This window comes from Ascaphus truei, unplaced genomic scaffold, assembly GCF_040206685.1.
Source record: "Ascaphus truei isolate aAscTru1 unplaced genomic scaffold, aAscTru1.hap1 HAP1_SCAFFOLD_819, whole genome shotgun sequence".
NCBI classification, from domain to species: domain Eukaryota; kingdom Metazoa; phylum Chordata; class Amphibia; order Anura; family Ascaphidae; genus Ascaphus; species Ascaphus truei.
The window spans coordinates 1-137,922 of record NW_027457155.1 but is presented as its reverse complement, the minus strand read 5'-3'; the positions used below and the strand labels follow the sequence as shown (position 1 = coordinate 137,922).

The window sequence follows — 137,922 nt, the reverse complement described above, 5'->3', positions numbered from 1 at the left end:
GACCCTGCGGCCGTGTGATAAAGCTCGTTAATAAAATGCTAATTATAATGATTACGAGACAGGCGAGGGCTGTTCACAAGCTCCCTTGGTAAGAAACTGCAGAGCGTCACTCTACCCTACATACCTGCAGAGCATTGCTCCATTCATTCTGCCCAACATACCTGCAGAGCATTGCTCCATTCATTCTGCCCTGCAGAGCATTGCTCCATTCATTCTGCCCTACATACCTGCAGAGCATTGCTCCATTCATTCTGCCCTACATACCGGCAGAGCATTGCTCCATTCATTCTGCCCTACATACCTGCAGAGCATTGCTTCATTCATTCTGCCCAACACCTGCAGAGCATTGCTCCATTCATTCTGCCCTACATACTGGCAGAGCATTGCTCCTTTCATTCTGCCCTACATACCTGCAGAGCATTGCTCCATTCATTCTGCCCTACATACCTGCAGAGCATTGCTCCATTCATTCTGCCCTACATACCTGCAGAGCATTGCTCCATTCATTCTGCCCTACATACCTGCAGAGCATTGCTCCATTCATTCTGCCCTACATACCTGCAGAGCATTGCTCCATTCATTCTGCCCTACATACCTGCAGAGCATTGCTCCATTCATTCTGCCCTACATACCGGCAGAGCATTGCTCCATTCATTCTGCCCTACATACCGGCAGAGCATTGCTCCATTCATTCTGCCCTACATACCGGCAGAGCATTGCTCCATTCATTCTGCCCGACATACCTGCAGAGCATTGCTCCATTCATTCTGCCCTACATACCTGCAGAGCATTGCTCCATTCATTCTGCCCTACATACCTGCAGAGCATTGCTCTATTCATTCTGCCCTACATACCTGCAGAGCATTGCTCCATTCATTCTGCCCTACATACCTGCAGAGTATTGCTCCATTCATTCTGCCCGACATACCGGCAGAGCATTGCTCCATTATCGCCACCCTACAGACCTGCAGTGTCTCTCCATTAACTCTGCCCTCCAGATCTGCAGAACATCGCATGTTTAACAACTTCCCGTGCAGAGCGTCGCATAAAAGAGCAGACTGTTATCGTCACTGTTTATTTCATTAAATGTCACAATACTCTTTTAAAAAAAAATGGCACCCCCCCCTAGATGGGAGGACCCAATATCAACCACCCCCATTAAAATGCCTCACTCCTCGCCTGGACCCCCACATAAAGCTGCACCATTAACCCCTTTCCTGCTGGACACAGCTGCAGAGCGTTGCACCATTCTCACCTGCTGCATACTCAAGCGTGTGACAGTATACATACAGCTGTGTGTGAGCGTGAGTGAGCGTGTGAGCATGCACACGGCAGTGTATGACTGATTGAAACCGTGAGCGTGTAAGAGTGAGCTAGAGCGTGTGAGTGAGTGAGAATGTGCGTGAGTATGAGTATGAACACAACCGTGAGAGCGTGAGTATGCACACGGTAGTGTGTTCTCGTCTATAGAACACACATGTAGATGGTTCGAGGCGTGTACAATGATGCGTGGGGACGCATTTTTTCCCCCACAATGCCCTGCTTTCATCTCCCGGAGGAAACGGGTGAACGCCGCGGGAGATAAGACAGTATATACAATGTACGATTTCCCGTCTCCGGCGAATGATGGGGAAGCGATTCAGTACAAACCATTCCCACCGCGCAGGCGTGCCTTCCGACACGGTGAGAAACTGGCGAAAGGAAAGCCACGTCGGACCAGCCACGAAGCGGCTGCATTTAAGTGTAACGGTCTGCGTGGCGGCTTCGTGCAGTGTCGCGACGGTGGCTTATTGCAGCTGCTGTGGGCCGTGGTGGGACTCCAAGCACAGGCCTGTGTATTGTAGCTAAATGTTCTCTCTCCGCCCAGGCCCAGAGTAAGGGGGGAGGTTCTCACCGTGGTACGGACAATGAGGATATGCAATTGCTAAACCAGTCCTGTCTTCCCCCATCTCGCTTAAAGAAATGGGCTTGAGGTTTTAATGATGGCACCCGAGGGGGGGCGGCCACAGAACGGAGGGGAGAGAGAGTCAGGAGCTGGAGAGGGGTGAGAGAGTCAGGAGCTGGAGAGGGGAGAGAGAGTCAGGAGCTGGAGAGGGGAGAGAGAGTCAGGAGCTGGAGAGGGGAGAGAGAGTCAGGAGCTGGAGAGGGGAGAGAGAGTCAGGAGCTGGAGAGGGGAGAGAGAGTCAGGAGCTGGAGAGGGGAGAGAGAGTCAGGAGCTGGAGAGGGGAGAGAGAGTCAGGAGCTGGAGAGGGGAGAGAGAGTCAGGAGCTGGAGAGGGGAGAGAGAGTCAGGAGCTGGAGAGGGGAGAGAGAGTCAGGAGCTGGAGAGGGGAGAGAGAGTCAGGAGCTGGAGAGGGGAGAGAGAGTCAGGAGCTGGAGAGGGGAGAGAGAGTCAGGAGCTGGAGAGGGGAGAGAGAGTCAGGAGCTGGAGAGGGGAGAGAGAGTCAGGAGCTGGAGAGGGGAGAGAGAGTCAGGAGCTGGAGAGGGGAGAGAGAGTCAGGAGCTGGAGAGGGGAGAGAGAGTCAGGAGCTGGAGAGGGGAGAGAGAGTCAGGAGCTGGAGAGGGGAGAGAGAGTCAGGAGCTGGAGAGGGGAGAGAGAGTCAGGAGCTGGAGAGGGGAGAGAGAGTCAGGAGCTGGAGAGGGGAGAGAGTCAGGAGCTGGAGAGGGGAGAGAGTCAGGAGCTGGAGAGGGGAGAGAGTCAGGAGCTGGAGAGGGGAGAGAGTCAGGAGCTGGAGGGGAGAGAGTCAGGAGCTGGAGGAGAGTCTCCTCCGTTTCTTATCCCCTCCTCTCCCACTCCGTGAAGGCATCTCCTCCCCCGTATCCCAGGGACTGATGATAAGGGAGCACCAGCTCAGTCCAGTGGGTGTGGGGAGGAAGATCTGGCAGGCTCTGCAGGGGGTTGGGGGGAGATCTGGGAAGAGAAGAGACTAGGTCACTCTGTGCAGATCTGCTGGATCCCGGCGGGAAGCATAGGCTGCTTTGGATACACTGTGCAAGGAATCATGGAGCAAGAGAGCCACCCAGTGGTCATTGTGCTTATTGCAGGAAGCATCTCTATGAAACGGACATGCTGTGGTTAGTGTGTGTAGTAGTGACACCAGGTGGTCACGGTGTATATTGCAGGGTAAACCCAATGGGTATTGCAGAGCAATGATACTCAGTACTCACTGTGTATAGTGCAGGGTAAATTTCCTATTGTTGTGACTGTGATAGGGAATATACCCTGCATTACACAAGTATTACACAGTGACTGAGTGTGTGTAATGCAGGGTATATTCCGTTTGGGTATCACACAATGATGGGGTAAGTGCACTACGGGTATCACTCGATGGGGACACCCAGTGGTCAGTGTGTGTAGTGCAGGGTAGATTCCCTGGGTATCACACGATGGGGACACCCAGTGGTCAGTGTGTGTAGTGCAGGGTAGATTCCCTGGGTATCACACGATGGGGACACCCAGTGGTCAGTGTGTGTAGTGCAGGGTAGATTCTCTGGGTATCACACGATGGGGACACCCAGTGGTCAGTGTGTGTAGTGCAGGGTAGATTCCCTGGGTATCACACGATGGGGACACCCAGTGGTCAGTGTGTGTAGTGCAGGGTAGATTCTCTGGGTATCACACGATGGGGACACCCAGTGGTCAGTGTGTGTAGTGCAGGGTAGATTCTCTGGGTATCACACGATGGGGACACCCAGTGGTCAGTGTGTGTAGTGCAGGGTAGATTCTCTGGGTATCACACGATGGGGACACCCAGTGGTCAGTGTGTGTTCCGCTCACTTGTTAAATCTGGGGTCCGGCGGCTTCATTCGTCCTTTGCAGTCATTCCTCGGACCGTTCCTTTCTGCCTCATCTGCAGGACGCACAGGGGACATGTCAGGGGCAGAATTACCGGAGCTCAGGAATGAGCAGACCCATCAGGAACTCCCCCCTTCCCTCCCTCCGACACCACCGGCCTCCGTCACCTCATCCAGCTCCTGCTGCGTCTCGTCCTCCATCCGGCGGATGTCCTCCATGGTCAGATCCACCCATCGGTCCAACCAGCAGAAGAGCTGCCGGTGGAAGTTGGTGAAAAGCCTCTTCTCTTGCTGCAGAGGAAGAGAAGGAGTGAGAGGGGGCTCTGAGTGGGGAAGTGGGGGGCGTCCCGAGTGGGGAAGTGGGGGGCGTCCCGAGTGGGGAAGTGGGGGGCGTCCCGAGTGGGGAAGTGGGGGGCGTCCCGAGTGGGGAAGTGGGGGGCGTCCCGAGTGGGGAAGTGGGGGGCGTCCCGAGTGGGGAAGTGGGGGGCGTCCCGAGTGGGGAAGTGGGGGGCGTCCCGAGTGGGGAAGTGGGGGGCGTCCCGAGTGGGGAAGTGGGGGGCGTCCCGAGTGGGGAAGTGGGGGGCGTCCCGAGTGGGGAAGTGGGGGGCGTCCCGAGTGGGGAAGTGGGGGGCGTCCCGAGTGGGGAAGTGGGGGTGCTTACCTTGTGAATGAATTTCTCGACTCGACCCTGAAGCCCCCACCAGCGGAACTTCACGGTCACCAGCTTGTAGGCACACATGTGAGGGCAAGAGGGGTTGTTGGACAGCTCATTCTACAGCCAATCAGAGAGAGGGGGCGAGGTAAGGCAATTGGAGGAGTGGCAGACTTCCGTTGGCAGAGAGACCCCCGCAGGCAGCGAGACCCCCGCAGGCAGACAGATCTCACCTTCCAGTCCTGGTTTAACGGCCCCCGTCCCGTTTTCTGGGATCTGTAAGTTGCAGGGTCCTCATCTGGTTTGTAATCCTGTCGGGACACAGGGAGGTCGGGGTTAGGATTATACGAGGGCCGCAGGGACCAATCTCTCTCACACCTCCGTGCGGTACTTACATCCTCAGAGACCACGGAGCGGTCAGCGATGTCAATAGGGACAATATCTACATCCTTCCAGGTGTCAGAATCCAACCCGTGCACCTGAGAGAGAGAGAGAAAGAGAGAGAGATGTCCGACAGAGAGGGAGACGGGGGGGGGGGGGGGAGGAGGAGGGAACAGGGGTGGGGAGAGGAGAGGAGGGAACAGGGGTGGGGAGAGGAGAGGAGGGAACGGGTGGGGAGAGGAGAGGAGGGAACAGGGGTGGGGAGAGGAGAGGAGGGAACGGGGGTGGGGAGAGGAGAGGAGGGAACGGGGGTGGGGAGAGGAGAGGAGGGAACGGAGGTGGGGAGAGGAGAGGAGGGAACGGGGGTGGGGAGAGGAGAGGAGGGAACGGGGGTGGGGAGAGGAGAGGAGGGAACGGGGGTGGGGAGAGGAGAGGAGGGAACGGGGGTGGGGAGAGGAGAGGAGGGAACGGGGGTGGGGAGAGGAGAGGAGGGAACGGGGGTGGGGAGAGGAGAGGAGGGAACGGGGGTGGGGAGAGGAGAGGAGGGAACGGGGGTGGGGAGAGGAGAGGAGGGAACGGGGGTGGGGAGAGGAGAGGAGGGAACGGGGGTGGGGAGAGGAGAGGAGGGAACGGGGGTGGGGAGAGGAGAGGAGGGAACGGGGGTGGGGAGAGGAGAGGAGGGAACGGGGGTGGGGAGAGGAGAGGAGGGAACGGGGGTGGGGAGAGGAGAGGAGGGAACGGGTGGGGAGAGGAGAGGAGGGAACGGGTGGGGAGAGGAGAGGAGGGAACAGGGGTGGGGAGAGGAGAGGAGGGAACAGGGTTGGGGAGAGGAGAGGAGGGAACAGGGTTGGGGAGAGGAGAGAAGGGAACGGGTGGGGAGAGGAGAGGAGGGAACGGGTGGGGAGAGGAGGGAACGGGTGGGGAGAGGAGGGAACAGGGGTGGGGAGAGGAGGGAACAGGGGTGGGGAGAGGAGAGAAAAGGGGTGGGGAGAGGAGAGGAGGGAACGGGTGGGGAGAGGAGAGGAGGGAACGGGTGGGGAGAGGAGAGGAGGGAACAGGGGTGGGGAGAGGAGAGGAGGGAACAGGGGTGGGGAGAGGAGAGGAGGGAACAGGGGTGGGGAGAGGAGGGAACGGGTGGGGAGAGGAGGGAACGGGTGGGGAGAGGAGGGAACAGGGGTGGGGAGAGGAGGGAACAGGGGTGGGGAGAGGAGAGGAGGGAACGGTGGGGAGAGGAGAGGAGGGAACGGTTGGGGAGAGGAGGGAACAGGGGTGGGGAAAGGAGGGAACAGGGGTGGGGAAAGGAGGGAACAGGGGTGGGGAAAGGAGGGAACAGGGGTGGGGAAAGGAGGGAACAGGGGTGGGGAAAGGAGGGAACAGGGGTGGGGAAAGGAGGGAACGGGTGGGGAAAGGAGGGAACGGTGGGGAGAGGAGGGAACGGGTGGGGAGAGGAGGGAACAGGGGTGGGGAGAGGAGGGAACAGGGGTGGGGAGAGGAGGGAACAGGGGTGGGGAGAGGAGGGAACAGGGGTGGGGAGAGGAGGGAACAGGGGTGGGGAGAGGAGGGAACAGGGATGGGGAGAGGAGGGAACAGGGGTGGGGAGAGGAGGGAACAGGGGTGGGGAGAGGAGGGAACAGGGGTGGGGAGAGGAGGGAACAGGGGTGGGGAGAGGAGGGAACAGGGGTGGGGAGAGGAGGGAACAGGGGTGGGGAGAGGAGGGAACAGGGGTGGGGAGAGGATGGAACGGGTGGGGAGAGGATGGAACAGGGGTGGGGAGAGGATGGAACAGGGGTGGGGAGAGGAGGGAACAGGGGTGGGGAGAGGAGGGAACGGGTGGGGAGAGGAGGGAACAGGAGTGGGGAGAGGAGGGAACAGGAGTGGGGAGAGGAGGGAACAGGAGTGGGGAGAGGAGGGAACAGGAGTGGGGAGAGGAGGGAACAGGAGTGGGGAGAGGAGGGAACAGGGGTGGGAGAGGAGGGAACAGGGGTGGGGAGAGGAGGGAACAGGGGTGGGGAGAGGAGGGAACAGGGGTGGGGAGAGGAGGGAACAGGGGTGGGGAGAGGAGGGAACAGGGGTGGGGAGAGGAGGGAACAGGGGTGGGGAGAGGAGGGAACAGGGGTGGGGAGAGGAGGGAACAGGGGTGGGGAGAGGAGGGAACAGGGGTGGGGAGAGGAGGGAACAGGGGTGGGGAGAGGAGGGAACAGGGGTGGGGAGAGGAGGGAACGGGTGTGGAGAGGAGGGAACGGGTGGGAGAGGAGGGAACGGGTGCGGGGTTGGGAGGGGTGCGGGGTTGGGAGAGGAGGGAACAGAAGGTAAGATAAGTGAACGGGGAAAGATGAGGGAAAAGGAGAGATGAGGGAAGAGAGGGAATGGGAGGGATGAAGGGACGGGAGGGGGGAGAGAGATGGAGCAGAGGTAGGTGGGTTGGGGCGTGAGAGAGGGAGCAGAGGGGTGGAGAGAGTCTCACGTTTTCTTGATCTCCAAAGTCCGGTTTATGGCACGTTTCAATTTTGATGAAGAAATCTTCTTTCATGTACTCGTTCTGAGAGAGAGAGAAAGAGAGAGAGAGAGAGAGAGAGAGAGAGAGAGAGAGAGAGAGAGAGAGAGAGAGAGAGAAAAGGAAAGAGAGAGAGAGAGAAAGAGAGAGAGAGAAAAGGAAAGAAAAAGAGAAAGAAAGAGAGAGAAAAAGAGAAAGAAAGAGAGAGAGAGAGAAAATGAAAGAAAAAGAGAAAGAGAGAGAGAGAGCGCGCTACGAGTCAGACGGGCAGAGGGGGTACAAAGGACAGACACACACACAGAGACAGACACATGTACACGCCATTTAAACGCAGGGACAGACACACATGAAACTTACCGTTACAACTGAGTCACCGAACAGAGGACGAGCGGGGAGAGAAAGGGAAACTCGTGTTATAAAGAGTTTGTGTAATGGGGGAGATGTGTGTTTGTGGGGCGCAGTGCGTGCGCGCGTTTGGGGAGCAGTGTTAGCGTGTGTGCTGGGTAGGTGGCGCAGTGCGTGCGCGCGTTTGGGGAGCAGTGTTAGCGTGTGTGCTGGGTAGGTGGCGCAGTGCGTGCGCGCGTTTGGGGAGCAGTGTTAGCGTGTGTGCTGGGTAGGTGGCGCAGTGCGTGCGCGCGTTTGGGGAGCACAGTTGGCGAGTGTGGGGGGGAGGCTATGTGCACAAGTCTGTGGAGAGCAGTGTTAGCGTGTATGGGGTACACCGCGCGTGTGTAGCAGTATTAGCGTGTGGGAGGGCGCAGTGTGCACACACGTGGGGAGCAGTGTTAGCGTGTGGGGGGGGAGAGAAGGGGGCGGGTGTCCCCCACGTACTTGTGCGGCAGTAAGGATATGCGTTCCAGGCCTTCTCGTGAAAGACAAGGGAACCTTCCGGGGCCAACATCTTGACAAAGCTGGGAACCTTACTGCGGAGAGAGAGACGGGCGGGGGGAAGAGAGTAATAGAATGGGAATAAAATCATTCACTCACACTCACCTCTGCAAGTGCTAGACATTGCACGTATACACTGCACTCACACCTGCAAGTGATAGATCGTGAACGTATACACTGCACTCACCTCTGCAAGTGATAGATCGTGAACGTATACACTGCACTCACACTCACCTCTGCAAGTGATAGATCGTGTACGTATACACTGCACTCACCTCTGCAAGTGATAAATCGTGAACGTATACACTGCACTCACCTCTGCAAGTGATAGATCGTGAACGTATACACTGCACTCACCTCTGCAAGTGATAGATCGTGAACGTATACACTGCACTCACCTCTGCAAGTGATAGATCGTGTACGTATACACTGCACTCTCACTCACCTCTGCAAGTGATAGATCGTGTACGTATACACTGCACTCTCACTCACCTCTGCAAGTGATAGATCGTGTACGTATACACTGCACTCTCACTCACCTCTGCAAGTGATAGATCGTGTACGTATACACTGCACTCTCACTCACCTCTGCAAGTGATAGATCGTGTACGTATACACTGCACTCACCTCTGCAAGTGATAGATCGTGTACGTATACACTGCACTCACACTCACCTCTGCAAGTGATAGATCGTGTACGTATACACTGCACTCACACTCACCTCTGCAAGTGCTAGACATTGCACGTATACACTGCACTCACACTCACCTCTGCAAGTGATAGATCTTGTGAGTGTACTGGCCCCTCTCTCCGTCTCGCTCATACGGTTCATTTTTCAGCACCTCAATCCCCTCCCCTCCTCCTGTGTTATTCTTACTGGCTTCAGCAACAGAAAAGAGCTGTCCAACCTGGTACTGGGGAGGCCAAGCAGAACAACCATGGCACACAGAGACCACTGGGAACCGTCGGGCACGTAACCTGCGTTACTGCGCATCGTGGCTCAGAGATAGCGGGCGCTACATACAAACACAAACACGGAGACAGATATATAAAAAAGTTTGTGAACCCCAATGATAATTATGCAAATGCCATAGTTTTTCCATGATAACCTTCTTGAATCAAAACCAGTCTTTGCTTAAATATCCAACAGGGTTTATTTTAACCAATTCCATGTCTTTTGAAACAAAATGACGTATGAATTATACAAACAATGAGTAATTAAGAGTCAGCTAAATTAAAGGGGATAATTAAAATCAGGTGTTTAAATAATTAGATAGATGTTCAGGTGTGAGTTTGGGAGGCCCCACCCTATATAAAAAGATCAGACATCGAGTTTGGTCTTCACCATACAGGTGCGTGGAAACATATGTCACGATCAAAAGAAATCTGAGGACCTCAGAAAAGCCGTTATAGATACTCATCAACCTAGAAAGGGTTACAAACCCATTTGTAAGGATTTGGGGCTCCAGCAATCCACAGCCAGACAGTCTACAAATGGAGAAAGTTGCAGGTACCACGGTCACTCTACCCAGGGGCAGTCAGTCATCCTACCAACATCTCTCCAAGAACAAACCGGCAAATCATCCAGGAAGTCACACAGAACCCCAGAGTAACATCCACGGATCTGCAGGCCCCTCTCACCTTGACTAATGTGAGTGTTCATGACTCAACTAGCAGAAAAAGACTCAACAAGAATGGTGTTCATGGAAGGATAGTCAGGAGGAAACCACTGCTCTCTAAAAATAACATTGCTGCCCGTCTGAAGTTCACCAAAGAACACATAGATAATCCCCAAGACTTCTGGAACAATGTTCTCTGGACAGACGAGTCAGAGGTAGAACTTTTGGCCTCAATGAGAAATGCTATGTTTGGCGAAAACCAAAACTGTGTTCGAACAGAAGAACCTCAACCTAACCGTCAAGCATGGTGATGGGAGTGTGATGGTTTGGGCTGCTTTGCTGCCTCAGGACCTGGACGGTGCGCCATCATTGACACCACCATGAATTCGGCATTGTATCAGAAGACTCTAGAGGAGAATGTCAGGCTACCCGTCCGTGAGCTGAAGTGAAAGTGGGTCACACAGCAAGACAATGCTCCTAAACATACAAGCAGATCTACAAAAGAATGGCTGCAGAGGAAGAAATTCTGTGTGTTAGAAGGGCCGTCACAGTCCGAGCTGTCCATGCATGGAAGCCCTCAAAGGTCACTGAGCTGAAGCAGTTCTGTAAGGACCCGATGTGAGACTGAGCCGCAGTTACAGGACACGCGCAGTTTGTCATCGCTGCTCAAGGGGGCGCCACCAGGTACTGAGCTATAGGGTCACAGACTGTCACACGGGGATAGTGAATGTTTAATCATTTGTGGATAAATACAACTTGAAAAAGTATCATATTTTTGTGTCATTTGTTTGATCAGGTTATCTGTATCTATTACTAGGACTTAGATTAAGATCTAACATTTTAGGTTTGAAATATAAGAAAAACAATAGTGGTTCACAAACTTTATCGCCACTGTACATATATATATATACACACACACACACACACACACACACACACGTGCAGCACGCACGCAAACACTAGACAGCGACAAAGTAGCACAATTACGTGAGGTCATAGTGACACACACAGTGTCGCACACTTACCTCTTCCACTGATATGGGCAGCACAACACGACTGCAAGTCAGAAAACACATTGTCACAAGCAGATTACACCCCAACTGGCTACAAACAGATGATCCCACCTCCAGGTAATACGGCTCCCCATACCCCCACTATATCAGCCTAACACTCTCCTCACAGACCCCCATGGGAGTCAACTGGCCCCAACACCCACCTCCCTCAACACACATCCCTATGGGGCAGAACTGCCCACGACCCCCACATTCCTATGGGGCAGAGCTGCCCCTGACACCCACATTCCTATGGGGCAGAACTGCCCGACACCCACCTCCCTCAACATATGGGACATGACAGCCCCTGACACCTAATTCAACAGACATACTTTCCCAATAAGACATAACTCCCTTCGTAATAACAGTCTGTCATAACCCCCTCCCCACCTCACCCCCTGTCTGTCATAACCCCCTCCCCTCCTCACCCCCTGTCTGTCATAGCCCCCTCCCCACCTCACCCCCTGTCTGTCATAACCCCCTCCCCACCTCACCCCCTGTCTGTCATAACCCCCTCCCCACCTCACCCCCTGTCTGTCATAACCCCCTCCCCACCTCACCCCTGTCTGTCATAACCCCCTCCCCACCTCACCCCGTCTGTCATAACCCCCTCCCCACCTCACCCCCTGTCTGTCATAACCCCCTCCCCACCTCACCCCCTGTCTGTCATAACCCCCTCCCCACCTCACCCCCTGTCTGTCATAACCCCCTCCCCTCCTCACCCCCTGTCCGTCATAACCCCCTCCCCACCTCACCCTCTGTCATAACTCCCTCCCCACCTCACCCTCTGTCTGTCATAACCCCCATGCCGCCCATTCTGTTGTGACAGCCTCACCCCCGCCCCCATGTCTTGTGCTCCCTCTCTTGTGGGACTCCCGGGGGCAAAGGTCACTCACAATTCCTTAATCAGGACCATCCTTGCCACCCTCTGCTTCTCTCCCCCCCACCCTGGAACACAGGCCGGAAACCGGAAGTCGAGCCGCCCGAGAGGAAGGAGGGGCACATGCTTTTGCGACTTCCGGGTTGTGGGGCCGGCGGCAGGCGGCGGCTCGGGTGACGTCACGAATGTGAAAGGGATGTATCTGGGCAATGGGAGTTGTTGCAATGGGTGGGTTCTGTTGCTAAGAGACGGATACATTTGCTAAGGGTTAGAAGTAGTTACTAGAGACTTGATGTTATTGCCGGGCCTGGGGAAGGGTGCAAATGAATGGTTGGGGTTATTGAGAGAGGGTTAGATATGGTTGCTAAGGGCTGGTACATTTACTAGGGGCATTCACGGTTGCTAAGGGTAGTATAGGGTTGCTATGGACTGGGTATATTTCATATGGGCATTTCATTGTTGCTAAGGGCAGTACACCGTTCCTAAGGGATGGTTACATTTACTATGGGCATTTCATGGTTGCAAATGGCTGGGTACGTTTACTAGGGGCATTTCCTCGTTTCTATGGGTAGTATATGGACCATATAACATGGTTGCTATGGGCTGGATACATTTGCTAGGGGCGTTTCATGGTTGCTACGGCCTAGGTACAGTTCATAGGGCATGAATATACTTTACTATAATGTAAGGACTGGTTCTGGTTGCAAGGGATGAGTACCACTGCTTGAGGCATTGTCCGGTTACTAGAGACAGTTATGGCGTTATGGTTGCTAGATGGGACAGTTATGGTTGCTAGACGATGAGTACTGGTATAAGCGCTTCTTACATCTGTTGGGGACTGAATTACTTTAGAAGGATTGGGTATGATAGGGTTGGGTACCGTTGCTAGGGTCATTGCATGGTTACTAGGGCAGGTCAGCAGTTTATAGGTACATATGGGTGCTGAGTGTACAGTTACTAGGGGCTGGGTGTGGGACGCAAATTGGAGATAGCAGTGACCACAGTATCCAGTTAAACACCTCTTGTATAATAAACACGGCTTACGGATTATATGATGATTTTATTGAGTGTGGGGTACAGTACATTGTTTATAGAATTAACCCCCCCACCCCCAGGGAGACCTAACAATCCGTTAACGGGATTGTTAGGTCTCTTAGTAGGAGATCCCTTTCTCTCGGATAGGGGGTTGTAATGAAGTTATATCTCCATTAAAGGGTTTGCCTTTATCTCTGCGGTAGGTGGTATTTCTCTTTCTTTGAAATGGGGGTATATTGAATATTTGTCAGAAGGTGCCCCTTTATCTCTAATATGGGTTTTCCCTTTATCACTGTGATGGGGGCACATAGGGTCCCCCTGTATTACTGCCATGGGGTATCCCTTTTATTTATCTGATATGGGGTATGTTGGGGTTTCTTTGTATTTCTGTAATGTGATGGGGGGTTGTATTGGGGTTCCTGTTTCCCTGTAATAGGATATTTCTGAATCTCTCTGATTGGGTTGTCTCTCTCTAAATAGGATGTCGCTTTATCTCTGATTTTCTCGGTTCCTGGAAAATTTCGGCTCAAATGTCGCAGCGGAATTTGAGATCTGTCTCCTTCATCCTCCTGAGATACTCTGTGTCAAACATCTCCGTCTGTGCCCCTGTAAAATGGTTCTTCCAATCAGCTACTTCCCCTGAGAGAGAGAGAGAGAGAGTTAATAGAGGTTAACGTGAGAGCGATACATTGCAAGTCTGGGAGGTGGGAGATGTTCTGCAGCCCTCACCTTTTCTCATGAAGGGGGAGATGGACTGATCCATTAGAAAGGTTGGGACGGTGGTGTAATTGGCCATGGGGTTCTCCTTCATGGCCTGGAAGGTGGTGTGCTGGTGGATCTTATCCAGAACTTCATCCGGCAGATCCTTCCCCAGGAACTTCATCACTTTCCGGATCTCACGCTTTGGGTCCTGTCCAGAGATGAGGTGGGGGAGATTCAGGATGAATACTCAGAATTAAATCCCATCCCCACCCACTCCCTGCTGGAATGAATCCCTCACCTCCTTCATGTCCTCATAGAATATGTACAGGACTTGGTGTCTATCTTTGGCTTTCCACCAGCTTATCACATGGTCAAACCAGCTGCCCCAGGGCACTGCAAGAGGGGAGACTCCATGTTACATCCAGGCTTTGCCACTGGCTCTATGTGAGACCTCACACAGAGTTACTTTACCTGTGTTTCTGCACCTGACACTTGGTGTAACCTTGGACACTACCTTTGGTTAACTCTGGCAGTCATTTAATCACCCACCCCAGTGTGCCCTCTGGTTCATACTTCCGTGCCTTTATCTATCCGCAGTTCTGCTACTGACTTTTTATATGACCTTGCACAGGGCCACCTTTCTTTCCCCTGTGGTTCAGTCTGATCCAGGCTCTGCCTTATCTCTGTGTCCTTGCAGTCACTTCTCCTCCCCCTGTAGCTCAGTCTGACCCCAGCTGTGCCCGTCCGTGGATCCTGCAAACTTACCGTTCCCTTGCAGGAAACGCTCCACATACTGCTCCCAGGTCCCAGGGTCAGGCTGAGATTTGGAAAGCAAATCGAAGTGGTAATAAGACACCGCAATATCCTTGGCATTGCGAGCAACGTATATCACCTGCAGAAGACCGGAGAGGGAGACAGGACCAGGGTATGACCACTTCAGCCTTCCTCTTTCCTCCGTACTGCCATTCTCCTTGCCTCTCAGATTCCCCCACTCAGTGTGATGTCAAGCCGCCAGCGCAGAGTTAATGATAGACCCCCTTTTCCCCGGTCACTTGAAAGGACGTTAACACGTCATAAACTGTGTGGCATTGGCTTTTCACTGTGTTGACTAGGAAAGGGGGGCTCAACTCCAGTCTCCAAGACCACCCTAACAGATCAGGTTGTCAGGATATCCCAGCTTCAGCGCAGGTGGCTCAGTCATATTGACTTAGCCAGCTGTGCTGAAGCTGGGATATTCTTAAAAGCTGACCTGTTGGGGGCGTGCGCGTGACATCAATGCGGGTGTACGCAAGCTAAGGAAGCACCGTGCGCCCGCCGAGTATTTACCTCAAAAATGCCCGATCGCCGCCTCTGTTAGCCCTCGCGGGACGTCAGGTCGGGGGAGCAGACAGGGATGATCACCAAGAAGGGGGAGAGGACGGGGACCCGGATCTCTCCCTTTTGGGCCGCGGGCAGCAAGCAGCATCAGAGAGGACGAAGGGGAAAGATGGCGCCGCTGAGCTCTGCGCACAGGAGCGCGCACACACTGAAGACAACAGGGGCGAGAGACAAAGTATAGACCCGGAGGGGGATATCCCCAACAGAAAGGCTACCCTAAGAAAACAGTCAGAGAGGGCCTCAGCAAGTGAGGGGGCAGAGGGGGGAGCTGCTGCTGATAGTGAACCGTCCCCGTCTGAGTGAGATAGAGTAATCAGTAAACGGGACCTCCAGAACATGCGAGAAGAGATGCACGCGGGCTTTCCGCTAACGATGGATAGAGCAGTAAAGGAATTTAAAGCGGAAGATTCTTTATTGGCTAAAAGAACTACGGAGCTTGAAAATAAAATGGACATTTCTTTACAAAATCAGCTAAATACTGACGATGAATTCCTGCATCTCAATGAAGAGATAAGAGCCATGAGGGACGTTATGGACGGCCTGGAGAACAGAGAGCAAAGGCTGAATTTACGAATCCGCCACATCCCTGAGTCGGTCTCCGCAGAAGACCTCCAGCCATATCTTAAGACAGCTGTGCGCAAAGGGGGGGGGCGCGGCGTTGCAGGGACCCCGCGCTCTTCCCCCAAGGCATTTAAATGACATGCCGGTGGGATCGCTTAAGGCCCCTGCAACTCTAAACTTACCGTCACTCTGCCATCGTCAGGGCTCGTGTCCATGGCAACGCTGTGTCAAATGACTCCGCGTGGTCATGTGATGTGACGTCACACGCGTCAAATGACGTCGCGGGTCACGTGATGTCATTTGACGCCGCGTGAGGTAAGGGGGTGGGCGCGCACCACCGGAACAGAACAGGCAGAGGGGGCGCAGCAAAAAAAGTTTGCATGCCCCTGTCTTAAGAGACTGTTTACGTCAATTGACCCCCAGTTGCAAGATGGCGATCTTCTGATGGACAGAGCTCACAGAGCCCTTGGACCGAAATGCGGAGACCCCAAAAGAAGCAGAGATGTAGTCCTAAGACTCCACCAATAGGCAACCAAAGAAAGGATTATAAAAGGTTGCAGAAACAGCGGCTCAATTGAATTTGAAAACAGCTCCATCCAGATCTTCCAGGACCTATCCAGGATGACAATTGAGAGGAGTAGAGGACTGCGTCCAGTGACGGCGGTGCTTTAGGAAAAGGGTGTTCGTTACCGGTGGGGCTTCCCGTTCCGTTTGGTGGTAAACCACAGAGGCAGGCGGGTCTTCCCTTCATTATCCCGAGGAATCTGCGTCTTTCCTGTCGGCTCTGGACCGGACTCCCTGCCAAGGTTTGGATCAGCACCGAAGACATCAAGAAGATAACACAGATGACGACTGATGGGCTGAGGGCGCGGTTGCCCGGAGAAAAAAGTTCCAAGACTAACGGTGGTTTTGAGGGTTTCTCGGCGAGTCTGTGGCCATCTTTTTGACCGGCGGCTCAGCAGCTAACTACAATACAGGGAAAGAATCCTGGATGTGCAGCTTTATATTTGATTTCTCTTTCCTGTTCTTTCCGCTCGCCTTCCAGTCTCCCTCCATATTCTTCCCAATTTACTACAGGAACCGCTTGATATACGGTTTGGAGTCGGCTGCTTGCTTTTTGGGTGCTGGTTTGCTAAAGTTGATCTACGGACGAAACCGGTGAATACATGGAGTGAGAAACCTGGCGTTGGGTGAGGGGCCCAAAGACCTAGAAGATCTGTTTCTTTTTGTTTGTTATAGATACAAAGGACATTAAACCTGAACGAGAAACGACGAGCAATCTATTACGTGAAACATTATTTTTTTTAATGCTAAAAGACATTGAACATGTAAAGACAAAATGTGAATCCGGGGTTTTATATATTTTTATATCTTTTATGTCTAGCCGGGAAGTCTATCCCCATAATTATATCAACACGATACGTTTTATATGTTTGTCTCACGGGTGTTAGGAATTGATGTGGTTTTCTTTCTTTAGATTTTTTTTTTAATATATATTATAATCAAGCTGTGGTGATAGCGCGGACGGGGGTGGTAGCGTAGCTAGAGGCAGGGTGTGCAGGACCGGAGGAAGCTCATCATCAGGCGTCATACTGTACCAGGAAAATTATTAATGGTATTGGAATACATAAGTCCAAAACTGAAAGCTATGCTGCTGAGTCTAGATGCGGAGATAGTGTTTGATAGGATTAGGTGGGGCTTTCTAGAAAAGACATTAGAGGCATTTGGTTTCTCCGCAGTCTTTCTACAGAGAGTCTGTGCCCTCTACCAGTCGCCAATAGCCACCCTGAAGATCCAAGGGGAGGACGGGAATCTGTGACGAGGACGAGGAATTTCCTAGATATACACAATTTGAAGACTTATATAAAACAAAAAAAATACCAAAGAGGTTTGATATCATCTCTGTACCAGGGGCTAATCTTTAAAAAAGAAACCCCAAACCATAAATATATGGAACAGTGGGCGCTGGATTTCCAGACTGAAATAACAAGGGAGGACTAGGAAGATATCTGGGATAATGCGGGTAAAACCTCTATATGTATGGTAACAAAATAGAATATATATAAAATGTTGCTACGTTGGTACTAAACCCCCAAAAGACTAAAAATGATGTTCCCGGGGACCTCGGATCGGTGCTGGAGGGGTTGTAGACAATTAGGAGATTTGGCACATATATGGTGGTATGGTCCAATAATGCAGGTGTATTGGAGGACAGTTTTGAAACTAATTAAAGTTGTGACTGATATCAAAATCCCGTTAGACCCAACTCTGATTATTCTAGCTAAACCTATGGAAGAGGTGAATCATTATACACAAGGATTGATCCTACATATTCCAACAGCAGCTAGATACGATGTAGCCGCGGTGTGGAAAGAGACACTCCCGCCCTCCAGAAGAGGGGTTACTAGAAGGGTCAATGATGTCCACTTATTGGAGAAACTTACCTCATTTCTGAACCACACTACTAGGAGGTATGATAGGGTCTGGGAGCCCTGGGATGCTGGATAGGGGCGCGCTCCCGGAGGGAGAGAGAGGATATGGGAGCCCTGGGGTGCGGGATAGGGGCGCGCTCCCGGAGGGAGAGAGAGGATATGGGAGCCCTGGGGTGCGGGATAGGGGCGCGCTCCTGGAGGGAGAGGGTCTGGGAGCCCTGGGATGCTGGATAGGGGTGCGCTCCCGGAGGGAGAGAGAGGATATGGGAGTGCTGAACGTAAAATATGGTGTTTACCAAATGTTGTAAGATAATGTGATTGTTGTTATTTGTAAGAAATTTGACACAAAATGGTTGTCCCCCTCCGCCCCCCTCTTTTTGTTTTTGTATCCTTCCCCTCCCTATTTATATGTGCAAAAAAAATAATAAAAACATAAGTTTCAAAAAGCTGACCTGTTGGGGGGTCTTGAGGACTGGAGTTGAGCACCCCTGGCCTACAGCTGTTTCACTCTTCCATTCATTCTTTATTCACCCTCTCGTTCATTTACTTTCTCTTAGTCTTTACCTTGCAGTTTTGTTCCCAGAAGGATTTCGGGACCAGCTGATAGGGGAGATGAGTTTTTACCAGCCGCGGAGATGGAGTATTTTCCAAAATCTGCACCCCTGTCAGGCACAGAAACCTCATCAAACATCCACCCTAATGTGACAGAGGGAGCGGGGACTCAACGTGATGGGGGGGAGTACAGACTCACCAGAGGGGACAGGAGGGGGTGAGGCGATCTCAAGGAAGGGGCTCCGGACGTGGATTGGGGCACGTTTGGCTCTCTTGAGGTCTCCATCATTTAAGATGGAATCCACAATCTCCTGCATCCACGTGGTACCTGGAGGCCCCCAGGGGAGCCATGTGGGAGGGAGAGAAAAAGGAAAGGGTGAAGAGAGATGGAGGGAAAGAGGAGGAAGGAAGACCAGGAAAAGAAAGGTGAGAAATGATGAGAGAGAGAATGGTGGGGCATTAGATAGAGAGGGAGAAGGAAAGGAGATTTAAAGGGGAGAAAGACTGGAAAATAGAGAGAATGACAAGAGAAGATACGCCATTGGGTAGATCGGGTAAATAAGATTGAGGTAGAAGAATGAATGGAAAGCATTGGAGGATCAGGATGGAAAGAGAGGAGGTAATAGAGAACGGAGAGAATTGAGTGACACAGGGAAATGAGATGTAGCGAGAAAGGGAGATGAAATCAGAGAAGAGGATAGTAGCCCAATAAAGTCTCCTATTTAATAAAGAGTAAAGGATGCTAATGCATAGTTAATGCACCCATTTTTTTTATTTGAATGTGCACCTCAAAAGAATAAAAAATGAGGCACATGCCACAGTGTAGATGGTGTTTCACCGAGTGGAAATGAAAAATCCAGTGACTGCACTTATAGATGGATCCTAAGCTTGTGCTGTAAAACTCTGCTCGTTACGCCAATGCAACAACTACGCCACCTAGTGTCTTGTCTACGCTATGCGTGACGTGGGGATGTAGGACGGTGCAGCAATGAGATGATGCCAGTGTTGTCTACCACCAACATGCTGCAAATAGGCCCAACGCGTTTCACGGCTCTCGGGCCACTTCATCAGAAGTTATCTCCTCTATGATGGATGCAGTGCAGGGGACAAAGGGAGAGCGGGGATGGGCAATATTCATGCCTGGGAGACGTTGGTCCGAAGAGCTGAGTCTTTGCCCTAGACACTGAGGCGCCTATCTCTGCGGGAGATATCTGGACGCCAGGAGAACCGTTGCTGGGTATGAGCCCCAAAGGCACTGTTCCGATTGGCTAGTTTGAAATACCCCGCTCACTTAAGCCCGCCTTGGTGGGCCATCCTGGCTGCACGGTCACACCCCCAGCCCGGCTAGGCCGCCACGGATGGTGATTGGTCCACACGCAGCATCTGATTGGTTGCAACTCAGTCTTCCATGCTTTAGTATGGAGACAGGGAAACTATATAAAGAGGAGCCGATCTGCGCGCCACAAATCTGGGAGTTGGCGTGTAAGCTGACCAAGCGCTGTGTTCCGAGGCTTTGCCGGAGACACCCCAAAACAAGACTCGTTGCCGATCCAGGCGGGAAATCAAAACTGTATTTGTGCACGGGAGTTTTAGTTTGCTCGGTATCTCTGTGGAGCTTTGTCGGTGAAGCTGTAACTGAAGCTGGCGAGCGCGAGATTGGAAAGTACTTTTGTACAGACTGCATCCCAGAGGTCTGGCAGATGGATGTGGAAGTACCCATTGGTCGGATTTGGAAGTACCCCTTGGTCGGATGTGGAACTACCCCTTGGTCAGCATTCCGAAGCTGCGCCCAGCACCTAGTTAGCTGGGATTCCCCCCTCCCCCCCGGACGGGCTCCGGACAGAATGAATATCCGTTCTTTGACTCCTTTGTCCTGTCCGGTGCCTTGATCCCGGTGAATTGTCCTGGTCTCCAATCACAGGTATCATACCACCTATTTTTTTTAGATCTTATGTGGCCCTGGTTTGTTTAATGTATATTGTTTATATCTTGACCATTGGGCAACAAAGCATCTGTAGTACCTCTAGATGGGGTGGGTGTAATCTGTCATTATTTGGATGTTTTATTTGGAGAAGACAAGGATTGAGAGGGGAAGAGGTGGAGAGAGATAGAACTAGGTTTTGAAGTAGAGAGGGATAAAGGAATGACAGAAGTGATGGGAAGAGAAAGAGGGCGCGACAGATTTGACCCTCTTACCCGCCTTGGGATAGGTGGCTATCAGGAGGTCATCTGGCCTGGCCTGGAATGTCTCCACCTTCCCCCAGTTGTCTGCAATGGGCTCCATGAGGGGGACCCCATTAACCTGGCATAGGGGGAACCGAAAGAACACGCCATCTGGCACCTCGAGCAGGATTTGGTCATATGTCTTCTCCTGGCTCATCTGTGAAGGGAGAACATGATGACCCCACCAAAAAAATTAAATACAGTACAAAAATAAATTGACCCCCAGATGAAAGGAACGGCTTTGATCAGCGGTAGTCTATACAGAGTGTTTGTTAAGCTCTTGTGGCCCTTGAGTTTCCTGGGGATATGGCCTATTAACCCCTTATTTGCCCCAGAGGTCAGTCTCCCAATGTTCTTGTTATATTACTGTGTGTGTAGTATGAATGGGGCTAGGAGTGTGGGAAGAGTGACCAAGAGGCAGAGGGGGCCTGAGGCGTAACAGAGAGGCAGAGGTGGCCTAAGAGGCAGAGTAGGGGCCCAAGAGGCAAAGGAGGGGCCCAAGAGGCAGAGGAGGGGGCCTGGGGCAGAGGGTGTCCGAGGTGGAACCGAGAGGCAGATGGGGCCCGAGACGGAACTAAGAGGCAGAGGGGTCCGAGAGGCAGAAGGGGCCAAGAGGCAGAGGGGCCCAAGAGGCAGAGGGGGCCTAAGGCGGAACCGAGAGGCAGACGGGGCCCGAGATGGGACAGATGAGTGACAGCAAAATGGCCAGTGACTGACAAGGTGCAGTGACCGGCAGGAAGTGGGCAGACTAGGTGAGCAAATCGGTTCTTTTGTGCTATCAAATTCTATGTTTATCTGAAAAAAGACAGAGACAGCGGTAGACGGTGACACAGAAAGGGGACCTTTGTCACTGAGGAGCTTTGCAATGTATTGCTGGTCCCTCCAGTACCGAGAGAGTTAATAACACAACTTTATGTCATGCGTCCCAGCACTTCAGCAGTGCCGGGATTAGTAATGTTTGCAGAATGTTACTCGATACTCACAGGAGATTACAATCTCCCCCCCCCCCCCCCTCTACTTCCTACTTCTGTGTCATTAAAACATCTGAAAACTGGACACACACACACACCTCTACTATTCCTGCCCACGCACACATACACTCTGCTATTCCTGCATACACACACAGCACTGTCACTGCACCTCAAACCTGCTGTGCTGCAGCCTCTGCTATTCCTGCAAACACACACAGCGCTGTCACTGCACCTCAAACCTGCTGTGCTGCAGCCTCTGCTATTCCTGCATACACACACAGCGCTGTCACTGCACCTCAAACCTGCTGTGCTGCAGCCTCTGCTATTCCTGCAAACACACACAGCGCTGTCACTGCACCTCAAACCTGCTGTGCTGCAGCCTCTACTATTCCTGCATACACACACAGCGCTGTCACTGCACCTCAAACCTGCTGTGCTGCAGCCTCTGCTATTCCTGCAAACACACACAGCGCTGTCACTGCACCTCAAACCTGCTGTGCTGCAGCCTCTGCTATTCCTGCATACACACACAGCGCTGTCACTGCACCTCAAACCTGCTGTGCTGCAGCGTCTGCTATTTCTGCAAACACACACAGCGCTGTCACTGCACCTCAAACCTGCTGTGCTGCATTCTCTGTTATTCCTGCAAACACACACAGCGCTGTCACTGCACCTCAAACCTGCTGTGCTGCATTCTCTGCTATTCCTGCATACACACACAGCGCTGTCGCTGCCCTTTAATCCTGCCCCCCAGAAGCTATTGACCCCTCACACACATATAGCATATGAATGTTGCTATGTGGCAATCCTCTACTACTCCAGTTATGACACCTCACTACAGCGCTGCAGCAATCTCTGCTATTCCCATACTGACCCCAGATACAGATCACTTACTACACCTCAATCCAGCTCTATAACCCCCCTACTACTCCAGCAGCATCACCTCAATCCTGCCGTGAACCCCCACTCTGCTATTCTAGCACTGTCCCCTCACATCTGTCACTGCACCTGTATCCTGATCTCTGCTATTCCAGCACTAAGCCCCTCACCCCCCCCCCCCCAAACTCACATTTTTGGGACGGTTGTGACTGTTTCCCAGCACAGACCGGAGGCAAAAGCCTGTCTTAATCCCCTATAAATAGGAATAAAGTCTCACGTCAGAGGAGGGGTCCCCGTGGGACAGCCAAGCAGAGGGCACTGCTAAAACACGAGGTCCCAGAGAGGGACGGAGCTGCGCACACACCGCCACACACACACTGTAACACACACAGTGATAACGTGACATGGAAACGCCTAACATATAAACCAGATTCACACCACAATTAAAAGGGTCAGCCAAGGACAATGACTCGTTTATGGGTCAAACGGGGGCATGCGGACACCTTTTCGGAAACAGACACGGCAGAGTACTTTTATCTTCTTTCTTTTTTTTAACTTTTAACATTTCCACTGTAAACAAAAGCTTTTTAGGATTTTTTGACAACCCTCTGTTCGGTGACTTAACACGTTGTTTACCCGCTGGTGTGGTTTACCTGCAGTGCTCCAGTCTCGCGCAGTATCAGGGTCAATATGGAATGTGTAGGTACAGCTAGTATTTATAAGAAGAGAACATGCCCAAATAGTACAACTATTTATTTTTAAAATGCAATAAAAGAGAATCTCACGCACAATCTTGCTGTGTAGATGTCACGGATGCTCACTACAACATGGACTAGATCGCGGGGCCGAGTTGGGGATGTATATATACCGCCGCCCTACAACCACGGGGCCAGGTCCGGATAGCAGAGTTGGTGATGTGTAGCCGGGTCGGGGTAGGAGAGTATAGGTAGGTCAGAGTACTTGCCGTGGTCCTGCGGTTGGAGAGAGCAGAATAGTCGTAGTCCGTAAGCCGTGGAGTGGAGAGAGCAGAAGCCCAATAACGTGCCGAAGTCCAGGGATGTAGAAGAGTCAGGTCAGGTACAGGCAGGGGTCACAACGGAGGTCAAGGCAGGTTCAGATACAAGCAAGCTCAGGCTGCAATGAGCACGGAGCATAAACTAGGGTCTATGCTCAGCAACAAGACAGAGGACTGGGTGGATCTAAGTAGGGAGAAGAACCAATGGAGAGGAGGCAGGAGGGAGTGTACTAGCAATAGGTAGAGAACTGATAGGCTGTAATTACCTTGGATGCAGGTGTAGTACAGCTGAAAAATACAAAAAACACAGCGCACAACGCTCATAGTGCATTAAATGATATCTTTAGTAACCAAAATAAGGAGGTAAATATTGTGCGTACATTTGAATAAAATAAACAAGCATTTCAGGGTTATTGTTACCCAAACACCAATGGACGCCCGTGATAGTCTCGTGGCTCTCTCCTTCTCACTCCAACAGCCTCGGTGTAGGGTCTGGATAATCTCCACTCCAATCGCTGGTATTTCAGCCTCTCGCCTTGGGGTAAGGCTTGTACAGTCTCACGTTAGGTGAACAGCAGTCCAGAATGACCTCCGCTCGTGTGCGCAATGCCCGTCACTGCACAGGTCTCGTTTGCAACGGAGCAGCAGAGCACACGCTGTTTGGCGTCCTGGTCAAGCGCTTCTGGGTCTGTGACGTCATAAAACCGCGAGAGTTCGTCGCCTTCGCTCGACCAGGACGCCAAACAGCGTGTGCTCCGCTGCTCCGTTGCAAACGAGACCTGTGCAGTGACGGGCATTGCGCACAAGAGCGGAGGTCATTCTGGACTGCTGTTCACCTAACGTGAGACTGTACTAGCCTTACCCCAAGGCGAGAGGCTGAAATACCAGCGATTGGAGTGGAGATTATCCAGACCCTACACCGAGGCTGTTGGAGTGAGAAGGAGAGAGCCACGAGACTATCACGGGCGTCCATTGGTGTTTGGGTAACAATAACCCTGAAATGCTTGTTTATTTTATTCAAATGTACGCACAATATTTACCTCCTTATTTTGGTTACTAAAGATATCATTTAATGCACTATGAGCGTTGTGCGCTGTGTTTTTTGTATTTTTGTGTGCTTATAGGGGGGACCAGAGCCATCCCTGGTGCCACAGCTGCAGACGCTCTATATACATCAATATATACATAAGGTCACCTATTCCATTGTATTACACTTATCACGTCACTTATCTACTGTAGTCGCGCACCTTTATTTTGTTCACCTTGTAGTACAGCTGAGTCTGGTCCCGTCCCTGATACTATCCTTCCGTGCACGTGCGGGGAGCGTGTGGTGCGCGGGAGGTGTGTGGCGTGTGGCGGACGCACGGCGGGAACACGGCGGACAGCGGGCGCACTGCCAAGGCTCCGCTCCTGGCTGCAGTGGTCGGCGCGCGTCCGTGAAGCTTGTCCATCCATGGAGGATCGGGTTGGCGCGTTAAGCGCGAGCCTGACAGTATAATGCGCATAGAAAGATCTTCAGCTGATATCCGTCAGGCTCACACAGAAGGGAACGCCTGCACAACGTCTCCTCTGTCAACTCCCGCACATGTCGCCCTTTTGATGACATCAGGAATGAATTCAGACCTGGCCTTGCTGTTTGGCAGTGGTGCCTCGTACCTCTACAGCTACTGCCTGACATTGAGCACTATTGCCAAGCCTGCGGTCTACAAGTACTCCATAATCATTCTCCATCAAGGACTGACCTCATTTTTAGCCAATCGGTTTGTGGGTAATGTGCCATTGAAATCGTCAAGGAATCACGACTGTCTGGGCATAAGGTGGAAAAGTTGAGAAGGCTAATTCGGCGACTAAGGGAGAAAGGAAAGTGACACTTGGGCAAATGCCGGCAGTGCTGGGTGTCCCCCGACCCCCCCGCCCCCTTAGTGCGGCGAGTGCAGTGAACAGCAACATCATCCCCGGTAATAGTGTTTCTGAGCCACTTTGCATGGAGAACAACATTACCTTCAAAGTCAGACAAGTCCCAGGTAGTTTGAACGTAATTGCAGATGATCTGTCGTGTTTCAAGTGGCTATCCTTCAGGCGAGCAGCCCCAACGGCAGAGGCAGCAGGTTTAATATGCCCACGTCACCTATGGCAGATAGGACTGTCAGACTAATGGACCTTGTACAGTGATCATTAGCCTCCCGCACATGGAAAAATTACCTCTGCGCTTGGCACCCGTGGCTGGCTTTCACGAAGGCCTCTATACACAAAGGTAAGATAGGCAGCAGCGAGTGGCTCATCGACTTCTTGCTAGCACAGAAAGAGGCGGGCATGAAACGTTCCAAGGCAAGATCAACGCTGGCGGGTTCAGCCTTCTTTAAACGCCACAAGCGAAAGGACGTAACCATCAACGTTCATCATAAAGGAGAATCCTCATGGGCTGGGATAGAGGTGAATTCAAGAAAGCAGACAGGAGAGAACCAATAACCCTATGGCTACGCTTATAGTGCCGGCGACGCAACGGCAACGGGGACGTCAGGCTGCGGTCGCTGGGAAAATCAAATTGAGATGACTTCCAGCGATCGCGACCAAGCCGTCACTCCGTCACGCTTACTATAAGCGCACGCGGCGGCAATGCATTTGTTTTGCCGCGACGTCACGCCGCTGTCGCCGGCACTATAAGCGCAGCCTAAAGAAGTTGGCGGCGCTAGTTGAGGCAGCAGAATCAGTATGTGCAAGCAGCGCAGAGAAAGTTTTATTCAAAGCAGAGTTAACAATAGAATTTTGTCAGCGCTTTCAGAGTCGGTGAGCTAGTGACATCATCATATAACAAGCGAGAATTCAGGCCTGATTAACTCAAATATCGCCATAAATAGAAAGACTGTAGCGTGTAGGATTCATACGTCAAAAACTGATCAGTTAGACGAGTGTGAGAACATCTCAGAAAGCCTAACGACAGGAGGATAAGCCCGGTGAGGTTCATAAAGCAGTACATGAAAGTTAGGCCCGGGGAAATGTCCTCATCTATCGGGATACATCCCCCTCACGAGGTATCAATTTCCGAGCGTGCTCAAACACTGCCTTGGAGCTGGGAGTATGGACCCCATGGCATTTGGGACGCACTCCTTCAGGACTGGGGTAGCAACATTTGTGGCAGAGGAGGGCTCTATGGCAGAGCAAATAAAAATAATTGGGAAGAGGAAAATCCAACTCATATAAGAGGTACATCAGGTCTGGCTGCGGGACATCATAAACGTAGGAAATGCTGCTAACATGCTTTTCTGTCTCCCTAGCAGGCATGAGAACCCAGGAGGTTTGACTCATAGGCCATTCACTCATGCATTGGGCCGGGGAAAAGGCCAGGATCCGTAGGTCCGGCCTTTGAATGGGTTTGGAAGAGAGGATGAATGTGCGATGGTTGGGGCGCAAAGGTTTGAGCTGGGAGGGATTGCGGCCCCTACTGGATGTTGCCCTAGCGAGCTATTATCAGGATGTATAGAACCCTCGGGGGTAACATGGACATCCACAAAAAACAGGAGATAAAAATACATCAAAACTCACGGGGTTTATCGTTACGCTAAAGGAAAACAAGAACTGGGAAAAACAAAATGGAGTCTGAAAGTGTGCACAGCTACAAGCAAAAGGCTAAGGGAACAAACAAGGAGAGGGGGCAAATAATGCTCAGGGAAATAACAGGACAAATCAAGGCTGCTGCAAGAATTGCAGTGCTACATGCAAAGAGCTATAGTAATAGGGGACAAATAATAAATATTATTATTATAATTATAATAAATAATAAACAGGGCAAATAGTGCAAGGGGAATACAAGACAACAAACAAGAAGATACCTGAAGATCTGGGAATAAAAAGGAACATGGAAAGTCGCAGCACTAGGAAAAAAGAGTAACCCAACTCCTGGGTAGAGTCCCAAGAATAGTTCGACAGCCTGCAGGTCCCAACTGGGCGATGGCGCCGGCTCTGTACTGGGTGCCAACGCTGCAAGGGGGCGCAAGCTTACAGTGATGGGGACAGGGGTTAAGCATCCATGGGACCAAGGGAGGCCAGCCTTTAGGACTGGTCAACAATCCCCACAATAGTAATTTTATGCTAAGGGCTGGCGGGCAGTTTAAGGGTTTTACCAAATGTTGTTGAAATAAAGCTGTGAAGTTTATTCGTACAAATTCGCTTACACACAGTGGAACACAAAATACAGACAAAAAGACACAGTCACTGGGGGGTCTGGGGTCAAAAACTAGACTTTCCTAGATGCAGGGAACTCTAAATAAGAGTTTTACCCTGACCGGGACTTAGCCTGGAATCTCCTGGTTCCCAAATCGGCGTGAAGTTTCATACGCCCCCTCTCCCTTCTCTTCTGAGAACTTGGACTTTCTTGACCGCGGGTTATCCCAAATCACATGGAATTCAAACCGGCTGCAAGTCCCAGCCGCGTCCGCTACGTTCGATAATGAGAACTTGGCCGCTAAAAGTCGGGACTTGGTCTGGCAGGCGGGCGCTTTTCTGGCTCGAAATCGAAGCCGGTTGCTCTGCTATTCGTGCAAGAGCAACTTTGAAAAGCCTGGAGCTCTCACATCTCATTGGCTCACAGATTCTTTATAGTATTCTGAGTTTTATTCACAAAGCTCAGCAGCCAATCATCGCGTGGGAACTTTCCCAGCAGCCAATCAGAGCCAAGCCGGCTAGAAAAGCCGGGTCGGCGGGAAATCTGAAATTGCTAAGGGACATGCGCAAGCCTGGCACCTCTCTCCCTGGCTACCTCAATGCCCCCCACTGGGACAGGCTCCTCCAGGTCTGGCAGAGCAAATGGCAGCCCGGATGACTGCCATTATTCCCCTGACCTGAGTACTTGAGCCCTTCCCGGCTGCCCAATTGTTCTTCACACCTCTGGCATCTCTGGCTACTTTGAACTCCGATGTCCAGCAGAGTTACCGGCACCTATGGGTTAGCCCGGGCAGTCTGGGCATCGGTTCCGAAAGTTCCAGCACATTACATTATAGTACAATACAGAACCTTAATAAAGTGTGGGTTTAATACACTCCTACGTCTCTGGGTGTGGGGAATAGAATAAGAAAGATGTGCTTTTATTCCTATCAGCTTATTCCCCATCATACACTATCTTTTGGGACTTAATCTGGACTCTGAGAGTCCCTCCTCAACCTTATATGCAGTTGGGGCACCCAAAAACCCAATACAGGTTCTGGGTCACCCCCTTAACTTACGGATCCCCTCAGCTACAGGGACACTTGTTCATCCCTGTGTCCCATTCACCTTTCTGGGCTATGCTGAAGCAGGGAACCCTAGTGGTGAGTCGCACTTGCGTTTTCAAGGGGAGATATTGCCGGGACAATGTGTCTACATGTATCCGGGAATCAGGCATGATTCCCGGGTACATTTATAGGGGAACCGACAACTCCGGACCCCGACTACCTAGGCACATTCTGACAATTCCTCCGCAAAATCCCCCTTGAAACTCATGCCCTAGCAATCCCGGAAAGGTAAAAACACAACAAATACTTTTATTACATACAGCATGTGGAAACAGGACACTGATTCTGGGCCCAAGAGCTAACTCTCTTAGACCCTTATACACGGATCAGGGGTAACCAGAACGGGCTTAACCTTTATTTGAGAGCCTGGTTACCCCCTACCAATACAGACCTTTTCTTCTACTTAAGGTGCGGCCTCGTTCATGCCAGGTGGGCTGAAGGTGACATTATACTCAGCCTTTGTGCACCTTTAAGGCTCATTCTATGTGGATGCACCTGTGTGACACCTGATATACAGGCCCAAGAATGCTGTACAGCTGCAGTCCCCCAGAGGGACAAAGTGAAAGTGTGGCCGCCTTATAGTAAGAATTCATTAACCCCTCCACTGCCAGAAAGGCCTGCAGCACATTGCCTCTGGTGGGGAAGGGGTTAAGAGACCAGTGACATTGATTATTTTCATTATAATCACACTCTAAGTGTGTCAAACCCCCTCTTCCGTACAGTGTATATCAAATAAAAACAATGCTTTAACCCAGGCCGTGCAATACGGCAGGCATAATAAACTCATAGGGGGTCCATGTTAAACTGGATCAAAGGCACAAAAAGGTCACACGGTGCTCATGTGCATGTCATTACCCAGAATCCCTGGCTGCAGTGGAAGCACGGTATGCTAAGAGATAATGGGGAAAGGCAGGGCTGCAGACCTGTCTGGGACGCGTGAATGTGCTCACACGTGGGATGTGGGGAGAGATAAAGATATAAAGTCAGACAGAGCTTGGGAAAAAGATTGCAAACAGATAGTGAAGGAGAGCGATTGGGCCCTCCTTTGTACACAAACAAGGAGGGGAGAGATGGGAACAGGAGCTGGGAGAATCATCGCCCCCTCACCCCGACTTATCTGTGCCACTTTCTTAGGCTGCGTCCATAGAAGGGCAGACCGCGCTGACGCGTCCGCACGCTGCGCGATCAGACTGCCTAAAGCAGTGATTGTGTCTATACAGCGTGCGGGCGCGCGGAAGTGGGAGCGGGCACGCAATGCGTCAGTCAAAACTGATTTTTCGCGCGATCGGGCGGTCACGTGAGCGGTTTGCCCAATGAGGGCGAACCAACTCCGTGACGTCACTGGCCCGCCCCTAGACACGCCCACGGACGGCGCGCGCCTCCTCACTCCGCACGGCTGCTGTGTCTATGGACGCAGCCTTAGGGGTCAAGATCAGAGACCGAGAGGAGGGGCGAGACTGGCAGAGATAGAAAGAGAATTAGGGCTATGCTGTGAGCAGGGATATTGGGGGAGGGAGAGAGGAAATATATGGGGGGGGGGGAGATGGATAGAAACGTAAGGAGAGAGGAGGAGGGATCCATACAGAGAGAGAGGAGGGATCCATACAGAGAGAGGAGGAGCGATCCATACAGAGAGAGAGGAGGGATCCATACAGAGAGAGAGGGGGGATCCATACAGAGAGAGAGGGGGATCCATACAGAGAGAGGAGGAGGGGTCCATACAGAGAGAGAGGAGGGGTCCATACAGAGAGAGGAGGGATCCATACAGAGAGAGAGGAGGGATCCATACAGAGAGAGAGGAGGGATCCATACAGAGAGAGAGGAGGGATCCATACAGGGAGAGAGGAGGGGTCAAGAAGACAGGAAAAGTTGAGAAACAAAAGTATTAGAGAAGCGATCAAAGACCGCAAAGAGAAAAATAAAGGGAGACAGAGAGAGAAAAGGTATAAATAAGGATGGGAGAAATGAGAGAGTGTGGAGACTCATAGGAGAAATCCGAGACAGGCAGAGAAAACACAGGAGAGGGAGAGAGAGACAGAGAGTCAGGGAGAGAGACAGAGAGTCAGGGAGAAAGGAGACGGTAATCCTGAGACACTCCTGCCAGGTAAAGTAACAGCTCTTTAAGTGTGTGTGACTAACAACCTTTTACCTACAGCAGGCACCTGCAGAGCATCTCACCGCTCTTTCCTTGCACGCACCGAGACCGTCAAATGTGTGCGGGGGCCAGTGCAGGAATAGCGTGGGGTGATCCCCCATTATAATGGGGTTCTTATATACCGGTACATTGTATATGATGTGTAGATGGTCAGTTTTGTGACATTGTATATAGAGGAAGTGTAGAGGTGTCAGTTTGTGACTTTTGTACCTTTTGTACTGTATATGGATGATGTGTAAGGCTGCGCTTATAGTGCCGGCGACAGCGACGTGGCGTCAAAACAAATGCATTGCCGCCGACGTGTGCGCTTATAGTAAGCGCAACGGCTTGGTCACGATCGCTGGAAGTCATCTCAATTTGATTTCTCCAGCGACCGCAGCCTGACGTCACCGTCGCGTCGCGGCACTATAAGCGTAGCCTTAGGGGTGTACGTTTGTGACTGTTGCAGGGACAACAAAACGATATGTGGGTTTGTCTGAATATAGGTGTCATGATAATATCATGAGATATTATGTATTTTGGTCAATCTGGTGCTTCAGGGGTTAATTGGCTACAGTAAAAATACAATATATATATTGGGTTTATGACAGGCCTAGGCTTGTCACGGTTGGCTGCTGGGTTTCAAACAGAACTTAACTGGTGGGGTATCCTGTATGGCCCACTTAAAAAGGGCCAGATGAGTTGTATATTGCTGAAAGAGTCTCGAGATCAGGGCAGTTGTCTGGCAGAGGTGGGAATAAAATATTGCCCCTGTGACAACTTTCTAAACATGATCCTTTAGAGCCATCTTCAAGGGCATTCTCTGGAGGGTTCTGCAAGGTTCAAGGGGTGTGATTAAGAAAGTATTAAACCAAAGAGTGTGTTTATTAAAAATGAGAATATCATGTGATGTCATCTCCTCTGCATAATAAGAGTTACAAATCTGTAATTGTGTCACAGAATGCCATGTTCTGACATCACACACACTGGATGTTCTGACATCACACACTATGTTTAACAGGAACTGGGGGACTGATATTCCTTTGTCACTCAGGTTTAGTGATCAGACGGTCATATTTAGTCTCGTTGCGTCTGCCATGAATGCCTGAATGTATTGATGTGATTCACGTGTGTCTAAGAATTAGTTAACGAAAGTTATCAGTACATTTAGGTATTGACGAGGAGTAATCCTTTTTTCTGTAATCTAAGCACTGTATTTGTATATATATTAAAACATGTAATAAGTAATGTTTTGGGCTCTGAATGAACTGTTGCACGCTCTGGAGAGAGTATTTACGTTTTCGGACACATTTTGCTACAACGGATTTTTGTATGTTAACGTGCATGTTTTTTTCTATAATAAAAGGGACCTGGGACCCTCGCAAATATTCATTTGACATCTCTTATTTGCGAAGGTGAAGGGTGGGGAAGCTTGCGGGTTGTGGATTAACCTTTATACTTTAGGGGAGATATTGTCTATTTGAGGGACCTCTGCGGAGGTGAAAAGTGGGAACGCTTGCAAGCGTGAGTATTAACCCTTGTCCCGTATGCAGGTCACGTGCTCACAGACGTGCCGTACGTGACAATAGGCTTTTTATTTAGCCTCAAAAAAGGTGGAACAAAACAGCGCTTATCTTAAGCATATAAACGGTTAACAAAAACAGTAGTCCTTGATAGGGACATTGCCCTTTGCCCAGCAAAGTGAAGTCCATGATACGCAACAGCTCCAATAGAAACAGACCTTATTGCAGGCGTTTCTCTCTCCAGCATTTGCCTGTGCTTCAGTCTGGTATAGGTAAAAGGTGGACTCACATGACTCCTTGTTTGGAACGGTCTTGGCTGCACCCCATGCACTGTCCATAAAACAATGTATTCTCCTTCCAAGCAGGATGAAAAGCCGGCAGCCCTGTGGACTAATGTTGGATTTATTTAAGGAGCATACATTGCTGTGTGGTTCAGACAGGACCCCAGAGCACTGAGCGCTACAGACTTTTTTTTAAGACCCTATAACGAGCCAGGTGAGTGGGCTAATCAAGTCCGCCGGTCCTCGGACTGAGATTTAACCTGCTCGGTGCTGTGCTCAACCTTTAAACATAGGTCTCCCATGCATAGCAATCAGATAGGGAACCCACCCTGTCACAGGGACATTGTACATGGAGTGTAGAGGTGTTGGTTTGTGACATTGTATTTGATGATGTGTAAGGGGTGTCAGACTGTTACATTGTACAATATTAATTGCTGAGATGATCTGAATTCTCCCACACCAGGTTTTTCTTCCTCTAGGATGGATCCCGCGGTTCAGGAGCAGATCTCCCGGACGATGGAGACGTTTTCAGCTGACATGGGGCATATTGACGGGGTCCAATTGCCCCAGAGAACCTGTGACAACTGGGACTTAATACACAACTTCCAGGCCCGTGACGATGACATCCTGATTGTGACGTACCCCAAAGCAGGTGAGAGACACAGGGGAGGCTACTCTGGAGCTCCGAAACTGGCCATTTTGGCTCGACATCTGGGCTCTTCAACTGGCCACCCATGAAGGACCTTGATGTGACCCTTGGACTCTCTGCTAAGGTCACACTAGCTGCGTAGGCCGCTAAGTTCAGGTTTTCACCGCTGAAACTCACATGTAAGTTAAAGATAATGGAAATATATATAATGTTCCAGTTCTTAAATCTATGTAAAATGACATTACAATAAGCTTGTGGCCCGTCTACTCCCAGATGTTTTCTGATCGGGTCCCTGTGGAGAACTAGCTGAAGAGCCGCGGGGAGCGGCGGCGTCGTGAGGAGTCTCCCGGCATTCTCGTGCAACTTCCGTGTCTCCCCCTCCAACTCCCGTGAAAATAGCTGTGCGGCGTAAAATGACGCCGCATTGCCTGACAACAGGACGCTACGTGACGTCACGCAGCTTCAAGTTGTCATGGCAACATAATGCCGCGTGACGTCACGTAGCGTCGCATTGTCATGACATCGCGGCGTCAAATTAAGCCATTTCCATGGGATTTTGCAGGGGGAGACACAGGGCTTGCAGGAGAATGCTGGTAGATGGCGCACCACGCCGCCGAACCCCACCTCCGCAAGTACTCGACAGTGGGCAAAATGCACTCGCCCCAGGCGAGGGGGCGAGTGCATGTGTAGAGCCCTGCATATACATACACACATATAGTGACAAACGGCTCCCTTACATAGCGTTGCCGTCTGTCCGGACTCTTTATGACACAGTCTAATAGGATTAACAAACAGAACACTTAGCTCAATATTGTATCATTCAGGCTTCGGCCTGTTTTTATTCCGTCCCAGTATGGGGACTGCAACGTTAACAGATATATAAATATTTGAGGAACTCCGTCCTTACCTTCAGTGGTTTATGCTGCATAATAATGACACGCAGTATAATTCAGGCACACTGTCATTTTAAGGAAAAACCAAAGCATAAAATGAACCCTACTCCACGGTATGGAGGCTAACTATACAACAATGTCTAACTAACACGCTGGCTGTCTCCAGTTTCCAGTTTTAAATAAAGCACATTGTACCATACAATAGGAATAATAAACTGTCCTTATCTGTAGTTGTGGGAACTCGGTCCCAAGCGAGTATATTTATTTATACACCAGCTAAACTTGAAAAAGGCAGTTGTATCTGCCGAAACGTCACATCGAAAATTGGCTGAATAAATAGTTTTGCAGAAATCCGTAGTGCTCCGCTTCCATTTTGCTTTACCCCATAGTTGCACAGAATACCATTGTTTCTCCTGCTGCAAAGGATTCTGGGTAAAGATTTGCAAATGGACGCTCGCTGTGCTTCACTTTTGCCTTGTTATCCACTTTAACGTGGATCCTGTTACATAACACCGCTTCCACAGCACAGCCGGGGTTAAAGAAGTGCATGGCCAGCAGCCCTTCTCACAGACAGCTCTGGTCACCTCTCTCCAATAACGCCCCCCCCCCACCCCCTTCCCCAGGAGATTTGCGCAGTAACAACACGATCCGGATAATCCGGGGTGAAAAAAAAGAAACGTGAAATTGATAGGTGAAAGACTTTAATCACACCCGGGAGGCTTCCACGCCACATACCACGTTAATCACACCCGGGAGGCTCCCACGCCACATACCACGTTAATCACAGCCTGGCTCGTTTCCAAAAGAGTTATATTATAAGGACTGAGTGACCCGGCTAAAAGGTCCGTTTGTTCCCGTGGGATAAAATAGACCCGATCAGAGTTTGGCATCTGTGTACGGGGGCACCGAGCTGGGGGTTATCGTAGAGAAGTGAAATTCGGCCCATTGGCTAATTAATGTTCCAGCTTTAATTAATGAGCCAGTCACCCCCCTCCTGACTTTACCCGCTTTACTATGTCTGCAGGGACCACGTGGATGCAGGAGGTCGTGGACATGGTGATGCATGAGGCGGATGTGGAGAAGTGTATGCAGGCGCCATGCTTTGTCCGGGTGCCGTTTATAGAACTGGTTCCCCCAGCACCCATGCTGTCAGGTAACTGGTAACAGACCCCAACTGTAATATAATACACCCCCATCTGTGTCACTCGTAGCCACAATGTATCATAGTCTATTATCTCAACTGATCTAACCAGTGTATAGACTGAGAGACAGACACACGGCATGGGGTTGCTTACACACGATCAGAATTGCCATTGCTTTACGTTGTGTTCCATATTTGGGGGTTGAGGCCTTACTTCCCATGCCGGCCTCATTTGCATATCGGCACGTACCTGTCCCACTTTAGCCGTGTATATTGTCCAAGTTTTCATAGTATGGGTAAACCTTTCTGCATAAGTGCCACCATACATCTTCCTGAGCACCCACTGCCACATTCTTGCCATTTTAAGGCAGTGAGATAAGGATTTGAGGGAAATATATATATATATATATATATATATATATATATATATATATATCTACTATATATTTCTGAAAGTGTCCTATGTGTCGTTGTCTGTATGTATGTGTCTCCCTGTGTCCCTCAGGCCAATGAGATTGCTCCCTTGGCCCGCCCGCCCGCCCCCGCACACCTCTCATTGGCCTGAGGCGGGGACACACACACACACACACACCGCACCTCCTCCTCTCCCCGGGTCTCCCGCTTTCCCGAGCTTTTTCCTCCTCCCCCAGACACCCCCACACCCCCCCCCCCCCGGCGCTGTTACAGTCAGCGGGGGAGCGGAGCGAGCGCCCGGGACACAGCGGGGGACTCTCACCACCCATAGGCCACTCCCTCATCCGGCGCTCTCCCTCACCCCCCCCCCCCCCCCCACAGAGCACGCGGCTCTCCCTCACCCCCCCCCCCCCCCCACAGAGCACACGGCTCTCCCTCACCCCCCCCCCCCCCCCACAGAGCACGTGGCTCTCCCTCACCCCCCACCCGCTCTCCCTCACCCGCTCTCCCTCACCCCCCCCCCCCCACACACACACAGAGCACGCGGCTCTCCCCTCACACAGGCCGCTCCTCCGGCTGTCTCCACCTCTCCTCTGGCTGTCTCCGCCTCTCCTCCGGCTGTCTCCGCCTCTCCCCGCGAGAGGCACAGCACCTCCTCACCGGAGCGTCTCAGCCTCGCCGCGGAGGAGCCCGAGGTGGAGGAGGAGGGCAGCCGGGACCCGGAGGAACAGGAGCGCGGCCGTGTGCAAGGTGAGGAAACGCAGGGGAATGGGTTATTTACTGCGTCCCTGACTCCCCCTGCCCTTTGCCCCCCCTGCCCTCCCTCCCCCTGCCCTTTGCCCCCCCTGCACTCCCTCCCCCTGCCCTTTGCCCCCCCTGCCCTCCCTCTGCCCTTGCCCCCTGCCCTCCCTCCACCTGCCCTTTGCCCCCTGCCCTCCCTCCCTTTGCCCCCCTGCCCTCCCTCCCCCTGCCCTTTTCCCCCCTGTCCTCCCTCCCCTGCCCTCCCTCCCCCTGCCCTTTTCCCCTTTGCCCCCCTGCCCTTTGCCCCCCTGCCCTCTTGCCCCCCTGCCCTCTTGCCCCCTCCCTCCCTGCCCTCTTGCCCCCTCCCTCCCTGCCCTCTTGCCCCCCCTGCCCTTTTCCCCCCTCCCTCCCTGCCCTCTTGCCCCCCTGCCCTCTTGCCCCTCTGCCCTCTTGCCCCCCTGCCCTTTTCCCCCCTCCCTCCCTGCCCTCTTGCCGCCCCTGCCCTTTGCCCCCTCCCTCCCTGCCCTCTTGCCCCCCTGCCCCTCCCTGCCCTTTGGCCCCCCCGCCTCTCCCTGCCCTTTGTCCCCCCTGCCCCTCCCTGCCTTTTGGCCCCCCCGCCCCTTCCTGCCCTTTGGCCCCCCCGCCCCTCCCTGCCCTTTGGCCCCCCCGCCCCTCCCTGCCCTTTGGCCCCCCCGCCCCTCCCTGCCCTTTGCCACCCCTGCCCCTCCCTGCCCTTTGGCACACCCGCCCCTCCCTGCTCTTTGGCACCCCCGCCCCTCCCTGCCCTTTGGCACCCCTGCCCCTCCCTGCCCTTTTGCCCCTCCCTGCCCTTTTGCCCCTCCCTGCCCTTTTGCCCCTCCCTGCCCTTTTGCCCCTCCCTGTCCTTAGCCCCCCCGCCCCTCTCTGCCCTTTGGCCCCCCACCCCTCCCTGCCCTCTTGCCCCCCCTGCCCTTTGCCTCCCTCCCTGCCCTCTTGCCCTCCCTGCCCTCTTGCCCCCCTGCCCTTTGCCCCCCTCCCTGCCCTCTTGCCCCTCCCTGCCCTTTGGCCCCCCCACCCCTCCCTGCCCTTTGGCCCCCCCGCCCCTCCCTGCCCTCTTACCCCCCTGCCCTTTGCCTCCCTCCCTGCCCTTTTCCCCCCTCCCTCCCTGCCCTCTTGCCCCCCTGCCCTCTTGCCCCTCCCTGCCCTTTGGCCCCCCCGCCCCTCCCTGCCCTTTGTCCCCCCCCCGCCCCTCCCTGCCCTTTGGCCCCCCCGCCCCTCCCTGCCCTTTGCCCCCCGCGCCCCTCCCTGCCCTATGGCCCCCCGCCCCTCCCTGCCCTTTGCCCCCCCGCCCCTCCCTGCCCTTTGGCACACCTGCCCCTCCCTGCTCTTTGGCACCCCCACCCCTCCCTGCCCTTTGGCACCCCCGCCCCTCCCTGCCCTTTTGCCCCTCCCTGCCCTTTTGCCCCTCCCTGCCCTTTTGCCCCTCCCTGTCCTTAGCCCCCCCGCCCCCTGCCCCTCCCTGCCCTCTTGCCCCCCCTGCCGTTTGCCTCCCTCCCTGCCCTCTTGCCCCCCCTGCCCTTTGCCCCCCTCCCTCCCTGCCCTCTTGCCCCCCTGCCCTCCCTGCCCTCTTACCCCCCTGCCCTCTTGCCCCTCCCTGCCCTCTTGCCCCTCCCTGCCCTCTTGCACCTCCCTGTCCTTAGCCCCCCCTGCCCTCTTGCCCCTCCCTGCCCTCTTGCCCCTCTCTGCCCTCTTGCACCTCCCTGTCCTTAGCCCCCCCGCCCCTCCCTTCCCTTTGCCCCTCCCTTCCCTTTGCCCCTCCCTGCCCTTTGCCTCCCAACCCCTCCCTGCCCTTTGCCCCCCCCCCCACCCCTCCCTGCCTTTTGCCCCCCCACCCCTCCCTGCCCTTTGCCCCCCCCGCCCCGCCCTTTGCCCCCCCCACCCCTCCCTGCCCTTTGCCCCCCGCCCCTCCCTGCCTTTTGCCTACCCCTCCCTGCCCTTTGCCCCCCCCGCCCCTCGCCCCCCCACCCTGCCCTTTGCCCCCCCACCCCTCCCTGCCCTTTCCCCCCCACCCCTCCCTGCCCTTTGCCCCCCCTGCCCCTCCCTGCCCTTTGCCCCCCCGCCCCTCCCTGCCCTTTGCCACCCCCGCCCCTTCCTGCCCTTTGCCCCCCCACCCCTCCCTGCCCTTTGCCCCCCCACCCCTCCCTGCCCTTTGCCCCCCCCACCCCTCCCTGCCCTTTGCCCCCCCTGCCCCTTCCTGCCCTTTGCCCCTCCCTGCCCTTTGCCCCTCCCTGCCCTTTGCCCCCCTCCCTGCCCTTTGCCCCCCTCCCGCCCCTCCCTGCCCTTTGCCCCCCCCCGTGCCCTTTGCCCCTGGCCCCTCCCTGCCCTTTGCCCCCCCCCCACCCCTCCCTGCCCTTTGCCCCCCCCGCCCCTCCCTGCCCTTTGCCCCTTCACCCTTCCCTGCCCTTTGTCCCCCCCTGCCCTTGGCCCCCCCTGCCCTGCCCTTTGCCCCCTTGCCCTTTGCCCTCCCCGCCCCTTGGCCCCCCGCCCTTCAACGCCCCTCCCCCCCCCGCCCTTCCACTTCATGCCCCCTGCCTTTCCACGCCCGGGCAACGCCAGGTATATCAGCTAGTATATATATATATAAGACAAAAAGAAGAAAAAGCACCCGATCTGTGTGTATTAACGTAAATAAAATGTAATAAAACATGGACATCACGATTCAAAACTCACAAAATTCCAAATATAAAAAGCATTGTTTGAGTAATACTCATGCTCCGACCCGTCGTGCGTTGCCGCCACGGCGCCTCTGCTCCACTGGGTATGCTCCGGACTGACGTCACGCCTCTCTAGATGGTGTTACACCTTGGAGGTTCCTCCGGCAACTCCCGTCTCTTGGCTGTAAGTTCCCTTTGTGGTGTAGAGTCCCAATACACAGGAACAGGGTTTGGCTTCACTCTCACAACTGGCACTAATTCTGAGCACTTGTAAAATGGAACGTCCCTACGCGTTTCTTCAAACTAAGCTAATTTCTCCAAGGGATAAAGGTTGGTAGGATCAGGGTGGTTTAAATATATCCACTGACCAATCCATGAAGTCTTCTTATAATTAATTTTATACACGATAATCAATTGAATTGTGCAAAACTGTATAATATAAATATATATATATTACTATCTTGTGTTTTAGGTATGGATCAGGCCATCACGATGGACTCCCCTCGAGTACTAAAAACCCACCTCCCATTGAAGCTGTTGCCCCCCTCCATCTGGGAGAAGAACAGCAAAGTAAGGGAGAGAAAGGGGAGGAGATAGAGAACAAGTGATTGTGAGACGAGGGGTGGGGGGGGGGGGGGGGTGAGAGAGGCACAGATCCAGAGGAGGGGAGGATGGAAAGTGAAGGGGAGGAGCAGTCAGGAAGGTGAATGGATACATCAACACATCATTGTTGAATGTGGATCAGTGAGCAGTGTGCACCAAGTCTGAAACCAGGAGAAGGCGTGAGCGTGATACAACCACTCCCCAAGTTTCATATAATCCTATTAATATATGTATGTTACTTAACGCCTCAGATTACTCCATATAACTGCTCCCTATAACTCCTCCTATTACTCCACATAACCTCCCTATAACTCCTCCTATTACCCCATATAACTGCTCCCTATAACCTCCTATTGCCCCATATAACCACTCCCTATAACCTCCTATTGCCCCATATAACCACTCCCTATAACCTCCTATTGCCCCATATAACCGCTCCCTATAACTCCTCCTATTGCCCCATATAACCCCTCCCTATAACTTGCATGACCAGTAAGCAGGTCCTATCAGTTGCCTCTGCTGGAGGGAGAAGGGCCTCAGTGGCTCTCTGTCCACACAGGAACATGGAAAAAACCTGCTACTTAAAAAGAGAATTTGCATAGGTAGTGTAAGGACCTGCTTACTGGTCATGCCTTGGCGTGGCTGCTTACTGGTCATGCCTTGGCGTGGCTGCTTACTGGTCATGCCTTGGCGTGGCTGCTTACTGGTCATGCCTTGGCGTGGCTGCTTACTGGTCATGCCTTGGCGTGGCTGCTTACTGGTCATGCCTTGGCGTGGCTGCTTACTGGTCATGCCTTGGCGTGGCTGCTTACTGGTCATGCCTTGGCGTGGCTGCTTACTGGTCATGCCTGGCGTGGCTGCTTACTGGTCATGCCTTGGCGTGGCTGCTTACTGGTCATGCCTGGCGTGGCTGCTTACTGGTCATGCCTGGCGTGGCTGCTTACTGGTTATGCCTTGGCGTGGCTGCTTACTGGTCATGCCTGGCGTGGCTGCTTACTGGTCATGCCTGGCGTGGCTGCTTACTGGTTATGCCTTGGCGTGGCTGCTTACTGGTCATGCCTGGCGTGGCTGCTTACTGGTCATGCCTTGGCGTGGCTGCTTACTGGTCATGCCTTGGCGTGGCTGCTTACTGGTCATGCCTTGGCGTGGCTGCTTACTGGTCATGCCTGGCGTGGCTGCTTACTGGTTATGCCTTGGCGTGGCTGCTTACTGGTCATGCCTGGCGTGGCTGCTTACTGGTCATGCCTGGCGTGGCTGCTTACTGGTCATGCCTTGGCGTGGCTGCTTACTGGTCATGCCTTGGCGTGGCTGCTTACTGGTCATGCCTTGGCGTGGCTGCTTACTGGTCATGCCTTGGCGTGGCTGCTACTGGTCATGCCTTGGCGTGGCTGCTTACTGGTCATGCCTTGGCGTGGCTGCTTACTGGTCATGCCTGGCGTGGCTGCTTACTGGTTATGCCTTGGCGTGGCTGCTTACTGGTCATGCCTGGCGTGGCTGCTTACTGGTCATGCCTGGCGTGGCTGCTTACTGGTTATGCCTTGGCGTGGCTGCTTACTGGTCATGCCTGGCGTGGCTGCTTACTGGTCATGCCTGGCGTGGCTGCTTACTGGTCATGCCTTGGCGTGGCTGCTACTGGTCATGCCTTGGCGTGGCTGCTTACTGGTCATGCCTTGGCGTGGCTGCTTACTGGTCATGCCTTGGCGTGGCTGCTTACTGGTCATGCCTTGGCGTGGCTGCTTACTGGTCATGCCTTGGCGTGGCTGCTTACTGGTCATGCCTTGGCGTGGCTGCTACTGGTCATGCCTTGGCGTGGCTGCTTACTGGTCATGCCTTGGCGTGGCTGCTTACTGGTCATGCCTGGCGTGGCTGCTTACTGGTCAAGCCTTGGCGTGGCTGCTTACTGGTCAAGCCTTGGCGTGGCTGCTTACTGGTCATGCCTTGGCGTGGCTGCTTACTGGTCATGCCTTGGCGTGGCTGCTTACTGGTCATGCCTTGGCGTGGCTGCTTACTGGTCATGCCTGGCGTGGCTGCTTACTGGTTATGCCTGGCGTGGCTGCTTACTGGTCATGCCTTGGCGTGGCTGCTTACTGGTCATGCCTTGGCGTGGCTGCAGGCTTATAACGGTTTGGCCAAAGGGTTTAACTAAATAACCCGTACTCCTGAGAATACTGACATTGACGTATTTAACTATATATTTTGTCACATTGGATGTAGCATTGGGTATTTTTGTCATTTGTTCTATACATTTGGTCACGCTCAGTAGCGCTCCTTTTGACAAATACTGTGTGTGTGTGTGTATATATATGTATTAGCAAATGGAAATACAACTGTATGCGCATTTGCATGTCTTAGGCTGGTCTGCAACCCCGCCTTTCACCATTATCATCCAGCACTTCCACTGCAGCAAGGGATTCTGGGAAATGACATGCAAATGAGCACACAGTGCCACATATATATATTGTGTATATATATATATATTGTGTGATATATATATATATATATATATATATATATATAATGTGTATATGTGTGAACAAAAAACAAACAGAAGCGCAAGCTCCATAGCATGTCACTGTTTAAACAAAAGAGTACAAGAGTACATTTATTAAATAACTGCAGCCCAAAGGAATTGCACTTACAGGATTAAAAAAAAGCAACCATACGTGGGAGAGAAATCTCTGTGTGAAGACATCAACAGGGGTGGGGGTGTCCAGGATAGGTAGGGTGCATCTAATCAGCTCACAGCAGCAACCAACTCCTGTCACAAGCTGGCGCCAGATCGCTATGGCTCTCAGTGCCTCCGCGTCCTCTGATCCTGCATAGATCAGTTACCAGCACTGAAATTCGGCTGCCTGGAACACAGGGGCGCCCAGGTTTGTTGTAATATTTAGTTAAGTTAAATGTTTGCTATTTTTAATTAAGTAATTATATTAGTTATAATATATTATATTTATATTATCACTTATTTCCACCTGAGCGCTACATATGTCTGTGTTGTTCTTTTTGTCATATATATATATATATATGTGTGTGTATGTGTATATGTGCGGTGGGTTCTGGGGTTAGAGCTTGCTGAGATTGTGTTTATTTATTTCTTTTATTGCTCCCTATACCTCCTCCTGTTACCCCATATAACCTCTCCCTATAACTCCTCCTATTACCCGATATAACCGCTCCCTATAACTCCTCCTATTACCCCATATAACCGCTCCCTATAACTCCTCCTATTACCCGATATAACTGCTCCCTATAACTCCTCCTATTACCCGATATAACTGCTCCCTATAACTCCTCCTATTACCCGATATAACTGCTCCCTATAACTCCTCCTATCACCCGATATAACCTCTCCCTATAACTCCTCCTATTACCCCATATAACCGCTCCCTATAACTCCTCCTATTACTCCAAATAACCGCTCCCTATAACTCCTCCTATTACCCCATATAACATCTCCCTATAACTCCTCCTGTTACCCCATATAACCTCTCCCTATAACTCCTCCTATTACCCGATATAACTTCTCCCTATAACTCCTCCTATTACCCCATATAACTTCTCCCTATAACTCCTCCTATTACCCCATATAACTTCTCCCTATAACTCCTCCTATTACCCCATATAACACCTCCCTATAACTCCTCCTATTACCCCATATAACCGCTCCCTATAACTCCTCCTATTACCACATATAACCGCTCCCTATAACTCCTCCTATTACCCCATATAACCTCTCCCTATAACTCTTCATATTACTCCATATAACCGCTCCCTATAACTCCTATTACCCCATATAACCGCTCCCTATAACTCCTCCTATTACTCCATATAACCGCTCCCTATAACTCCTATAACCCCATATAACCGCTCCCTATAACTCCTCCTATTACTCCATATAACCGCTCCCTATAACTCCTATTACCCCATATAACCGCTCCCTATAACTCCTCCTTTTGCTCCATATAACTTCTCCCTATAACTTCTCTTATTGCTCCATATATCTTCTCTCTCTCCAGGTTATATACGTTGCTAGGAATGCCAAAGACTGCCTGGTCTCGTACTTTCACTTCCATCGGATGAATAAGGGTCTGCCGGACCCCGGCAGCTGGGAGAGTTTCGTCTCAGCGTTCCTGACTGGAGATGGTGAGTCAGCGGCAGGTCTCACGTCAGCCTGAGTCACAGAGAGAAGGTAAAGTGACTATGGTGGAGGTGACACCGTGTGACGTCGGGGGTCAGACTGAATTACAGAGAGAAGGTAAAGTGACTATGGTGGAGGTGACACAGAGTGAGGTCGGGGGTCAGACTGAGTCACAGAGAGAAGGTAAAGTGACTATGGTGGAGGTGAAACAGAGTGAGGTCGGGGGTCAGACTGAGTCACAGAGAGAAGGTAAAGTGACTATAGTGGAGGTGACACCGTGTGAGGTCGGGGGTCAGACTGAGTCACAGAGAGAAGGTAAAGTGACTATGGTGGAGGTCACAAAGAGTGAGGTCTGGGTCAGCCTGAGTCACAGAGAGAAGGTAAAGTGACTATGGTGGAGGTGACACAGAGTGAGGTCGGGGGTCAGACTGAGTTAAAGTGGACTGATTTCTCCCAAGGCCACAGAGTCAGTGGCAGAGCAGGGTTGTAACACAGGGTCTCTCTCTCTCAGTGGCCTGGGGGAGTTGGTTTGACCATGTCATCGACTGGTGGAAAGCCAAAGACAGACACCAAATCCTGTATGTCTTCTATGAGGATATGATTGAGGTGAGGGGGGGGGTAACTGCAGCATGGAGGCGGGGAATTTAATTCAGGGGCTTCTGATTGGATCTTCCTTCCTCTCTGGACAGGACCTGAAGCGTGAGATCAGGAAGGTAATGAAGTTCCTGGGGAAGGATCTGTCGGAGGAAGTTCTGGAGAAGATCCACCGGCACACCACCTTCCAGGCCATGAAGGAGAACCCCATGGCCAATTACAGTTCCATTCCATCTGCTGTGTTTAACCAGTCTATCTCCCCCTTCATGAGGAAAGGTACACAGATACATTGCAATCAGCAGACGATAACAACAAAGTCCAGGTTTTTGATAACTGAGACTGCTCTTTCTTTAGGACTTAATCTATTCTACCAAAGGTGGGTGTGTATCTCTCTCTGTCTCTCTCACTCTACCTCGCTATAAAGATGTGTTCCCCATGCTGGGGAAGAGTTCAGCTTCATTCAAATGAAGGGGTATAACATTTTCTCCAATACGGGAAAGTCGGATTCATAGCATATTAAAAAGGGGCCGAAGTTTCCAGCTGTTCAGCGAATGTATACCAAAGACTGGAGGATTCTGGGTAATGGCATGTGTAAACGAGGACAATGGGTGTGTCACTATTACCATTCTACCCATGTGTATTTACCCTAGAGAGGTTTAGCCTGCTGCATTGCTCGGCTCGGCCTAGGCCAAAGGCAGCTACTTGGAATCGAAAAACCAGGACTGGATTATAATCACAGTCTCTACCTGGAGTTAGTGGACAGGGATAGAAGTGGCAGCCATTTTAAAAGCCCTTGAGTCTTACAAGCAGATAACCGCTGAATAAGCATACACATTCATGATGGTTTAGGAGACTGCATTGACCCTTTGTCAACACGCGTTGAAGTGACCCCCCAATCTCTCTGTGCTTTAGGGACGGTGGGGGACTGGAAGAACCACTTCTTGGTGGCTCAGAACGACGAGTTCGAGGAGGAATACAAGAGGAAGATGGAGGGGAGCGGGCTGAACTTCCGCACACAGCTCTCAGAGAATAGGATCGTGGGGCATTTCTAGGGGTTTGGATAGAATAAAGTCATTGGATTTACAACATGTGTCTTTTGTGACTTATTACGTAACATCCTTCAGGAACACATAGCTCTCACCCCCTCCTAATACACAGACATCAGGAACACATAGCTATCACCGCCTCCTAATACACAGACATCAGGGCCGGTGCTAGGTAGGGCGGCACATTTTTGGGGGCGGCGGAGGATGATGGCAGGAGCAGAAGGAAGCGGGCAGCGAGAGAAGAGCACAGCAGGAAGCGGGAGCAGAGCACAGCAGGAAGTGGGCAGCGGAGGGTAAGGCAGCGGGAGTAGAGCACAGCAGGAAGCGGGCAGTGCTGGGTAAGGCAGCGGGAGTAGAGCACAGCAGGCAGCGGGAGTAGAGCACAGCAGGCAGCGGGAGTAGAGCACAGCAGGAAGCGGGAGTAGAGCACAGCAGGCAGCGGGAGTAGAGTACAGCGGGCAGCGGGAGTAGAGCACAGCAGGAAGCGGGAGTAGAGCACAGCAGGAAGCGGGCAGAGGTAGTAGAGCACAGCGGGCAGAGGGAGTAGAGCACAGCAGGAAGCGGGCAGCGGGAGTAGAGCACAGAAGGAAGCAGGCAGCGGGAGTAGAGCACAGCGGGCAGAGGGAGTAGAGCACAGCAGGAAGCGGGAGTAGAGCACAACAGGAAGCGGGCAGAGGGAGTAGAGCACAGCGGGCAGAGGGAGTAGAGCACAGCAGGAAGCGGGCAGCGGGAGTAGAGCACAGAAGGAAGCGGGCAGCGGGAGTAGAGCACAGCAGGAAGCGGGAGTAGAGCACAACAGGAAGCGGGCAGCGGGAGTAGAGCACCGCAGGAAGCGGGCAGCGGGAGTAGAGCACAGCAGGAAGCGGGAGTAGAGCACAACAGGAAGCGGGCAGAGGGAGTAGAGCACAGAAGGAAGCGGGCAGCGGGAGTAGAGCACAGCAGGAAGCGGGCAGAGGTAGTAGAGCACAGCAGGAAGCGGGCAGAGGTAGTAGAGCACAGCAGGAAGCGGGCAGCGGGAGTAGAGCACAGCAGGAAGCGGGCAGAGGGAGTAGAGCACAGCAGGAAGCGAGAGTAGAGCACAGTAGGAAGCGGGCAGAGGGAGTAGAGCACCGCAGGAAGCGGGCAGCGGGAGTAGAGCACAGCAGGAAGCGGGAGAAGAGCACAGCAGGAAGCGGGCAGAGGGAGTAGAGCACAACAGGAAGCGGGCAGCGGGAGTAGAGCACAGTAGGAAGCGGGCAGCGGGAGTAGAGCACAGCAGGAAGCGGGCAGCGGGAGTAGAGCACAGCAGGAAGCGGGCAGCGGGAGTAGAGCACAGCAGGAAGCGGGCAGAGGGAGTAGAGCACAGCAGGAAGCGGGAGTAAAGCACAGTAGGAAGCGTGCAGAGGGAGTAGAGCACAACAGGAAGCGGGCAGAGGGAGTAGAGCACAGAAGGAAGCGGGCAGCGGGAGTAGAGCACAGCAGGAAGCGGGAGTAGAGCACAGTAGGAAGCGGGCAGCGAGAGTAGAGCACCGCAGGAAGCGGGCAGCGGGAGTAGAGCACAGCAGGAAGCGGGCAGCGGGAGTAGAGCACAGCAGGATGCGGGAGTAGAGCACAGTAGGAAGCGGGCAGAGGGAGTAGGGCACAGCAGGAAGCGGGAGTAGAGCACAGCAGGAAGCGGGCAGAGGGAGTAGAGCACAAAAGGAAGCGGGCAGAGGGAGTAGAGCACAGCAGGAAGCGGGCAGTGGGAGTAGAGCACAGCAGTAAGCGGGAGTAGAGCACAGCAGGAAGCGGGCAGCGGGAGTAGAGCACAGCAGGAAGCGGGCAGAGGGAGTAGAGCACAGCAGGAAGCGGGCAGCGGGAGTAGAGCACAGCAGGAAGCGGGCAGAGGGAGTAGAGCACAGCAGGAAGCGGGAGTAGAGCACAGTAGGAAGCGGGCAGAAGGAGTAGGGCACAGCAGGAAGCGGGAGTAGAGCACAGTAGGAAGCGGGCAGAGGGAGTAGGGCACCGCTAGAAGCGGGCAGCGGGAGTAGAGCACAGCAGGAAGCGGGAGTAGAGCACAGCAGGAAGCGGGCAGAGGGAGTAGAGCACAAAAGGAAGCGGGCAGAGGGAGTAGAGCACAGCAGGAAGCGGGCAGTGGGAGTAGAGCACAGCAGTAAGCGGGAGTAGAGCACAGCAGGAAGCGGGCAGCGGGAGTAGAGCACAGCAGGAAGCGGGCAGAGGGAGTAGAGCACAGCAGGAAGCGGGCAGCGGGAGTAGAGCACAGCAGGAAGCGGGCAGAGGGAGTAGAGCATAGCAGGAAGCGGGAGTAGAGCACAGTAGGAAGCGGGCAGAGGGAGTAGAGCACAGCAGGAAGCGGGCAGCGGGAGTACAGCACAGCAGGAAGCGGGAGTAGAGTACAGCAGGAAGCGGGCAGAGGGAGTAGAGCACAGCAGGAAGCGGGCAGAGGGAGTAGAGCACAGCAGGAAGCGGGAGTACAGCACAGCAGGAAGCGGGCAGCGGAAGTAGAGCACAGCAGGAAGCGGGCAGAGGGAGTAGAGCACAGCAGGAAGCGAGAGTAGAGCACAGTAGGAAGCGGGCAGAGGGAGTAGAGCACCGCAGGAAGCGGGCAGCGGGAGTAGAGCACAGCAGGAAGCGGGAGTAGAGCACAGCAGGAAGCGGGCAGAGGGAGTAGAGCACAACAGGAAGCGGGCAGCGGGAGTAGAGCACAGTAGGAAGCGGGCAGCGGGAGTAGAGCACAGCAGGAAGCGGGCAGCGGGAGTAGAGCACAGCAGGAAGCGGGCAGCGGGAGTAGAGCACAGCAGGAAGCGGGCAGAGGGAGTAGAGCACAGCAGGAAGCGGGAGTAAAGCACAGTAGGAAGCGTGCAGAGGGAGTAGAGCACAACAGGAAGCGGGCAGAGGGAGTAGAGCACAGAAGGAAGCGGGCAGCGGGAGTAGAGCACAGCAGGAAGCGGGAGTAGAGCACAGTAGGAAGCGGGCAGCGGGAGTAGAGCACCGCAGGAAGCGGGCAGCGGGAGTAGAGCACAGCAGGAAGCGGGCAGCGGGAGTAGAGCACAGCAGGATGCGGGAGTAGAGCACAGTAGGAAGCGGGCAGAGGGAGTAGGGCACAGCAGGAAGCGGGAGTAGAGCACAGCAGGAAGCGGGCAGAGGGAGTAGAGCACAAAAGGAAGCGGGCAGAGGGAGTAGAGCACAGCAGGAAGCGGGCAGTGGGAGTAGAGCACAGCAGTAAGCGGGAGTAGAGCACAGCAGGAAGCGGGCAGTGGGAGTAGGGCACCGCTAGAAGCGGGCAGCGGGAGTAGAGCACAGCAGGAAGCGGGAGTAGAGCACAGCAGGAAGCGGGCAGAGGGAGTAGAGCACAAAAGGAAGCGGGCAGAGGGAGTAGAGCACAGCAGGAAGCGGGCAGTGGGAGTAGAGCACAGCAGTAAGCGGGAGTAGAGCACAGCAGGAAGCGGGCAGCGGGAGTAGAGCACAGCAGGAAGCGGGCAGAGGGAGTAGAGCACAGCAGGAAGCGGGCAGCGGGAGTAGAGCACAGCAGGAAGCGGGCAGAGGGAGTAGAGCATAGCAGGAAGCGGGAGTAGAGCACAGTAGGAAGCGGGCAGAGGGAGTAGAGCACAGCAGGAAGCGGGCAGCGGGAGTACAGCACAGCAGGAAGCGGGAGTAGAGTACAGCAGGAAGCGGGCAGAGGGAGTAGAGCACAGCAGGAAGCGGGCAGAGGGAGTAGAGCACAGCAGGAAGCGGGAGTACAGCACAGCAGGAAGCGGGCAGCGGGAGTAGAGCACAGCAGGAAGCGGGAGTACAGCATAGCAGGAAGCGGGCAGCGGGAGTAGAGCACAGCAGGAAGCGGGCAGAGGGAGTAGAGCACAGTAGGAAGCGGGCAGAGGGAGTAGAGCACAGCAGGAAGCGGGCAGCGGGAGTAGAGCACAGCAGGAAGCGGGAGTACAGCACAGCAGGAAGCGGGCAGCGGGAGTAGAGTACAGCAGGAAGCGGGCAGAGGGAGTAGAGCACAGCAGGAAGCGGGCAGAGGGAGTAGAGCACAGCAGGAAGCGGGCAGAGGGAGTAGAGCACAGCAGGAAGCGTGCAGCGGGAGTAGAGCACAGCAGGAAGCGGGCAGCAGGAGTATAGCACAGCAGAAAGCGGGCGGCAGAGGGTAGGGCAGCGGGGAGCAGAGCAGGAAGCGCGCGGCGGAGGGTAGGGCAGCGGGTAGCACAGCAGGAAGCGGGCGGCAGAGGGTAGGGCAGCGGGGAGCACAGCAGGAAGCGGGCGGCGGAGGGTAGGACAGCGGGGAGCACAGCAGGAAGCGGGTGGCGGAGGGTAGGGCAGCAGGGAGCACAGCAGGAAGCGGGCGGTGGAGGGTAGGGCAGCGGGGAGCAGAGCAGGAAGCGGGCGGCGGAGGGTAGGGCAGCGGGGAGCAGAGCAGGAAGCGGGCGGCAGAGGATAGGGCAGCGGGGAGCACAGCAGGAAGCGGGCGGCGGAAGGTAGGGCAGCGGGGAGCACAGCAGGAAGCGGGCGGCGGAGGGTAGGGCAGCGGGGAGCAGAGCAGGAAGCGGGCGGCAGAGGATAGGGCAGCGGGGAGCACAGCAGGAAGCAGGCGGCAGAGGGTAGGGCAGCGGGGAGCACAGCAGGAAGCAGGCGGCGGAGGGTAGGGCAGCGGGGAGCACAGCAGGAAGCGGGCGGCGGAGGGTAGGGCAGCGGGGAGCACAGAAGGAAGCGGGCGGCGGAGGGTAGGGCAGCTGGGAGCACAGCAGGAAGCGGGCAGCGGAGGGTAGGGCAGCGGGGAGCACAGCAGGAAGCGGGCGGCGGAGGGTAGGGCAGCGGGGAGCACAGCAGGAAGCGGGCGGCGGAGGGTAGGGCAGAGGGGAGCACAGCAGGAAGCGGGTGGCGGAGGGTAGGTCAGCGGGGAGCACAGCAGGAAGCGGGTGGCGGAGGGTAGGGCAGCGGGGAGCACAGCAGGAAGCGGGTGGCGGAGGGTAGGGCAGCAGGGAGCACAGCAGGAAGCGGGTGGCGGAGGGTAGGGCAGCAGGGAACACAGCAGGAAGCGGGTGGCGGAGGGTAGGGCAGCGGGGAGCTCAGCAGGAAGCGGGCGACGGGGAGCACAGCAGGAAGCGGGTGGCAGAGGGTAGGACAGCAGAGGGGGAGCAGAGTAGGAAGCGGGTGGCGGAGGGTAGAGCAGCGGGGAGCACAGCAGGAAGCGGGCGGCAGAGTGTAGGAAAGCAGGAGCGGAGCACAGCAGGAAGCTGTGAGAGGATGAAGATGGGGGTAAGAGGCTGAAGAGGTGGGGTGAGAGAGGATTAAGATGGGTGGCGAGAGAGGATGAAGATGGGGGGCAAGAGAGGATGAAGATGGGGGTGAGAGGATGAAGATGGGGGGCGAGAGAGGATGAAGATGGGGCGAGAGAGGATGAAGATGGGGGCGAGAGAGGATGAAGATGGGGGCGAGAGAGGATGAAGATGGGGGGCGAGAGAGTATGAAGATGGGGGGGTGAGAGGTTGAAGATGGGGGGGTGAGAGGACGCAGATGGGGGGGGTGAGAGGATGAAGATGGGGGGGTGTGAGGATGAAGATGGGGGGCGAGAGAGGATGAAGATGGGGGGTGAGAGGATGAAGATGGGGGTGAGAGAGTGTGGCGGGAGGGGGTAACCAGGCTATCTAATAAAGGTTAAGCCCGCTGGTTACCCCTGAACCCGTGGGGTCCCTGGTACCTCCATAAGCCAGGGACCAGGGATAACACATGCCGGAAAATAAAATGACCCTGTTTTTTCCTATTTCATGTTCCCTTAGCCCTGGAACTGTGACATTTCTTGTGTGTCAGTTTTAGGGGGGATATTTGGGTGGAAATACAATTATTTTGGTTGCAGGAGTTGGGGGGCCAAAGTTGCTGGTAATCATTTAATTCTCCCCAGCGAGCAGGCATGGTTTGCCGGTATGCGGGGTGAATTACACCGGGGCTTCCCTGGGTCCCCCAAAGTATATTCTGTAATAAAGTGCACTTCATATCGTGCTTTGCATTTACTATAAGGCTCTATACAGACAGCCCGGGCATATGGTGAAGGTGCCAGCTAGTTTACATAGAGTCCATAGATGAAGGAGGAGACGGGATGTTGAGAGGTGTCGTGGTGCTAAGTGGACGGGGCAGGGCGGAGTACTGGGTCTGGAGAACAGAGACCCCCTGGGGGGAAACCTTCTGGTCTGCTGGACGCAGTGGCGCCTGCCCAGCGGGAGGCATTGGGCTGGCTAAGGAAAAGATGGCGATCGTAGGTGCTTTTCCTATGGGCCAGAACATATGTCCCGCCCCCCGGGGCATCCCGAGGCAGTTCAACACGCCCCCCGGGGGGCATCCCGAGCCAGTTCAACACGCCCCCTGCCTCAGAGATGAGCCCTGCTCTGATTGGCTGCTGAGAATACTCCCACGCTCTGAGTGGCTGAAAGGCTCGCTCTCTCTCAGTCTTTTCAGACTTATAGATATTCTTGGGACTGGTCCAGTAACGCGCCAGTAAGGTTTCCCAGGGGCATTGCGGTGCCAGGGAATTCCTAGCCCAGCTGAGGACTGGTTCTGAGGAGTGAAGTTACCTGTTCCAGGTTGGATTTCGGTTCAGGAGTCCAGGACAAGGGTCCTATCAAGGTCAGCCTGTGCTGAAGCAGGCGCCTTGCACCTAGGAAAGCGTCGTTTTAACCCCAGACCCCAGTAAGTGTGTATATTCTCTGTATTTTGTATTTCTGTGTGTTTCCGAGGTCTTATCCGAAAAAAACTCATTTTATTTCATTATTGTGTTTTGCCTTGTGACTGATCCCTTTAAATATAAATGGTGTTAAAAGTCTTGTGCTACCGTGACAGAGAGGATGAAGATGGGGGTGAGAGAGGATGAAGATGGGGGTGAGAGAGGATGAAGATGGGAGGTGATAGAGGATGAAGATGGGGGTGAGAGAGGATGAAGATGGGGGGTGAGAAGATGAAGATGGGAGGTGAGAGGATGAAGATGGGAGGTGAGAGGATGAAGATGGGGGTGAGAGAGGATGAAGATGGGAGGTGAGAGGATGAAGATGGGGGTGGGAGGATGAAGATGGGAGGTGAAAGGATGAAGATGGCGGTGAGAGAGGATGAAGATGGGGGTGAGAGAGGATGAAGATGGGGGGTGAGAGGATGAAGATGGGGGTTGTAGAGGGAGAAAGGGGATGGCCCGGTATTAAAGGGGTTACACCCCATTTGGCCATCCCCTGACCTCACCATGGAGACAAGGGGTTAACTGGGCTGCGGTCCAGAAATGTGATTTAACGCTTGTTATAGCCAGAAAATGTATATGCCCCTGTCCCCATGCTTTATTGCTATATATTGTGTTATATGTGTCTGCATCACCCACACGCTGGGATACAACCAGGAGGGAAAGGGTTAATAGTTCTTTAGTGATTATAGCCCTTTGTGTAATTTTCCCGCCTTTTCAGGCACCATTTTGCAGGGTCCCATAGGCCGCCATTAGAGCTCAATGCATTTCAATGGCGGATCTTGCTGTTTTGGTCCTGTTTCCCGTGAAGACCAGCAGGTGGCGTCCGAGAGGAGGAGCAGCGGTTTCCCATTGTAAGTCAATGGGCTCATTGACTTCAATGGAGATTCCTCGACGGCGCTTTCCAGGAACAAGTTGGCTGCCGTCCAAACCGCAAAACCGCAAAGCGGATACTTTGTCTGAAAAAGAGCTTTGATCACTTAGTAGTCAAGTTAACGTTAAGTGGCGTGGGAATCTACAGTTCTAGAGCACCTAGAAATAAAATTCTTTTTGCCCCTAGTTCCTAGGCCTCCCCCCACTTGACCACCACCGGGTCCCCGAATCCTGGACCCCCAAGAAGGGTCGTGCCGAGAGAGCGGGTCGCGCCATAGGTTCCAATGGCGGCGGCAGCAGAAACAGCTCAGGAAATTGACTAAGTGTGAAAAGCTATAAACCATGAATCCATACCTCCGGTTCCGGAGGATCCCGAGGGCCAGGGTTTGGGGTATCTGTAGGCACTGCTCCGGCATGGCTGCAGAACCATCCTTGACCCTCTTGGACCAACTCGACGGAGTATGGACCCCCTTGAAAGTTCGGGACTTTTCCCATAGACTCCAATGGCGGCCAATTTCCATTCACTGGCTATGGCGGAGAAGCCTCATAGACTTCAACGGCGGCGCTGCCCCATTGAAAGTCTATGGCGGCGGATTCCCATAGCCGCCAACGGCAGCGGTTTGCCATTGAAAGTCTATGGCGGCGGAGCCCGTTGTTTTCAATGGGGATTTAGTGAAAAACTGTGATTTAATTTACAGCGGAGATTTTTGTATTAAAATAGGAAACGGTTTAAGTTGTATTTGTGTAACTCCGGTTCCGAAGGTCGTAGCGGGCTGAAACTCGGACCATATGGTGTACCAGTTCCGGCATTAAGATCTGGGTAGTTTGGACCCGCTAGACCCAACGGAACCAGATATTTTAATATGTGTGCATTTTACCCATAACACTGTATCCCAAGGCAACGATAAAACCCAGAGGAAATTCCTTTGCATACAATGAAGCATATGGTCAGAGAGGCGACCCAATGTCTAGGACTTAAGTGGTGTTCAAAGGATTTTGTCACCCTCACTGTTTACCTGAGGGCGGAGACTACTCAAACCAGAGCAGTCTGTAAGTGTCACATTTTACACCTTACAACAAAGAGTATCTTGCCAGAAATTCCATTTGGTAGACTGGCTGGCATTCCTGATGTAAATGTGGGGCTACAGAAATGAGACCCCAGGGTCCTAGTGCGTATGAGTTAACTAGCAGGGGGGCATGGATTAAAATGTGTTCCCACATTAAAGATTGGATACAGGTAATTGTTGTCCAATCCCCTGTACTTAATGTTAAGGATAGGGTTACAAAAGATATATAAACTGTGGTAATCCCTACTTATATCCATTGTCTTCTATACCATCTTGATTGTATCTGATTGCTGGAGAATTGCAATTCGACATACTTCTCATTCCCCATCCCCAAGTAAGTGTTACTTCTTGCCTGTTACTGTACTATATTGTGTGTTCACCTATTTAAGGAATAAATATACTTTATCATATCTAAGCCTCGTTCAGTTCAACCCAGTTATTTGGTGTATTATTATCGCCTGTCACAAAGCTCCCGTCACAGGCTTATAATAAAAACTGGTGGCAGCGGCGGGATTGAACTGGACCTGTATTACAGTGTACTGTGGGATACTGTAATATAGTGGGAACTCGATGGTAATTGCGAGTTCCTGGGACTAAAGATATTGAACACACGGTAGTTCAACAAGTAACACAAGTTGTAGCACCACCTAACTGCTGCGACCCAGAACCATGAGCGAGGCTGAAGGCTCATCCAACCTGAGGACTAGAACTCAGCTGAAAGACAAGTGCCGTGACTATGGACTGGAATATGAGAACCAGGCGGTCGCAGACATGATAGCAGCAATCACGGACTATGAAGCCCGGCTTGCAGAGCCTCAGGATACGGCTCAGCTTGCCCTGGTACAGCCGCCCGGAGATCAGGGAATGAACCCAGTGCCGGGGCGGTAGAATCCCGGGGAGGGGACAAGTGCACCTCCCGGGACCAGTGCAACAGGAGGGGCACTGGTGGCTGCGCCTACCAGTCCGTTTACTCCTGAAATGTTGGCACTGATTACAGCGTGGGGCGACCAAGGGACACCGGAGGAGCGGCTGCAGTTTATCTCTATGGCAGTGAACAGACCCGCTTATTGCCCCCCCGGTCCAACCCCGCAAAGATGAACTCCAACTGGACAAGCACAGTCTCACCAAGTTCGTGGAAGGCACTGATCAGATTGATAGTTTCTTAAAGAACTTTGAAACGCAGTGCCGGCGGTACAAAGTGCTTCCCCAGCATAGGGTTGTACGTTTGGACCCCTTACTGTCCGGCTTGGCTAAGCAGACGATGATGGCGCTTCCAGAGGAGTTTGCTGATGATTATGACCACCTGAAAGAACTATTGCTATTTCAGCACGGTTTTACCCCTGAAGCCTACCGGGGTTGAGGGGGGTGAGAGAAAATGGAGCGGGAGGTGTGAGAGAAGATGAAGGGGGTGAGAGAGGATGAAGGAGGGTGAGAGAGGATGGAGCGGGGGGTGTGAGGGAGGATGAAGGGGGTGAGAGAGGATGGAGGAGGGGTGAGATAGGATGGGGGAGGGGAGAGGAGATACAGAATGAGGTTATACCATTTTAAGGTTGAAGGTTCGCCTAGGGCGCAGAATACCCTTGCACCGGCCCTGCAGATATCAGGGCCCACACCGTCACCACTCCCTGTGCCTGTCTGTCAGTGTCCGTGTGTACATCTTGTCTCTGGGTGTTTGTATGTAGAGGGTACGTGAAGGTCACACAGAAAACGCCAAAACGCCGCCTATCTTTTACTTGGGATGCGAGACCTCTCCATAGAAACCAGCTCAAGAGCCCTCACAGTCTCTCCCTTTTATGTCCGAGTCTCTCTGTCCCGCAGTCTTCTCCCTGCCTCTGTCACTCACTCCCTCTCTGCCTCACACTCCCTCTCTGCCTCTCACGCCCTCTCTGCCTCACACTCCCTCTCTGCCTCACACTCCCTCTCTGCCTCACACTCCCTCTCTGCCACTCACTCCCTCTCTGCCTCACACTCCCTCTGCCTCACACGCCCACTCTGCCTCACACTCCCTCTCTGCCTCACACTCCCTCTCTGCCTTACACTCCCTCTGCCTCACTCCCTCTCTGCCTCTCACGCCCTCTCTGCCTTTCACGCCCTCTCTGCCTCACACTCCCTCTCTGCCTCACACTCCCTCTCTGCCTCTCACTCCCTCTCTGCCTCACACGCCCTGTGCCTCACACTCCCTCTCTCTGCCTCACACTCCCTCTGCCTCACACGCCCTGTGCCTCACATCCCTCTCTGCCTCACACTCCCTCTCTGCCTCACACTCCCTCTCTGCCTCACACTCCCTCTGCCTCACACTCCCTCCTTCTCTGCCTCTCACTCCCTCTCTGCCTCTCACTCCCTCTCTGCCTCACACTCCCTCTGCCTCATACGCCCTGTGCCTCCCTGTGCCTCTCACTTTATCTTTACCTCCTCTAGTCATAATTTATTCCTGTTCTTTCCTTCTCCTCTTTCTTTTTTATTCTTTCTTTTCACCTCCCAATGTTCTCCTTTTTTCATATTCTCCCTCCCTCCTCTCTCTTTATCTCTCCCCTCCCTCCTCCCTCTCCCTCCCTTCTCTCTGTCTCTCTCCTCCCTCTCTCTCTTTCTAATCTTTTTATCTCACTCCCTCCACTTTATTCTCTTAATTTCTCAGAACCCCTCTCCTTCTCTCTCCTCATCTCCCCCGTCTCTCCCTCTTCTTTGATACAAAGTTTTCTTTTTCATCTCTCCAAGAATATTACTCCCAACCTTCTCCTTTTGTCCCTCAGAGAAGCGGCAAGCCCCCTTTCCTTCTCTCTCTCTCTTTCATACTTTCAGCCCATCTCAACCCTGTATCTCGCTCCCTCTCTTCTCTCTCCCCTGCTCTCTCCCTTCCCTCTCTCCCCCCCCCAACTATCTGTCTTCCCCCCCCATACTCCCCCTTTCCCCCCTACCCCTCTCTTTCCCCCCAGCCCCCTACTCCCCCTCTTTCTCCCCCCCCCACACCTCACTCCCCCCCTACCTCTTTCTCAGTGATGACCTTTGAACAGAATGCCCACCATTTTGGCTCTTTCACCATGCAGAGACCCCAGATGGGACAGATTCTGGGGGTTCCGCTGGATCAGAATACCTGTAACACATGGAGGGACATCTGGAGCTTTCAAGCTCACCCCAAGGACGTCCTGGTCGCAGCTTACCCCAAAGCAGGTGACAGCTCCGATAGAAAGGGTGCACATACAACACCTTCTTCCTAGGGTTTATGTTAAGGCTCCAGCCCCGGTCCTCCCGGCTATACGCGCGCTTGGCGCATGGCGGCGCGTGCAGCGACTACAGCCGCGATCGGCGGTCTGTAGGGTGCTCTAGGGGAGCGGGCCAGGATGGCGGGCGTGGCTATGACAGCGCATATCTGTCCTTCCATTGGTGCGCGCCGAGCACATGACCGCGTCGCGGCACAGGAAGAGAAAATTCTTATCTTCCCTGCCAACGTCAGAGCGCTTTGCACGCACACGCACAAAGGCACTGGGGCCTGCGCCATAGCTGGCTGTGCGGCGCGCACGCCGTAACTACCGGGGACTCAGCCTAAGGCTGCACTTATAGTGCCGGCAACAGCGACGTTGCGTCAAAACAAATGCATTGCCGCTGTCGCATGCGCTTATAGTAAGCGCGCCGGCTTGGTCGCGATCGCTGGAAGTCATCTCAATTGTATTTTTCCAGCGACCGTAATCTGACGTCGCTGTCACTATAAGCGCAGCCTGACGTCACCGTCGCCGGCACTATAAGCGCAGCCTAAGGCTGCGAGATGGGGGAAAATGAGTTGAATCCTTGATGGAGAAGGATTTAGGAGTGCTTGTTGGCAGCAGGCTTAGCAATAGTGCCCAGTGTCAGGCAGTAGCTGCAAAGGCAAACAAGATCTTATCTTGCATTATTTATTTATAAAAAAATGTTTTACCAAGAAGTAATACATTGAGAGTTACCGCTCGTTTTCACGTATGTCCTGGGCATTAAATAGGGTATGGACGGAAGGAAGTAAAGGGATCCCCAGAGGGGAAGGAGGGAACAGGCCAAGCGGGGGACTCTCCTTTATGTGTATGTTGAATGGAAAGCAAGTGAAGAAGAAAGTACAGGCATACCCCGGTTTAAGGACACTCACTTTAAGGACACTCACTTTAAGGACACTCGCAAGTAAGGACATATTTTCAATAGCCCCATACCCGTGTCTGTACGCTCGCTTTGCGATTACGGACACTTATTCTGCCCTACAGACCGCCATAGTAGTGACACGCTGATTCACCTCACCAAATAGACAAACGGCAGTTCGCGCATGCGCCTGCCAGCACGTCCTGAACAGCAATACCGGCTCCCTACCTGTACCGAAGCATCGATAAGGGGGAAAAAGGGAGTGCTTCACTTTAAGTACATTTCCACTTTACATACATGGTCTGGACCCATTGCGTACGTTAATGCGGGGTATCCCTGTATGCTGAACCCAGTCAGCTAATTGTGTGGTGAAAGTAGGATACACATTTTACTTTTAATTAGTAAGGTATAAAATAAATGCCAAGGTAGAATATAAATACAAGGTTTTATATATATATATATAAATCAAACCATACAGGGGTAAAGAGTGACAAAGTCTAGGAACGGTGGATATAGTACTGCTGTCAGAAAAGGGGGGGGAAGAGAACACAAAATGGATGTGCCTCCTGAAAGAATTGACTATACTGCACTCCTACACTGTATAAAATGTAACTTTTAATAAATTTACTTAAAACATATATTACCAAAACGTCGTGTAATGTGAATTAAAAGTAAATTAAATTGACAATTTGACAAATTTGTCAATTTAATTTACTTTTAATTCACATTACACGACGTTTTGGTAATATATGTTTTAAGTAAATTTATTAAAAGTTACATTTTATACAGTGTAGGAGTGCAGTATTGTGAATTCTTTCAGGAGGCACATCCATTTTGTGTTCTCCTCCCCCCCCCCCCTTTTCTGATTCACTTTTCAGTTCACAGTTTGCACCCACATTTTTGATTACCATAACAATTGACTTTATTCAATTAGTGTGGTTTTGTGATCACTCCCCAACCCTGGTGTTTTCTCTAATAGTACTGCTGTCCTATCCAGGTACAGGTGTGCTGTATGAGGATGGATGTGTACCTGTGCTTGTTATTCATTGTTTGTTCTATTTATGATAAGCTGAGTGTGAGGTTAGGAATTCTGGGGCAGCATTTAATTATCTGTATTTAATTACTTACTTTGATACCGTTGCGCATCCAAAACATTATATATATATATATATATATATATACTGTATATATCTCTCCTTCTCTCTCTCTATCCATTTCTCTCTCTCCCCCTTCCCCTTACCTCTCTCTCTATCCCTTCCTCTCACGCTCTCTCTATCCCTTCCTGTCTCACGCGCTCTCTCTCCCTTCCTGTCTCACGCTCTCTCTCTCCCCTCCTTTCTCTCACACTCTCTCTCTCCCTCTCCCCCCCCAGGTATCACCTGGATGCAGGAAATAGTGGATATGATATTTCAGGGGGGAGATTCTGAAGGGTGTCGCAGAGCGCCCACCTATGACCGACACCCCTTCCTGGAAATCGTGGCCCCGAAACCTGTCCCCTCAGGTGAGGATCCCTGATCCTTTCACCCGCCCCCTGCCAGACACACATACAGAGTATCTACACGTGTAGACCCCAAGACAATGACCATGCTGCGTTATATAATGGTACAGAACATCCCTATGCATATGCAGCCATAAGACATATAATGGCGCTGAGTATCTCTATACACATTCAGCCCACAGGAGAATGAGTATGGTGTACTATATAACGATGATGAGTATCTTTTTACATACAGTACCTCACCAACACAACAAATATACTGACCTATGTAATGGAACCAAGAACCCCTATACCCATCCAGCCCACAAGCTACTGAACATGCTGTGCTGTATAGTGGTACAGAGTATCTCTATACACATCCAGCCCCCAGCAATGCTCTCTAGTCCCTTCCGGGCAGTGAGGGGGTTAATAATATGCCATGTTGTCACCAGGGAGATCTGGACCAAAAATGTTGGATTTTATCAGTGAGACACGCAGGGTAAAATCAGTGAGAGGCGACATCGAAATACATGAGAACAGGGACACTGGATAAACTGCTTGGATGTCATTTGCTGACTTTAGCCCTGGCGCTTCCTGCTCTGCTCCCGCTGCTCACTTCCTGCTGTTCTCTGATCCTGCTTCCTGGTGTGCTCTTTTCCCGCTGCTCACTTCCTGCTGTGCTCTGCTCCCTCTGCCTGCTTCCTGCTGTACTCTGCTCCCTCTGCCCGCTTCCTGCTGTACTCTGCTCCCTCTGCCCGCTTCCTGCTGTACTCTGCTCCCTCTGCCCGCTTCCTGCTGTGCTCTGCTCCCTCTGCCCGCTTCCTGCTGTGCTCTGCTCCCTCTGCTCACTTCCTGCTGTGCTCTGCTCCCTCTGCCCGCTTCCTGCTGTGCTCTGCTCCCTCTGCTCGCTTCCTGCTGTGCTCTGCTCGCTTCCTGCTGTGCTCTGCTCCCGCTTCCTGCTGTGCTCCCGCTGCCTGCTGTGCTCCCGCTGCCCGCTTCCTGCTGTGCTCCCGCTGCCCGCTTCCTGCTGTGCTCCCGCTGCCCGCTTCCTGCTGTGCTCTGCTCCCGCTTCCTGCTTGTCTCTGCTCCCGCTTCCTGCTGTGCTCCCGCTGCCCGCTTCCTGCTGTGCTCCCGCTGCCCGCTTCCTGCTGTGCTCCCGCTGCCCGCTTCCTGCTGTGCTCCCGCTGCCCGCTTCCTGCTGTGCTCCCGCTGCCCGCTTCCTGCTGTGCTCTGCTCCCGCTTCCTGCTGTGCTCCCGCTGCCCGCTTCCTGCTGTGCTCTGCTCCCGCTTCCTGCTGTGCTCCCGCTGCCCGCTTCCTGCTGTGCTGTGCTTCCGCTTCCTGCTGTGCTCCCGCTGCCCGCTTCCTGCTGTGCTCCCGCTGCCCGCTTCCTGCTGTGCTCCCGCTGCCCGCTTCCTGCTTTGCTCTGCTCCCGCTTCCTGCTGTGCTCCCGCTGCCCGCTTCCTGCTGTGCTCCCGCTGCCCGCTTCCTGCTGTGCTCCCGCTGCCCGCTTCCTGCTGTGCTCCCGCTGCCCGCTTCCTGCTGTGCTCCCGCTGCCCGCTTCCTGCTGTGCTCCCGCTGCCCGCTTCCTGGCTCTAAAGGGCATTAGGTTTGGCACAGTTATAGGCCAGATGCCGCCTCTGTGAGATTCCTCGGGTCTCTGCTCCCACACGTACGTTACGTATGAAGGGTTGTTCTGTATGGTGGGTCACATCTTGCTCTTTGTCTTTATCTCAGGGTTGCAGTTGGCTGAAGCGATGGATCCGCCCCGCATCCTAAAATCTCACCTACCCATCCAGCTGCTACCCCCGACATTTTGGGAGCAGGACTGTAGGGTGAGAGGGGGGGGGGGGGGAAGAGGAGGGCTGTGTGAGACAGTACCTGATGCTCTGCAGTCAGGTCTCCCTACATTAAATATAAACCCAGGACTGTCTGATCCTGTCCCTGATACTCTGCCGTCAGGGGGTCACTGTACATTGCATATAAATCCAGCACTGTCTGAACCTGTCCCTAACAGATTATGGATTTTACACACAAAATTATGTTGTTCTTTCACCCCATTTGTCTCTACACCAGGTCCTCTCTCTCTCTCCAGGTTATATACGTTGCTAGGAATGCCAAGGACTGCCTGGTCTCGTACTTTCACTTCCAGCGGATGAATAAGGGTCTGCCAGACCCCGGGAGCTGGGGGAGTTACTTCTCAGCGTTCCTGTCTGGAGATGGTGAGTCAGCGGCAGAGCCAGAAGCAGTGGTATCCCGTCACCGGGTAACAGGGACCCGTCACTGCCGATGGACCTACAACATATTGTTACCCACTTCCGCACCAAGGGGGGGGTAACAATCTGAGACAAGAGAGGGAAGGTAAAGTGACTCCAACTTCACAGGGTCTCTCTCTCGCAGTGCCCTGGGGGAGCTGGTTTGACCATGTGATTGACTGGTGGAAAGCCAAAGACAGACACCAAATCCTATATGTCTTCTATGAGGACATGATTAAGGTGAGTAACTGCAGCATGGAGGAGGGGAATGTAATTCCGAGGCTTCTGATTGGATCTTAGTTCCCAAAAAAGGAGGCCGCGCTCGTCCGTTGTCTTCAGGGATTCTCTTGAAGTGAATGTCTTCTCCCGCAGCTCCTTCACTCTCCGGTGATCAGCCGGGCCAACAGTCAATTTTGTACATTCTGATTGGATCTTCCCTCCTCTCTGGACAGGACCCAAGGCGTGAGATCCAGAAGGTGATGAGCTTCCTGGGGAAGGATCCATCAGAGGAAGTTCTGCAGAAGATCCAGCACCACACCTCCTTCCAGGCCATGAAGGAGAATCCCATGGCCAATTACAGCACCATCCCTTCCTTCGTGATGGACCAATCCATCTCCCCCTTCATGAGGAAAGGTACATTCCAAAGTCATGGGGCCATCACTAAGGAAGACTAAGAGACCAGAGAGCTTGGATGAATTTGGGGATGGTTTTATTGGGCAATAGGTAAATCCAGATAAGGAGACACTGCGTCCATGTATTATGTTATGTACCAACTGAGTAGATATGTCTAGGACAGCGGTGGCCAACCCCAGTCCTCAAGGGCCACCAACAGGTCAGGTACTAAGGGCATCCCAGCTTTAGCACAGCTGGCTCAGTCTTTGACTAAATCATTGACTCAGCAGGGATATCCTTAACACCTCACCTGTTGGTGGCCCTTGAGGGCTGGAGGTGGCCCTGGTCTAGGACACGCCGAGGAACCTCAGGTTTCCCACACCTGACGCACACAGATGAAGTAAATGACGATTCGATCATGTGAGTAGATCTAACCCCCCCCCCCACACACACACACACTGTGTTCCAGGCACCGTGGGAGACTGGAAGAACCATTTCTTGGTGGCTCAGAATGAAATCTTCGAGGTTGAATACAAGAGGAGGATGGAGGGCAATGGCCTGGCCTTCCGCACCCAGCTGTGAGGCGGACAAACAATGGAGTTACCCGCCTGCCCCGCACACACAGTTACCCGACTTCAAGGTCACCTGCCTGTGTTTAGCATTCCGGATCTCTGAGGATTGTATTACTGTATTATGACTGCACTGTTTCTACAAGAGATGTAGCACTGCCCAGCAAAGTGTATCAATGTAAGGTGACCTCCTGACTGCAGGGTATCAGGGACAGGCTCACACAGTCCTGGGTGTATATGTAATGTAGGGTGACCTGACTGCAGGGTATCAGGGACAGGCTCACACAGTCCTGGGTGTTTATGTAATGTAGGGTGACCTGACTGCAGAGTATCAGGGACAGGCTCACACAGTTCTGGGTGTATATGTAATGTAGGGTGACCTGACTGCAGAGTATCAGGGACTGGCTCACACAGTCCTGGGTGTATATGTAATGTAGGGTGACCTGACTGCAGAGTATCAGGGACAGGCTCACACAGTCCTGGGTGTATATGTAATGTAGGGTACCCTGACTGCAGAGTATCAGGGACAGGATCACACAGTCCTGGGTGTATAAGTAATGTAGGGTGACCTGACTGCAGAGTATCAGGGACAGGATCACACAGTCCTGGGTGTATATATAATGTAGGGTGAAAATCATCATTTTTAACACTAAAAATATTTGGATAAGGGCAGGACATGCTCAGGGTGTAAGACACTGATGATATTATGAGTGGGGCTCACGTAGGATTCTTGGTGGTATTGCTGTTTTAACAAAAGGAAGATCATATGATTTTTCCCTGAATAATGGTACCTCACCCCTCTCTTATTACTTGTTATAACTACAATAAATGTCATATATTCAACCCTACGGATGTTACAAACTGGGGAATTTTTTTGTAGGTTACTCTCCTGTTTCCCCCATGGCGGTGGGCACTGTAGGGTTAAGACCAACCTTATCTTGAGTGGCAACACAAGAACAAGGGGGAGCAAGGGGTTAAAAAGCGGTCAGAGGTCTAGAATAGAACTCGCACATCCAACCCTCCAACATGAAGGAGGCTGGGAACAACAAGGGGGGGGGAGATATATAAATATATAATCCCCAATACTCACACGGCCAAGTGCAAGTACAGACAACACGAGAGGTGTCTGTGGTAATCCAACCCTCCCGCAGCGATCTGAACAGCAAGGAACAGTGGTTGCTGGCAGTCAATTTTCTATCAGGTTAACGCCTCACTGCGCCACGCTTCCCATTGGCTCCCGCGTGGTGTGGCGCAGAGATAATGGAGCAAGTGTATTAAATTAAAATCAACACATTTATTGGTGTAGATAAACAAAACAGTCACCGATACAAAACTCCCAGGTCAGCGCCCGTAGTGGGATCGTGAGCCCTGCAACGAAAATGCTTGCCGCCGCCGCCACCGCGTCCGGAAAGCAGGGAAGTGTGGTAATTTCGTGCGGTTGCTCGCAACCTCTACGGAAGCCTGCACGGGTCAAAAACGGCCAACTAGGAAGAGCTACGCGTTTCGCCGAGGCAGCGGCTTCATCAGGCTCAAAGATATCCAGTGGAGGGTCCGTACACATTGTATAGACCCAAATACTAATTGCAAAACTGCTCGCACCTATCTCAAAGTGGGAGGAGGAAAGGCTGATCACGCCTCCATCACGTCTCCTGGCATTAGCCCACATGCTAATATCACTGGCACACCTTGTGTGGCAGGTGTGGTGCAGCTATGTGTATAAAACACACTGACACAGGATTCTCTATTAACTCTGGGAAATTCGAAATAACTCCTATATATTGAGGCTCAGGGAAATGGGTCTCTGGGACTTTAGTAATGACTGAATAACATCGATAAATAACATCCCTGTGTGTTAGGACTAAGGCATTAGTCTCTCGCATGTGAAACTTGGACATACCATAGCTTAAAACATACAATATGATCTGATCTACACAATTTTAGACAAAATAGAAATAAGTATGCATATACATATGAAATACAATAGGGATAAGCCCGTGAATGCTAAAATGGGCAAAACTGGCTAAAAATACAAAGATATTGAAATACATGATATTACAAAGCTTTATACATAATAGTCTAAAATAATACGAACAAATACATCAATTAAAAAACAGCACAAAAGATCATAGGACTAAAAATAGCAAAAAGGACATTTGGGCGGAAAAGCCCAAGGTGACCCAATAGGTAGTCATAAAACCTACAGGAAAAAAAGAAAAAAGTGTTAAATGAAGAAAAGCAATAAAAAAATGCAAAGTCCCAGAGACCCATTTCCCTGAGCCTCAATATATAGGAGTTATTTCGAATTTCCCAGGGTTAATAGAGAATCCTGTGTCAGTGTGTTTTATACACATAGCTGCACCACACCTGCCACACAAGGTGTGCCAGTGATATTAGCATGTGGGCTAATGCCAGGAGACGTGATGGAGGCGTGATCAGCCTTTCCTCCTCCCACTTTGAGATAGGTGCGAGCAGTTTTGCAATTAGTATTGGGGTCTATATAATGTGTACGGACCCTCCACTGGATATCTTTGAGCCTGATGAAGCCGCTGCCTCGGCGAAACGCGTAGCTCTTCCTAGTTGGCCGTTTTTGACCCGTGCAGGCTTCCGTAGAGGTTGCGAGCAGCCGCACGAAATTACCACACTTCCCTGCTTTCCGGACGCGGCGGTGGCGGCGGCAAGCATTTTCGTTGCAGGGCTCACGATCTCACTACGGGCGCTGACCTGGGAGTTTTGTATAGGTGACTGTTTTGTTTATCTACAGTACACTAATAAATGTGTTGATTTTACTTTAATACACTTGCTCCATTATCTCTGCGCCACACCACGCGGGAGCCAATGGGAAGCGTGGCGCAGTGAGGCGTTAACCTGATAGAAAATTGACTGCCAGCAACCACTGTTCCTTGCTGTTCAGATCGCTGCGGGAGGGTTGGATTACCACAGACACCTCTCGTGTTGTCTGTACTTGCACTTGGCCGTGTGAGTATTGGGGATTATATATTTATATATCTCCCCCCCCCCTCCCCCCTTGTTGTTCCCAGCCTCCTTCACGTTGGAGGGTTGGATGTGCGAGTTCTATTCTAGACCTCTGACCGCTTTTTAACCCCTTGCTCCCCCTTGTTCTTGTTTTGTCTCTTATGTCAAGGGTCTTGGATAGTCCCTATTGGGGTTGAAGCAGAAGGGATTCTCATCCATATTGTATTGTATGTCTTTATTTATATAGCGCCATTAATGTACATAGGGGTACCTACCACCGATTGTTGGTAATATCTATTGTTATCATTTTATGGGACACGTTGGTGGATCTGATTTTACAGTTAGCGCCTAGGTTTTTTTCTGCCTCGCTTTGTTTCTTTATCTTGAGTGGGACAGGAAGTTGAATTTTGCAGGTAGTTGTTAAATGCCCTGTTTTGTCTATAAATTAGAGCGGAACTCGGCATTCCAGTCTTTGCGCACGAAAAGAAACGTTTATTTGGAAGATCAATACTCACATACAAAAAAATAGCACAAAAAAAATGGCGGTGACGTTCCAAATAAGTTATGGTATTCTTAAAGATGGCTACATATTTGTCTTCATCATTCGACTGGATCTTGGTACCGGGATGTTAAATCCTGATCCTCATCTCTCCAGGTCTTAACACATCTCTCCACTGAACCTGCTAACCCTGCTGGATATTTATCCAGACAAATTACCCAGTCAGCCATCTTGACTTTAGGCATTATGTCCTAACATGGTATTTACATGTGTTGTTGTATGAACACATAAGGAACTCAAGCTTATTATGAGAAATGATTTCCTCAGCTATACCAACGGCTGCCAATTATAACTCACCTGTCATTTGCGGAGATTCTTCCCCAAGCAACTTAAACCCATCGTATAACCATCCCTTCTATGCTGGTGTTTTACACAATGGGTTAACCACATCGCTTCTACTTCAAATACTTCACCTGGAACTAAACCTGGGAACATTTGACATGATAAATTCTAAGAAGACACGCAGAACTCATTCCTTTACTTTGCAAAATATCCTCTAAATAATTGTCCTGCGATCATCATGCATATGCCTGAATTTTAGAGGGAAAGACAATTTTTTACAGTAGTGCTATAACAGGCTCCTCCCACCTGCAGGTAGTACTATAACAGGCTCCTCCTACCTGCAGGTAGTACTATAACAGGCTCCTCCTACCTGCAGGTAGTACTATAACAGGCTCCTCCTACCTGCAGGTAGTACTATAACAGGCTCCTCCTACCTGCAGGTAGTACTATAACAGGCTCCTCCTACCTGCAGGTAGTACTATAACAGGCTCCTCCTACCTGCAGGTAGTACTATAACAGGCTCCTCCTACCTGCAGGTAGTACTATAACAGGCTCCTCCTACCTGCAGGTAGTACTATAACAGGCTCCTCCTACCTGCAGGTAATACTATAACAGGCTCCTCCTACCTGCAGGTAGTACTATAACAGGCTCCTCCTACCTGCAGGTAGTACTATAACAGGCTCCTCCTACCTGCAGGTTATACTGTAACAGGCCCCTCCTACTACCTGCAGGTAGTACTATAACAGGCTCCTCCTACCTGCAGGTAGTACTATAACAGGCTCCGCCTACCTGCAGGTTATACTGTAACAGGCCCCTCCTCCTACCTGCAGGTAATACTATAACAGGCTCCTCCTACCTGCAGGTAGTACTATAACAGGCTCCTCCTACCTGCAGGTAGTACTATACCAGGCTCCTCCTACCTGCAGGTAATACTATAACAGGCCCCTCCTACCTGCAGGTAATACTATAACAGGCTCCTCCTACCTGCAGGTAGTACTATAACAGGCTCCTCCTACCTGCAGGTAATACTGTAACAGGCTCATCCTACTACCTGCAGGTAATACTGTAACAGGCTCATCCTACTACCTGCAGGTAATACTGTAACAGGCTACTCCTACTACCTGCAGGTAGTACTATAACAGGTTCCTCCTACCTGCAGGTACTACTATAACAGGTTCCTCCTACCTGCAGGTAGTACTATAACAGGCTCCTACTACCTGCAGGTTATACTGTAACAGGCCCCGCCTATCTGCAGGTAGTACTGTAACAGGCTCCTCCTACTACCTGCAGGTAGTACTGTAACAGGCCCCTCCTACCTGCAGGTAGTACTGTAACAGGCTCCTACCTGCAGGTAATACTATAACAGGCTCCTCCTACCTGCTGGTAGTACTATAACAGGCTCCTCCTACCTGCTGGTAGTACTGTAACAGGCCCCTACTACTACCTGCAGGTAGTACTATAACAGGCTCATCCTACTACCTGCAGGTAATGCAGATAGTACTATAACAGGTTCCTCCTACCTGCAGGTAGTACTATAACAGCCCCCCCCTACTACCTGCAGGTTATACTGTAACAGGCCCCGCCTACTACCTGCAGGTTATACTGTAACAGGCTCCTACTACCTGCAGGTTATACTGTAACAGGCCCCTCCTACCTGCAGGTAATACTATAACAGGCTCCTCCTAACTGCATGTAATACTATAACAGGCCCGCCTATCTGCAGGTAGTACTGTAACAGGCTCTTCCTACTACCTGCAGGTAATACTATAAGAGGCCCCTTCTACTACCTGCAGGTAGTACTGTAACAGGCTCCTCCTACCTGCTGGTAGTACTGTAACAGCCCCCTCCTACTACCTGCAGGTAGTACTATAACAGGCTCATCCTACTACCTGCAGGTAATGCAGATAGTACTATTACAGGTTCCTCCTACCTGCAGGTAGAACTATAACAGCCCCCCCCCCCTACTACCCGCAGGTTATACTGTAACAGGCCCCTCCTACTACCTGCAGATAGTACTATAACAGGTTCCTCCTACCTGCAGGTAGTACTGTAACAGGCCCCTCCGACCTGCAGGTTATACTGTAAAAGGCCCCGCCTACTACCTGCAGGTAGTACTATAACAGGCCCCTCCTACTACCTGCAGGTAGTACTATAACAGGCTCCTCCTACCTGCAGGTAGTACTATAACAGGCTCCTCCTCCTACCTGCAGGTAGTACTATAACAGGCTCCTCCTACCTGCAGGTAGTACTGTAACAGGCCTCTCCTACTACCTGCAGTTAGTACTGTAACAGGCCCCTCCTACTACCTGCAGTTAGTACTGTAACAGGCCTCTCCTACTACCTGCAGTTAGTACTGTAACAGGCCCCTCCTACTACCTGTAGTTAGTACTGTAACAGGCCTCTCCTACTACCTGAAGTTAGTACTGTAACAGGCTCCTCCTACTACCTGCAGGTAGTACTGTAACAGGCCCCTCCTACTACCTGCAGGTTATACTGTAACAGGCCTCTCCTACTACCTGCAGTTAGTACTGTAACAGGCCCCTCCTACTACCTGCAGTTAGTACTGTAACAGGCTCCTCCTACTACCTGCAGGTAGTACTGTAACAGGCTCCTCCTACTACCTGCAGGTAATACTATAACAGGCTCATCCTACTACCTGCAGGTAGTTACCCTCCCTATGTTTAAATATATATATCAGTTGTATTTTTCAGCTATGGAGAAAGCAAAGACTACCTGTAGGTAGGAGGAGGGCCTTGTATAGTCTTTGTATAGAACTTTGCATCTTTGGTCCTTTTTTGCTGCACTGACAGCCATTTAGTGAGCCCCCCAAACTGAATCTTTGCAGATCGGTCACAGGAGAACAGATTGATCTGCAACTTAGCTAATTACTTATCACTGTGTGTGTAGCCTCTTTCCTCCACCCTAAGTGAGATTGAGGTGGGTAGGTGTATCTGACTACTTATCAGTGTGGTGCTGTACCTGTTTGGCAACCAGGAGGGCTGAGCTTCCGCCACGGGGAACCTGGGGTATATACTGTACTTACACTCGGTGCAGCGCCTCCACTGATGAGGGATCCCAACGTGGTGGGAGTGTGCCCTCACCAGAAAAACCATACAGTAAATACACACCGTGTGAATAAACAGTATTTACTGAGCATGAACTGTAACTTCAATAACACTCTCTTTGCATAACATCAATACATCATAGGAATAACATTGCATCACCCTGAATGCATACCATCCCCTCACCCACATGTCCATCATCACATCACCCTCAGTCCCTTTGATAATGATGTGCTTTATCCCTTGAGTGTCCACAACAATAAGGTGAGTGTGAGTGTGAGGGATAGCGCTTCCCTGTGTTGGGGCCCGGTGGTGCACTTATTATACTACCTTCCTGATCACTGCTCCTGATCAGGATAATCCTTGGAACTCAGCAACACCGCACAGTGATCCCACGCCGCACTGCGCTGCTCTCTGCAGGAATGGATACACACGCTGACTCCAAAGGGAAGGGATCCCCAGCCTGAATGATCCTTCACCATAGTCTCTGCTATGGAGTCAGATACTCTTTCTGCACTCAGGCTGCACGGGCATTCAGGCACTGTCCTGCAGCCTGTCTCTTCCTCTCTGAGTATGATGAAGGAGTCCCTGTCTTAAGGCAGTCCCTATCACATACAGTATTCCTCTAGTGTCTCAGGGGACTAACTGGGCCCTGGGGGTATACCTCTACCCTGGTCCCTGCATGCAGAAGATCTCTTACTGTAGCTTCTGTCTGATCCCAGACTCTGGCAGCTCACCACGTGCAACTGGCACTGGTGATATTACACACACTGTATAACTTAGAAAGCAACCCCCCCTTCTTCCTATGAGGGGCCTTTCCCTGGCACAGCCAAAGCAACTCCTCTAGCTGCACTGCACACAACACTGTCTCTTCTTGTCAGAGCACACAGCACTGCAGCTGTGTCGCTGACAAGACTTACACTCACCTAAGGGCAGGGTCCCTACCTAAGGGGCCTTCCCTATGAACTTACCCACTAACCTAGTGGGGAGTGGGGCCTACCTGGGGCCTGGGGGTAACCTGGCCTATTGTAAGAAGCCACTTGCTCCTTACACACTTCCTCCCCCTTCCTGCTCCCAGCTCCAACTGACTAGAGTGGTCTCTGCAACATTGTATCCTTCTCCAACAGGAGAAGCTGCAAACTCTATTTGCTGGCTGGCTGCACGTGATGTGGGTGAAAGGGCAGTCCCCAGAGGCTGCTGGGAATTGTAGTCCACTCAGGACCTCTTTAGCATTGGGACCGCGTGCGCTATCTTTACTGCGCCTGTGCGAAGCTGTAATGGCCGCCGCTATGCTTGCCTGCGCGACCTTGGGGAGTCCCTGCACTACGGAGCGCCATCTCTGCCCCTTCGTGCTCACTATATTGGCCGCCGCGTCTACGCATGCACGAGCCTCCGCGCCCGTGCGGACATAACAAAGATGGCGGCGCCATGCCTCTGACGCCACCGGGAGGACTCTTTGGGGACCTGGCTACATGTGGATTTTATAGATACACATATTAAAGGGAAAGAATTATAAAATAGCAGATTGGACAGCTGTTTTAAATGCCATTTTTTTAAGTCCAGAGTCCACAAATCTCCCCGATTCAGGGGTTCTTGCCAACCTTGCTTTCCCGGAGCCGTGGTGAGTTTTTTTTTATTTGTTGTTTTTTTTAGTTTTTACCACTAAAACCAAACATTTTCCAATATTGTCACCAACATGAATGGAGATGCATCGAAAATTGTGACATTTTTAATGACCCAACGTGAGGGTTTCAGATATAGATGAAATTATATTCTACAGCGTTCTCTAAACCTCCATACCCTCCGACTGCACCATTTATCTTAGCGGGTACCATGGGCGTCCGCAGAAATTTTTTCAGGGGGGGGCATAATTTTAACGGCCAGTGCCCTGCGTGAAAGTGGTGGTGAGTGCACCGTGGCGAGCGAGCCCGACCAGCATAAGGGGGGGTTCCCCCCCCCCCCCCCCCCGAGAAAATTTTGAAAAAAAAGTGGACAAATGGTGCATTTTCAAACAAATTTGAGAAAGCTTGAAGGTTAATAAAGCAATATTAAATATTAAAAAAACACCATTGCATGCAGTTGCACCACATTATTCATACACACACTCTCCCCCCCTCTGCATCTCCCATCTCTCTCCCCCCCCTGCATCTCCCATCTCTCTCCCCCGCCTGCATCTCCCATCTCACTCCCCCCCCTGCATCTCCCATCTCTCCCCCCCTGCATCTCCCATCTCACTCTCCCCCCTGCATCTCCCATCTCACTCTCCCCCCTGCATCTCCCATCTCTCCCCCCCCCCCTGCATCTCCCATCTCTCCCCCCCCTGCATCTCCCATCTCACCCCCCCCCCTGCATCTCCCATCTCTCCCCCCCCTGCATCTCTCATCTCTCCCCCCCTGCATCTCCTATCTCTCCCCCCCCCCTGCATCTCCCATCTCTCTCCGGTGCAGGAGGGAGGGCCAGAGGGAGAGTCTGGGTGCCGGATGGGGAGTTACAGCGCGGGAGAGCGGGAGGGCACGTGGCGGCCCCCACCCCTGCCCCCCCCAACCTCCCCCCACCCCCAATCTCCCTCGCCCCCCCCAAGCTTCTTTGCCCCCCCAATCTCCCTCTCTCCCCCGCATCTCCATCTCTCCCTGGTCCCACGAGTCCCTACCGTATGCGGCCACGGGTTCAGACGGACGGTGAGGCTGGAATGAAACAGACGGTTCGATCGAGGTACTGGCTGGTGTGCAAAAGCGCGGGAGAGCGTGGCGGCCCCCACCCCTGCGTGACTGCTGCTGTCTACTTTCGCTAAAGCCCGCCTCCCATCCAATCCTGGGCCACGGCCCAGCATATTTTATTAAATTAATGCGAGGATCCAGGGGGGCAAGCGCCCCCCCTTGCCCCCCCCGCGGACGCCCATGGAGGGTACTATACCTGGGTTCTATGTCCTGTACCTATTGTACCTGTTTGTTTTTTTGCTCGTGTGAGCGGTAGTTCTCCACCGGTCCCGGACAATTGATCGCAGCCGTTTTGCCGCCACGCACTGCGCCACAGGGACATGTCTCCGCCGGCCGCTCTGCCGCCGAGGTAAGCGCCCAACATTCTCCTAAAAATCCCTAATCTTAAACATCAATACTAACGCTACCCCCTACCCTAATAACCTTAACCCCTTTCCCAAAAAACCTTACCCCTTCCCCTAATTCCATACCCTAATAACCTTAACCCCTTTCCCAAAAAACCTAACCCCTTCCCCTAATTCCATACCCTAATAACCTTAACCCCTTACCTTACTCCGGCGGTCGGAGTGTGCAGCGGTGGAGCCCCTGCGGCAAGACGGCCGCCACCACATTTTCGACTCCAGTTCTCCACTGCCTGTCACTCATTGGTGGAAGCTCGAAACCTGCAGCTAATTACAGCATCTTGAAGATCAACGGCTGGTTTGACAAAACATCGACAGGTTGGGGGGGAGATGGTGGCTACTTCTCCTTAATGTACATGTTGGCATAGACAAATAAATGGAGAAAGAGAAGTGTTTAATGGTTAAAATGGCCTTTGCATACAATACATTGCATGGAAGTGTCTCGCTGGCTTGTAAGCTCCAGTATCCAACATTGACAGAGGAACTGAAGTGCACCTATTTTCATTTACCCAATGTTGCAGGGTCTGGGTGTCTTTTGGATTGTCACTAAAATATGATTAAAACAGCAAAACACGTGAAATCTTAGCTGTTTTTTGTTAATAAATCAGTTTTGTAGTATTAGATAAGAGTGACTGTGTTTTTGAAGTGAAACTTCTATGCTGGCACTGACCAAATTAACATTTTCCTGGGAGTAAATCGCCTTCGTGGAGACGGGAGGGCAGTCTCGGAAGTGACGTCACTGCTGGCAGAAGAGGCCGTAGCGAGTGTTGGCAGCTCACCACAGCGCATGCGCAGACACCACCACAGTAACTTCACAAGAGTCTCCCCTCCCAAACACACACCAACCCACACATGCCACCGCCATCACCCACCTCCCCTCCTCACAGCATCTCTGTGACCGACTCCAGCCTCATCCCCCGCAGGGACTTCATCACCGGCTCCTCCTGACTGCACTGTGCCACTGGGAGAGCCTGCGGGAGATCCCCACAAATCGCCACACTTGGGAGACACCCCCCTCACCAAAATTGCATTTGTAATGAGTTTTAATATACAGAGCATCCTTTGATTTTCTATAGCAGGTTTGAGCCCACCTCCCCAGCAGTACAAGATCTTTGTAACACATTTCTGTTCGTGAGAATTTGTTGCCAATGTTCCCAGAAGTTTGAGCTGCAAACTGTAACAATAGATCATGTTACCTTAGTAATATAGGAATACATTGTAGCTGCTGAGTTACACTGACTGAAGGATTGATTGAAACTGAAAGGCGGTATTTCGTTAGGCACACAATCAGAAATTTTACAGATTTGTAACATTGCCAGCTTAGATACGAATATAGAATTATACATTGTCACATGCTTTACACATAAAAAGAAGACAAAAATGGGGAATGTAGTATTGCTGCTGTAAATTACCATGTTGAGTATGATTTAAGAGTTATTACTATTTATTAGCAATATAAACAATCATATTCCCTTCCCACTGAAGTCTACAGATTAGAACCAGTAATGGTGAGAATGAGTAAGACTTGATAGTGCTAATGTGTGTGTAATGAATGAGTTCTTTCCTCTACCAAGATGGTGGCACTCTGCCTTCAAAACCTCCGGAAGCAGAGTGACCATCTAGCCCAGACACATCTCTATTACCCGCAGCTAGTTGGACGTCATGCCACGTCCCAATCTGCACTCTTTGCGCCGCGTTGCGTGTCGGGAGTTGTAGTTCTCAGGGCTTGTTACCGCCGTCAGCTTTCGTGCGGGGGAGGGCTCGTGCGGACTACAAGTTCCGGTTCCGGGTCGGTGCCTGTGTGCTCTAGAAGGAGCCGGCTTTGCTCGGGCTGACAGGGAGGCGCAGACATGTCAGGGAAGGTGAAGGCGCGAGCAGCGGCCAACGCGGAGGCCATGTCCGGGGCCGTGCCCGTTACTGAGCGGATCCTGCGGGACTGTCACTCCCTGTACAGCGAGCCCGACACAGGTACTGCAGAGCATCGCACCCTGACACTCCCCCCACCCCATACTGCAGAGCATTGCACCCTGACACTCCCCCCACCCCATACTGCAGAGCGTCGCACCCTGACACTCCCCCCACCCCATACTGCAGAGCGTCGCACCCTGACACTCCCCCCACCCCATACTGCAGGAGCGTCGCACCCCTGACACTCCCTCCCCCTATGGCGTAGCGTTGCACCCTGACTCTTCCCCCCCCCTAACGGCGTAGCGTTGCACCCTGACTCTTCCCCCCCACCACGTTGCGTTGTTGCACCCTGACTCTTCCCCCCCTACGGCGTAGCGTTGCACCCTGACTCTTCCCCCCCCCCCTACGGCGTAGCGTTGCACCCTGCTACTCTTCCCCCCCCCCCACCTACGGTGTAGCGTTGCACCCTGACTCTTCCCCCCCCCCCTATGGCGTAGCGTTTGCACCCTGACTCTTCCCCCCCCCCCTACGGCGTAGCGTTGCACCCTGACTCTTTCCCACCCCCCTACGGCGTAGCGTTGCACCCTGACTCTTCCCCCCCCCCCCTACGGCGTAGCGTTGCACCCTGACTCTTCCCCCCCCCCCTTACGGCGTAGCGTTGCACCCTGACTCTTCCCCCCCCCCCCCTACGGTGTAGCGTTGCACCCTGACTCTTCTCCCCCCCCCCTACGGTGTAGCGTTGCACCCTGACTCTTTCCCCCCCCTACGGCGTAGCGTTGCACCCTGACTCTTCCCCCCCCCCTATGGCGTAGCGTTGCACCCTGACTCTTTCCCCCCCTCCCCTGTGGGGTAGCGTTGCACCCTGACTCTTTCCCCCCCTCCCCTGTGGGGTAGCGTTGCACCCTGACTCTTTCCCCCCCCCTCCCCTGTGGGTAGCGTTGCACCCTGACTCCCCCCCCCTCCCCTGTGGGGTAGCGTTGAACCCTGACTCCCCCCCCCCTCCCTGTGGGGTAGCGTTGCACCCTGACTCTTTCCCCCCCTCCCCCTGTGGGGTAGCGTTGCACCCTGACTCCCCCCCCTCCCCTGTGGGGTAGCGTTGCACCCTGACTCCCCCCCTCCCCTGTGGGGTAGCGTTGCACCCTGACTCTTTCCCCCCCTCCCCTGTGGGGGAGCGTTGCCTGCACCCTGACTCTTTCCCCCCCCTCCCCTGTGGGGTAGCGTTGCACCTGAATCTTTCCCCCCCCCTCCCCTGTGGGGTAGCGTTGCACCCTGAATCTTTCCCCCCCCTCCCCTGTGGGGTAGCGTTGCACCCTCTCTTCTTCCCCCCCCTCCCCTGTGGGGTAGCGTTGCACCCTGACTCTTTCCCCCCCCCTACGGCGTAGTGTTGCACCTTGACACACTCCCCGCCCCCCCCTACGGCGGAGCATCGCACCCTGACATTCCTCCCCCCCCCCCTACGGCAGAGCGTCGCATCCTGACTCTTCTCCCCCCCTACGCAGAGCGTCGCATCCTGACTCTTCTCCCCCCCTACGGCGGAGCGTCGCATCCTGACTTTCCTCCTCCCCTACGGTGGAGCGTCGCATCCTGACTTTCCTCTTCCCCTACGGTGGAGCGTCGCATCCTGACTTTCCTCCTCCCCTACGGTGGAGCGTCGCATCCTGACTTTCCTCCGTCCCCTACGGTGGAGCGTCGCATCCTGACTCTTCTCCCCCCTACGGTGGAGCGTCGCATCCTGACTTTCCTCCTCCCCTACGGTGGAGCGTCGCATCCTGACTCTTCTCCCCCCTACGGTGGAGCGTCGCATCCTGACTCTTCTCCCCCCCCTACGGTGGAGCGTCGCATCCTGACTCTTCTCCCCCCTATGCAGAGCATCGCACCCTGAGATTCCTCTCTCCCCCCCCCCCCCTACCTTGGAGCGTCGCATCCTGACTCTCCTCCACCCCTACGGTGGAGCGTCGCATCCTGACACTCCTCTTCCCTCCTACGGCGGAGCGTCGCACCCTAACACTCCCACCCCCCCCCCCCTACGGCGGAGCGTCGGCAAGAGCACGGCTCTTGATGTGGATTATAATGGCGGCCTTCGCTGCGGTATCGTAGCGCTAGTTTGTCAATAATTGTCAGAGCACAAAGAGCAGGAGGGACAGTGAAACGCGACATTTATTTGCATCACAAACATAGATAGATATCTATATACAGTTTACAAATCTGGCGTGTGGGCATGGGGGGTACACGGAGGGGAAGCCCCCTCTCTGGTGGGTGTGTGTGTGTGATTTTCAGCCCGCTGGTAATGTAACACGTCCCCGCGCTCCAGGTCGCAGGCGCGGTTGAGTTTATCTATGCCCTGCGCATAGTGATTATGTAAAGGTATGCCAAGCTGGATCCTAACTGCCGCAGACCATCACAACCCTGGCAGACCTCATTTATCCTGCAGAGCGTCTCCCCTGACCCATCCCCAGGTCTTGTCTACAGGCTCTGTCTTCATGTCTGTCGCTCTCGCCTCCCACCTGGTGCGCACTCCCCAGGCTCTCCCCTCAGGTCTCTCTCTCTCCCCTCATGTCTCTCTCTCTCCCCTCAGGTCTCGTCGCTCTTGCCTCCCACCTGGTGTGCACTCCCCAGGCTCTGCCCTCATGTCTCTCTCTGCCCTCATGTCTCTCTCTGCCCTCATGTCTCTCTCTGCCCTCATGTCTCTCTCTCCCCTCAGGTCTCTCTCTCCCCTTAGGTCTCTCTCTCCCCTCATGTCTCTCTCTCCCCTCAGGTCTCGTCGCTCTCGCCTCCCACCTGGTGCGCACTCCCAAGGCTCTGCCCTCATGTCTCTCTCTCTCTCCCCTCAGGTCTCGTCGCTCTCGCCTCCCACCTGGCGCGCACTCCCCAGGCTCTGCCCTCATGTCTCTCTCTCTCTCAGGCTCGTCGCTCTCGCATCCACGTCCCCCCCATCGCTTGCCCGCCTACTCCCCAGGCTCTCCCCCTCTCCATCAGGTCTCGTCGCTCTCGCCTCCCACCTGGCGCGCACTCCCCAGGCTCTCCCCTCATGTCTCTCTCTCCCCTCAGGTCTCGTCGCTCTCGCCTCCACCTGGCGCGCACTCCCCAGGCTCTGCCCTCATGTCTCTCTCTCTCTCTCCCCTCAGGTCTCGTCGCTCTCGCCTCCCACCTGGCGCGCACTCCCCAGGCTCTGCCCTCATGTCTCTCTCTCCCCTCAGGTCTCGTCGCTCTCGCCTCCCACCTGCAGCTCTCTCTCCTGCCGCCGCGGAAGAAGATCACGGTGATGTTGATGGGGAATCACTCGGCCGGGAAGAGCAGCTTCATTAACTGGTGAGAAGCAGCCGACTGTCAACTGAGACCCGGGGGAGGGGGACAGTCTCAAATCTGAGCATATAGCAGAATCCGGGATAAGTGCTGCCTCTGAGTGGGTCTTCTGGCTCTGTACTTCCTAAACCTGGCAGGCTTGGCTGTGTATAATGCAGCAGACACCAGGGATACGCGTGTTTATACAAAGCCTCTTTGAACTGAGTCACCCCCCCCCCCCCAGTGACTCTCCCAGTCCGTGCAGTTGGAGTTGAGCTCTCATGGGACAGAGTTGATGGTTAAATGGAGCTGCTGCCGTCTTCTCTCCCCTCCCTCCCCAGGTATATAGAAGAACACATACAGAGGACGGGGGTCGCCATCGAGACCCAGGGATTTACTTTTATTACAAGTGGCCGCAAAAGGGAGTCTCTCACTGTGAGTGTCTGAGTGTGTTTCGCTGTGAGTGTGTGTGTTTCGCTGTGAGTGTGTGTGTTTCGCTGTGAGTGTGTGTGTTTCGCTGTGAGTGTGTGTGTTTCGCTGTGAGTGTGTGTGTTTCGCTGTGAGTGTGTGTGTTTCGCTGTGAGTGTGTGTGTTTCGCTGTGAGTGTGTGTGTTTCGCTGTGAGTGTGTGTGTTTCGCTGTGAGTGTGTGTGTTTCGCTGTGAGTGTGTGTGTTTCGCTGTGTGTGTGTGTGTGTTTCGCTGTGTGTGTGTGTGTCGCTGTGTCGCTGTGAGTGTGTGTCGCTGTGTCGCTGTGAGTGTGTGTGTGTGTCGCTGTGAGTGTGTGTGTGTGTCGCTGTGAGTGTGTGTGTGTGTCGCTGTGAGTGTGTGTGTGTGTCGCTGTGAGTGTGTGTGTGTGTCGCTGTGAGTGTGTGTGTGTGTCGCTGTGAGTGTGTGTGTGTGTCGCTGTGAGTGTGTGTGTGTGTGTCGCTGTGAGTGTGTGTGTGTGTGTCGCTGTGAGTGTGTGTGTGTGTGTGTCGCTGTGAGTGTGTGTGTGTGTCGCTGTGAGTGTGTGTGTGTGTGTCGCTGTGAGTGTGTGTGTGTGTGTCGCTGTGAGTGTGTGTGTGTGTCGCTGTGAGTGTGTGTGTGTGTGTCGCTGTGAGTGTGTGTGTGTGTGTCGCTGTGAGTGTGTGTGTGTGTGTCGCTGTGAGTGTGTGTGTGTGTGTCGCTGTGAGTGTGTGTGTGTGTGTCGCTGTGAGTGTGTGTGTGTGGCTGTGAGTGTGTGTGTGTGGCTGTGTGTGTGTGTGTGGCTGTGTGTGTGTGTGTCGCTGTGAGTGTGTGTGTCGCTGTGTGTGTGTGTGTGTGTGTGTGTGTCGCTGTGAGTGTGTGTGTGTCGCTGTGAGTGTGTGTGTGTGTCGCTGTGAGTGTGTGTGTGTGTCGCTGTGAGTGTGTGTGTGTGTCGCTGTGAGTGTGTGTGTATGTGTGTGTGTCGCTGTGAGTGTGTGTCCCGCTCGCTCCCTGCATGTCTCTCTGAGCTCTCCCCTTCTCTCTTTATAGGGAGATGCGACGTTACATTTGTATCCTCACTTCAAACCGCTGCAGTCTTTTCAGGGTAAGTAACAGTCCCGGCTCTGCCTCTGAGTCTCTGTGTGACCTCGGCCAGTGAGGGATGCACAGAAGGATGTGCTCAGCGCACCGCGCACCGACTAGTTCAGCCAGTCCCCTCCGACATGAGGGCCCCTGCGTGGCGGAGGGCAGATTCAGTCCTATTTAACACCAGCAGGGGGAGTATGCCAGGGCCCCAAGGAGTCAGCGGGGGAGATCCTGGATCTAATGGATCCTGTGACTGGGTGACCTCAGCTGCAGCCCATTTAACCCCATCACAGTTTGATTCTCTGCGGCCTCGCCTGTCTCTCCCCACCCAGGTGTGTCCGCGTCCTCGCACGCGCGTGTTCTCACACCTCTCCTCTACTACCCCCCCCCCCCTCCCCCAGGTGTGTCCGCGTCCTCGCACGCGCGTGTTCTCACACCTCTCCTCTACCCCCGCTTCCCAGGTGTGTCCGAGTACCTGTGCACGGAGATCTCCACGTCACGGCAGAAGAAGTTCAGCTTGGTGACATTCGTGGACACTCCGGGCCTGGTGGACGGTGACATGAAGTACCCCTTCGATGTGGACAGAGCCATCCTATGGCTAGGTGAGGGTGCTGTGTGTGCGCCAGCCTGTGATATCACATGCGCGTGCCCGTCTCCTGATCCATATCCCGAGCGCGCTCTCCTCTTAGACAAGTCCATGAGGGGTTTAGGGACGGATGCTTCTAAAGCTCGGTCACCCTGCTGGTTGTCAGTGCAACGTTCCAGCCACGTGTGAGCGATACGTTCCAGCCACGTGTGAGCGATACGTTCCAGCCACGTGTGAGCGATACGTTCCAGCCACGTGTGAGCGATACGTTCCAGCCACGTGTGAGCGATACGTTCCAGCCACGTGTGAGCGATACGTTCCAGCCACGTGTGAGCGATACGTTCCAGCCACGTGTGAGCGATACGTTCCAGCCACGTGTGAGCGATACGTTCCAGCCACGTGTGAGCGATACGTTCCAGCCACGTGTGAGCGATACGTTCCAGCCACGTGTGAGCGATACGTTCCAGCCACGTGTGAGCGATACGTTCCAGCCACGTGTGAGCGATACATAACCAGCCACGTGTGAGCCATGTCTCCTGTTGACCAAAGATCTAAACCTTCAGCTGTAGGGTTACTGACGCACCCAAACGTGTCTATCTCTGTAATATATATTTTATATATACAATGACCCTATATACAGCGCTGATGGCGTACTGGACCCTATATACAGCGCTGATGGCGTACTGGACCCTATATATAGCGCTGATGGCGTTCTCGACGCTGTACATAACATGTTGCAGGCACGGCTCCCTGACCCATAGAGCTTGCAATCGAATGTTTCTGCGGCCCGGTGATAGAGTGAGCTGAGGGTGGTTTCTCCGGCTTCCTACTATGTGTTTGTGTCTCTCAGGGGAGCTGTGTGACCTGGTGCTGGTTTTCTTTGACCCGATGGGCCAGGCCCTGTGCAAACGGACCCTGAACATCGTGGAGAAAATTAACGAGCATCACGGAGACAAGCTGCACTTCTACCTCAGCAAAGCGGACGAGGCTGGCGGGGAGAGCGACCGGCAGGTACTGGGGGGGACCTCTGGGGTCAGCAGGATTTGGGACGGGTTGCACTGGAGCCGGGGTGCTCCACTCCAGTCCTCAAGCCCCATCCAACAGGTCAGGTTTTTACCGATTGCCCAGATGGCTCAATCAGATTGAGCCACCTGTGCTGCAGCTGATACTGATTGAGCCGCCCGTGCTGAAGCAGGGATATCTGGAGAACCTGACCTGAGGGAGGAGGGGGGCTTAAGGACTTGACCACCTGTGTTCTAGACATCGGGAAAGGTCGTGTGTGTGTCTCCAGAAGGAACGAGCGCACTCTAGAAGCTTAAAAACACCAAAAAACAACACGATTTTGGTTCTAGAAAGGCAGGCTGACTGTGCTCTAGAAGTGAAACCGCATCAAGTTTTCTTTGTTGCTCTAGAAGAAAGTAGGGCCTAGGGTGGCCTTTTTGATATGTAGAAGTAGGTTCTGGAAGGACAGGTCAAAGATCTTGAAAGTTACAGAGCATTCTACCTCCGTCCCATCCAGAACCCCACACTGGCTCCAGAAAGCCAGTCCTTGGCCTTTAGAACCTACTGTTTTGTTTTAATGAGGGAACGGCACTTCTGGTTCTCCGTGCCCTGGGGAGGGGGATCCGTGCTCTAGAAGAGATCACAGGGAGGGAACGTCTCATCGCTGCTTCTCTTGCCCCAGAGAGTCCTGATGCAGATAGTGCAGGAGCTGTGCAAGAGGCCCGGGCTGAACAAGTGCGGCTTCGACATGCCGACTATCTACATACCCAACCCCAACAAGGTGAGGACCCTCTGTGTGCCGCACGTACCCCTGTATACAACTCGTACCTCCTATACACAACTGTGTATTAATACTCGTCCCCAGCAACTTTAGTGATGTCCCTTGTATGCAGGGTGTGTCTGTCTACCTCTGTACAGTGAGGCACCCCTATATAATGCTCACACACACAGGAACTGTGAATTATTGTAACACAGGCCCCACTCTATAGAGGAGGTGCCTCCCCATAAACCAATCAAGTCGTAAGATGCCGGGGCTCAGTCCCGCGCCCCTCCCCCTCTTATAACGCCCTCCCCCTCTTATAACGCCCTTCCAGCCGAGCCGCTGCGTGAACCAGATAGAAGAGGCTTGTAAAACCATAGAGAAGACCATCACTCAGACCGTGCAGACCACTCTGAACACCCTGGGGAGAGACTGCCAGAAACTGACTGAGAGCGTGGAGGCCGCCCTGCTGGAGGACAAGTGAGAGCCAGGGTTAGGGGGGCGCTGGCGGGGTTAATAATGGCTTAAAATCCTTCTGATTGTCTGAGTGAGAAGGCTGTGATCTGGTTAAGGGCTTATACCAGTGTTTCTCAACCACGGTTCCCTGCAATTGTTGGGTCACTTGAAACTTGTACCAAATACTGAAGAATTTACAATATATCTGATCTCAGACGCGCTATTAGAGAGGGTTGGGGATCCTTACAGTGCATCTGATCTCAGACGCGCTATTAGAGAGGGTTGGGGTTCCTTACAATGCATCTGATCTCAGACGCGCTATTAGAGAGGGTTGGGGTTCCTTACAATGCATCTGATCTCAGGCGCGCTATTAGAGAGGGTTGGGGTTCCTTACAATGCATCTGATCTCAGACGCGCTATTAGAGAGGGTTGGGGTTCCTTACAATACATCTGATCTCAGAAACGCTATTAGAGAGGGTTGGGGTTCCTTACAATGCATCTGATCACAGACGCGCTATTAGAGAGGGTTGGGGTTCCTTACAATGCATCTGATCTCAGACGCACTATTAGAGAGGGTTGGGGTTCCGTACAATGCATCTGATCTCAGGCGCGCTATTAGAGAGGGTTGGGAGTCCTTACAATGCATCTGACATCAGGCGCGCTATTAGAGAGGGTTGGGGTTCCTTACAATGCATCTGATCTCAGGCGCGCTATTAGAGAGGGTTGGGGTTCCTTACAATACATCTGATCTCAGAAACGCTATTAGAGAGGGTTGGGGTTCCTTACAATGCATCTGATCACAGACGCGCTATTAGAGAGGGTTGGGGTTCCTTACAATGCATCTGATCTCAGACGCACTATTAGAGAGGGTTGGGGTTCCTTACAATGCATCTGATCTCAGACGCGCTATTAGAGAGGGTTGGGGTTCCTCAGAATTTCATAATATAATTATAGGGTTCCTTAACCAAAAAAAAGTTAAACACTGGCTTATCCGTGTTGGGTCTGTGGCTCTTTGTGGGGTGGTGTGACATGGCTAAAGGTTTTGTTCCAGCTGTAGGGTTGTTGGTGATTTTAGGACGGTCTCTCCCCCGCAGTGAGAAGGTGCGAGGTAACCGCCGCTCTCGCGTACGTGGTTGTCTGTTCGGTCTGGGGGGTTTCCTGCTCCCGCTGTTCCTTTTTGCCTCTGCCCTATTCGGCAGCACCTCCCCGGAGCTCTGGAATGCTCTCCTTGGGGAGGCGGCGGCGGAGACCCTGGGCATGTACCTGGTGAGTCCCTTTCCGATTTTGTGGGAGTGGTTGGGGGGGACGGGGCTGATCTGGAGGCTGTGATGGGAATCGGCTCTAGCAGAGGCTGTTTTGCTGCAATATGGGCGGCAGAACTCTAGAACAATGGCTTCCAACTCCCAGTCCCCACGGACCTTTGCCAGTCCTGGTTTTATTGCTGTCCTCACATGAGCGCAAGTAGAGAACTCATTCTGGATGAACTGCGTGTACTCCAGCAGGAAAATCCTTAACCTGGCCTGTTATGGTTTCTATAGGATTGGCGTTGGGAACCACTGCTCTAGTGCAGTGACCAGGGCTGCTCTAGAGCTTTTCTGGATTGACATGTCTAACGCGAGGTACGTTTGAATGCTGCCTTCCCTATATGTGATCTCCGCTCTCCCTGTCCCCTCTCAGTCCCCTCTCAGCACCCTGTGGTCTCTGCTCCCGGGAGACTGTCTCGGTTACGTTTTCCTGGCGCTCCTGGTTCTCTCTGCGCTGTTATTGCTGCTGGCGCGGAGCTGCTTCAGGTACCTGTGGGGAGGGAGTTGGCACCGTGAGCATGTCCACGCATTCCACATTCCACGCCCCACACATTCCACGCCCCCTGTCCGGCCCACTGCCATTTTAATGTCTGCACTCTTGTGATGATGTAACTGACACTTTTTTTTTTTTTTCATTTCAAATCCATTCAATAGTTTTCTGGTCTCTAAATAATACCCAGCATGCACCTCCTCTATAGTTACATAGTAGATGAGGTTGAAATAAGACATACGTTCACCCTATTCTAAAATGTAGACGACAGATACTTTATCCTATATCCGAACTTGCAGTATATTGATCCAGCGGAAGGCAAACACAAAACCCCAGTGACACATTATCCAATGATATCTCATACAGGGGGAAAATAAATTCCTTGCTGATTCCAAATTTCAGATTACTCCCTGGATCAACATCCTTCCCATCTTTACTTATTAGGTATATCCCTGTATACCTTTCCTGGTGAGGTGGAAAGGAGACTGTTTTGAGTAGCGAGCAGGGGTATAACGAGAGATCAGTGCTGATTTATGTAGGAAGGAGCAGATAAGTGGAGAACTCTGCAGGTAATCTGGAATTTGATAGGAAGCCAGAAGAGGGACTTGGGGAGATGAGCGGAGACTGTTTTGGGAGAAAGTGAAATGATTCTAGCAGCTGAATGTTGGATAGATTGCAGGGAGAAAGATGTGAGGCAGGGAGGCCTGTTGGTAGTATGTTACAGTAATCCAGACGGGAGAGGATAAGGGTAAGCATTCGAGTGTTTGCAGTACGTTGACAGAGGAAAGGGCGGATCTTGGCAATATTACAGAGGAAGAAAGGACACATTAAAGCCAGGCCGTGAATGGAGGAGTCAAATGTCACTCCTAGGCAACGTGCTTTGGTGACAGGATGTTGGTACCCTTCACTGTGATGGGGGGGAGTGGGGGGAGAAAGAGAGGATATTGGACCGGGGGGTGAGGGGGAAATATGAGGAGCTCCGTTTTAGCCACATTAAGGCTCAGTCATATGGATCAGTAACGTGGACTCTTAATAAGTGTGCACGGCAGACCACACTGCTAGAAAACGTTCTTCCTGAGGCTCAGTGCAAAGTTCTCTAAAAAGATCTTGTTTCTTCCACATTTATTTTACTTGTGTATAAAACGTGTTACCAGGCAGTAATACAGTGAGAGTTACCTCTCGTTTTCATGTACAGTATGTCCTGGGCACAGTTAAGATGACAAATAATACATGGTTACAAATACAGTTACATAAATTAACAGGGTATACATTATATACAAGACATTGCGTGCACAGTTACAGATAGTGTGTCAGTTACAGACCAGATTAAAATGTGAGAACGTTTTCGTTATGAAAGAACTTAGACCGGTGGCGGCTGTGAGAGTCTCCGGTAGGTTGTTCCACTTGTGGGGTGCACGGTAAGAGAAGGGGGAGCGGCCGGGTACTTTGCTGAACCTCTGCACCATGAACAGTCTTTTGGAGTCGGATCATCTTCAGTTTCCGCTCTCTTTCATTCACACGGTTCCCACTCCTGCCGGCCAGGCTACTCCTAGTCTTAGAACCGTATAGTTTGTAAGGCAAGGGGTGGACAACACCAGTCCTGCAGGACCCCCAACGGGTCAGGTTTTTAGGATATCCCTGCTTCAGCACAGGTGGTGCTGTTGTAAGGATGGAGCCACTTGTGCTGAAGCAGGGATAGCCTGAAGACCTGTTGGTGGACCTGAAGACTGAAGTTGGCCGCCCCTGCTGTAATGTGTTGGGCGTAAGAAAAAACGGTTTTATACATACCCCCACTCCCCTATATACAGCTGTCTGTTACCCTCCTCTTCCTCTCAGGACCCGTGAGACTCTGAGTAAGAAGCAGCGACGTTACCTGCAGGAGCGCCAGGAATACGTGCGAGAGGTGGTGGGACACAAGAAGGTGAGGGAGAGGCGCTCCTGCGGGGGAGGGGGCGGGGGGGAGAGGCGCTCCTGCGGGGGAGGGGGCTGGGGGGAGAGGCGCTCCTGCGGGGTAGGGGGCTGGGGGGAGAGGCGCTCCTGCGGGGTAGGGGGCTGGGGGGAGAGGCGCTCCTGCGGGGGAGGGGGGGGAGAGGCGCTCCTGCGGGGGAGGGGGTTGGGGGGGAGAGGCGCTCCTGCGGGGGAGGGGGCTGGGGGGGAGAGGCACTCCTGCGGGGGAGGGGGCTGGGGGGGAGAGGCACTCCTGCGGGGGAGGGGGCTGGGGGGGAGAGGCACTCCTGCGGGGGAGGGGGCTGGGGGGGAGAGGCACTCCTGCGGGGGAGGGGGCTGGGGGGAGGGGCGCTCCTGCGGGGGAGGGGGCTGGGGGGAGGGGCGCTCCTGCGGGGGAGGGGGCTGGGGGGGAGAGGCACTCCTGCGGGGGAGGGGGCTGGGGGGAGGGGCGCTCCTGCGGGGGAGGGGGCTGGGGGGAGAGGCGCTCCTGCGGGGGAGGGGGCTGGGGGGAGAGGCGCTCCTGCGGGGGAGGGGGTGGGGGGGAGAGGCGCTCCTGCGGGGGAGGGGGCTGGGGGGGAGAGGCGCTCCTGCGGGGGAGGGGGCTGGGGGGGAGAGGCGCTCCTGCGGGGGAGGGGGCTGGGGGGGAGAGGCGCTCCTGCGGGGGAGGGGGCTGGGGGGGAGAGGCGCTCCTGCGGGGGAGGGGGCTGGGGGGGAGAGGCACTCCTGCGGGGGAGGGGGCTGGGGGGGAGAGGCACTCCTGCGGGGGAGGGGGCTGGGGGGCAGAGGCGCTCCTGCGGGGGAGGGGGCTGGGGGGGGAGAGGCGCTCCTGCGGGGGAGGGGGCTGGGGGGGAGAGGCACTCCTGCGGGGCAGGCTAATAGGTGGGGTTTGCTTCACGGATTGAGTGATGTTCTGCAGCCAGGGCTATGTAAGTGACGCATGGACCAGGGAGGGGTTAAGTAAGCGTAGCCCGGCAGCCGTTAATGCAGACTTCTGCTCCATTAACCCTGCAGTGGCACTAGATCTGTTGCGAGTTGTTTTTTAAAGGGGCGGGTGCGATGTTCTGCAGGTGGTGGTGCAACGCTGTGCAGGCCTCTCACGCACTGCCTCTCTGTCTCTCTCCAGAAACAGCTGTATGAAGATTACCTGAAGCAGAGCGTGGGGGAACATGACATGAGCTGACCCCCCCCTCCCCCCAAACCTCCGGAGCGCGGAAGCCAACTCCTTTAACGGGATGTGAAACCCCCTCAAATAAACACACCCCCTTCAGGGAATGAAGGGTTAACCAGCTCAATATGAGAGCCAGTGACACTAACATGCAGCTATTATCGTCTGGGCGACTTGGGGTGACCCCTGACCCCCCCCCCCCTCCCCTAATCTTCTACCATTATGAGCAGCCACTCAGTGCTGGAGCGATGCGGGCCGCTGTGGCATTGAAGTGGTTAAAGCAGCATTTTCATGTTTAGGATATAATATGCCGCCCGCTCGGTATAATGGTACAGAGTATCACCTCCTGAGGGCAGAGGGCACCCCGTCGGGGTAACGTTTTAACCAGTCGATGACTGCCGCCTTGATGTAATTAAGCATGGGTCTGTGGTCATACTCGGGATTCATTTATATGCTGCATTATGTCTGTTTTCAGGGGGTAGGAAATTCTTGTGGGGCCGCCTTGTGTGGTGGTTGTTTTTTTTTAATATATAGAGGATAAACTGTGAAAACTGCCAATTGTGGGGTCTGCAGGGGTACAACGTGTTACCGCGTCCTTCCCACGCCGCCGGTAACACCGTCTCCCCTCCGGGTCATGGCGTATTGTGCTTTTCTACATCAGAATAAAGGAATGTTATTTTCAGCTGTGTGCTGTGTGTAAGTTGGGCCTCTGGTATAGGGGGTGGGGCTGCCCCCTGCCCTCTGGTATAGGGGGTGGGGCTGCCCCCTGCCCTCTGGTATAGGGGGTGGGGCTGCCCCCTGCCCTCTGGTATAGGGGGTGGGGCTGCCCCCTGCCCTCTGGTATAGGGGGTGGGGCTGCCCCCTGCCCTCTGGTATAGGGGGTGGGGCTGCCCCCTGCCCTCTGGTATAGGGGGTGGGGCTGCCCCCTGCCCTCTGGTATAGGGGGTGGGGCTGCCCCCTGGTATAGGGGGTGGGGCTGCCCCCTGCCCTCTGGTATAGGGGGTGGGGCTGCCCCCTGCCCTGGGCCTCTGGTATAGGGGGTGGGGCTGCCCCCTGCCTCTGGTATAGGGGGTGGGGCTGCCCCCTGCCCTGAGCCTCTGGTATAGGGGGTGGGGCTGCCCCCTGCCTTCTGGTATAGGGGGTGGGGCTGCCCCCTGCCCTGGGCCTCTGGTATAGGGGGTGGGGCTGCCCCCTGCCCTCTGGTATAGGGGGTGGGGCTGCCCCCTGCCCTGGGCCTCTGGTATAGGGGGTGGGGCTGCACCCTGCCCTCTGGTATAGGGAGTGGGGCTGCCCCCTGCCCTGGGCCTCTGGTATAGGGGGTGGGGCTGCACCCTGCCCTGGGCCTCTGGTATAGGGGGTGGGGCTGCCCCCTGCCCTGGGCCTCTGGTATAGGGGGTGGGGCTGCCCCCTGCCCTGGGCCTCTGGTATAGGGGGTGGGGCTGCCCCCTGCCCTGGGCCTCTGGTATAGGGGGTGGGGCTGCCCTGGGCCTCTGGTATAGGGGGTGGGGCTGCCCCCTGCCCTGGGCCTCTGGTATAGGGGGTGGGGCTGCCCCCTGCCCTGGGCCTCTGGTATAGGGGGTGGGGCTGCCCCCTGCCCATACGGATGGGGACAGGGGCAGTGTGTTTAAATGTAAGATTTGGCGGACCTGTGTGACAACATAACACAAACACACCGGAGTCTTTCACAAAACATCGTTTTTATTTTGTGTTCCCTTCATTTTAAGCTGGTCCCTCCTTTTTGCCACTCTCCAGCCATGAAGGGGTTAAGGTGTGACGCGCTGCAGCTGTCCCCAGCCATGAGGGGGGCCTTAGAGGAGCCATGCTCTGCTGCTCCCTGTACATGGGATGATGGAGCCCGTTGCTCTGCTGCTCCCTGTACATGGGATGATGGAGCCCGTTGCTCTGCTGCTCCCTGTACATGGGATGATGGAGCCCGTTGCTCTGCTGCTCCCTGTACATGGGATGATGGAGCATGTTGCTCTACAGCTCCCTGTACATGGGATGATGGAGCCCGTTGCTCTGCAGCTCCCTGTACATGGGATGATGGAGCCAGTTGCTCTGCTGCTCCTGTACATGGGATGATGGAGCCCGTTGCTCTGCAGCAGGCTTGAGGTCACTCATCTCCCTCCCCTGTGTCAGCGCTCCACGTCTCCCTGTGTTTGGGGGGGGAAGCAGCCTGTCCCCTCCCCGGGCTCTCCGAGGTTCCTGTGTCTGTCCAGTTGCCGTCTGTCCGTGCATCCTGATGCCATCCGGAGATCAGTCCTGAGAGGAGGAGCAGGAGATTAACCCTTTGTCATGCAGCTCGCAGGGTCTCCATGGCGCCTCTCTCCCCCGTCTCCCATCTTGTGTTTACAAATCTCTCTCCCTCAGCCTCATGTTTTTCTCACCACTTCCAAACCTGGCACACCCTTCCCATCTACCGCCTGGCTTTTCTCTCCCCCCTCCCTCCATCCCTCCCTCCCTCCCCTCTCCTTTGAATACTGCTCCTTACCCATTCTCCCATGCCCCCTCCCACCCCACTGCACTCACTTGCCTCATCTCTCCAGCCACCTTAATTCACCTGCACTCTGCACTCACCTGCCCCTTCTCTGCCCCCGCATTCATCTGCCTCACGCACTCACCTGCCAAGCCCTCCTGCCCCCCGCACCCGCACTCATCTGCCTCATGCACTCACCTGCCAAACCCTCTTGCCCCCCGCACTCACCTGCCTCTACCCCCACGCCCCCGCACTCACCTGCCTCTCCCCCCACGCCCCCGCACTCACCTGCCTCTCCCCCCCCGCCCCCGCACTCATCTGCCTCACGCACTCACCTGCCAAACCCTCCTGCCCCCCGCACTCACCTGCCTCTCCCCCCACGCCCCCGCACTCACCTGCCTCTCCCCCCACGCCCCCGCACTCACCTGCCCCTCTCCCTGTGCCCTCCTGCCCCTCCCTCTCTCTCCCCCATGCCCTCCTGCCCCCGCACTCACCTGCCCCTCACTCCTTGCCAGGTTTGCCCCTCTTCTTGGCCGCGCTGCGCTGAAGCTTGCCCGTGACCTTCCTCTCGTGGCCGCACACACTCGCGCGGTTCGTGTTCTCTTGGGACTCTTTCTTGGTCCGGCCTTTCCTGGCAGCCGTGGGCACTGGAGGGAGAGGCGAGAGTGCATGTCAGTTGCTGCTACTGTATTTAACCCCTTCATTGCCTTCACTCTAAGGCCGCGCTTATAGTGCCGGCGATGGCAACCCGACGTCGCCCGAAAACAAATATATTGTCGCCGCGTGCAGACAGCGACGTCGCGAAAATCTGAAGCCGACAAAATTTGGTTTTTCAAGCGGCTTCACGTGACAGCCCTTGAACAAATCAAATTGCCGGAATCCGCGACCCCGCCGCCCGGCGAGACATAACTTTCGCCGACGGCGACGGGTTTCGCCAACGATGACACTATAGGCACGGCCCTAGGCTGCAGCAGAAGACCCCGCAGTAAGCGGGAGCGTTTTCTGGACATGGCAGACGCGCAGTGGGGGGGCGTGTCTGTGACGTCACGGAGTGGGTTGGGGGGGCAGTCACGTGACCTCCCTGTCACGCCGAGAAATCAGTTTGGACCGATTCCTCTCGCACCGCGCGCACACTTCTGCTGTCGCTCGCGCGGTCTATGGGCGTGGTCAATGCCTTAAGGCGCGGTCTTCGGCAGCATGGACGCCGCCTTACAGTTGGAGTACTTTGCTATCTGTTGCTGACCCCTTTTGACAGCAGAGGGGTTAAGAGTGTAACTGAAGCAGGAAATGTGTGTAAGCATGGCTCTGCGTGTTATTATATATACATGGCTCTGCGTGTTATTGTATATACATGGCTCTGCGTGTTATTGTATATACATGGCTCTGCGTGTTATTGTATATACATGGCTCTGCGTGTTATTGTATATACATGGCTCTGCGTGTTATTGTATATACATGGCTCTGCGTGTTATTGTATATACATGGCTCTGCGTGTTATTATATATACATGGCGCTGCGTGTTATTATATATACATGGCTCTGCGTGTTATTATATATACATGGCTCTGCGTGTTATTATATATACATGGCTCTGCGTGTTATTATATATACATGGCTCTGCGTGTTATTGTATATACATGGCTCTGCGTGTTATTGTATATACATGGCTCTGCGTGTTATTGTATATACATGGCTCTGCGTGTTATTGTATATACATGGCTCTGCGTGTTATTGTATATACATGGCTCTGCGTGTTATTGTATATACATGGCTCTGCGTGTTATTGTATATACATGTCTCTGCGTGTTATTGTATATACATGGCTCTGCGTGTTATTGTATATACATGGCTCTGCGTGTTATTGTATATACATGGCTCTGCGTGTTATTGTATATACATGGCTCTGCGTGTTATTGTATAGACATGGCTCTGCGTGTTATTGTATAGACATGGCTCTGCGTGTTATTATATAGACATGGCTCTGCGTGTTATTATATAGACATGGCTCTGCGTGTTATTATATATACATGGCTCTGCGTGTTATTATATATACATGGCTCTGCGTGTTATTATATATACATGGCTCTGCGTGTTATTATATATACATGGCTGCGTGTTATTATATATACATGGCTCTGCGTGTTATTATATATACATGGCTCTGCGTGTTATTATATATACATGGCTCTGCGTGTTATTATATATACATGGCTCTGCGTGTTATTATATATACATGGCGCTGCGTGTTATTGTATATACATGGCTCTGCGTGTTATTGTATATACATGGCTCTGCGTGTTATTATATATACATGGCTCTGCGTGTTATTGTATATACATGGCGCTGCGTGTTATTATATATACATGGCTCTGCGTGTTATTATATATACATGGCGCTGCGTGTTATTAAATGGCTCTGCGTCTTATCTGTTATTACATGGCGCTGCGTGTTATAGACATGGCGCTGCGTGTTATTACATAGCTCTGCAATGATCTTGTCTCCGTTATTATATCTCTGAGTACATTGCTCTGCGTGTTGTCTCGCTTAGTATGTGTTATATCTCTGCATGTTATTATCTTGCTTTGCATGTTATATTGCTGTGCGTGTTATTACATTACTCTGCGCGTTATATCGCTCCACATCTTAGCATGTTGCGCTACGTGTGGTTGGCATGTTCCATAGCTCTGCGTGTGGCCGTGACAAGGCTATGCATAGAGCACAGTACACACGCCACACACGCCACACGTACACACACACACACACACACACACACACGCCACACACACGTACACGCCACACACACTACACGGTCACTTACGTGCGTAGCGGTCGGTCAGGTTGTAGAACTCGTACTCATCGTAATATCGAACCTCGAAGTCTGTGGGCTGCAGCTTCGCGGCTTCTACGAAGGACACCCTCATCTCGCCTGCGCTCTTTCTGCGGGGGGGCTGTCTCTGCGTGCTGCGACCGCTGTCTCTGTCCTATGAGCGGTCTCTTGCGCTGTCCCTCTGCGTGCTGGAGAGATCGGTCCTTGGAGCAGTCTCGAGATGTCTCAGTCTCTAGCAGTGCTATCCCAGCGATGTCTCACTCAGATTGTTTTTCTCCCTGCGCTTTGTCCCTGCACTTTATACGCCTCTCTCCTCCCTCTCTCTCCTCCTCTCTCTCCTCCTCTCTCTCCTCCTCTCTCTCCTCCTCTCTCTCCTCCCCCTCTCTCCCCCCTTCCTCGGTTGCATCAGACTCCCCAGAGTTTGTTTACAGTAGATTACGCCATCCCTGCGTCACCCCCACCCCTGGGGCTGAGCCCTGCAGAGCATTGCACATGTGCTCTGTACCGACATGCAGAGCATTACTCTGATAACTCTTAGCCTGAGCTCTGCAGAGCATCGCACCCTGTCCGCCGCCGTAAGGCTGCGCTTATAGTACTGACGATGGCGTGCAGCCGCAAAGCAACCTAATGTAGTCCGTAGCGGCCGCCCATAGTCGGGGCGACGCGTGACACCACCGCGTCCAAAACATGACGCTGACAGTGTACGTGGCGGTGTACATCGCACGCGTGCAGTCCCTGACCCGCAGTGCTTACAATCTAATTGTGCTGCTGGCTGGGGCGCAGGAGACAAAGTGACATGCCGAGGTCACAAGGTGCTGTCATGGGTTCTTTCACCCACTACAAAGGCAGTGACATTCCCCGCCCTGGCTCTGTTGGACAGACCTGCTCCATTAACCCCTTCCCTCCCAGAGAGCGCCTCTCACCCTGCGGGGGGGGGGGGGGAGGGGGTGATGTAAGAACTCACACAGGTGACAATGACACTGTGGTTGAGACTCATGTCATCAGAGTGTCACATCCTGTTAATTAGGAGACACGTGATGTAAATACAGAGCGCGGGGACTCCTTAATCCCGGAGACTGCCTAACGAAACGTCCCATGGGGCAGGCCCAGTAATGGAGGCCCCTGGGACGCGAGCAGGAGAGACAGTCACAGGCAGAAGGGGCACGAGACCGTCACAGAGAGAAGGGACATGAGAGACCGTTACAGGGAGAAGGGACACGAGAGACAGTCACAGGCAGAAGGGGCATGAGAGACCGTCACAGGGAGAGGGGACATGAGAGACAGGGAGAAGGGACACGAGAGACAGTCACAGGGAGAGGGGACACGAGAGACAGTCACAGAGAGAAGGGACACGAGACCGTCACAGAAAGAAGGGACATGAGAGACAGTCACAGGGAGAAGGGACACGAGACCATCACAGAGAGAAGGGACACGAGACCGTCACAGAGAGAAGGGACATGAGAGACAGTCACAGGGAGAAGGGACACGAGACCGTCACAGAGAGAAGGGACACGAGACCGTCACAGAGAGAAGGGACATGAGACAGTCACAGGGAGACGGGGCAGAGAGAGTCACAGGGAGAAGGGACACGAGAGACCGTCACAGGGAGAAGGGACACGAGAAACAGTCACGGAGAAGGGACATGAGAGACAGTCACGGAGAAGGGACACGAGAGACAGTCACGGAGAAGGGACACGAGAGACAGTCACGGAGAAGGGACACGAGAGACAGTCACGGAGAAGGGACACGAGAGACAGTCACAGGAGAAGGGACACGAGAGAGTCACAGGGAGAAGGGACACGAGAGAGTCACTCACAGGGAGAAGGGACACGAGACAGTCACAGGGAGAAGGGTCACAGGGAGAAGGGGCACGAGAGACGGGGCACGAGAGACAGTCACAGGGAGAAGGGACAAGAGAGTCACAGGGAGAAGGGACACGAGAGAGTCACAGGGAGAAGGGACACGAGAGAGTCACGGAGAAGGGACACGAGAGCGTCACGGAGAAGGGGCACGAGAGTCACAGGGAGAAGGGGCACGAGACAGTCAGAGGGAGAAGGGACACGAGACAGTCACAGGGAGAAGGGACACAAGGGGACAGGGAGACAGTCACGGGGAGAAGGGACACAAGGGGACAGGGAGATAGTCACAGGGAGAAGGGATACACGGGCCCAGTGACAGAGACAGTCACAGTCAGAAGGGACAGTCACAAAAGTAGCAGGGGGATGGTGACAGAGGACAATGAAAGTGACACGGTGCAGGGACAGAGGAGAAATAAAAGGGACAGATAAACTGGAGGAAACCTAGAATAATGAGGAATAAGTAGCATGCAGTGACAGTGACATTTCCAGGCATAGGGGGGGGGGGGGGTGGGACTGTCATTTTACAGAATGTACCCAGGAGGGGGATTTATTCCAAAATACACAGGAGGAGCAGGGGGGGGGGAGAGAGAGAGAGAGAGAGAGAGAGACAAAAACATCACGAGACAGAGAGGAGGAGAGCGAGAGAACGGGGAGGGAAGAAGTGACAGAGAGGAGGAGAGAGAACAGGGGGAGGGCGAAGTGATAGAGAGGAGGAGGGAGGGAAGAAGTTACCGAGAGGAGGGAAGAAGGGAGAGAGAGGAGGAGAGAGAGAAAAACATCACGAGACAGAGGAGAGAAAACGGGGAGGGGAGAGAGAAGGAGATAGAGAACAGGGGGAGGGAAGAAGTGAACGAGATGAGAAGAGAGAGAAAGGGTTAGAGAAGAAGGAGAGAGACGTGAGCAGGGGGAGGGAGAGGGAAGAAGGACAGAAGAGAAGAGGAAGGGGGGGGAGAAGGGAATGAAGAGGAGAGAGAGAACGGGGAAGGAAGAAGGGAACAGAGGAGGGGAGAGAGAACGGGGAGGGAAGGGGAGATAGGAGGGAAGAGCGAGAACAGGGGGAGGGAAGGGGAGACAGGAGGGGGAGAGCGAGAACAGGGGGAGGGAAGGGGAGACAGGAGGGGAAAGAGAGAACAGGGGGAGGGAAGAGGAGACAGGAGGGGGAGAGCGAGAACAGGGGGAGGGAAGGGGAGACAGGAGGGGAGAGCGAGAAACAGGGGGAGGGAAGGGGAGACAGGAGGGGAGAGCGAGAACGGGAGGGAAGGGGAGACAGGAGGGGAGAGCGAGAACAGGGGGAGGGAAGGGGAGACAGGGAGGGGAGAGCGAGAACAGGGGGAGGGGAAGGGGAGACAGGAGGGGAAAGAGAGAAACAGGGGGAGGGAAGAGGAGACAGGAGGGGAGAGCGAGGACAGGGGGTGGGAAGGGGAGACAGGAGGGGAGAGCGAGAACAGGGGGAAGGGGAAGGGGGAGACAGGAGGGGAGAGCGAGAACAGGGGGAGGAAGGGGAGACAGGAGGGGAAGAGAGAACAGGGGGAGGGGAGATCAGTGACTACCGCCACGTGCCACGTGTGTATGTTTGGTGTCTGGGACACAGGATCAGGGAAAACATGGGGCGGATTTTCCAGGCGTTGTGTATACTGTCTGTTTCTGGCTCTGTAAAGTAAATAAATATATAATGAAGAAGAGATCAGTGTATCTGGAAAGCTCGCACAATAAAAGCATTTCGTTAGCCACCGAACGGTATCGTCTATTCATTTTTGATTATTAAGCTCGGCTAACACGGTACAGATACTTCTATATCTAATCTACACACCTATATACCTGGGGACGTATATGCAGAGAGAAGTGCAGAGCTAGTAGGCAGAAGGAGCCGTTTAGGAGGTAAAATCACTGCTTCTGGGGTGGGTGAAACCCGCAATGTCAGCTCTGCGACGATGCCCTTTCTCTGCCTCAGTGCAGCTACATCGGAGCGTAAGCTCTGTGGCACAGCGGCCTGAAGGGAAACATGATCTGTTTAGCGCTGCAGCCACTGTCCATGCTGTATAAGGCCACGCTTATAGTGCCGGCGACGCAACGTCGCCCGAAGACAAATGCAATTGTCGCTGCCGCCGCCGCGTGCGCTTAGTAAGCGACGTGGCGACGCGATTTTTTGAAGCCGGGCATATTTGCTTTTTCAGTGGCTGTCGCCTCATGTGACAGCCCCGTAACCAATCAATGCCCGGGTCGCCCGCATCGCCGCCGCAAAGCGAAATATAACTTTCGCTAGCGGAGACGGGTGACGTCACGGTCGCGGGCACTACAGGCGCGGCCTAAGAAAAGACGCCCTGGGGTATAGGTATCTGATGTGATCTTCACAGGTTGAAGGAGGGGGGGGGGCACCCAGAAGGAGGAGAGGGGCACCCAGTTTGTGGTGGTCTCAGTTAACCCCTTAGTGCCAGATCCCAGGTGAATGGACTGATATATTCCAGGGGGGGACGTCCTGGGTGTTTATTTGCACTTAGTTGGGGATTGTACCTCCGCTGTACACAGCACGCCGTCTTATCTCGCTTAGCTCGCCGACTGCTATTAACAAACATGGTGTAACCTTGTAGCAAAAGGTTATTTAAGCCCTGTCTCTGATACCCCTGTATCTCGATGGGGGGGGGGGGGGGATTGGGTTGCAGGTAACCCTGTCTGTACACATTCTCTACCCTCCTCCTCAGTCTTGGCAGGCGTGTAGAGGCGTGGATTTAACACGTGATGGTGTTGGTACACACACGTGTGCAGGTATGCACGTAAGCTGTTTGTGTAGTGCCCAGTGCAGATCACAACATGGAAATGTACTGCAGGAGTTTGCACCCCAGAGGTGGCTGCCTGGTGTATAATGCAGGGGTGGGCAACTCCAGTGTTCAAGGGCCACCAACAGGTCAGGTTTTCAGGATATCCCTGCTTCAGCACCAGTGGTGCAGTCTTTGAGCCACAGATTGAGCCACCTGTGCTGAAGCAGTGATATGTATGTATATCTTTATATAGCGCCATTCCAGATACATAGCGCGTTACAATACACGAAAAAACAGGATAGGTAGCGCAAACTAGACTATAATAAGTGAGTACAGTATGTAACTGGTTAAAAATGAAGTAATAAATACACGAGTGTGATATTAGAACAATGAACTTTATATATTGTAATACAAAGAGATTGTCTGCCTCTGATACAACTCTGACCCCCTGGTCAGAGAGACACTAGATGAACAAAGAATACGTATCTGTGGTGCCTACATACACGTGACATAATATTATAATAATGGGAATAAGCGCTTCAGACAAAACAATAGGAAAAGGAGTCCCTGCCCCGAAGAGCTTACAATCTAAGTTGTAAGTGGGGAGAATTTACAGCGACAGTAGGTGGCCAATGGCGGATTTCTCACTAGGCCCGATAGGCCCGGGCTTAAGGTGGGAAAATTTGGCGCTTGCCGGCAGCTCGTGATCTGTGCTTGCAACCCGGCAAACCCAATCGTGTACGAGCGGCTGGCAAGCACCGATCACGCATGCACGGCCGGCAACATGGCGTCACATTACCATGGCAACAGGACGGCGCAACGCTGGAAGAGGAGGGTGGCACCAGGTAAGTGCCAAAGGGCACTATTTTTAAAAAAAATCTGCCACTGTAGGTGGGTGTCCGGGTAAGTGTGCCTGCGAGGGGTAAAGGTCAGCGTGTGAGGCGTATGGTATCAGGCAGCGGAGATACCCATACGCTTTGTTCAAGATTTGTGTTTTAAGCGTGTGTATGAGGGTGATCCTGCGAATTCCTGGGTGTACAGTGATGGGACAGGCTTACCCTATTAATGTCTGTGTGGGCAGTTGATGTGTTTAAGGTAGGGCGAGCCTATTAAAGTCTGTGGTGGTAACTGGGGTGTGTAATAAGGTGATACTACAGAAATTGGTCGGGGGCAGCTAATGTGTTCAAGAGGGCGATCCTAACTTTTGAAAATGGTGATCCTATTGAAGTTTACGGGGTCAGCAGGTATGGGTTTGAGGGCGATCGTATGTCTTGCCTTCCATAAAATGATGAGTATATGGGTGATCCTGACTTTTAAGAGGACTGAAATCATTTGTCCCCACAGACAATATAACAAGAGTATGCGTGGTGAAAAATACGTCTGATTTATTTTTCTTTACAACGAAATAAACCTTTTCAACCCTATCCTGAAAATGACTTGGCTGCCTACCCTATGGCTGGGGCCATGGTGCCGCAGACCGTGCGGACGAGCGAGCAGATTGCCTTACGGCAGTGATCGCGTCCATGCGGCGTGCGGGCTGATTTCTTGGCGCGGCAGGCCGGTCACGTGAGCGGTTCACCCAATGAGGGTGAACCAGCTCCATGACGCCTCTAGGCACGCCCCCACGGCCAGTCCACCATGGCCAGGGAAAGCACCCACTTCACGCGGGTCACTTCCCAGGCTCCGCGCGCGCGGGGGGAAGGCACCATGGCCCCAGCCCCCAGCCTTTCAATCCTACAAGCGCATATTATGTATATATTAGTAGTGTATATTACATAGAAGGAGCGGCCTAAGGGCCAATACTACTTAAGCAAAGGGGCTTTTTAAATATGGCCCCATCTAGAACGAAGAACTGCTTTATAACCCAGCCCTGAGTTCTGAACCATGTGTCAGTGAGGGCAGGGAAGGTGTTACATCACGGAGTGCTTTCCCGCCACTGATTACACAACAAGTTTGATGTTTCTATTAGAAAACAAACTACATTTCCCTCAACCCTGTGCTGTGGCGCATGCGCACTGGTGGTCAATGCAATGCGCAAGAACTACAGCGGCAAACTACAGCTCCCGGCGTGCAATGCGCTCGCACACGGGCTCTGCAGGAGCCGTCTCCTTGGTAACGGCTACGTCACTAGAGCGCGCCCGGAGCTGTGTGTACAGGTGCAGGCCGCGTCTCTTCCGTGGTGGGTTTGTCGCGCCTGTCTGGCGATATAAAGCTTTCCGTGCACGCGCATCTCGCGACATAGTGCGCAGGCACTGCAACATCCCCTCCCCCATCGTTTAAATATTTCTAAAGGGGGTGTACTCTCCTTTCCCAGCTAGCTATCGCCTCTTGGAAGTGTAATTCCGACATCCCTTCACTTCGGTCGCGATATTTATATGTATATAGTGCCTGTGTATGTAGCGAGGTGACCAGCGCAACCTGTTTATAAAGATGGTCCTGTATGTATAGTGACATGATTATAATTATCTTGCTTCTATATTTTTGATCTTCACTGAAAAATTGGTGTACAGGTGCAACTGCAGAGCAAGTGTATATTGAAAAAATATATATCTGTGTTTTTTTTAGTATGTATAAAATGAATTGTATTACTGTACTAGGAAAGTCTCCTGGGAAATTGCTTGTTACATGGAGGTGTTTGAGCAGTAGGCCCTGGGTTTTACAGTATAAGATTATTTCTTATTTGTATATGGAAGGGCCTTTTTCTGTTGCACGGATTCTGTGTGTGTGATTTATCTGGATAGTGAAGTAATCAGTTTCTCTTTTGATCCTAAGGACCCTCAAAGAAGAGGTGGCTATGGCGCTGGTCACAGCGGACACGCGGATATCGGAACTGCTGAGTGAGCTGCATCAGCTCATCAAACAGACACAGGTGACACTGACACCAAGCTCTGGCCTCCCCAGTGTTATAGCCTCACAGGCTCCTCACTCACTGACACCAAGCTCTGACCTCCCTAGTGTTACAGCCTCACAGGCTCCTCACTCACTGACACCAAGCTCTGACCTCCCCAGTGTTACAGCCTCACAGGCCCCTCACTCACTGACACCAAGCTCTGACCTCCCTAGTGTTACAGCCTCACAGGCCCCTCACTCACTGACATCAAGCTCTGACCTCCCCAGTGTTACAGCCTCACAGGCTCCTCACTCACTGACACCAAGCTCTGACCTCCCCAGTGTTGCAGCCTCACAAACTGACGTGATATTCTGGTCTTTCCCAAGGAGGAGCGATCGAGGAGTGAACACAACCTGGTGAATATACAGAAAACGCATGAGCGGATGCAGACAGAGAACAAGAGTAGGTGTGATTGGAGTTGGGCTTGTATAGGTGACGTGCTGTGAACTGCACCCAGTAACCGCTCTCTCTCCTCGCAGTCTCTCCATATTACCGCACTAAACTCCGAGGTCTTTATACAACAGCGAAGGCCGACGCGGAGGCAGAGTGCAAGTGAGTGCTGGATGTGAGATGTGACACTCCCTTATCACTATGGAGCGAGAGGGATGCAGTCCCTTATGTCGGTCTCTGTTCTGCTGCAGCACACTTCATGTGGTTTAGGATTTATTACATGAAGGGGACGCTTGCTGGTCCTTTCATTGGTTTATATAAACAGGTGGGAGGGGCACACCCGGCCTACCCCGGGTCCCACCAGGCCTACCCCGGGTTCCTTTCGTTTTTGTACCATTGTCACAGTGCAGGGGGAGGGACGGACGCCATGGTATACAGATCATGCACTGGAGTCACACCGAATAGATCTTACAGCAGTGATTCCCAACAGGACTATCTGGGTAGCCCTGCTTCAGCACAGGTGGTTCAGTCAGATTGAGCCACCTGTGCTGAAGCAGGGATATCCCTAATACCTGGCCTGTTGGTGGCCCCCGTGGACTGGAGGTGCCCGCCCGGCCTTAAGTGTTTGTGAGGGGTCTCCAAAAGATACCTGTAACGGCGGATCCCAGGCAGTGTATAGCGGGTTCCTAAGCCTGTGTGGGGACTCCGCACTTAGGCCACAAACTGCACCTTAGCGTGCGGTATTATCGCTGTCCCTAATAGCAGGAGCTTCCAAAGTCGCTTTGCATCCGCCGCAGCAAGGCATTGTGGGGCGTGACTTTGGTAGCTCCCGCTGTGAGTGACAGCTTTACCCCCCTCCCATGCTGCCTGTACGCACTGAGGCGCAGTTCGGGGCCTTATTAAGCATGTGTCCCCCCACAACCTCAGGACACCATACTGCCTGGGATCGGTCACACTGTGTGTTAGCGATAGTCTGACTCGGAAATAAGATTCATTCATTAGGGGTTCAGGGGACAAATATTTTTTTAGCAGAGGGAGTAGTGTGAATAATGCTGGGAACAGCTGTTCTCCAACATAAGACCTGACGGGAAAGAACAAAGGACCTTCATATGTACGGCTTGGAGGAGAGAGGGGGATATGGTCCACTTTTACATGCAGGAAGGAAGCATATTTCAGAGACACAGAAGTGTTGGAACAAGAGGTCGTTCTCTGACACTGGAGGGTGGGAGCCTCGGGGGAGGAAATGTGAGGAAGAACTTCAAAGAGGGGGTGGTGTATTTGTGGCACCGCCTTCCAGCAGAGGTGTTAGGGGCTTCATAGTAAGAGAAATCAGATACTTGGGAGAGACCTAAAGCTTAAATACGACAAAGCCGAGGATGGAACGGGGTCTGGGGCTTTCCAGCCGATGGTAACATGGGCCGAGGTTTCTGATCTGCCATTAACATTCTGTTTGGATGTCTCCTCCTCTCAGTATCCTGCGCAGGTCCTTGGATAAAATCGCTGAGATTAAGTCCCTGCTGGAGGAGAGACGTATCGGTGAGTGTGTGACAGTCTCTCTCTCTCTCCCCCCAATGTGACGTTTGGTTCAGTTAAACACCCCCCTCCTCCTCCTCCGCAGCTGCGAAGATCGCTGGCCTGTACCACGAGTCGGAGCCCCCCCGGAAGACGATGAGACGGGGGGTGCTGATGACCCTGCTGCAGCAGTCTGCCATGACACTGCCTCTGTGGATCGGGAAACCAGGGGAGAAGTAAGGGTGGGAGTCAGACACACACCCCTCCCTAAGGGTGGGAGTCTGGGACACTCACACAACGCCCTAAAGGATGTGGGTGTAATACAATTTAGTATTTGCAATCCACACGTCACGGTTTACGTGTTGAATATTTTGAATTAAGTATATCTGGAATTGTATATTGAGTGTTAAACATGGTAAAGAACGTTAGATGGCTGAGTGCTTTCATTCTAAATACTGTTCTCGCTGTGTCCCTGCACAAGGGTGACCCTGACACGGGCAGAATGGAGCTGTGACATTGGGTCCCTGCCACTAGTGCCGCACCCCTATGACTCCGGTTTTACATGTCTATACCTCCCCTGCCAGGCCGCCCCCTCTCTGCGGAGCCATTCCAGCGTCGGGTGACTACGTAGCCAAGCCGGGGTGACAAGGTAGCTGCCCGGGTGAAGGCCGTGGACGGAGACGAGCAGTGGATCCTGGCCGAAGTAGTCAGTTACAGCCACGCGGCTAACAAGTAAGTCCCCACAAACGCGTTGGGGTTTATAGTGCCGCTGTTAATCCGTAACCCGCACCGCTGTGTCTTCCCCACGCACTGATACACGTCTCTCTCCTAGGTATGAAGTGGATGATATCGATGAGGAAGGGAAAGAGTAAGTGACCCAGGGCAGCTTTTTGTATGTGTGGGTGTCCTCTACAAGGCTGTAATGATCGTCTAATCCAGGGGCGGACAACTCTAGTCCTCCAAGGGCCACCCCTGGTCCGGGTTTAATGCAATCCCTGCTTCAGCTCGGGTTGCTCAGTCATGACTGAGCCACCTGTGTGGAAGCAGGGATTGCCTTAACCTGACCTGGGGGTGGCCCTTGGGGACTGGCCTGATCCTATGAGATGTTTGGTGGCCTCTGTGCACACCGTATAATTAGCAGGGTCCTTGGTGTGTTCCTATCAGTGCTGCCCAAAGCTACGTAACCTCCAATCTGTGGGGGTTTTGGGTTCAAGGACTAGCTTTGAAATGGGTGAACCTGGGTGTGTTCCGGTGGCTCGAGCACCCAATATTGTATACAAGTCCCTATATATTTCTCCCTACTTTGCTGTAAATCACTTGTGTGATTGCAAGATCTCCCCTCCTCCCCCCCCCCCCCCATCCCCCTTCACCTGTTAGCCTCTTCAATACCAGGTCAGCAGCACACAGGGCCCCGGTAGCAATGTGATAGGGGGAGGAGAATCTGTATTTAAGTCTAACACTGGGTTACAATCACTAGGGCAGAGAATCCATGACCCGCTGTGACTAGCATCGAAATGAGGCGGTCAGTATAAACTGCAAACGTACGGTGAAAAAAAAAACCCTGGAAAAAGTCTAAGTGAACTCCAATAAATATAAAAAGTTTTATTGAGCCACAGTTAAAAAAAAAAAACAAAAAAAAAACTGAAGCACAAAAGATCCCGACGCGTTTCTCGCTCATTTTGATGCTCGGTTTCTAACGGTCTGACATTAGTCGCTGTCGTTTTGCCGCGACCAAGTGACCGTCGGCGTGTAGCCGCAAGTGATCTCACCGCTTTGCCGTCAAGGTAAATCCCTAACCTTAGGGTAAGGGCTAACACCCACTAGTACGAACTCTACCCCTTTCCCTAAACCTTAACCCCTTACAATAATGGCTGAAGCCGTTAACCCCCTACCCTAAAACTTACCCTATCGTAGAAGCGGCGGGCGGTGTGTCCAGCGGCTGCAGCGGAGGGTCCCTCTGCAGCCAGAAGCTGGCACAGGCGTGGTGGCGGCGAGACGGCCGTAACCTAATGTCCCATTCCGTGGTTCTCCTATCTTTATCGCGTGTGTTCAAATACGGGCTAAAACGGGCGCATCTTTTGTTGCGTTGATGGTTTCACCACCCCCTCCCCATCGCATTTCGCTGACTCGTTTTCTCTCTCTCTCAGGCGTCACACCCTCAGCCGCCGGCGGATCATTCCTTTGCCGCAGTGGAAGGCCAATCCTGAGACGGACCCCGAGGCGCTGTTCCAGAAGGACCAACTGGTGCTGGCTCTGTACCCCCAGACCACCTGCTTCTATCGGGCGTTGATCCACACCCCCCCGCAACGGGTGAGGCTATGGCGGCAGTGCCGTGCTCAGTCATTTTTTTTTTAAAGGGGGGGAGATGTCCCACGTAGGGAAGTATGCGCGTAGGGATGTTATTTATGTAGCACCAACAGTGTCAGCGGCGCTTTGCAAAATGACAATACAGGGCAAATCACGTACATAAGAATGGGGATAAGGGCCGCAAGTAAATATCAGGCAAAAGAAGACCCTGCCCCGAAGAGCTTACAGTCTAAGTAGTATGTGGTGAGGCTGACGGACACCGCAGGAGTAAAAGGGCAGTCGGGGAGGGCATGTAGCGGCTGTAGACGAGTTCTAGAGCGTTTAAGCATTGGTTTTCAACCTAAAACCCCCCAAAAAATCAGTCTCTTGAGGCAACCCACCCCCACCAATCAGTCTTGAGGGGGCCTCCCAACCACAGTGCTCAGTTACTGAGGCTCCCCCACAAGGCAGACAGTCACCAAGCCTCGTCTCTCTCCTGTCCATGCGGCTTCCTCCCTCCGCATGGCCACACCCCAGGCTCCTGACCCCACCTCCTGATTGGCTGCGACTTGGAAATGAAGCCAATCAGAATGGAGGAATCTGCTCTGCTCTCAGAACAGAAACCCCTGGTTGGGAAACGCTTCTTTTAAGAGGCGGATTTTCAGCTGGGCGCTGAATGTACAAAGTGAAGGCGCTTTTGATGAGTATGGAGAGATTGAGGTTTAAGACGGGACATGGCTGTAGAGATCAAAGGTGCAAAGAGGAGAGATCCTTGGGTTGAGCGTCGGAGGTAGGGGTGTAACGAGAGATCGGGTGCAGAGCCTTAAAAGTAATGAGAATGTAGTAGTTTCTGCAGTCACACAATAAGTTGTGGTGAGACTGTGACACGCCCTCCACCATAGTGTACAGCAAATAAAAACCCCGCTTCTAACTCAGATCCGCTTCTCGCCTCCTGAAATCACGTCCGCCTGCCTATTCATTTCTGTATAAGCCGCAGCAAATACAAACCCCACGTGTGGGCATACTCACATCTACAAGCCTGCCCACATCCCACTATTTCTTATCATGCAGTGCTTCCAATGCAGCCAGGGATTCTGGGTAATGACATGCCAACGAGCACTCGTGTTAAAACGGACAAGAAGCAAACGGTGATAGTGTGCTCAATTGTGCATGTCCTTACCCAGAATCCCTGGCTGCAGGGGAAGCGCTGTGAGGTAATGGAGAAGGGCAGGGTTGCCGACCCGAGACGTGAGTGCGCACGCGTGGGATTTTGATTAGCCGTGGCTTGTACATAAATGAAGAGGAAGGCGGCCGCGATTCTCTGGAGGGGAGGAGCGGATCCGTGCAGGAGAGCAGGAGATGATTGGAGCAGCAGCATGGCTCGTTAGCGAGAGGCACGGGGTAACCCATACGTAAGCGAACGAGGGCACCTGTTGGAGCAGGAGTGGGTAACTCCGGTCCTCTAGGGCCACCACCAGGCCAGGTTTTAATGATATCCCTGTTTCAGCACAGGCGCCTCAGTTGAAGACTGAAGCAGGGATATCCTTAAAACCTGACCTGTTGGAGGCCCTTGCGGACTAGAGTTGCGCACCCTGGCGGTTCTAGAACAGGACAGGGTCGCGTCTTTGCAATATTGCGGAGGAAGACAGGACAGGGTTTAGTAACCATGACTTTTGTGTGGAGGAGGGGAGAGAAGGAAGAAGTAGATGACCCCGAGACAGCGTACCTCTGGGACAGGGGTGGATGTATGTAAGTAAATGTGCAATCTCTATTGCTATTAACACGTGGCATTATTAAATTGGTCGCACGCAGCCTCTCACCGTCTCCGTCTCTCAGCCCCAGGACGATTACTCGGTGCTGTTCGAGGACACGTCCTATGCGGACGGTTATTCGCCGCCTCTGAACGTGGCGCAGAGGTACGTGGTGGCCTGCAAGGAGACCAAGAAGAAGTGACCGTGGCAAGAGGGGGCGAGTGAGATATTTGGGAGGGGGGCGTGGCGGGGGCATCGTATCCGCAATTAACCTCTTCAATTCCAAAGGGATGGGACAGACCTCTCTGCTTTTGGTTATAACTTTCTGCAGTAGCACTCCAGGAAGTGTTTTTTTTCTTTCTTTTTTATACATTTTTAATACAAAAACAATCCCCCAACATGAATCCCGCACAGTAATGTTTTAATGAGGCTGAGATTTTTTTTATATACTGCTCTGGAAAGTCTCTGGAGTAAAAACACTTTTTTTTTTGTTGCTAAGTTGAAGTTCAACGTTTACTTGGTAAGTAGCTGCTGAGGACATACACGCCTGGGAAACTGAGGAACAGGACAACTGCAATGTATAGTTTTACTGCTAACCTGGTTCTCACAATGGGCTGGGTCACACAGTCCTGGGTTTGCAGCTCCTATAGATTTCTGTGCAGTTCCGTGTAGCAGATATCCAGAGATCCAGAGATCTAGATCGTGGAACAGTTAATTCTGTCGGGCACTCAGGTGCTCACTTAATGGTACCGAAATGTATCATGAACCGGATTTCATATCAGGAGTTTAATTCCACTTTGTCATCGAAATGTATCCCTGTTAAGAACCAGAATTGAGTGGAAAAGTATATAACAGACGGGAGATACTGCTCCGGATTATATGGGGCTAATGCCTTCATTTTGAGCCTATGACTGTGACGACGCTTCAATACTGTGAATATACACCCAAAACCTGCCTTGGTGTTAGGCAGTCAAATCCTGAGTGTCCAGAGAAATAAACAATGGCTGAAATATCATACTTTATTTTACACTTATTAAAAATGTCCATTAGCCGCATAAATGCCCTAATAAATACATGTACAGACAGAGGGGGCTACAAGCAGCGTTTCACAATAACGCTGTACAGCTACCTCACTGCGAGACAATGTCCCCAGACGCATAATGACATTAGAATGCGCTGCATGATCTCGTTATATTTACAGAAGAAAAGAAAGTTAATTCCATGATGCTGTCCTATTTTTAATACATGATTTCTAGATCAACTCCTGTGCTTCCTGTAGCATGTTTCCTAACTCCAGCCCCCCTCACAGGGCAGGAAATCTCTGAGCGGGTGGTTCAGTTAAAATGATTAAATGCCCCCCCCCACCCCCACGTGGTAATGTGAGGAAATTGTTAACCTGGGCTGTTAGTGGTATTGGAGGTGGGAAACAGTATAGCAGAACAATGTGGTTCTGGTTCCCATTAAGAGGCAGCCGCGCTGAACAATATCAGAGTTGTGTGAGCGTGCGGGATGGCAGTCATGTAACCAATAACAGATATCCAGAATGTGAAGGGAAAAAAACACAACAGGAGCGGCTGCATGCGGTGTGCAAGCGCTACGCGTTTCGCTGGTCTAAACGTCAGCTTCCTCAGGAAACGCGTAGCGCTTGCACACCGCATGCAGCCGCTCCTGTTTTAGAGACAAAGGTGAAGAGTCTTTCGTGCCGTCTTGCCATCCGTTCCTGCCCTCCGCCCTACCGGAAGCTGTCCGTCCTCGACGGATGTGACGTCAGACGCCGGTTACCGCGATCGGACCGAGGGAGTTCCAAACCGAAAGGCCAGACTATCACCCCTCCTGATGCGAACCACACCGCCTCAAAAGATACCTTTATGTGTCCACAATTGATGTACATATTGTGAGTATATTTCATGTTTTTATCTATATAAATTATTTGCCTATTGGTCCATACCATGGTCTCTCCTTGCTGTTTTACATGAATGCAACCCTGAGTGAGAGCGCTCCTGAACACCCTCCAATCCTGCTTTCCTGCTAAAACGCTGACTCTTCACTTACCTGTTGTAAGTAGGAGATTCACTCGAGCCAAGATCTTATCTGTTCCACTATTGTGTGATTTTATTACACTATTGTTGTGTTTTTTCCTTTTGGGGTGTTCCTGAGAATCGCTCCCTTCACATTCTGGATATCTGCCACTGCCTATGAGGGAACGTGTACAAATTCCCTGTGAAGGTTGAGAATTTTCTTACTCACCTTACAAGTCACTGATTATTTTATCACTATACTGTGTTTTAGCGCCTTTCTAAATCACTTGGGTTTATCTGACTTAATTGTAACCAATAACGTCATTCTCCGGGGGGGGGGCAGACTCAGGAAGCGCAGGTTCGGAGGGGCGATCCGGCGTCATCTCCTGTACAAGGTAATGGGAGTTCACACCGGATTGTGTGCGCTAACCCGTGCCTGATGAAGCTGAGGGCCGTATTGGCATGAACCCCTTAATGCTGCAGGGGGGATCTGGGCCCTGCCTAGGCTCTGTATTGGAATTGGTCCCGCGTATCTTGCCAACATTCACACACTAGATGATCTGTGTCCGTCACAAGCCGGGGTCAGCTTTGTAATTCATCCACCCAGTGAGCCTGAGGAGACAGAAGGGGAACAGGTAAAGGGTCTCAAGCCTGTAGGAGTTACACACGTAAAGGGGCACGTTATCTCCCCACCCCACATGTATGGAAAGCAGGGGGCCCTGAAACAAGTGCTGACACCGTCCCTTCCACGGGCAACCTTTTGGTGATCTAAATCACCCGCGTGATGCTGGCCAATAGGAAGGCTCTGTCATCCTTTGTGGATTCCTATTGGCCTGCTAGGATTTAAATACCAGGAAGTACCAGCACTATGGTCACCGGTGTCTTGGGGGAGGTGAAATGAATGGGGTTCAGCGCTGGAGACTCCCTGCTTTAGTCTAGTCTGAAAATCTCTCTGTGTATATCACGTTAATCCATGTACTCGGCGCTTTACAGAAATGCTAGATCCCGGGAAATAACACCCAATAGGAATACACACACGTAATATTGATGTAACATGGGCAGAACAGCGTCTCCGCCCTGAAGAGTTTACAGTCAGATAGGTGAATCAATGTGACATCGAGCAATACAGTATATACTATACATAGCAGGTACCGAGCAATACAGTATATACTATACATAGCAGGTACCAAGCAATACAGAATATACTATACATAGCAGGTACCAAGCAATACAGAATATACTATACATAGCAGTTACACTGTATCAAGAGAAGACCAATAAATCCCATTATAGCCTGATGAGGATAGAAAGGCAATGTGTAAATACAGCTATTTCTGTATTGATCAGCACAAAATTCAATATAACCATTCGTAATAAGGAAATATTAAGAATGAGGTTGGAATAGGGAATGCTTCTTCTACCTCACATCTTTATTAAAACCTGAATTATTTATCGTAGTTTAGAGATTGCTATTTTGAAGGGTTCTGGCCCCTTTATTCACCACCGTGGAAAATAATGAGGGTTAACATAATTATCTCCCTCCCCCGCGAGCGAGATGGGCCGACGTGTCCATACCTGGGAGTTGGCGATCTCTTGCAGGTCTCCGTAGCAGCCGTTCTTATACCGAATCAGATCTCCCCACAGCACCGAGTGGCCACAGCTACGGAGACCGGGAGAGAAGGGGAGGTAATGGTACTGGCTACAAGAACTGGCTCGGGTTTGAAGAAGAGCTCACACGATGTTTGGCAGACGGAGTCTACGCCAGTGTCTTAAAAGAACAATCCCTGGTACACCCCCCAAAAATACCTTGTGATGCATTTAAAGAAGCAATCCACCCTAACTAACCTCCCTCCCCCACCCCCCCGGTTCCCGAGATACTGGTGAAGTTACCGGTATTACTTCCTGGATTTGTAAGGGGATTTTAATGGCCGTCCAATAGGAAGCCACACCCGATGTTGCAGCTTCCCATTGGCCCAAGATTTGGCAGCCATTTTGTTTGCCACGAGGAAGATTTATTCCCGGTAACTTCTCCGGTATCTGGCTCAGGCACCCAGTAAAAAAAGAGCAAGATACATTTCTCCTATAACCGTTGAGGTTTCTGGCATCCGGTGCACCAGCTGTATCACATGACCTGGAAGCCCTTCAGCAACCCCTGGCGCGATCACATGACCTGGAAGCCCTTCAGCAACCCCTGGCGCGATCACATGACCTGGAAGCCCTTCAGCAACCCCTGGCGCGATCACATGACCTGGAAGCCCTTCAGCAACCCCTGGCGCGATCACATGACCTGGAAGCCCTTCAGCAACCCCTGTAGCGATCACATGACCTGGAAGCCCTTCAGCGACCCCTGGCGCGATCACATGACCTGGAAGCCCTTCAGCGACCCCTGGAGCGATCACATGACCTGGAAGCCCTTCAGCGACCCCTGGAGCGATCACATGACCTGGAAGCCCTTCGGCGACCCCTGGCAGCTCCGATTAGTGCCTGTGACGTACCAGGTGTGTGTTATACAGACACTAAAGGTGAAAGGTCACCCTGAAACAAATGATTCCATTTGCTGGAAGCAGCGCCAGGAGAAAGAAGCTGTGGGCTACTGAAAGGGACCAGGGAAGATCTACAGGAGGGGGACAGAGTGTGAGGGAGACGTCCTTACCTGGGGCACACGCCCTCCACGGGGATGAGGTGCGCAGGCTCGTTCCGGAGGAAGAGTTTTGCCAGGCACAGGATGTGCGCGGTCAGGGAGCAGCCGGAGTGGAAGCAGCGGAGCGCGTCGTCCTCGCTCTGCACGGAGGGAAACCCAAAATGCAAACGCTCTGCATTACTGCATTTACAATACTGCGTCCCTCAGTAACAGAGAGGACGAGCTCTATTTATATGTAGGATAATGCAGCAGAATACAAATAACGTGCCGGGGCGCGTTGTCATCATCACTTTACCCTACACTCTTGGGGATCATCCCACCCGAGTCACTCCAAAGGCACCCCCCAACCCCAAATGAGTCACCCCAATATGCTTCCCCTTTACTGCTCCTATCCACTAAGCCAGCGTGGACAGGGTTAACATCAGGAAGAGACAGACACAACTTCAATACCTGGAGTTCGTCTGCACCTACTCCAACTCCCCCCTCCCCCCGGTATCTCTGCGGTGGGGGTCTGTTTGCTGGGCAGCTGATCTCACTTTACCCCAGGCTCTTGGAGATGATGCCACCCGAGTCGTCCCAAAGGCGGTAGCCAAAGGGTGTCAGCCGTTTGCTGATGTTACAGCTGCTCTGTACAATCTGAAACACCCCAACCTTCTCATCCCTCTGTTTCCAATTACCCTTCCTTATAGATTGCAAGCTCCTTGGGCCAGGACCCTCCTTACCCACTGTTACACTGTATGTTCAGGTTTGTTATCTTATGGTTTTCCACTCTCCAACCTATTGTACTGCGCTACGGAATATGTTTGAGCGTTATAAATAAATGATAATCTAATAATCAATTCATATCGGCGCATGCGCTCACATGAGAGAGAGAGAGAGAGAGAGAGAGAGAGAGAGAGAGAGAGAGAGAGAGAGAGAGAGAGAGAGAGAGAGAGAGAGAGAGAGAGAGAGAGAGAGAGAGAGAGAGAGAGAGAGAGAGAGAGAGAGAGAGAGATAGAGAGATAGAGAGATAGAGATTCTCAATCAATGATTAGAGGCGAGTGATTAAAATTGATGAATATAAAGTTGAAATTAAAAGGAGTGAGATCGAAAGTGTATGTATCACCCCGAAAAGTACACAGACACACACACACACACGACAGGGGAACTCCGAGTTATCCAGACATGTTTCCTACATGACTGTCCAGACAATGGCTAGTAATTGGGGCTCAGTCAGGTTTAAGTTAGCATAATGTGGCGGGATGAGCTAGTTCAGGGGCGGCCAAGTGCAGTCCTCAAGGGCCACCTGATTCAGCACAGGTGGCTCAGTCAAAGACTGAGCCACCTGTGCTGAAGCTGGGACTGATTCAGCCACCTATGCTGAAGCAGGGATATCCTTGAAACCTGATCTGTTGGTGGCCCTTGAGGACTGGAGTTGGCCAGCCTATCCCATCTCCCTCTCATTCTCCCAGACCCTTTTTAAGGGCATCTTTAGCCAGGTCAGATGGATGACCCTAATGTTGATGCACAAATAAATCTTCATGGCACCATATCAGGTTCCCTGTATGTGTATGTCCTCCAATCATTGGTATTTACTTCCAGAGCACCCAGCTCAGATACACGAGTTTCGGGAGAGCTGCTGTACACACACACACACATTGGAGATATATATATATATATATATATATATATATATATATATAGGGGGGTTTGTGAGTGTGTGTGTGTATATATATATATATATATTTATTTGGTTTTATGTATAAGTGTGCGTTTGCGGTTAACCCTTTTATAATCTGCGTCTCTCACCTGCACTTTGTGGCTGCAGAGTGGGCAGCGCTGACGGACGCTGTCCAGCTGCAGCAGGTCCTGCTCTGCATCTCCGTCCCCCTGCCCCCTCTCTCCTCCTCGGCCCTTGGGGGTTGGCCTGGCCCGCACTTGCCCAAACGCCAGTGGCATGTGCAAAGGAGGCTGCAGGAGGGGGGGCAGGTCCCGGTGGTACTCCTGGCGCAGCCAGCGCAGGGTGAGGGGCAGGCGGTTCCAGGGTGCCGCGCGCAGCATGTGGTAGAGAACCAGCAGGTGGAAGTCAAAACTGGACTGCTTCTTGGTCTTGCGTGGCACGTGGGAGAGGCGACGGGACACGTGTGGGTGCTGCCATGCCCACTCAAACTGTGGGGAGAGAGCAAGTGAGGGGTGGGGGGAGGGGAGCAAGCGCGAAAGGGGGTGAAGAGACGAGAGGAGAGAGAGCCCGTGAAGAGATGGGGGAGAGAGACCATAAGGGGGGGAAGAGAGACCGTAAAGGGGGGTGGAGAGTCGGTAAGGGGGGAAAGAGAGAAGACGTGACGTGGGGGGAGAGACTGGGGGGAGGGAAGATGTGAGGGGGAGGGAAGACGTGAGGGGGGAGGGAAGACGTGAGGGGGGGAAGGAAGACGTGGGGGGAGGGAAGACGTGAGGGAGGTAGAGGGAAGACGTGAGGGAGGTAGAGGGAAGACAAGACATGAGGGAGGGGAGAGAGAAGACGTAAGGGAGGGGAGAGAGAGCAAGTGAGGGGGGGGAGAGCACTTGAGGGGAGGGGAGAGAGGAATGAGAGCACGTGAGGGGGAGGGAGAGTGGTCACTGGAACATTAGCGCAGACACGTCCAGACGCCGGGAATGTATATGATCTGATATTACAAGGTGATGGTGTCTCCCATAGCAAAGCTGTAAATGGTGGGAGAAGGTCAACTCAGACAACAGTGGGAGGGTGGGTGCGCTTACCCGAAGTGCAGCAATGTCTCGGGGAAATCCATGGACTATCAGCACCATGTCCCTGAAAAGACAAGACCCTGAGATGAGAGCGAGATGGGGGGGGGGGGGGAGGGGAAGAGAAAGGGGGGGGGGGAGAGAGGGAGACACATGCACAGGGATGTACCTGACCAGCCCACCCCTTGTCACACCCAGGGCTGTGTATTACCAGGGTCCCCTCCCGCTGGTCTTCCAGGCTCCGCCCTTTTGCTTGCCGCCGTTGTGCTGCTGGATGCGCCGCTCCGGGTTCACCGTAAAGCCGATGTAGATGCGACCCTTGAACTTGGGGTTGGTGCAGTACAGCAGGTAGACGCCGTAAAACCCTTCCACCTCCACCACCATCCTACCGGGAATCTCTGAACGTTAATACTGCGCGGTGTCAGGTGCAGGAGTACCTGAGAAATAAATAAACCCCATGTTCAGCTGCATCACTCAAACCCCTTCTCTGCATACATATATTGAAATAAGGAACATACATACAAGTGTTGAGGTGCCCCATTGAAACAACACTATCAATTACAGCATCTAGGATAGCGAAAGCAAGTTTTCCAGCAATCTAAAAGGATTACATTAATTCAATGTTTCTGTTCCGACTGGCATGAACCAGGACCAGCCCTTACAGTCACTTTATGGAGCTTACAAGGGCGGACGTTGGTTCTCGTTTCTGTCCCTGAACCAAAACGTGGAATAAAATTAGCCATTTCATTATACATACCCTCCAACTGCACCTATTTGGCAGGTACACTACAAGTGTTGGGTCCTCCCAGATCAGCTATACTTACTAAACAGACAGGTTTATTATATGTGCTCAGCGGCATAGGATAGGGGACGTCCACCATAGGACTTGCTCTGAAGTTAATCCAACCAGCACCAATAGAGAAACTACAGTGGTACCTATTTATATGTGCAACATGCTGGAGTGTCTTGGTAATGCAAGAGAGGGACCGCTCTCGATTGTAACAATATATATATATATATATATATATATATATATATATATATACAGTGGTCGACAAATCACCAAAAAATCTACTCGCCACACAAAAAAATCTACTCGCCACCTAGTACCAAACGTGTGCTGCTTGGGCCAATAGGAGCTCGCCACGATGTTAAATCCACTCGCCCGGGGCGAGCAAATGTATAGGTTTGTCGAACACTGTATATATATATATATATATATATATATATATATATAGATAGATGTAGCAAAGAAACCTCACAACTTGTTTTGGGGTGCAAGCTTTTAGCCACGCTGCTCCCACTCCTCTGAACTCTCTGCCTTGTACGGTCTGAGAGACCCCCTCTCTGGACATCCTTATAAACAGATTGAAGACTTCTCTTGGTTACCCAGGCATGTGGCGAGTGAACCACAACCTGACCCTGATCGTTACATTACAGTATCATCCCATTGTGTTCTTCCTATATATTTGGTTTATGTTATAGCATTAAATGTGTTCCTTTTATTGTAGCTGTTGGCGTTAAATGTGTAAAGCACTTCGAGTCCCATTGGAGAAAAGTGCTTGATAAAGTTATTATTAATAATAATAAAAAAAACAGTACTCATAAAGCCCTTTGTCATTTGAGTCTTTGTAACTGTGTTTAGAGCATTCCACCCTGTACTGATGCGTAGTTATAATAATGACACATCGATGTAGAATTCAACTCAATTAAGATTTCTTGTGAATTATATGAAATTACCCTGTGTTCCTATTCATAATGACCCCCTTTCTTTTAAAATAAATAATTACAAACTTTAATGATTAGAAACCAAATCTGCAGGAACAAAGAACAATGGGCTTACATTAGAAATAAAGTGGTTTCCTGATACTCTGTAACTGATTTAGAGAAAGTGTGTGAACGCAATGAAATATATAGATCTAACACACTCTACACACAAGACATATAGGAAACAAATTCAGAAAGAAAAATGGCAGGAAACTCCGAGTCAAAATCAGACGATACATCAGAAAACGGGCAAACACCTTCATATAACATCATAAAAAATCAGCTGCAGCCTGAGCCAGGCAGTTAAAGTATTGGGGAAGGCACATGGAGCGCAGGCAGATGACAAGGGTAAAAGCACAGTATGCGGTGGTAACGACACGTACGCATGCACCAGTAGCTCACTTTATAGCCACCTACCTACAAAAGCTAAAATGGCCATTCTGAGTGGTAAATACGTGAATGAGTTAGCGGGGGAAACAGACACAGCAGGGGAAGGAAATGCACCAAGGAACAACCCCCTGAGCTACGTGCAGGCAGGAAGCATGGTGTCGCCTCACAAGTGGAAAAGTAACATGGGATTAGGGGGTTTAAGAGGAGGCGAGGAGGCGAGCGGGCGCCAGGCAGAACAGTGACGTTGTGGAGGTCCCGGTTGTCAGTATTTGCCATGTCATTCATATGTATGCATATCTTTATTTACATCGTGCCATCTATGTACACAGCACTTCACAGCAGTAACACACGGCACATAATATAACCCAATAATACAGGGTGTCCATACATTATTCACAATATTATAAGCCTAAAAAAATCATTATTATAGGAGCTATGGTAAAATCGTTTGCAGTGAATTAGTGCCATTAGGTTTTGATAAAGGCCACGTGAGGCCGAAACGTCACGTCGTATCTATTGGCAATAAAATGTGCATTCTAAAATCCGCAGTGCCCTGTTCTTTCCCCCATTTCCAGTGATTATTGGATTACCACACAGAGAATCCTGAACCAGGAGCACCGGTATTTGTATTTAATATATTTGCTTTACATAGGTGAGCAGCAGTTCCCTTATCCTTGCGGTAATTAATAACACAACTCAAGACATTGTTTTCTTTATTTCGTGACCATTCACTAAGGGCACAATGACAACAGTGAAGGAGAAAGCAATGCGTGTGCTGTGCTACTAAGGGGGCTCAAGTGGAAATGTACTGAATTCTGGTTTACTGAAGTACTGACTGAACTGTGGTAGTCTACTTAATGAAAACAAACATTTCTTGAGTTGTGTTATCAATTGCCAAAAAAAAGTTTTAAGATAGCTCCTAATATAACTAATTTATTAAGGTTTATAATAGGGTGAATAATGTATGGACACCCTGTATAACACGCCATATAACCGAATAACATAACCCAATAATATAACACACACAACGCACAATAATAGAACATAATGGGAATAAGCACTTCAGAAATAAATGTAACTTAGGAAAAGACATCCCTGCCCCAAAGAGCTTACACTCTAAGTGTATCACTCTGATCCCCATCACTGCCGCTTTACCAATACACAATAATAATAATAATAATGAACGTGTTACATATATTTCCCAGTTGTGTGACCAGGATGAGTTGCTCCTCACCTCCCACTTGCTGAAGCCCTGGGATCAGCTGCACCTTATAAACATTCCATGGGGGATTCTCTCCCATTGCAGGGCCTGCCGGGTCACTTCCTAGTTACTGAACCGCCCACTCTGCAGCGTCCATAGCAACAGGGCTGCCGAGCGTGAAGCCTGCAACAGTTTGGACGTGTGAATGAGGACAAGAAAGGGGAGCGAGGGCAGTGGACATGTCTTTATTTTAGGTATAACACGAGTGTTTTATTAGGTGTCAAGTCCATTGTCTTGTGAATATAATTACAGCCATTGTTATTTTGTTTGTGTCAGGCAGCTGTAAGGTAGCTATACCCAGAATTTTAGGGGTCCTAACTGATGCGAGGGCTGTGATTGGAAGGATTTGTAAACGGTCCCGCCCTGAGGGGGACAGAGCGGGGCTGCTATTGGAGGAAAGGGAATGTCCGTCAGGCACACGCACGCGCAGTCTATGATGATGCAACAAGCTACACAGCCGGAGGGGGAGGAGCAGCGGGCTGTCTCCGCACATGCGCACTGCGGAGCCGGCGGTGCTGGTGTGGGATCATGGCGGGAGACGGGCCGCTGAGTGCGGAGGCGCTGCGGGAGAAACTGAAGCGGGAACTGCAGGCCGAGCACGTGGTGAGGGAGGAGTGAGAGGAACGGAAGCGCGCGGTGAGGGGAGGAGGGAGCGCGCGCGGTGAGGGGAGGAGGGAGCGCGCGGTGAGGGGAGGAGGGAGCGCGCGCGGTGAGGGGAGGAGGGAGCGCGCGGTGAGGGGAGGAGGGAGCGCGCGCGGTGAGGGGAGGAGGGAGCGCGCGGTGAGGGGAGGAGGGAGCGCGCGGTGAGGGGAGGAGGGAGCGCGCGGTGAGGGGAGGAGGGAGCGCGCGCGGTGAGGGGAGGAGGGAGCGCGCGCGGTGAGGGGAGGAGGGAGCGCGCGGTGAGGGGAGGAGGGAGCGCGCGGTGAGGGGAGGAGGGAGCGCGCGGTGAGGGGAGGAGGGAGCGCGCGCGGTGAGGGGAGGAGGGAGCGCGCGCGGTGAGGGGAGGAGGGAGCGCGCGGTGAGGGGAGGAGGGAGCGCGCGCGGTGAGGGGAGGAGGGAGCGCGCGGTGAGGGGAGGAGGGAGCGCGCGCGGTGAGGGGAGGAGGGAGCGCGCGCGGTGAGGGAAGGAGGGAGCGCGCGCGGTGAGGGAAGGAGGGAGCGCGCGCGGTGAGGGGAGGAGAGAGCGCGCGGTGAGGGGAGGAGGGAGCGCGCGCGGTGAGGGGAGGAGGGAGCGCGCGCGGTGAGGGGAGGAGGGAGCGCGCGGTGAGGGGAGGAGGGAGCGCGCGCGGTGAGGGGAGGAGGGAGCGCGCGCGGTGAGGGGAGGAGGGAGCGCGAGGGAGCATCTGACACACATGGGGAGGGGTTGTCACACCTCGCACCCCTTGCAGACGCACTGACACCCTTCGGGACCTCTTCCTAATGTTACTTTTATGTATGAAGCGCTTATTCCCGTTACGTCCCGTGTGTAACTGCTGTGCTGTGATGTGTACATGGCTGGTGCTATATCAATAAAGATATATATATAATTTTTTTATTTTTTTTTAACTAGGTAGACTGACTCATTGGGAGCAATGTCACTCAGTGTGAGTCATTGGGAGCAGTGTCACTCAGTGTGAGTCATTGGGAGCAGTGTCACTCAGTGTGAGTCATTGGGAGGCCGTGTCACTCATTGTGAGTCATTGGGAGGCCCTGTCACTCAGTGTGAGTCATTGGGAGGCCGTGTCACTCATTGTGAGTCATTGGGAGGCCCTGTCACTCAGTGTGAGTCATTGGGAGGCCCTGTCACTCAGTGTGAGTCATTGGGAGGCCGTGTCACTCGGTGTGAGTCATTGGGAGGCCGTGTCACTCAGTGTGAGTCATTGGGAGGCCCTGTCACTCAGTGTGAGTCATTGGGAGGCCCTGTCACTCAGTGTGAGTCATTGGGAGGCCCTGTCACTCAGTGTGAGTCATTGGGAGGCCCTGTCACTCAGTGTGAGTCATTGGGAGCAGTGTCACTCAGTGTGAGTCATTGGGAGGCCGTGTCACTCAGTGTGAGTCATTCGGAGGCCGTGTCACTCAGTGTGAGTCATTGGGAGGCTGTGTCACTCAGTGTGAGTCATTGGGAGGCCCTCTCACTCAGTGTGAGTCATTGGGAGGCCCTGTCACTCAGTGTGAGTCATTGGGAGGCCGTGTGAGTCATTGGGAGCCCTGTCACTCAGTGTGAGTCATTGGGAGGCTGTGTCACTTAGTGTGAGTCATTGGGAGCCCTGTCACTCAGTGTGAGTCATTGGGAGGCCCTGTCACTCAGTGTGAGTCATTGGGAGGCACCGTCACTCAGTGTGAGTCATTGGGAGGCTGTGTCACTCAGTGTGAGTCATTGGGAGCAGTGTCACTGAGTGTGTGTCATTGGGAGCAGTGTCACTCAGTGTGAGTCATTGGGAGGCCGTGTGAGTCATTGGGAGGCCGTGTGAGTCATTGGGAGGCCGTGTGAGTTATTGGGAGGCAGTGTCACTCAGTGTGAGTCATTGGCAGGCACGTCACTCAGTGTGAGTCATTGGGAGGCACCGTCACTCAGTGTGAGTCATTGGGAGGCCCTGTCACTCAGTGTGAGTCATTGGGAGGCTGTGTCACTCAGTGTGAGTCATTGGGAGGCCGTGTCACTCGGTGTGAGTCATTGGGAGGCCCTGTCACTCAGTGTGAGTCATTGGGAGGCTGTGTCACTCAGTGTGAGTCATTGGGAGGCCGTGTCACTCGGTGTGAGTCATTGGGAGGCCCTGTCACTCAGTGTGAGTCATTGGAAGGCTGTGTCACTCAGTGTGAGTCATTGGGAGGCCGTGTCACTCGGTGTGAGTCATTGGGAGGCCGTGAACAGCCACTAGATGGCGTTCGCGGCTCTCTGCATACGGCAGAAAAAAACACTGGAGAGATTAGGATCTCTCCAGCCGCGCGGCGAATTTCAAGAAAAAAAAAAAATGGCGCTTTTTTTAAAACTTGCCTTTTTCTGCTGCTTTCAGCTCGATTTTCGCCGGAAAATGGCGAGATTGCTATTAGCGCTGCTCTCTGCATAGGCCCCTTAGTGTGTCTAGCTCAATGGAAGGTTGTCATGTAGAGAGTGCCTGACTCCTTATTAAGTGGTCTCACTGACTCCCGCATCCTTTGCCTGTTGGACTTCAGTAGAAGAACACTCAATATAAGGAAACGCGTCTCTCCCCCAGCACTCTTTGAATACTTGTTGGAATGAGTGTACGGACTCGCTGATCAGGAAGTGACTGATCCGTGTACTTTCTCTTCCCCCGCAGGAGGTGGAGGACACAACTGCCAATCGCTGCTCCACCAGCTTCAAAGTGGTCGTGGTGTCCTCTCTGTTCGAGGGGAAGGGCCTCCTGCAGAGGCACAGGTGAGAGGTCATCAGGAGCACAGCATCTAGTTAGCGGTGTAATTGTACACGGGCGTGGTGCGCGTCCTGTAGGGAGAGAGGACTGGGGGTATCCCGCCTCCTTATTCAGCGCGCAGGGAGCGGTGCGCGTCCTGTAGGGAGAGAGGACTGGGGGTATCCCGCCTCCTTATTCAGCGCGCAGGGAGCGGCGCGCGTCCTGTAGGGAAAGAGGACTGGGGGTATCCCGCCTCCTTATTCAGCGCGCAGGGAGCGGAGCGCGTCCTGTAGGGAGAGAGGACTGGGGGTATCCCGCCTCCTTATTCAGCGCGCAGGGAGCGGTGTAATTGTACACGGGCGTGCTGGGCGTCCAGTAGGGAGAGAGGACTGGGGGTATCACGCCTCCTTATTCAGCGCGCAGGGAGCGGTGCGCGTCCTGTAGGGAGAGAGGACTGGGGGTATCCCGCCTCCTTATTCAGCGCGCAGGGAGCGGCGCGCGTCCTGTAGGGAGAGAGGACTGGGGGTATCCCGCCACCTTATTCTGCGCGCAGGGAGCGGTGCGCGTCCTGTAGGGAGAGAGAACTGGGGGTATCCCGCCTCCTTATTCTGCGCGCAGGGAGCGGTGCGCGTCCTGTAGGGAGAGAGGACTGGGGGTATCCCGCCTCCTTATTCAGCGCGCAGGGAGCGGAGCGCGTCCTGTAGGGAGAGAGGACTGGGGGTATCCCGTCTCCTTATTCAGTGCGCAGGGAGCGGTGCGCGTCCTGTAGGGAGAGAGGACTGGGGGTATCCCGTCTCCTTATTCAGCGCGCAGGGAGCGGTGCGCGTCCTGTAGGGAGAGAGGACTGGGGATATCCCGCCTCCTTATTCAGTGCGCAGGGAGCGGTGCGCGTCCTGTAGGGAGAGAGGACTGGGGATATCCCGCCTCCTTATTCAGCGCGCAGGGAGCGGTGCGCGTCCTGTAGGGAGAGAGGACTGGGGGAATCCCGCCTCCTTATTCAGTGCGCAGGGAGCGGTGCGCGTCCTGTAGGGAGAGAGGACTGGGGGAATCCCGCCTCCTTATTCAGCGCGCAGGGAGCGGTGCGCGTCCTGTAGGGAGAGAGGACTGGGGGTATCCCGCCTCCTTATTCAGCGCGCAGGGAGTGGCGCGCGTCCTGTAGGGAGAGAGGACTGGGGGTATCCCGCCTCCTTATTCAGCGCGCAGGGAGCGGTGCGCGTCCTGTAGGGAGAGAGGACTGGGGGTATCCCGCCTCCTTATTCAGCGCGCAGGGAGCGGTGCGCGTCCTGTAGGGAGAGAGGACTGGGGGTATCCCGCCTCCTTATTCAGCGCGCAGGGAGCGGCGCGCGTCCTGTAGGGAGAGAGGACTGGGGGAATCCCGCCTCCTTATTTAGCGCGCAGGGAGCGGTGCGCGTCCTGTAGGGAGAGAGGACTGGGGGTATCCCGCCTCCTTATTCAGCGCGCAGGGAGCGGTGCGCGTCCTGTAGGGAGAGAGGACTGGGGGTATCCCGCCTCCTTATTCAGCGCGCAGGGAGCGGCGCGCGTCCTGTAGGGAGAGAGGACTGGGGGTATCCCGCCTCCTTATTCAGCGCGCAGGGAGCGGTGCGCGTCCTGTAGGGAGAGAGGACTGGGGGTATCCCGCCTCCTTATTCAGCGCGCAGGGAGCGGAGCGCGTCCTGTAGGGAGAGAGGACTGGGGGTATCCCGCCTCCTTATTCAGCGCGCAGGGAGCGGTGCGCGTCCTGTAGGGAGAGAGGACTGGGGGTATCCCGCCTCCTTATTCAGCGCGCAGGGAGCGGTGCGCGTCCTGTAGGGAGAGAGGACTGGGGATATCCCGTCTCCTTATTCAGCGCGCAGGGAGCGGCGCGCGTCCTGTAGGGAGAGAGGACTGGGGGTATCCCGCCTCCTTATTCAGCGCGCAGGGAGCGGCGCGCGTCCTATAGGGAGAGAGGACTGGGGGTATCCCGTCTCCTTATTCAGCGCGCAGGGAGCGGTGCGCGTCCTGTAGGGAGAGAGGACTGGGGGTATCCCGCCTCCTTATTCAGCGCGCAGGGAGCGGCGCGCGTCCTGTAGGGAGAGAGGACTGGGGGTATCCCGTCTCCTTATTCAGCGCGCAGGGAGCGGTGCGCGTCCTGTAGGGAGAGAGGACTGGGGGTATCCCGCCTCCTTATTCAGCGCGCAGGGAGCGGTGCGCGTCCTGTAGGGAGAGAGGACTGGGGGTATCCCGCCTCCTTATTCAGCGCGCAGGGAGCGGTGCGCGTCCTGTAGGGAGAGAGGACTGGGGGTATCCCGCCTCCTTATTCAGCGCGCAGGGAGCGGCGCGCGTCCTGTAGGGAGAGAGGACTGGGGGTATCCCGTCTCCTTATTCAGCGCGCAGGGAGCGGTGCGCGTCCTGTAGGGAGAGAGGACTGGGGGTATCCCGACTCCTTATTCAGCGCGCAGGGAGCGGTGCGCGTCCTGTAGGGAGAGAGGACTGGGGATATCCCGCCTCCTTATTCAGCGCGCAGGGAGCGGTGCGCGTCCTGTAGGGAGAGAGGACTGGGGATATCCCGCCTCCTTATTCAGCGCGCAGGGAGCGGCGCGCGTCCTGTAGGGAGAGAGGACTGGGGGTATCCCGTCTCCTTATTCAGCGCGCAGGGAGCGGCGCGCGTCCTGTAGGGAGAGAGGACTGGGGATATCCCGCCTCCTTATTCAGCGCGCAGGGAGCGGTGCGCGTCCTGTAGGGAGAGAGGACTGGGGATATCCCGCCTCCTTATTCAGCGCGCAGGGAGCGGCGCGCGTCCTGTAGGGAGAGAGGACTGGGGGTATCCCGTCTCCTTATTCAGCGCGCAGGGAGCGGTGCGCGTCCTGTAGGGAGAGAGGACTGGGGGTATCCCGTCTCCTTATTCAGCGCGCAGGGAGCGGTGCGCGTCCTGTAGGGAGAGAGGACTGGGGGTATCCCGTCTCCTTATTCAGCGCGCAGGGAGCGGCGCGCGTCCTGTAGGGAGAGAGGACTGGGGGGTATCCCGCCTCCTTATTCCGCGCGCAGGGAGCGGTGTGCGTCCTGTAGGGAGAGAGGACTGGGGGTATCCCGTCTCCTTATTCAGCGCGCAGGGAGCGGTGCGCGTCCTGTAGGGAGAGAGGACTGGGGGTATCCCGCCTCCTTATTCAGCGCGCAGGGAGCGGCGCGCGTCCTGTAGGGAGAGAGGAATGGGGGTATCCCGCCTCCTTATTCAGCGCGCAGGGAGCGGCCTGTAGCTGGGATAAGTGATGCCACTTTCACCTGATAAAGGCCAGCTACAGGCCGAAAGGTTGTCTCGATTTGGCACAATAAATTTTGCTTGAATAAAACCCGTAGTAATCTGATTCATCTGCATTACTTTTGATGGGACAGGAGACTTTGACCAGGCCAATGTGAGCTAGCTTGGTTACCCCCTTCAATCTCGGCACACGCTAAGTATTGGTTACACCAGGGGTGGGCAAGTTAAAGACTGAGCCTCTGATTGAGCCACCTGTGCTGAAGCTGAGACTGATTGAACCACTGGTGATGGAGCAGGGACTGATTGAGCCACCTGTACTGGAGCTGGGATATCCTGAAAACCTGACCTGTTGAGGGGGCTTGAGGATGGAAGTTGAGCCCCCCTGGGCAATGCTGAGATCATGCTCTGATTTGTGTGTGTACATTTAGCTGGAGGCTGCTAACCTTGCCTCATCTTTTTGACACTTTTCTGTATCGTATTTATATGATGGGAACCCAGGTTATCGTACAGACACATTGTGTCTTGGTGTCTCGGGGCTTTCACTTCATTTTCACAGAGGGATGAGTTCAGGGATTAGGAGGGAACATTTGCTCCCTTTGCATTGCTTTGCCATTAGTGTGTTATGTAGTGTGTGATGTTTGTCTGTGCTAGCCTAATATATAGGGTGACCCTGAATATAAGGCATCCCCCTCCCTACTAATAAGTAGTTGCTGGAAAGAACAAAGTTCACACACGCTGTGTGTCTGTCTCTGTCAATCTCTTGATTTTGATCTTCCTGCCACAAGCAACATGGCTGCTTCAGGCCCCCAAGGTGGAGCGTCCTGTTTTACCCTCCTACCTCTGCTCGCAGAAGTGGGTGGAGCCTGAGTTGTGTGTAGGTACTTTTCAACGTTATTTTATTGAGGGAAAAAAAAAACCTTGTCTTACCTCAGGACTCTCTTTGAGATGGGAACACACGAGTCGCACCCAAAGGGTGTCAGCCAAAGGGTGTCAGCCCAAGGGCACCCAAAGAGTGTCAGGCGTTTGCTGCCGTTCGATGATGTTACAATTCAAAACACACCAACCTTCTCATCCCGTCCCCCATGTTTCCACCTACCCTTCCTTTATAGAGTGTAAGCTCCTTGGCACAGGGCCTTCCTTACCCACTGTATCAATGTATGTTATACGGAGTATGTAAATAAGCCATGAATAACATGCTGGTTCTCTACTGCTGTCTGCAGGCTTGTGAACAGCTGCCTCTCCGAAGAGATGAAAGACATTCACGCCTTTGAGCAGAAGACCCTCACCCCGGCGCAGTGGGAGACTGAGAAGCAGAAATGAGGCGGGTTTCCGTTCCCTCCTCGCCACGTCGTCTCAGGGACGCAGTATTTATTACAGACAGTACTCCCGAACCCTCAGACACGTTCCGCTTCCATCCCCACGAGTGCCAGAGAGGAACCTCGGGCTCGCGAGGGGTAAACCGCCATCGCCCAGCAAATAAACGCCTTGGTGTTTTAATGGCGACATCCTTGTTTTGTGCACGCGGGACAGCAGAGGGGTGACCTCGGTCCCTCGCATATACTGCGCCACTGTCTGTGTGTCTGACACCGCACCCTGTACCAATCGTCTGTCGCCTCGGGGAACGCAGAATAAAAGTGTGTGTCATTGTGCCGAGTCCCGTCTCTGATTAGGGGAGAGATAGGGGGCGTTACGTGGCGTACGTATTATAATGGGATGGAGCAGATTCGGAGTATCTGTGGTCTACACCAGGGGGCGCTCAACTCCCAGTCCTCAAGCCCCCCAACAGGTCAGGTTTTTAGGATATCCCAGTTTCAGTACTGGTGGCTCAGTCAAAAACTGAGCTTCTGATTGAGCCTCCTGTGCTGAAGCAGGGATATCCTGCAGACCTGTTTGGGAGGGGGTCTTGTGGACTGGCGTTGAGCACCCCTGGGACTTTACCCCCACCTTATTGTCAGCGTCCGAACTCAACCTGGTCTTGGGGCGTAAGCTGCCTTGGGTGGTTATCATAAACTTCTTAAACTTAAAGTACACACTACGTCAGGGACGGCCAACTCCAGTACTCGTGGGCCACCAACAGGTCAGGTTTTAAGGAAATCCCACTTTCAGCACAGGTGGCTCAGTCGTTGCTGAGGGCAGGACAGCCTGAAAACCTGACCTGTTGGTGGCCCTTAGGGACTGGAGTTGGCCGCCCCTGCGCTAGGATAGATATTTTCCCCTAAGTGCGGGATACACATTTTGCTTCCCGGACTGATGCGTAGTATACAGCTCGCAAAGGCAAGAAACCCAGCCAGAGGCAGCACAGTTATTCCATTCAGCATATCAACAATGTCATTTCCATTGCAAATAACCATAGATTATCGGCTATATCTGCGCTTGCGGGCAAAGGGGGTTATGGGGCAGAAGGAAAAGTGTTGGTGTGGCATCATGTCCCTAGCACTCCCTCTGCCAGTCCCTGTGCTGGGAGCAGGAGGGGCAGAGGTATGAGGCTTGCAGAACACACTCCCTCTGCCGTTCCCTGTGCTGGGAGCAGGAGGGGCAGAGGTATGAGGCTTGCAGAACACGCTCCCTCTGCCGTTCCCTGTGCTGGGAGCAGGAGGGGCAGAGGTATGAGGCTTGCAGAACACGCTCCCTCCGCCAGTCCCTGTGCTGGGAGCAGGAGGGGCAGAGGTATGAGGCTTGCAGAACACGCTCCCTCCGCCAGTCCCTGTGCTGGGAGCAGGAGGGGCAGAGGTATGAGGCTTGCAGAACACGCTTCCTCCGCCAGTCCCTGTGCTGGGAGCAGGAGGGGCAGAGGTATGAGGCTTGCAGAACACGCTTCCTCCGCCAGTCCCTGTGCTGGGAGCAGGAGGGGCAGAGGTATGAGGCTTGCAGAACACGCTCCCTCCGCCAGTCCCTGTGCTGGGAGCAGGAGGGGCAGAGGTATGAGGCTTGCAGAACACGCTCCCTCCGCCAGTCCCTGTGCTGGGAGCAGGAGGGGCAGAGGTATGAGGCTTGCAGAACACGCTCCCTCCGCCAGTCCCTGTGCTGGGAGCAGGAGGGGCAGAGGTATGAGGCTTGCAGAACACGCTCCAGTTCTGGGAGGGAGGGGGAATGTATCAAAGCACATTTGGAATAAAATGAATGCAAATTACGTCATTTTCATCTCGCGTCTTGAGTGCCCCGGGTTGCGATTTTAGGGGGGTGTATCAATAGGATTAGGGTACGTGACTCACAGATAATACGATGTGTATCAAACGCGGCGTCTTGTACATTTTTCTGCCCAACGACTTGCATCGTGGGTAGGAAAAACTTCCTCGCGTTCGACGCACACAGAAAATGGATTAACGGGTCAAAACCGGCTTTTATTTGCACTCTTTACATCGATACATCTCCCCCCGGAAACACACTCGGCAGTTCCCTGTGCTGGGAGTGGCAGGGGATTGGGATGTGACCAGATCATAATATTTCGGGGGTTGTGGTGTTCCAGCTGTTAGGCTTCAGCTGGGTCCAGTGTGTTCCCATCGGTCATTACCTGCTCATAACTTGGTCTCAGTTCAAACACGCAATGCCAAAGGTGAAATGTAGGCACAAGGACCCATATTCTTCTAAGCAATCGTGTGCCACACGACCCCTTGCACTCCCGCCCCCATTAATGCACTGCAATGGTTCTTCTGGCAGAAGACTGCTTAGTAAGTATGGGCTGGTATCCCCCTGGCACAGTGGTACAGTCCAAATGCTATCCCCAGGGTTCAGGGAGAGGGTTTAACACTGATCTGTGGAGATGGATCTTCTCTCTACCCAATATAAGAAGCACACCGTTAACGATGAACCCGCTCTCATTGAAGTGACAAGAACTTGGTGCATCATCAACTGCGCGTGACCTCCCTTCTCTGCATATTGGGTAAAGGGTGGACTCCTCTCTTCCCTACTTCTCCTCCCTGTCCTCCAGCTGAATGAGGCGCTGCTCCTGATCCGACACGGTCGCTCTTAATTGCTTGATCTCTTCCATCAGCTGCTCCAGAACGGGGTCCTGGAAAGGTGGGAATAGAAAGCTTTCAGTTCATTTAACGGCAGGGATGAGCCCGCTGGCTTTTCCTCAGACACTATTGGATCTTCTGCGTACTTCTGAATTTAGGAACATCTTGTATCTATCCCAAACCTGCTGGGCGGCTACTCCACCAGTCCACCACCCTTTCCGTCAACAAGAACTTCCTCACATTTCCCCTTGGGCCTCGGTCCCAGTAATCCCGACCGCGCGTGCCCGGCGCGGACAAGAAAACGTCCCTGTACGGGGTGCTCTGTTAGGGGGACCCCCGTCCCACGCAGATGCCCCTCTTACCGTGGTGCCTCCGGCCTCGTTGGACGAGTGGCTGCGCTTTGCGGCTCGGGTGCACAAGATGTTCTTGGTGACCTTGAGCTCGCGGCTCTTGCTGGGGACGTAGCCGTCCCGCAGGGAGATGAGCAGTGGATCCGCGTTCTTACCGCCCAGCCACTCCTCCGCCGTGAGCGGGGGGTCGGGGCCCACGGTGTCCGGGTACAGATCGTCCTGGAACAGGTCGGACTGCGGGGGAGACGGGGGTCACTGCAAGCTCTGCTACTCCTGTACTCACCGTCCCCCACCCGCCCCGCGCACACATCTGTCATGCACTGCACCCTCTGCCCCCCCACACACATCTGTCATGCACTGCACCCTCTGCCCCCCCACACAAATCTGTCATGCACTGCACTCTCTGCTACTCCTGTACTCACTGCCCCCCGCGCACACATCTGTCATGCACTGCACCCTCTGCCCCCCCACACACATCTGTCATGCACTGCACTCTCTGCTACTCCTGTACTCACTGTCCCCCACCCGCGCCCCACACACATCTGTCATGCACTGCACCTCTGCTACTCCTGTACTCACTGCCCCCCGCACACACATCTGTCATGCACTACTACTCTGCTACTCCTGTACTCACTGCCCCCCGCACACACATCTGTCATGCACTGCTCCCTCTGCTACTCCTGTACTCACTGCCCCCGCACACACATCTGTCATGCACTGCTCCCTCTACTACTCCTGTACTCACTGCCCCCCGCACACACATCTGTCATGCACTGCTACCTCTGCTACTCCTGTACTCACTGTCACCGCACACACATCTGTCATGCACTGCACCTCTGCTACTCCTGTACTCACTGCCCCCCGCACACACATCTGTCATGCACTGCTCCCTCTGCTACTCCTGTACTCACTGCCCCCGCACACACATCTGTCATGCACTGCACCTCTGCTACTCCTGTACTCACTGCCCCCCGCACACACATCTGTCATGCACGGCTATCTCTGCTACTCCTGTACTCACTGCCCCCCGCACACAAATCTGTCATGCACTGCTCCCTCTGCTACTCCTGTACTCACTGCCCCCGCACACACATCTGTCATGCACTGCACCTCTGCTACTCCTGTACTCACTGCCCCCCGCACACACATCTGTCATGCATGGCTCCCTCTGCTACTCCTGTACTCACTGCCCCCCGCACACACATCTGTCATGCATGGCTCCGTCTGCTACTCCTGTACTCACTGTCACCGCACACACATCTGTCATGCACTGCTCCCTCTGCTACTCCTGTACTCACTGCCCCCGCACACACATCTGTCATGCACTGCTCCCTCTGCTACTCCTGTACTCACTGCCCCCCGCACACACATCTGTCATGCATGGCTCCCTCTGCTACTCCTGTACTCACTGCCCCCCGCACACACATCTGTCATGCACTGCTCCCTCTGCTACTCCTGTACTCACTGCCCCCCACACACACATCTGTCATGCACGGCTTCCTCTGCTACTCCTGTACTCACTGCCCCCCGCACACACATCTGTCATGCACTGCTCCCTCTGCTACTCCTGTACTCACTGCCCCCCGCACACACATCTGTCATGCACTGCTCCCTCTGCTACTCCTGTACTCACTGCCCCCCGCACACACATCTGTCATGCACTGCTCCCTCTGCTACTCCTGTACTCACTGCCCCCGCACACACATCTGTCATGCACTGCTCCCTCTGCTACTCCTGTACTCACTGCCCCCCGCACACACATCTGTCATGCACTGCTCCCTCTGCTACTCCTGTACTCACTGCCCCCCGCACACACATCTGTCATGCACTGCTCCCTCTGCTACTCCTGTACTCACTGCCCCCGCACACACATCTGTCATGCACTGCTCCCTCTACTACTACTGTACTCACTGCCCCCCGCACACACATCTGTCATGCACGGCTTCCTCTGCTACTCCTGTACTCACTGCCCCCCGCACACACATCTGTCATGCACTGCTCCCTCTGCTACTCCTGTACTCACTGCCCCCGCACACACATCTGTCATGCACTGCTCCCTCTGCTACTCCTGTACTCACTGCCCCCGCACACACATCTGTCATGCACTGCTCCCTCTACTACTACTGTACTCACTGCCCCCCGCACACACATCTGTCATGCACGGCTTCCTCTGCTACTCCTGTACTCACTGCCCCCCGCACACACATCTGTCATGCACTGCTCCCTCTGCTACTCCTGTACTCACTGCCCCCGCACACACATCTGTCATGCACGGCTTCCTCTGCTACTCCTGTACTCACTGCCCCCGCACACACATCTGTCATGCACTGCTCCCTCTACTACTCCTGTACTCACTGCCCCCCGCACACACATCTGTCATGCACTGCTCCCTCTACTACTCCTGTACTCACTGTCACCGCACACACATCTGTCATGCACTGCACCTCTGCTACTCCTGTACTCACTGCCCCCCGCACACACATCTGTCACGCACTGCTCCCTCTGCTACTCCTGTACTCACTGTCACCGCACACACATCTGTCATGCACTGCTCCCTCTGCTACTCCTGTACTCACTGCCCCCCACACACACATCTGTCATGCACGGCTTCCTCTGCTACTCCTGTACTCACTGCCCCCGCACACACATCTGTCATGCACTGCTCCCTCTGCTACTCCTGTACTCACTGCCCCCGCACACACATCTGTCATGCACTGCACCTCTGCTACTCCTGTACTCACTGCCCCCGCACACACATCTGTCATGCACTGCTCCCTCTACTACTCCTGTACTCACTGCCCCCGCACACACATCTGTCATGCACTGCTCCCTCTACTACTCCTGTACTCACTGCCCCCGCACACACATCTGTCATGCACTGCTCCCTCTGCTACTCCTGTACTCACTGCCCCCGCACACACATCTGTCATGCACGGCTTCCTCTGCTACTCCTGTACTCACTGCCCCCCGCACACACATCTGTCATGCACGGCTTCCTCTGCTACTCCTGTACTCACTGCCCCCCGCACACACATCTGTCATGCACTGCTCCCTCTACTACTCCTGTACTCACTGCCCCCCGCACACACATCTGTCATGCACTGCTCCCTCTGCTACTCCTGTACTCACTGCCCCCGCACACACATCTGTCACGCACTGCTCCCTCTGCTACTCCTGTACTCACTGCCCCCCGCACACACATCTGTCATGCACTGCACCTCTGCTACTCCTGTACTCACTGCCCCCGCACACACATCTGTCATGCACGGCTTCCTCTGCTACTCCTGTACTCACTGCCCCCCGCACACACATCTGTCATGCACGGCTCCCTCTGCTACTCCTGTACTCACTGCCCCCCGCACACACATCTGTCATGCACTGCATCTCTGCTACTCCTGTACTCACTGCCCCCGCACACACATCTGTCATGCACTGCACCTCTGCTACTCCTGTACTCACTGCCCCCGCACACACATCTGTCATGCACTGCTCTCTCTGCTACTCCTGTACTCACTGCCCTCCCGCACACACATCTGTCACGCACTGCTCCCTCTGCTACTCCTGTACTCACTGCCCCCGCACACACATCTGTCATGCACTGCACCTCTGCTACTCCTGTACTCACTGCCCCCCGCACACACATCTGTCATGCACTGCTCCCTCTGCTACTCCTGTACTGACTGCCCCCGCACACACATCTGTCATGCATGGCTCCCTCTGCCCCCCGCACACACATCTGTCATGCATGGCTCCCTCTGCCCCCCGCACACACATCTGTCATGCACTGCACCTCTGGATCCCCTCTACACGCAGCTGTGGCTGCACCCTCTGCTATTCCTGTGCTACTCGCTCGCCCGCAGACCCTGCTCACCTTCCTGGGCACGGTCATTACTATCGGCTCACACTTCCTCTCGTGGAGTTTGTAAAACCTGAAAGAAAATGGAATATCAGTGCAGGACGAGCAGAGAACAGCGCAATGCTCTGCAGCGTTGTGGGTAATGGTGTGACGCTCTGCAGGGGAGCGGGTAATGGTTCGACGATCTGCAGTGGAGTGGGTAATGGTGTGGCACTCTGCAGGGGAGCGGGTAATGGTGTGATGCTCTGCAGCGTTGTGGGTAATGGTGTGATGCTCTGCAGCGTTGTGGGTAATGGTGTGGCGCTCTGCAGGGGAGCGGGAAATGGTGTGACGCTCTGCAGGGGAGCGGGTAATGGTGTGACGCTCTGCAGGGGAGCGGGTAATGGTGTGACGCTCTGCAGGGGAGCGGGTAATGGTGTGATGCTCTGCAGGGGAGCGGGTAATGGTGTGGCGCTCTGCAGGGGAGCGGGTAATGGTGTGGCGCTCTGCAGGGGAGCGGGTAATAGTGTGACGCTCTGCAGGGGAGCGGGTAATGGTGTGACGCTCTGCAGGGGAGCGGGTAATGGTGTGGCGCTCTGCAGGGGAGCGGGTAATGGTGTGACGCTCTGCAGGGGAGCGGGTAATAGTGTGACGCTCTGCAGGGGAGCGGGTAATGGTGTGACGCTCTGCAGGGGAGCGCGTAATGGTGTGACGCTCTGCAGGGGAGCGGATAATGGTGTGACGCTCTGCAGGGGAGCGGGTAATGGTGTGACGCTCTGCAGGGGAGCGGGTAATGGTGTGATGCTCTGCAGGAGAGCGGGTAATGGTGTGATGCTCTGCAGGAGAGCGGATGATGGTGGTGTGATGCTCTGCGGTCCTTACCTGGCAATCTCGCACTTGTTCACCTCCAGCCCCCGTTTGGGCATGTATCCCATCCCCCGCTGGGACTCCTTACTGCTATACAGTGACAGGTAATGCACATAGGGAGCCTCATCTGTCACCTCAAAGTACCGGATGCTGCTGTCCCCCTGTCACCAAGAACATATCTCATTATAAGGACAAGAAACGAGAAGGATTCCCGCGCACCCTGCAGAGAACAGCACCGAGCTGGCCGCAGCTGCGACGGCGCGCGCGGTGCACACAAGGTACGGCCCTCTACGGGGCCAGCCCCGGCAGCTGCCTGCGTGCCCGGCACAATGCGCGAAGCGCGACCGCCTTTGCCAAAAGACAATAATTTTGTCTTTTGGCGCGGCGGCTGAGCGTTGGCTACATCACGGTGGCGGTTCAGCCAATGAGGGCGAACCAGCCGCGTGACGTCATGGCCGCGCCCCCGTCGCGAGTTGCCTGGTGTCCACCTGGCAGCTCTGATGCCGGGAACGAGCGCCGCCAGGCCGCCCCCCCCGGCGCGCACACTGGGGCCTTAGCTAAACCAAAGGAGGGGTCCTGCCGGCATGAGCTCCCCAGAGACGGGGAGACGGCAGGGAAGTCCCAATAACCTGCACTGAAACCGCTCGCTGGAGGTCTAATGCTAAAGGGAAAACCCAAGTGGATGATCGTGGCTGCTCAGCAGAGCAGGTAAATCACCAGTGACGGTGGCACAAGATAAAGCGTGCCAGGAAATATAGCCCGTGGGAATATAATGGAGCAGCCCTCAAGGAATCCAACCTGTTGTGTCCCCAAGATGCGGATAATGTCTAGTGAAACATTTTTAAATCAATGTAATAATAATATATATAAAAGGCAAGGGACAATGAATAAGACTGCACTAATACGCAGCTGTATGGTAACCAACCCGGGTACAGCCATCAAATGACTATTTAGTGGTGGTGACTCGTCAAAGACGGACGTGCTAGTGTACCGAAGGGTGGGGGCTGGGAATCGGAGGGGCAAATAACTGCCCCTAGACACATGGGAACAAAGGAGTAGGGGCCATGACATGAGGGAAAGAACCCTAATCTGTAGTCCGTGGACTTGTCGTTGTGTTGGGCGACCCCCATGGAGACCCCTCACACACCCCCTGTTGGGACTCACTGCTATAAGGCATTTTTCCGGGATGGTTTACATATAGAGAAACACGCACACGCTATGGGTCAGGGACACGCACATACAAAGCCCCCTTGGCAGATAAGGGGTGAGAGAGGGGGGGAAGATAGAGAGGGGGGGAAAGAGGGAGAGAGGGGGGAAAGAGGGAGAGGGAAAGATAAGAGAGAGGGAGTGGGAAGAGAGAGAGGGGAGAGGGGGGGAAAGGGAGTGAGGGGGGGAAAGGGAGTGAGGGGGGGAAGAGAGAGGGAGGAGAGAGGGGGGGGGAAGAGAGGGAGGAGGGGGGGGGAAGAGAGGGAGGAGGGGGGGGAAGAGAGGGAGAGGGAAAGATAAGAGAGGGAGTGGGAAGAGAGAGGGAAAGAGGGAGAGAGGGGGGGAAAGAGGGAGTGAGAGGGGGGAAAGAGGGAGAGAGGGGGGGGAAGAGAGAGAGGGGGGGAAAGGGAGAGGGAAAGATAAGAGAGAGGGAGTGGGAAGAGAGAGGGGGGGAGAGAGGGGGAAAGAGGGTGAGGGGAAAGAGAGAGAGTTAGAGAGGGGAAGGAAAGAGATGGGGGGAAGAGAGAGGGGGGGAGAGAAGGGGGAGTTATGGGGTAGTTCACCTTCCCGCACAAGTACACAATGCCGGTATCGGGGTCGAAGAACGGGATCATGACGCCGCTGCTGGTATCCAGCTCTTGTAGGGTGAGAGGCTCATCCAGGGATTTCTGTGGGGCGAGGGGGACAAGGAAGGGGTCAGGTAAGGGGTCACTGAGCTCTCGGCCTCCCCAATCCCAGTCCAATCACTTTAGTTGGGGCGAGACGCTCTGCAGGTGGGGTCTCACCGGGTCCCACAAGGCCACTTGTCTCTCGCTCATCCGGCTGAATCCCGTGGTCAGTATTTTCCCGTCCGCAACAAAGATGGCGCGGACCGGCCGACTGCCCTCATGCGGCTTCTCTATCTCCTGGAGGAAGGGAGCGGGGGGAAGGAATGTTTAAGGGGATAATGCTCTGCAGATTTCTCTGAGGAAAAGGGAAGTGGATTATGGTGCGATGCTCTGCGGGTATCCTTACCGATTAGAGGGTTATTACAGTGACGGTCTGCAGGTTTCACTGGCAGAATGAGGGGTTATGGGTGCGATGTTCTGCAGGTTTGTCTGGGGGGAGTATGTGGGTGCGATGATCTGCAGATCTCTCGGGGGTGGGGGGGGGGGGGGAGTATGTGGGTGCGATGTTCTGCAGGTCTCTCTGTGGGGGAGTATGTGGGTGCGATGATCTGCAGTCTCTCTGTGGGGAGTATGTGGGGTGCGATGTTCTGCAGGTCTCTCTGTGGGGGAGTATGTGGGTGCGATGTTCTGCAGTCTCTCTGGGGGGAGTATGTGGGTGCGATGATCTGCAGTCTCTCTGGGGGGATTATGTGGGTGCGATGTTCTGCAGTTCTCCCTGGGGGGTATGCAGGTGCGATGTTCTGCAGGTCTCTCTGTGGGGGGAGTATTTGAGTGCGATGTTCTGCAAGTCTCGGGGGAGTATGTGGGTGTGATGTTCTGCAGTCTGTCTGGGGGGAGTATATGGGTGCGATGATCTGCAGTCTCTCTGGGGGGAGTATATGGGTGTGATGTTCTGCAGGTCTCTGTGTGGGGGGAGTATATGGGTGCGATGTTCTTCAGGTCTCTGGTGCAATATATTTGTGCGATGTTCTGCGGTCTTGGAGGGTTTGTTGGTGCAATTTTCTGCAGGCCTTTCTCAGAGGATTTATGGGTGCGATGTTCTGCAGGCCTCTCTCTGAAGGAGGGTGTGGGACCTGTGCATGCGATGTTCTGCAGCCCTCTCTCTGGGGGAGGGTTTGTGACCTGTGGGTGCGATGTTCTGCAGGTCTCCCTTTTGGGAAGTATTTGGGACCTGTCGGTGCGATGTTCTGCAGTCCTCACAGTGGAGAAGGCTTTGGGACCTGTGGGTGCGATGTTCTGCAGGTCTCTGTGGGGAAGGGTTTGGGACCTGTGGGTGCGATGCTCTGCAGGTCTCTCTCTGGGGGAGGTGTGGGACCTGGGGGTGCGATGTTTTGCAGGCCTCTGTGGGGAAGGGTTTGGGACCTGTGGGTGCGATGCTCTGCAGGCCTCAGAGGGAGTGGCACCTGTGGGTGTGATGTTCTGCAGGCCTCTGTGGGGAAGGGTTTGGGACCTGTGGGTGTGATGCTCTGCAGGCCTCGGAGGGAGTGGCACCTGTGGGTGCGATGTTCTGCAGGCCTCTCTCGGTGGGACCTGTGGGTGCGATGTTCTGCAGGCCTCTTGGGGGGAGGGTGTGGGACCTGTAGGTGCGATGTTCTGCAGACCTCTCTCAGGGGGAGTGTGTGTGACCTGTGGGTGCGATGTTCTGCAGGCCTCACTCTGGGGGAGGGTGTGGGACCTGTGGGTGCGATGTTCTGAAGGCCTCACTCTGGGGGAGGGTGTGGGACTTGTGGGTGCGATGTTCTGCAGGCCTCTCTCTGGGGGAGGGTGTGGGACCTGTGGGTGCGATGTTCTGCAGATCTCTGGGGGAATGTGTGGGACCTATGGGCGTGATGTTCTGCAGGCCTCTCTGGGGGAGGGTGTGGGACCCGTGGGTGCGATGTTCTGCAGGTCTCACTCTGGGGGAGGGTGTGGGACCTGTGGGTGCGATGTTCTGCAGGCCTCTCTCGGGGGCAAGGTGTGGAACCTGTGGGAGCGATGTTCTGCAGGCCTCTCTCGGGGGAGGGTGTGGGACATGTAGGTGCGATGTTCTGCAGGCCTCTCTGTGGGTGAGGGTGTGGGACCTGTGAGTGCGATGTTCTGCAGGCCTCTCTGTGGGTGAGGGTGTGGGACCTGTGAGTGCGATGTTCTGCAGGCCTATCTCTGGGGGAAGGTGTGGGACCTTATGGGTGCGATGTTCTGCAGGCCTCTCTCGGGGGGAGTGTTTGGGACCTGTAGGTGCGATGTTCTGCAGGTCTCTCTGTGGGGGAGGGTTTGGGACGTGGGTGCGATGTTCTGCAGGCCTCTCTCTGGGGAGGGTGAGATGTTCTGCAGGCCTCTCTGTGGGGGAGGGTTTGGGACGTGGGTGCGATGTTCTGCAGGCCTCTCTGTGGGGGAGGGTGCGATGTTCTGCAGGCTTCTCTGGTGGGGGGTGCGATGTTCTGCAGGCCTCTCTCGGGGGGAGGGTTTGGGACCTGTAGGTGCGATGTTCTGCAGGTCTCTCTCTGGGGGAGGGTGCGATGTTCTGCAGGCCTCTCTCGGGGGGAGGGTTTGGGACCTGTAGGTGCGATGTTCTGCAGGTCTCTCTCTGGGGGAGGGTGCGATGTTCTGCAGGCTCTCACCGCTGTGATAGTCCCGGCTCTGGGTTCGATGATGCGGACCTTCTTGTCCTTGCAGGAGGTGGCGAGCAGGCTCCCGTCCCGGTTCCAGGCCACGCTGTATATGAGATCCGTGTGCATCTCATCCAGAGACAGGACAGACTGTCCGGAGCCCACGTCCCAGATCAGGACCAGGTTATCACAGCCTGGGGAGGAGGACACCATTACCCCCCTCTCCCTGCACAGGCTCCTGCAGGTACACAGCACCTCTCTCTCTCACTCCCTCTCTCTCTCTGTCTCTCCCCACCTCCTTTACCTCCCACCCTCTCTCTCCTCTTCCTCTCTCTTACCTTCTTTTCCTCTCTCCCTCTATATCTCTCACTCTCTCTCTTTCTTTTGTCTCTCTCTCTGTCTCTCCTCTTCATCTCCTTCTGTTCCTCCCCGTCTCCTCTCTCTTTTTTTCTTTCTTCCCTCATGTCCCCCCTCTGTTTCTCACTCTCCCCCCTTTGTCTCCCTCTCCCCCCTTTGTCTCCCTCTCCCCCCTCTGTTTCCTCCCCATCCCTCTATCTCCCTCTCCCCCCCTATCTCAGTCTCACTCTCCCCCACCCTGTCTCAGTCTCACTCTCCCCCCTGTCTCAGTCTCACTCCCC

At 53.5% G+C, this 137,922-nt stretch overlaps 11 protein-coding genes across 22 annotated transcripts in view; 6 read left to right on the top strand and 5 right to left on the bottom strand.

Annotated features, from left to right (window-relative positions):
- Window positions 1-1,844, top strand: part of LOC142486337 (large neutral amino acids transporter small subunit 3-like) — a gene marked incomplete at its 5' end in the record, with an annotated part of 32,927 nt that extends 31,083 nt beyond the window's left edge. The window contains one exon of the mRNA XM_075584965.1: window positions 1,471-1,844. Coding sequence (XP_075441080.1) covers window positions 1,471-1,844 — 374 coding nt within the window. The remainder of the gene's footprint in view (window positions 1-1,470) is intronic.
- On the bottom strand, window positions 1,060-11,922 carry LOC142486335 (phosphatidylinositol transfer protein beta isoform-like). The gene is made up of 12 exons (XM_075584963.1): window positions 11,777-11,922; window positions 10,854-10,884; window positions 8,978-9,123; window positions 8,153-8,244; window positions 7,679-7,686; window positions 7,292-7,366; window positions 4,842-4,925; window positions 4,680-4,757; window positions 4,456-4,566; window positions 3,963-4,085; window positions 3,778-3,850; window positions 1,060-2,910 (listed from the first exon to the last, which is right to left on the bottom strand). Exons 1-11 carry the CDS (start codon window positions 11,794-11,796, stop codon window positions 3,803-3,805), a joined length of 816 nt encoding a protein of 271 aa, XP_075441078.1. The 5' UTR covers window positions 11,797-11,922; the 3' UTR covers window positions 1,060-2,910; window positions 3,778-3,802.
- A 19-nt stretch (window positions 11,923-11,941) lies between these two features.
- On the top strand, window positions 11,942-45,664 carry LOC142486332 (sulfotransferase 1C1-like). Of its 7 annotated transcripts, none has more exons than XM_075584946.1 (8): window positions 11,942-11,988; window positions 33,192-33,364; window positions 35,279-35,407; window positions 39,716-39,813; window positions 43,863-43,989; window positions 44,496-44,590; window positions 44,674-44,854; window positions 45,491-45,664. In XM_075584946.1, the coding sequence occupies exons 1-8, from the start codon at window positions 11,957-11,959 to the stop codon at window positions 45,628-45,630; spliced, it is 975 nt and encodes a 324-aa protein (XP_075441061.1). In that variant the 5' UTR covers window positions 11,942-11,956; the 3' UTR covers window positions 45,631-45,664. The 7 variants fall into 7 exon arrangements, with proteins under 7 accessions (XP_075441061.1, XP_075441062.1, XP_075441067.1 ...); XM_075584947.1 differs by having other exon boundaries at window positions 11,967-11,988; window positions 33,176-33,364; XM_075584952.1 differs by lacking the exon at window positions 11,942-11,988 and adding an exon at window positions 30,484-30,717 and having other exon boundaries at window positions 33,176-33,364.
- Window positions 12,806-25,597, bottom strand: LOC142486333 (sulfotransferase 1B1-like). 6 transcript variants are annotated; one of them, XM_075584955.1, is made up of 9 exons: window positions 23,457-23,659; window positions 22,683-22,745; window positions 20,616-20,799; window positions 18,619-18,747; window positions 18,432-18,529; window positions 14,263-14,389; window positions 13,796-13,890; window positions 13,525-13,705; window positions 12,806-13,434 (listed from the first exon to the last, which is right to left on the bottom strand). In XM_075584955.1, the coding sequence occupies exons 3-9, from the start codon at window positions 20,797-20,799 to the stop codon at window positions 13,322-13,324; spliced, it is 927 nt and encodes a 308-aa protein (XP_075441070.1). In that variant the 5' UTR covers window positions 22,683-22,745; window positions 23,457-23,659; the 3' UTR covers window positions 12,806-13,321. The 6 variants fall into 6 exon arrangements, with proteins under 6 accessions (XP_075441070.1, XP_075441074.1, XP_075441072.1 ...); XM_075584959.1 differs by lacking the exons at window positions 22,683-22,745; window positions 23,457-23,659 and adding an exon at window positions 25,509-25,597; XM_075584957.1 differs by lacking the exon at window positions 22,683-22,745.
- A 10,891-nt stretch (window positions 45,665-56,555) lies between the features above and the next one.
- Window positions 56,556-64,107, top strand: LOC142486334 (sulfotransferase 1C1-like). The gene is made up of 7 exons (XM_075584961.1): window positions 56,556-57,423; window positions 59,726-59,854; window positions 61,566-61,663; window positions 61,924-62,050; window positions 62,229-62,323; window positions 62,536-62,716; window positions 63,165-64,107. The coding sequence occupies exons 1-7, from the start codon at window positions 57,252-57,254 to the stop codon at window positions 63,275-63,277; spliced, it is 915 nt and encodes a 304-aa protein (XP_075441076.1). The 5' UTR covers window positions 56,556-57,251; the 3' UTR covers window positions 63,278-64,107.
- A 10,840-nt stretch (window positions 64,108-74,947) lies between these two features.
- On the top strand, window positions 74,948-88,370 carry LOC142486336 (uncharacterized). Its single transcript, XM_075584964.1, has 12 exons — window positions 74,948-75,226; window positions 78,364-78,475; window positions 78,790-78,883; window positions 79,943-79,997; window positions 80,440-80,580; window positions 81,415-81,575; window positions 82,249-82,347; window positions 82,661-82,806; window positions 83,877-84,048; window positions 84,460-84,572; window positions 86,413-86,497; window positions 87,647-88,370. The coding sequence occupies exons 1-12, from the start codon at window positions 75,109-75,111 to the stop codon at window positions 87,701-87,703; spliced, it is 1,353 nt and encodes a 450-aa protein (XP_075441079.1). The 5' UTR covers window positions 74,948-75,108; the 3' UTR covers window positions 87,704-88,370.
- A 996-nt stretch (window positions 88,371-89,366) lies between these two features.
- NUPR1 (nuclear protein 1, transcriptional regulator) lies at window positions 89,367-93,286 on the bottom strand. Its single transcript, XM_075584942.1, has 3 exons — window positions 92,983-93,286; window positions 90,659-90,811; window positions 89,367-89,950 (listed from the first exon to the last, which is right to left on the bottom strand). The coding sequence occupies exons 1-2, from the start codon at window positions 93,083-93,085 to the stop codon at window positions 90,666-90,668; spliced, it is 249 nt and encodes an 82-aa protein (XP_075441057.1). The 5' UTR covers window positions 93,086-93,286; the 3' UTR covers window positions 89,367-89,950; window positions 90,659-90,665.
- Window positions 93,287-99,701: 6,415 nt separating this feature from the next.
- SGF29 (SAGA complex associated factor 29) lies at window positions 99,702-107,452 on the top strand. The gene is given in 11 exon segments (XM_075584943.1): window positions 99,702-99,785; window positions 100,379-100,475; window positions 100,823-100,898; window positions 100,976-101,048; window positions 102,358-102,422; window positions 102,505-102,634; window positions 102,983-103,037; window positions 103,039-103,130; window positions 103,231-103,266; window positions 104,546-104,708; window positions 106,521-107,452. Coding segments are annotated over 10 exon segments (882 nt in total). The 5' UTR covers window positions 99,702-99,785; window positions 100,379-100,400; the 3' UTR covers window positions 106,638-107,452.
- On the bottom strand, window positions 107,444-117,862 carry LOC142486329 (structure-specific endonuclease subunit slx1-like). The gene is made up of 7 exons (XM_075584944.1): window positions 117,207-117,862; window positions 114,027-114,252; window positions 113,831-113,882; window positions 112,883-113,242; window positions 111,107-111,234; window positions 110,029-110,113; window positions 107,444-109,065 (listed from the first exon to the last, which is right to left on the bottom strand). Exons 2-7 carry the CDS (start codon window positions 114,197-114,199, stop codon window positions 109,036-109,038), a joined length of 828 nt encoding a protein of 275 aa, XP_075441059.1. The 5' UTR covers window positions 114,200-114,252; window positions 117,207-117,862; the 3' UTR covers window positions 107,444-109,035.
- On the top strand, window positions 117,674-125,464 carry LOC142486330 (bolA-like protein 2). The gene is made up of 3 exons (XM_075584945.1): window positions 117,674-117,836; window positions 120,511-120,608; window positions 125,038-125,464. Exons 1-3 carry the CDS (start codon window positions 117,762-117,764, stop codon window positions 125,135-125,137), a joined length of 273 nt encoding a protein of 90 aa, XP_075441060.1. The 5' UTR covers window positions 117,674-117,761; the 3' UTR covers window positions 125,138-125,464.
- Window positions 125,465-127,137: 1,673 nt separating this feature from the next.
- LOC142486338 (coronin-1C-A-like) lies at window positions 127,138-137,497 on the bottom strand. Its single transcript, XM_075584966.1, has 7 exons — window positions 137,297-137,497; window positions 134,817-134,936; window positions 134,595-134,699; window positions 132,841-132,986; window positions 131,995-132,052; window positions 128,136-128,357; window positions 127,138-127,826 (listed from the first exon to the last, which is right to left on the bottom strand). Exons 1-7 carry the CDS (start codon window positions 137,495-137,497, stop codon window positions 127,722-127,724), a joined length of 957 nt encoding a protein of 318 aa, XP_075441081.1. The 3' UTR covers window positions 127,138-127,721.
- Between the last annotated feature and the right edge of the window lie 425 nt (window positions 137,498-137,922).

Coding starts and splice junctions, on each gene's coding strand:
- NUPR1 (XM_075584942.1), bottom strand. CDS start 93,085: ATGAGGGTGTCCTTCGTAGAAGCCGCGAAGCTGCAGCCCACAGACTTC. Junction 90,812..92,982: donor CCTGACCGACCGCTACGCAC/GTAAGTGACCGT, acceptor CTCTCCCTCCAG/TGCCCACGGCTGCCAGGAAA.
- LOC142486329 (XM_075584944.1), bottom strand. CDS start 114,199: ATGGTGGTGGAGGTGGAAGGGTTTTACGGCGTCTACCTGCTGTACTGC. Junction 113,883..114,026: donor ACCAGCGGGAGGGGACCCTG/GTAATACACAGC, acceptor TTGTCTTTTCAG/GGACATGGTGCTGATAGTCC. Junction 110,114..111,106: donor GTGGAGGGCGTGTGCCCCAG/GTAAGGACGTCT, acceptor CGGTCTCCGTAG/CTGTGGCCACTCGGTGCTGT.
- LOC142486333 (XM_075584959.1), bottom strand. CDS start 20,799: ATGAGCCAGGAGAAGACATATGACCAAATCCTGCTCGAGGTGCCAGAT. Junction 18,530..18,618: donor ACCCCCTCCTGTCCCCTCTG/GTGAGTCTGTAC, acceptor TGTGCCTGACAG/GGGTGCAGATTTTGGAAAAT. Junction 13,891..14,262: donor GCGTTTCCTGCAAGGGAACG/GTAAGTTTGCAG, acceptor CCCCTCTTGCAG/TGCCCTGGGGCAGCTGGTTT.
- LOC142486330 (XM_075584945.1), top strand. CDS start 117,762: ATGGCGGGAGACGGGCCGCTGAGTGCGGAGGCGCTGCGGGAGAAACTG. Junction 117,837..120,510: donor AACTGCAGGCCGAGCACGTG/GTGAGGGAGGAG, acceptor CTTCCCCCGCAG/GAGGTGGAGGACACAACTGC. Junction 120,609..125,037: donor GGCCTCCTGCAGAGGCACAG/GTGAGAGGTCAT, acceptor TGCTGTCTGCAG/GCTTGTGAACAGCTGCCTCT.
- LOC142486336 (XM_075584964.1), top strand. CDS start 75,109: ATGTCAGGGAAGGTGAAGGCGCGAGCAGCGGCCAACGCGGAGGCCATG. Junction 78,884..79,942: donor GCAAAAGGGAGTCTCTCACT/GTGAGTGTCTGA, acceptor CTCTCTTTATAG/GGAGATGCGACGTTACATTT. Junction 80,581..81,414: donor CAGAGCCATCCTATGGCTAG/GTGAGGGTGCTG, acceptor TGTGTCTCTCAG/GGGAGCTGTGTGACCTGGTG.
- LOC142486334 (XM_075584961.1), top strand. CDS start 57,252: ATGACCTTTGAACAGAATGCCCACCATTTTGGCTCTTTCACCATGCAG. Junction 57,424..59,725: donor CGCAGCTTACCCCAAAGCAG/GTGACAGCTCCG, acceptor CTCCCCCCCCAG/GTATCACCTGGATGCAGGAA. Junction 59,855..61,565: donor CCCGAAACCTGTCCCCTCAG/GTGAGGATCCCT, acceptor TCTTTATCTCAG/GGTTGCAGTTGGCTGAAGCG.
- LOC142486338 (XM_075584966.1), bottom strand. CDS start 137,497: ATGGTGTCCTCCTCCCCAGGCTGTGATAACCTGGTCCTGATCTGGGAC. Junction 128,358..131,994: donor TAATGACCGTGCCCAGGAAG/GTGAGCAGGGTC, acceptor TCTCCCCCGCAG/TCCGACCTGTTCCAGGACGA. Junction 127,827..128,135: donor ACGAGGCCGGAGGCACCACG/GTAAGAGGGGCA, acceptor CCACCTTTCCAG/GACCCCGTTCTGGAGCAGCT.
- LOC142486335 (XM_075584963.1), bottom strand. CDS start 11,796: ATGGTCCTGATTAAGGAATT. Junction 8,245..8,977: donor AAGATCTATCACTTGCAGAG/GTGAGTGTGAGT, acceptor CTCTCTCCGCAG/TAAGGTTCCCAGCTTTGTCA. Junction 4,758..4,841: donor GCTCCGTGGTCTCTGAGGAT/GTAAGTACCGCA, acceptor GTGTCCCGACAG/GATTACAAACCAGATGAGGA.
- LOC142486332 (XM_075584947.1), top strand. Junction 39,814..43,862: donor TCTGGGAGAAGAACAGCAAA/GTAAGGGAGAGA, acceptor CTCTCTCTCCAG/GTTATATACGTTGCTAGGAA. Junction 44,855..45,490: donor CTCCCCCTTCATGAGGAAAG/GTACACAGATAC, acceptor TCTGTGCTTTAG/GGACGGTGGGGGACTGGAAG.